General features: G+C 35.4%; 5 protein-coding genes and 1 pseudogene across 12 annotated transcripts; 3 read left to right on the top strand and 3 right to left on the bottom strand.

The window, feature by feature from the left end:
- The first annotated feature begins 12,031 nt into the window (after positions 1-12,031).
- Positions 12,032-21,762, top strand: LOC140768604 (serine/threonine protein phosphatase 2A 57 kDa regulatory subunit B' theta isoform-like). Of its 3 annotated transcripts, none has more exons than XM_073108940.1 (4): positions 12,032-12,199; positions 12,406-12,652; positions 12,762-14,130; positions 20,616-21,762. In XM_073108940.1, the coding sequence occupies exons 3-4, from the start codon at positions 12,928-12,930 to the stop codon at positions 20,973-20,975; spliced, it is 1,563 nt and encodes a 520-aa protein (XP_072965041.1). In that variant the 5' UTR covers positions 12,032-12,199; positions 12,406-12,652; positions 12,762-12,927; the 3' UTR covers positions 20,976-21,762. The 3 variants fall into 3 exon arrangements, with proteins under 3 accessions (XP_072965041.1, XP_072965042.1, XP_072965043.1); XM_073108941.1 differs by having other exon boundaries at positions 12,399-12,652; XM_073108942.1 differs by having other exon boundaries at positions 12,406-14,130.
- A 2,565-nt stretch (positions 21,763-24,327) lies between these two features.
- On the bottom strand, positions 24,328-25,509 carry LOC140768401 (uncharacterized; annotated as a pseudogene).
- Positions 25,510-46,653: 21,144 nt separating this feature from the next.
- On the top strand, positions 46,654-54,143 carry LOC140768826 (probable carboxylesterase 16). Its single transcript, XM_073109254.1, has 2 exons — positions 46,654-47,787; positions 53,293-54,143. The coding sequence occupies exons 1-2, from the start codon at positions 47,078-47,080 to the stop codon at positions 53,828-53,830; spliced, it is 1,248 nt and encodes a 415-aa protein (XP_072965355.1). The 5' UTR covers positions 46,654-47,077; the 3' UTR covers positions 53,831-54,143.
- Positions 54,144-60,866: 6,723 nt separating this feature from the next.
- LOC140769146 (GRAS family protein RAD1-like) lies at positions 60,867-62,472 on the bottom strand. Its single transcript, XM_073109737.1, has one exon. The coding sequence runs from the start codon at positions 62,442-62,444 to the stop codon at positions 61,158-61,160; it is 1,287 nt and encodes a 428-aa protein (XP_072965838.1). The 5' UTR covers positions 62,445-62,472; the 3' UTR covers positions 60,867-61,157.
- A 6,710-nt stretch (positions 62,473-69,182) lies between these two features.
- LOC140767960 (uncharacterized) lies at positions 69,183-73,776 on the top strand. 5 transcript variants are annotated; one of them, XM_073108020.1, is made up of 5 exons: positions 69,183-69,532; positions 69,905-70,055; positions 70,475-70,582; positions 73,009-73,073; positions 73,154-73,296. In XM_073108020.1, the coding sequence occupies exons 1-5, from the start codon at positions 69,522-69,524 to the stop codon at positions 73,158-73,160; spliced, it is 342 nt and encodes a 113-aa protein (XP_072964121.1). In that variant the 5' UTR covers positions 69,183-69,521; the 3' UTR covers positions 73,161-73,296. The 5 variants fall into 5 exon arrangements, with proteins under 5 accessions (XP_072964121.1, XP_072964122.1, XP_072964123.1 ...); XM_073108021.1 differs by having other exon boundaries at positions 69,184-69,532; positions 73,009-73,078; positions 73,149-73,287; XM_073108022.1 differs by having other exon boundaries at positions 69,184-69,532; positions 73,009-73,078; positions 73,154-73,194.
- Positions 73,777-78,733: 4,957 nt separating this feature from the next.
- LOC140768030 (structural maintenance of chromosomes protein 2-1-like) lies at positions 78,734-101,161 on the bottom strand. Of its 2 annotated transcripts, XM_073108107.1 has the most exons (22): positions 100,671-101,161; positions 99,456-100,136; positions 99,132-99,275; positions 98,722-99,012; positions 98,416-98,601; positions 98,147-98,311; positions 98,000-98,059; positions 97,316-97,378; positions 96,495-96,586; positions 96,120-96,216; positions 95,694-95,810; positions 95,305-95,523; positions 92,037-92,077; positions 91,576-91,675; positions 91,288-91,455; positions 91,019-91,203; positions 90,814-90,907; positions 90,632-90,720; positions 90,246-90,471; positions 84,772-84,846; positions 84,294-84,441; positions 78,734-78,926 (listed from the first exon to the last, which is right to left on the bottom strand). In XM_073108107.1, exons 1-21 carry the CDS (start codon positions 100,986-100,988, stop codon positions 84,325-84,327), a joined length of 3,528 nt encoding a protein of 1,175 aa, XP_072964208.1. In that variant the 5' UTR covers positions 100,989-101,161; the 3' UTR covers positions 78,734-78,926; positions 84,294-84,324. The 2 variants fall into 2 exon arrangements, with proteins under 2 accessions (XP_072964208.1, XP_072964210.1); XM_073108109.1 differs by lacking the exon at positions 91,576-91,675 and having other exon boundaries at positions 91,943-92,077.
- Positions 101,162-105,193: the final 4,032 nt, after the last annotated feature.

The raw sequence follows: 105,193 nt of genomic DNA, 5'->3' as shown, positions 1-105,193 counted from the left end.
CTCTCTTTTGGACATATATTTCTTAATTCTCACTACAGTTTCCTGATAAAGCTCTGGGCTATGCCTACTATTTCTCAAAAAAAGGTCTCGTGATAAAGCTAGTGACGTGTTGCTGTCCATTGATCATTGATGTGGTCTGGAAACTATTTCTCTCGACTTATTTCTGTATATAAAATTTATAGAACAGATAGAAATAGTTTCGTCGATAAAATGGAGTATTTGACTATTTTAACTCTACCCTTAATTTAAAAAACCTTTTATATAAATCATTTTTCGGTTTATGACTTGTAAATATAAGTTGTTAAATGGATGAGCGATTTATATATAAATTTTTCCCATATATATTTTATATAAGTCGTTAGTGACTTATATTTGAAAGAACAGTCTTGGACCATACCTAATTTTGTATCAATCTTTTAATTTACATGTTTACATGTCTAATGTTTTAGTTTATTAGACATGTGAAAGTAAATATATTGAGGAGCTAGTTGGGTTAAAATCTCGACAAAATCAACCAAGATCTTTGTAGCCTATGTAGAATTGACAGCCCTATCACATCACCGTGTCTTGGGAGGGAAATAGAGATGTGTGGTATTGGACAAGTTAATTACCAACTCGTAGAGGGCACTATAAAGTTACAAGTGACGAAGGCCCTTATTAGTCACCGATGTCATTTTCATGCCATTATTTTTGCCGACGATCTTTATGGCTGATTAGAACTTCATAACTTCTAATTTTTTTAAAAAAAATCTCTAGTGTATGGATTCCGTTTTCCTAATAAATATGGCCTCTCAATATGGCAAATGCTTGTAAATTACTGAAATACCTTTCTTTGATAAAGTTTAGATAGTAAAATTTTTGTTACTGATTTTGTTTTTTCATAGAAAATATTTTCTTCTCTTGTATTATGATGATGGATAACATCATATTATTATGGATCCGGTCAAGATGAGTTATGTGGGTGGATGGATGGTGGCGGCGATGGGTGGCAAGGGATTGATGGATGGTGGTGACGAGGGTGATAATAGTGGGTTTAAGGAATGAGAGAGGAAAATGAGGGAGAAAAGGCCGGCCGTACGAGATTATAGAGGTGCGGAGGTCGACGGCCTTGGAGAGGACAACGGCCTACATTGAGATATTGAGAGATTGAGAAGAAGATAAAAGAAGAGGCTTTCATAATTTTAGAGGCTAACCAAAAATTTAAATAATTGAAAATAACCCTAATACGAGATGACCTTAGGTGTCACAAAAGCCATTTGAACACCTCCTCTAACTCTTACTTTTTGCACTCTCAAGCTACAATGTTCAAATGCCAAAATTCGAAAGTACTTATTTTTCGATAGGGTTGTGGAGTTCGAATGCCCCTTTCTGGTCATTCGAATGGCAAAATTGGATAGCACTTATTATTTGACGGAGCTGTATGTGGCATTCGAATATTATGATAGTCTTTCAAATACTTAAACCCAAAAGCACTTATTCTTCTAATGGACTTTAGCATTTGAACGTCAAGAAGGGTGTTTGAATACTATAGCTCGAGATTGATACTACAGAAATACAGATCCCGATGATAACCATGTTCAACTCAATGTCCCAATGAGATGACCCAATCATATCGAACTAGATCATAGATAACTTTCAAATCACTTTAAACAATTTATATAAGACCAAGATAATATTTTTCTTAACTTAAGTTTAGTTTAAACTATGATTAATTGGATTTAATTTTGAAAGATTTGGCTGGCAGCAATTGAAAATTGTAGTAGCAATTACAATATTTGAAAATTTCTCGCATTATGTAAAAATATTTTTTTAATTAAAGAGGACCGATTATGTTGCTTATAAATTCATGTGTGGGGCCATATAAAAGGTATTTCCTTACGCTCTTTCCTAATTTATTCCTAAAAATCTTACTAGCATTTTATGTTTATACTCTATACACGTTCACATAAACACACATACACATACACATGGATTAGCTTAAATTTAGCAAAAGAAGATTTAGCTCTCGTTTCACATGTTGAAGATTATGGCCTCTATGGCGAGAGGCGGTGGTGATGGGCGAGGCGGTGTGAGAGTGAGGTGGCTGGGACTGGGTGAGTCAATGTGAGGGTGAGGCAGTGAAAAAATGTGTGAGGGGGTAGGGTTAGGTTTAGAGTTTAGGTTATATAAAAGGGTTGGCAGGTTGACTTGACCCAACTTATATATAAACGAGTCAAAATGGGTCAGCTATATAAACCCGAATACGATCCGATTATTAATTAAGTTAGGCGGGTTGACTCATTTATGATCTGAACCCGATTATACTAAATCCAAACCCGATTAAGAGGCGGGTTATCGTGTTGAGGTCGGATCAAAATTTACCACCCCTAGTTTAAATTATACATCCAATAGGTAAGCATAAACATTTTTTAAGGAAGAACACTTTTGTAGAATATTCTTATGTCTTGATTCCAATCAAGAAAACCTCTAGTTGCAAACTCTTGCTATATAGAAAAGTCATCTTTATTTCTTATCTTCTTTTCTCTTTTATTCACTCTTCCTCTTCTTTTTCTCCAAATGACTTAATCACACTCTTAAGTAGCATGATCAAGCGCGCATGAGAACTAAATTTTAGACCGATTATTTTTTAGCCAAGTATGAGTCACATCTCATGGGGCTAGTCCAAACTAACTTAATTATTGAAACCCAATAATATCACCCTCGAGATCTACGAGGGGATCTTCATTCTCCTAGTGAATTTTATACCAAAATGCTAAAATCAAATATCTACACATATCAAATATCTACAAAGTTTTTGTTTCACTTTGTAAGAACCTAGGTCATCATATTTAATGAATTGTAATTTATAGATAACTTCACAATCATTAATCATTGGTACTTTACAACAACTCAGATTCAATGATAGAGATCATTAATATACATGGTTCTAGCATGATAAGTTGCATTCTTAGTAAAATCTATTGCACTTTGACTATCATAATGAATGACATATCTATCTTACTTTAAATCCAATTCTCGCAAAAAATAATAATAAATAAAATAAAATTCAACCATGACATTTCTTAGTAAGTTTCAGTAACAACTATATATTTTTCTCCAATGCTAGAAAGAGTAACACAACTTTGAAGCCTTAATTGCAAAGATACTGATTCATCTCCAAAAGTGAGTATGTATCTTGAAATAGACCATCTATTATCGACATCACCGGTCATATTGAAATTTGTGTAGCCCACCAAATGAGATTTTTCACCTTTAAAATATAGAAATAAATTGAAAAGTACCCCTTAGATATCTCATTATCCATTTCATGACTATCCAATATTTTATTTTCGAACTTAAAAAAAATCTACTAAGTATGCCGATCGCATATGTTATATTCAGCCTCATGCAAACCATTGCATATAGTAAACTCCCAACAACGAAGTAGTAGAAAAAACTCTTCGTTTTATTTTTCTTCATCTAATTTTATGGACATTGTCTTGAACTCAATTTGAAATGATCTGCAAATAGTATTCTAATCGGCTTAGCATTTTTCATATTGATCATCTCTATAACTTGTTTAATATATTTTTTGGGATAGAGATAACTTCTTTGCTTTCTTGTCATGCTTAATTTGTATACCTAAATAAATAAAAAATTCTAAGATGCCTAAGATTTCATTTTCCGGTCTCTATCCTTTATGTCAAAGAATTTGCTCAATTTTTTTTTCAATTTTTTAATCTTCTCTACATCCTTTCTCATTAGAAGCATATTATCTACATAGAATAAAAGAATGATAAATTCACCATCTATGAACCTCTTGACATAAATATAATAGTCTGCATTTATTTTTTTCGTACTTATGGCTCATCATAAAATTTTAAGTTTTTATACCATTACCAATGTGCTTGCTTTAATCCATACAAAACTTTTTGTTAATTTGCAAATCAAATTATCTTGGCCCTTGTAAACAAAAACTTGAGCTTGCTCTATGTAGATCTCCTCCTTCAAACCACTATAAAGGAACAAGACTTAAAATAATTTGGATAGAAGATATTTTAACAACCGATCAGAAGATTTCATTAAAGTCAATTTCTTTCCATTGGTCAAAGCTTCTAACAACTAGCCAAGCCTCGTACTTGACTTAATTATCACTATCAATTTTCAATCGGAACATCTATTCTTTTTTAAAGTTTTTAGCCCTTTGATAACTTCACCAAATCATGTCTCATTCTCATGCAAAGAATCAATGTCTTCTTGTATAGCCTATTGTCATTTGTCATTTTATTTATACATCTTTGCTTCTTGAAATATTTCCAGCTCTCCAACATCACTAAGCATTACATACTTATTAGAAATGTATTTTTCTTGATGGTTGTGAGATTCGAATAGATCTTCTGACTTGTGGTATCGATAGAGTTTGGTCTTAAGAAGATTGCTCACTTATTGGATGTTCTGTTGGCTAGAATTTTTAGGAAACTTTTACTAAACATTTTATATTCATCTTCTTTATTATCTCTCCCTTCATCATAAATCACTAGAGGAGAACTATACCTTAAATCAACAAGTTCACCTTCACTAGCCTATGACTTCTTAATTTTGTCAACATCTTTAATAGTTTAGTCTTCAAAAAACACAACATCATATCTTCTAATTAATTTTTAAATTATAGATCTCAAAGTTGATAGCTAACTCTTCACCTCCATGACCTAAGAAGATATATGACCTTGAGTTATCATTAACAAAAGCTTTACACCAAAAAGTTTCAAATACTTGAAAGAATTATATTTATTAGTCTACACATTCTTTTAATAATTGCCATTCAAAGACTTTGATACTATAATAATGTTTCTCCTCGAAATATAGCTTGAAAGATTTGATGCGAATATTTTTATCTCTCTTAGAGAAAATTCTCTTAAAATAAAAAAACTTAAGCCCTACATAGTGCCAACACTTGCTTTGCTTATACTCATTCCCATCCTCCTCTTCTCTCATTAGAGCTCCTTTAGCACTCTAGTTCTTGGCAACTATCTCTTCCCTTCCCCTCCTCTAGCTATTTTATCTAGGAGGGGTTAGACATTCATTTTCTACTTAAGAGGTAACTTCAATATTTTTCTCCTCATCTATTTTCTTTCTTCTTGCCCATCTTCAATTCATTTTGCTTACACCTCGTTGTATCAGTCTCACAATGTGAGGCATGTAGCGAGTGGAGCTTTTCTCTTCCATAGGGAGCTCGAGCACTTTCCAACTCCTTGTTCGTTTTAGTCAAGGCAAGACAAGCTGTGTAATGAGTGAGAGACATTAGTAGTTTAAGGGTCTTAGAAGTTTTTGTTGCCTTCCCCACTGCCTATCACTTATCTAGTTTGTTTCTTCTCTAATTTATTGGTGCTACGGTGGCAATAATTATCATTTGAGTTTAAGGGTCTGGATTTGTAGTGGTCTTGACAAAGCTACTAGATGTTGAGCCTTTTATACTTATGCAGTTACTAAGCTATATATTTTTAATATCTTTTTTGTACTCTTTAGGCATGATATAGTGTGTTTTTTGTTATGATGTTAGTGATTATTAGGTTGTGGATCTTGTTCAAAAGGTTGCAACTTATTTTTACCATTTTTTTATATATCATGCCTGTGATCATTTAAATGTATTAACAAAGTTCTTCACTTATAAGCTTTTCCCTACAAAAGAATAGAAGCTTATGATTAATGTTCTTTTTTTAAAAAAAAAAATTGATTTGGTTGTGAATTGAGTTTTGGTTGAAATTGGAAAGGAAAGAGGGAGATTAATATGAGTATGATCTTAGAGTTGAATTAGCTAGAAGATAACGAGTTAAGAGTTAAAAGTGAACTAAATAAAGACATTTTGATTCATTCTTATTGGAGCATGTTAAATTGCCTTCCGAAGGAGGATAATATACACATCTTATTTGAACTCATTTGAATGCCACATTAGTAAAGTTCATCGAAATTGTAACACTATAAAAAAAGTTAAATATATTTTTTCACCATATACATATGCCCAAAATCATTTTATCTATGTACTTCAAAAAGTATCAAATTAGTCTATAACTCCTTGTAATTATGATTAAAGTGAAATCATTATTTTTTCTATCAAACTTAACTAAAAACCACCAAATGATCAAAATACCTCTTCGTGTTTATTAGACAAAAATACACAGGTTTTTAAAATAATGTCATCAAATGGCCGATATAGCTATGACACTTAGTTAAATTTGATAAAAAAAATTAAATCTCATTTTAGTTATAAGTAAAAAGAATGATTTAAAACTTTTTGAAGTATAAAATAGTAAAGTAATTTTGGGCATATGCATAGGGTGGTAAAACATAGTAAACCAAAAATTAAAAAAAAAAGTTGTCTTTCAAAATCTACTTTTATTTGTACATTGTTGTCTAGTCTTTTATTGTTAGATATAAGTATGGAATCTTTTGTACTAATATAGATGTGCATCATGTGCACATCAAATATTGTACCCAAATATATTGTAACTAGATAAGTGAATTACAAACTTATTATTTGAGGAGTTTATGACTAAACTAGGCCTCGTCTAATTTCTTTTTACCCAAATAAACCATCCTCAAACTTAATACTAATATACGTCTATTTCATTATAGCTATCAGTAAAAGACTAAACTTATTAGTGTTTTTATCTAAGATGAGGAAACACTAACAAGTTTATCGTCTTTTTATAAATAAGACGCTAATCTGGTTAATATTTTATGTGTTGCCAAAAGATAGACTTAGCTGATAGCTATAATGAAATATTCTAAGTAAAATGCTGATAGCTATAATGAAATATCAATACCTTTATATCCTCATGCTACAGCCCTTTTTAATATAAAGAGTGCGGATGACTATAAAATATTGATTTATTCTTAAGGTGGAAGTACTTGTCTTTTACACATTAAAAAATAATTTTATCGTGTTAAAAGTGAAGATGAAAGTTTATAAATTAATAAAAGAGCATCTAGATGAATATAATATTGCTATTAACTATCTTTCTATATTGAAGGAAGTTAATTCTTTTATCGATATTATTGAAAATAAATTTCTCTTGTTAATATTTGAAATATGTCTAATGTATCAAAAAACTATATATTTATTTAATAATAAAATGTATAATAATAGAAATGGACTAAGATAATACTTATAAAATATATAGATATAATTATAGATTCTATAAATATTCATCTTTAGATTATGTAAAACTTCATCTTTGAATTCCATAAATATATTTATTTGTGGATTATATAGATATTGTTGTGGATTGCTATACTTATTTTATGAATTCATTGTTAATAATTAGGAATTAGCAATCCTTAGTAAGTAATTGCAAAATTTATAATTAATTTTCAAAAATCTATAATTAGTAAATTGTTAGTTTGTATGGAATCTAAATAGAATTAAATTCAACGAAATAAGCTATTTTATTTATAATAGAGTGTATTTAGAGTTGTTATATCTAAAAATTTATATTAGTATCTAAAAAATCCATAGTTATAATAATGTAATCTAAAGTTTGTAACTATGGAATTTAGAGTTAATATCTACAGAATCTAAAGTTAGTATATATGGAATACGAGAATACTAACCAAAAGAATGAATCCGATATACACTCTCATACTAATTAAAGTAGAAATAAAGAATATCTCATCAAAAGAAACTCTAAGTCTGGAAATATTTTGCAATTTCTTTTAGTATTTTGCCACTCAAGTATGCACCTGACCTACTAATATACAAGTTTGTATGTTATACTCATGTCAGGTTGTGCACCTCATTGTTCTAGTACGAAATTCATAGTTAGTAACTACAAAATCTGGAGTTAGTATTTATAGAATCTAGAATCCAAATATACTAATTATAGAATATATAAATTATATGTCAAAATATTTTATTATTGTGCATAAATATTTTTAAAAAATTAACATCTATGAATTATATAGGTTATATGTCAAAATACACTACTGTTGTATACAAGGAAATATATATTGAACTTTATAATAAAATCTCGTGATTATAAGAATTTTATCTAAGATATGAAAAGAAATAGAGAGTTTGGTGAAGAATACTTTATTATAATTAAAAAAAACAATGAAATACATCTATTCTGTTGTAGGAGAAGAATATATAATATATTTTTTTTTTCTCTTCATCTTTACCCTCGCCTCGTCAAAAGTACACATTCTCATCGAACCCATGCCTCCTTGGCTTCCGAAAGTGATTTTGGGGCAATTTTGGGGCGATCAGTCTTCCTCGGGCCCCTCAATGGCTTTGGGAGAGGTTGCCTCCTCGAGGCCCTCTCCCTTTCCCTCTCTTGCTCTCTTATCCTCCCCTCTTGTTCCTAGTGCCATTCTCTTGTCTCAGGCCCCTCTGGGTAAAATCCCTATTGTCTCTATCGCTGCTTCTGCTGGGACAGTAGAGGCGCCTAGTTCTATTTCTGCCTTTGATGCCGAGTGTTCGAGATCTGTTCCTATTGCTGGGCGACCAAGCCAAGTGTCTCCCGCTCCGATGTCTCCTTCGAAGAGTTTAACTCCTAATCTATCTTGATCCTAGGTCTGGTTGGCTAAGGGCATGCTGGCCAAAGTTGCTAGTGCCAACGTCATATCTGAGGAACATATAGCCAGTTTAAGGCCTCCACTACCGATGTCCTCATCATCGATCTTGAGTTGATTCAGTAATAGGGGTTGGTTGGCCCTGTGACCACTGATAAATCGGCTGGATTCTTTCTGCTCTGATTTAGTAGTGAAGAGGATATAATCACTATCCTTACTAAGAGTCCGTGGGTGGTTAGAGGGTCGGTCCTTAATTTAACCAAATGAAAACCAGATTTTAGACCTCTTGAGGAGAACATCTCCAAAGCCCCTATGTGGGCTAAGTTTATGGACCTTCCAAAGGAGTATTGGAAGCCTCACATCCTTGTGAGTGTGGCAGCCATGGTTGGTACGCCTCTAAGAATTGATGATACTATCATAGTGGTTGGGAGAGGATGCTATACTAGGGTTTGTGTAGAAATAGATTTAACTAAACCTATTAAACATGGGTTTTCATTTAGCCCAAATCAGAAGTATTAGATGGTTGCCTACGAGAATCTGCCCTCTGTGTTTTACTTGTGGTATAGTGGGACATAGGATTGTAGATTGCCTACGGTATCATGATGCTTTGGAACATGACTGAGGTTTTAGTCTCGATTATTCGGGCATCGCCACAAGCAATACACAGTATAGTAACATCTAAACTCTTCAATGCTTCTTGGCTAGCATCAGGTATCTATGCTAGTAATTCCTATTTAATTAGAAGAATGCTCTAGGCTAATTTAAAGTTTTTAAGATGTATTGAGCTGCCATGGATTTGTGCTGATGATTTTAATGTATTGCTTGATGCTAATGATAAAAAAGGTGATAAACCTTTCACCATAGAGACTAGTATTAGGGAGTTCTCAGATACTATTAATGTCGCTAATTTGGTTGACTTAGGGTTCTTTAGTCTCCCGTTTACTTGGTCTAATAACCACCCCAAAGAGGGGAGGATTTGGTGCCGGCTTGATAGAGTTTCTGTCAATAGCCATTGGCTTCAATCTTTCCCTTCTGCATGTGTCTCCCACCTTATTCACTGGCTCTAGTCATACTCCCCTCCATGTCTTCTCTCCCTTTGGAAAACCGTTTGTCAAGAGGCCTTCTAGATTTGAGCATTTTTTGTTGGACTACTCAACTGTTAACCAAATTGTTGAATCTGATTTTGTCTCTACCTCCTCCCCCCAACTCGGGCCTTCTTTATACTCTAAGCTAACCTCTATCAAGCAGAGAGTAGGCCAGTGGAACTGGAATGACCTTAGTCGCATCAAGAACCATATTAAGGCGGTTAACCTATAGATTGCCGCCATTGAGCAATCTGACCTTGTGAGGATTCCTCCTCATCCTTCTCAACCTAACCTTACCTTCCTCTACAAGAAGCATGCTGCTTTGCTTCGCTAGGAGGAGATTAAGTGGCAACCCAAGGCTAGGGATAGTTGGATCCGTTCAGGGGATAAGAACTCTCATTACTTTCATTTGACAACTATGATTAAGCACAAGCGCAATACTATCCACTCTTTGTTACTTGATTCCAGTGAAAATGTTGATGATTTTGAAGCAATTAAGCATGCTTTTATCAATTTTTATGGTAACATTTGGAATAGTTTCGATGATGTTAGAATAATTGACTGGAACTGGGAGGATATTGTGCCAATCCCCAATGATCGCTATGATGATTTGACTGAGCCTTTTTTGGATTCTGAGATTAAAAATGTTATATGGAGCATGCCATTAGACTAGTCTCTTGGCCTTGATGGCTTTCATGTCGAACTTTTTAGAACCTATCAAAGCCACATTAGTAAGGATTTGTGCACGGCCCTGCATTCCTATCAAAGCAGTGGCAAGCTGCCTCCCCTGTGGAACCAAACTTTTATTTGCTTTGATTCCTAAAAAGCAAAATCCTGCTAAGGTGTTTAAATTTCGCCCTATCTCCCTTTGTAATGTGACTTATTGGCTTCTAACCAAGTTGTTAGCCAATCGGCTAAAGCCTCTTTTGGCTTAGCTCATAGCGCCTGAGCAATCCACCTTTGCTGAAGGCGGATTTATTAGGGATAATATTTTACTTGTGTAGGAGATGGCACATTCTTTGGAGTATAGGCTTACCAATGAACCTTACATGATAGTCAAATTTGACATGGAAAAAACTTATGATCGTTTAAATTAGATGGCTATCCTTATTTCTTTGGAAAAAATAAATTTCCCTTCTAAGTGGATTGATTGGATTAGAAGCTGCATATCTACGGTTAATTATGCTTTTCTAGTTAATGGTACTCAGACTATATAGATCCATGACAACTGTGGTATCTACCAAGGTAACCCGCTATCACCTTATTTATTTATTCTAGTTACTCAAATTCTTTCGGTCATGCTTAATAGCAAAATGAATGATGGTAGCTTGTTAGGATTTCCTGTGAGCTCTAATACTAAACTCTGTCATTTGATGTATGCTGATGATCTTATTATTATTACCAAGGCCTTTACTAATAGTTGTAATGTTATTAAGGAGGTTTTGGAGAGCTTTGGAGCTATTTCCTAATCAAAAGGTGAACTTGAGTAAATCTACTTTTTATGTCCCTTTTGGATTTGTCTAACTATTAGTAGAGATATTAGAAATGCTTTAAACATTTCACATGGGAGCTTTCCTTTTACTTATCTGGGAACTAGTATCTCGCCTTCGAGGCTCCGTATTTGAGACTATAATGGCATTATTAATAGGGTTAATGCCAAGCTTGTGAACCTTGTGAACCGGACAATGCCATTTTGCCTAAAGACCCAGGGGGCTTGAATATTAGGAACCTTAGGCTGGCTCAGTTGGCCTTCATGAATCCTAAAATCTCTAGTCTTTTTAGTGACAGGAACTTGCTCTCTCTAGCTAAGCAGGCTAGGTTAACCTCTTCCCCTTTTTTGTTGACCGACTCAGCAATGCCTGAGCTCTCTTCTATCCTTTGCTTTGATGCCGTTGATACCCTCTACAAGAGGGGCAGCATAGTGTAATTATTTGGGGCTGTCTTGTCCATTTTTATTGAAGCTCTTAATTTAAAAAAAAGAAAGTACACATTCTCATTCCTAACGAATAGAAGAGTAGAAAACATAAAAGTTATTTAATATTACATGTGACGATGACTTTCTCCGTTAAATTATGTTCAAGGGTGTTATGTTCATTTTACGAATAATGTGTGAAACTATAAAATAAAACTAGAATGGATAAAAATGCAAAAATATGAATTGTATTAGTTTACTGTACAAATGGCCCAGGTAAAACAAACCATCTTTAAATTTTAGAGTGATCTATTTTGGTTAAAAAATAAAATAAAATTTATGAGACAGGGCTAGTTTGGTCAAAAACCTTTTTTTTAAAAAAAAACTGGAGTAGGTGATTTCTAGTCATATATATTTGCAGAAAAACGAGGACAACATGCGAAGGAAACCCTTTTATTTTTTATTTTTTTTGGTGTATGTAATCTTCGTGTCGCTATTAACTGAGGGGTCTTTCTCTTCGGTTTCGAGCACTGTCTCCGAAGCATCAACAACCACAGCGAGGACTACTTCTTCCCTTCGTCTCTCTCTTCTCATTCCTCCGATCATCGAACGAAAACTCTCAATACAGAGGGAGGAGGAGATTGCTTCGAAGGTATCAAATTCCTAGTTTTTTTTTTTTTTTTTTTACTGTCATTTGTGATGTGGGTTTTCTACCTCGCTGGAGATAAACCTCTTCTTTATGTCAATTTCTTTTTCTTCTTTTTTGGCTTTTGCTCTTCTTTGACTTTATTGCTTTTTGCCCTTTTTCTCAATTTTTTCTCAAAAGACGTGGTTCTAATCGTTCTGAATAGTTTCCAGATTTGTTTGATTGTTGGGTTCGGCTTCAAGGGCTTTGATTTGAGGGGTCAGAGAGGAAAGTCGGGTGCTTCCTCGTAGTTCTCTTCTGAAACTCTGGTTTGGTGTGGATTTTAGCTTCTGGGTTTATCTCTGTGGGTCATCTAGTTGGACAATATTGAAGAGAGAAGAGAATAGAAGGTCGTTGTTTGACCAATTTGTCTGATCTCATCTCCCATGGACGGATAGAAGAACACGCTGCTGAATGAAGGTAATTGTTCTTTTCTGTGATCTGAGCCCTCCATAGTTCTTGAGATTGTCAGAATCCTATCCTTTGATAAGATGGGGTTTCCTTCCTCTAATTTTGAAATTGGCCATAGGATGGTCAGAGAATTTGTTCGCTGCCAGATGGAATAGCAAAGGATATCTTTGGAGCAAGGACACCAATTGCCATACGGATCACTTGATTCTTCAGTAGATGAACGAAGGTTCCTGAAAGGCTTGTCTTGGTGTAAATTTTAAGTGATTAATTACCATCGGGATAGTATGATTAAGCAAATATTTGGACGGCTCCCTCGGAAGCTGTCAAAATCGGCAGATAGGGAATTGATTGATCGACCAAATCCTTTATCAAATCATTCTTCCAGCTCAAGGAGTGGGGATTTCCTGAATAGCAAAGCAATTGGTCATAATGGTCGGGCTTTTCCTGGATCAGATCCTGGCTTAAATAGCCTTATCACATATCCGGCAACTGTTAACTCAAATGTCAATGGCTACTCATTCTCCTCTGCTTATGAAGCATTGCCAAGCTTTAAGGACGTCCCAAACTCCGAAAAGCAAAACCTGTTTATCAAGAAGTTGAATTTGTGTTGCATTGTGTTTGATTTCACTGATGCTACAAAGAATTTAAAAGAAAAGGACATAAAGCGGCAAACATTGCTAGATCTTGTCGACTATGTCACTTCGGCCAGTGGGAAATTTCCTGAAGTCGTTATGCAGGAGACCGCTAAAATGGTATCAATAAATTTGTTCCGGACGCCTACTTCCCCACCTCAAGAGAATAAGGCTTTAGCAACCTTTGATTTGGAAGAGGAGGAGCCTGTAATGGATCCTGCTTGGTCTCACTTGCAGATTGTGTATGAGTTATTTTTAAGGTTTGTTTCATCTCCTGAGATTGATGCCAAATTGGCTAAAAGATACATAGATCACTCGTTTGTTGTTAGGCTACTTGATCTTTTCGACTCTGAAGACCCTAGAGAGAGGGACTACTTGAAGACCATACTTCACCGTATCTATGGAAAATTCATGGTGCATCGACCATTTATCAGGAAAGCCATTAACAATATTTTCTACCAATTTGTCTTTGAAACAGAAAAGCATAATGGGATAGCGGAACTATTGGAGATTTTGGGAAGTATAATCAATGGGTTTGCTTTGCCACTTAAGGAAGAGCACAAGCTGTTTCTTGTTCGGGCCTTGATCCCACTTCACAAGCCTAAGTGTGTATCCCTGTATCATCAGCAGTTGTCGTACTGCATCACTCAGTTTGTTGAGAAAGACTGTAAGCTTGCAGATTCCGTGATAAGAGGTTTGTTGAAATACTGGCCCATCACAAATAGCTCAAAGGAAGTATTATTCTTAGGAGAGTTAGAGGAGATCTTAGAAGCAACTCAACCAGCTGAATTCCAGAAATGTGTGGTTCGACTTTTTCACCGGATTGCACTTTGTTTAACTAGTTCTCACTTTCAGGTAAAGGAATTGCACTATAGGAAGATAAAAATATTTCATTTCTGGTTTTTGCTCTTTTTAAAACTGTTTCTTCTTTTACCATTGTTCTTTTCTCTGCATGATTTGTCTTTGCTTCATGCATCAGTTATAGAAGAAACAATGTGATCTCATTTTTTTGCTTGTTAGTAGTCATATAATGCTATCTGAAATTTTGAATGCGTATATTCTATGTGACCTTTGAGGTATCTGTATTGATAATTAGAAACGATTCCAATTGGTCTTGGTGCACCTTTGTACCTGTATTAACCAGCATATTGGTTTGAGCCTTCTTACTTAATCATAATGCACACAAGGGGTTTTATTTTCTCACACCTGATTTAGGTAACACTTTTGATCATTCAGGTGCTGCCTGGACGTCTAACTTAGTATCTTAACTATTATTTTCCTACATGGAGGTCTTCAAACTTCAAATTAATGTGATACAGTCTGTTGATAGTATCAACTAGACTTCCACATGCATACCTGAAGGTGCTTGCAAGTTGATGGATTTTAATAGCTTGTTATCTTCTTAAGATATATATTTTTATTTTTATTTTTATTTTTATTTCTGTTTTGTGCATTAATTTTAGACTCCATTTCATGAAATGAAGTTACAGAAATTTTAACCTACCTCAACTTCTAGAGCTTGCTGAGCCCAGCTGGATCATGCCTAAGTATTTCTGCCCAATTGTGGGTTCCTTCTTTATTTTAGAATATGATAGGATAGTCGTCAATGATGATGTTTAATTCTCAAAAGACTCTTTAAAGGATATGGGTCCTTTCCTTATTTTTACTCCTATCAAATCATGCCAAAATATTATGCTGATGAAAGGGGGTCAGGTGTGAGGAATGTGAAAAAAGTGGAAATAATGACAGTACCTTATCCAAGAGGAACAAATAAAAGTTTAATCATGGCAAAAATTATCGAGGAACGAATGTATCCACTATCTAAAACTTGCTGTTATTGGCCTTCTAACTTCCCATCCAATAAATCCTGATACTGTGGATGAGCTGGAGTTACCCTATACCAATTAATAAGCCACAAAGTATAATAAAACGAAATGATTCGATTTTCCCTACTGCTGATATTCTCTCTCTTTCCTTTTTCTTGATAGTTTATCCTTTTTCTACCTACACTCATGCACTACACTACCACCCCTAACAACCACTACATCTTTAGTTATATGGATCATTTTCTAAGCATGCAATATACAATCTTATTTATCTCGAACAAAGAATAAGCCCTTTATAAAGGAGCTAGCAGCACAGTAACTCTTTTGTTTTAAAAAATACTAATTATTTATCAAACAAGTGACTTGGAAAGACATGGTTTTTGTCTGACCATTGGCTGATCCATTCCTCAGAGTTGAAGTCAAATCCTGATACCAGAGGTAATGATCTAATAAGTGGCTAGAGTAAACGGAAGTCCTTGGAATGCATAGTGCATTTGGTAGGCCTGAGTATGCAAACATATATGCACATATTTTTTAATACTTTATTTCGAACCTGCATAAAAACAAGTAGCAAATAAATAAAATAAAATGAGAGAGGTATGGATGATAGACATAGTCACATAGATCTAGATGGGAACTTGTTACTTAATTATGATATAAAACCGTTTATGTGACAATATAAGGTGAAATAGGTATGATGTGAATGGATGATAGACATAGATCTATGTATGAGTTAGCCAAGGAACTCTATATGTATATATGGCTGCATGAATGGTCATGTTGATCCAATTTTATAAGTTAGAACAATTTTAAACCCTTAAAGTTTATCCTCTTTCTTCTTGTAGTCTGTTTTCATGTCCATTATATTTCTGCAGTGATCAATTTGATGATTTGGTTGGTAGGCTTGTATCTGAAATTGAGCCACACTCCTTATTGATCTCACACATTTTTGGAGGTCTACCCTTCTATCCTCCCTATCTGATTTTTTGTCTCCATGATATGTTTGTCCTAAATACATACTCAAGGTAAGAATTACACTTGATGGTCCTTCTGTTCATCCCGAAAGAAATGTTAATTTTTTTCTAACAAGGAAGTACATAGGTATTAGAGTCCACAATATCCTGTGAGTGATAATGATATGGATTTTCCACAAGACAGTTAGCTTGGATCTATAATAGCCAAGTTGGCGTGGGGGTATCTTACATTTGCTACATAGAGGCCTTAAATTTTTTCTTTTATTTTGATATTTTTTTTCTTTAATTTTGATAGTGCTAGTTTTCAGCTAATGAAGAGAGATTAGATATATTTGTGTTGTCTTAGAGTCACCTAATAAGTTCCCTTGTATTGGTCAATTTATTGTCTGAAGGAGCATAAAGGCATTAATTTTTTTGTTAGTATCTGAGTTTTGTTTGGAAGAGAAAAGATCAGTTCTGTTTGGAAGAGGAAAGATCAGATAGTGAGATATTAAGGAAGTTGGAAATTATTATGGGGAAGGAAATTTGTGTACAAGTCTTAAGGAGAGTATATTCTTTTATACTGATGGAAATAAAGGTTCTAAGATGATTTCTTAGTTGCCTATGAAATATTGAAACATGCAAGGCATTATTCCAATGTCGGCGATGATCAATGAGTTTCCATGTTAGCTTTCAATAAGTTTTGGCTGGTATTTTTGTCGTCTAACTTAAAAGCCTGGTATGTCTATTAAAGCCTTATTTGAGCTGAGCTAAGAGTGCTGAGCTCGGGCAACTTGATTATTTTGACAGCCCTACATACACTTTTATGATTGCTTAGTACCAGTGGTCAGAATAAGTCCATAGCCCACATATAGGACTCTCGACTGGAAGCAATTGTATGCATCTTCTGTTTTTAGTTCTAGCAGCCTGTCAATTAAGGGTGTAATTGGATATGTTTGTGAGTAGGGAAAGGAGATTTTACAAGGGATTAAGCCTCTGCATTACAGTTGCATTGAGTAATATTTTGCCATTACTAGAACAGCTTTGGGGAACTTTGATCCATTCTATTCTTGATCAGTAGCATATTACATTCAAATTCAGAATGACCTAACTCCAAGTAGTTTATGTCAAGTTGATGCATAGGTGCAGGTTCTCCTAGTCCTACATACTCGTCAGTCTTTATATGTATGATGTTGAATATATAAAAAAAAAGGAGGTTTGAAGACTGTGTCTAAAATATTTTCCTATATAAGGGGATCTGTTGAATATTGCACATATCATTAAAAGCTATACGGCGATCCAGAGTTCAATAACTTTCAACCACCAACTGGCTCTTTGAGCTGAACAGTGTCAGGCTATTCAGGGTATGTTCTCAAAACAAACAGCTCTTGTGACCAAAACTAATACATTGGCTACGAAATCCAGCAGTATCAAGTATGACAATGGAAGTGTGACAAACCAAAACTAATCTATCCTATTCCAACTAAGCTATTCAATTTCTTACCACTCTAAGATTTGTCACTTGACTTAATAAATTAAGTGTATATAGATGACATTTATGTTGCATTTCACATGCACTACATTCATATGATAATTGAACTATAGATATTGAAATTTTGAGGGAGATAGGAATTCTAGGTGTTGAAGATATGACAAATCAAATCAACTCAAACTCGAAAAGTAGAATACTTCTAGGTTTAGAAGACCAATCTAAATCAGATTTAGAAAAATAAAACCATGAATACTATTTAAACTGAACTCAATTTAAAAAGTGAAAACCAAGTAATAATAGGAAACATAAAGTCAAGAATAAATAGGAAAAGTAAAAACATGATAAACACACGACTACCGTCAAAATGGCTTGCTAGCTTGCAAGCCAACTCAGCTTGAGATGCGACTAAAGCTTGGCACGATTTTGGCTCGAGGTTGTAGCTTATATATATATATATATATATATATACACACACATGATTTGAGTTATTAGAACTGTTGGATCTAAGATCCAACAAATAGTAAGAAGTACATATATACTCTCTAAAAAACCATAAACCTCATAGTGTCAAAACCCATTTCGCTCAATTCCTCTCATCTTATTCCTCTCGTCAGCATTTGCAGCAAGGATTTTGCAGAAGGCAAACGTGGCGGTAGTAGTGGCAGTTGTTAGTCCTCCATCGGTTTCCTCTAGTTCCTCTATTACTTAATCTCAAAGCTTCGAACTTTGGGATCCAACAAAGTAATTAATTTGTTTTTCTACCAAGAATTAGTCATGGAGGAGAACCCCTCTTCTTGAACCAAAGCTTGCTTTTGAGTTAATCCCTCCATGCCCTTCTTCCTCCCCTACCCCGATTGGCTTAATCACCTACTCCCTTTGCATATTAGATCCCTTCTTTGCTCTTCCTTCTACTTCAAGGAAGCTTTCTAGGTGTCACCACCCCATGAACCTTATTGAGCTATCTAGCCGAGCTCGAGTCCTCTTGAGTTTGAGATAGGCTGAGGCCAGCCAGCCTTTTCCAGCATGTCTTGAGCTCGAGTCTAGAGAAAAATGCTATCAAGCTGGGCTCATTTACACCCTTACACATGATATGATTTTTTTAACGTGGAAAACCATCACGAGAAAAATTTATGGATCCAATCAATCTCTTAGATCATCAGATCAATCTATTTAATTAACAATCATAGATACATGATTTTGTGGATTGAAGTTCTCTCATTCAAACTCTTTCTTAATGAACTGTTCCATGAACATAGATTGCATATTTGTATCCTCATTGATTGTCCATAACTTGAAGTTGATCACACTCACTCTCACTCCTTGTGGAGATGTAGGTCTCGGTTTAGCTCCTCCAATGTTCAATGATCAATTAATGATGTAGCCCAACACTACAAGATATATAGGTGGCTCTCCTCACTCTAGATGTAAAGTATGCTCTGGGAGAGAATCTCAAACTCATAGATGTTGAACTTGAAGCTCCTTTAGTTCTCTTTGGATGAATTCTCCCTCTAACCTCTAGTTCAACTCCTCTGAAGTGCTACGAAATATAGTCAGTGTTTGACTAACACTTGAACTCAAATATTTTCTCATAGAATGATATAAAGTTGAAGCTCTTTTGGATGAGGGATCCTTATATTGGATTAATGTCTTTGGTCTACCTCTGAATCTCTTTTATAGAAGTGAGGACGTCTGCAATTTGTACTAGGGCAATTTACTAAAAGAAGCACTAAGTCTGATTGTGTTTCTACACTTTATTTTATTGTTTTGTACGATAGGTTTGAACCAATTTGAGTGCAATTTGCATCAAATTTATATTTCTTATATATTCTAGTGTAGAATCAGTGCCACAGCTTAGATTGACTAAGATCGGCTTGCACCATTTTCTCTAGAATCTGAATTTGACTTGTTCTTCATTCCATTTTTCAATTTCCTCATACATAGAAGTCTTCATAAATAGTGAGACTTGATCATACATAAAACTTTAGATTGTATATTATAATTACTAGTGTTTCGTGTTCAGCAATGAAACATGAATACGGACACAAGACACGGATATGACACGAACATGGTGACATGACAAATTTTGAAAAAATAGAACATGGACACGACAAAATAAATAAATAAGTAAATAAAAATTATATAATTGTTGATATATCTAAAGCAAAAGTTTACAATCTAATAGTGTAAAATACACATACATCAAGCTATAAGAACTAAGAAATATTCATGAGAAGGTAAAAAGGAAGGAAAATATGAAATTAAACCCTATAAGAAATGAAATTTGAACTATTGGTTTCAGAAAAAAAGGAAAAGACAAAAACTTTAATTTTAAGCCCCGTCTGGAAAAAGCTAGCCATGCTTAGGTAGGGCTTAAATTCAAGCCCTCAAAGAAATGAAAAAAAGCTGCTTGTGTTGGGAGGGGGAAGAGGAGAGAGTGAGAAAACACCTTGCTGGGCGCAGCAACTTGCCGCCATCGCCGTGCTCAACCGCTCGTCGTTCTCAGCCACTCGTTGTGCTTAGTTGCTCGTCGGGCTTAGTTGCTCGTTCTCAACTGATCGTTGCCCTTGACTTGCTTAACCAATCGTTGTTGCCGTAATCACTTCTTCTGCTCAAGGGTTTTAGGTGAGGTTGGTGTTTGAGGGTTTTCCTTTAGGGCTGAGATGTGTTCTGATCAGGGCTGAGAGGTGAGGGTTTGATATTTAGTTTTGTGTTTACATTCGGGTAAATAAAAAACAATTCAAATCCGATCCATTATGTGCAATAATAGCCTGTAGTGTCCCCTCTCGTGTCTATGCCGTATCCCTTTTTATTTTTCATTTTTTATAAATCCAGATGCTTTTAAACTGTGTCGGACACGTGTCCCACGCATGTCCATGTCCGACACGTGTATGACATGGACACCTCCCCGAGGTTTCCGTGCTTCATAGGCATCCATGAATTTGTCATTACAATATATTGCACTAATAGATATCTCACTTAGTTGAACATAGTGTTGTTGTATTTGTTGATGCATAACAGTGTCGTGGTTTCGAGTAAGATCGTAATGTATAATCTTGCTGCTATTTACAGGTGGCAGAGAGAGCATTATTTTTGTGGAACAATGATCACATTGAGAACTTAATTAAACAACACCATAAGGTCATATTGCCCATCATCTTCCCTGCCTTGGAGAGAAATACAAATGGTCATTGGAATGAAGCTGTTCAAAGCCTCACATTGAATGTTCGGAAGTTGTTCTCTGATCATGATCCTGAGTTATACGAGGAGTGCTTGAGGAAGTTTGAAGAAGATGAAGCTAAAGAAAAGGAGATCAAATCAAAAAGAGAAGCCACATGGAAGCGCCTGGAAGAAATTGCGTCTTCAAACGTTACAAGTAATGAGGCTGTGCTAGTTCCTCGCAACATCATGCGCCAAGTTTCTTCTGTTTAAACGTCCTCGTTTTTGTGATTCCTTATAGTGGTGTTCTATGTTGAGCCTTGACATGGGTAACTTAAAAGTTAGATTGTTTCCTCACCCTCCTGGGATAGATTGTTTGGCTTGTTAGGTCCTTAAGGTGTCATAAACACTGTACAGGATGGAACTGTATATATGAGGTATATGACAGCATGTGAAGCAACAGAGAATCAGAAAGAGCTTGTGAGAGTATTAGTTTCAGCAGGCACCCAAGAATGGAAGTGGACACCCTCAGCTTCAGCTGTTTTACATGCCAAATGTTGATCTAATCCAAATCTGCAGCTAGTTACTTTGCTGAAGTTGGTTATGATTTGCCAGAGCATCATAATGAAGCAGCCTACGCTCACTGATAGTTGTAATTTTACTGAACAGTTGATACTGGAAGAATCAGAACTTCGGTTAGAGTGAAGCAGTGGTTAATTATATTTTCTTTTTTCTTGCTTGGCATGTTCCTCATGGTTTTAGATTGAAGTGAAACCTTATATAGTATAGAATCAGACCAAATAATGTAGAAAGGGTGGAGATCAATCTTTTTTCTTTATAGTTGCTGTATATGATTACTATCAGGAACTTGAAGCTACAATGAGTCGATATTTATCATAGGCGATTTATCATACGCAACTTCATTGTAATTTCTTCTCAGTACAGATATAGATCATCATCAGACATGAACATGTGTGCTGGCAGCTTATTTTCAGGCAACTTCTTTGTTGTAATTCTTCTTCCATCCTTATCATTCTGTTAAGGCTTCTTTTTGAAATTACCAAGGGTGTCTACTTACATGCCAGTAAAGGGGTGAGCAAAGTTTACCTCCATTTTGAGAGCAAAGATATGCACTGTGTTTCTATGCTGATACTTAGAATATTTAATTGCTTTCCTTATTCTATATCATGCTGTGCATTTTGAAGTTTAATTCAAATATGCAGGGAAACTAGTTTCATTATACATTCTGTATTATAGTGATATCATGATTTGTGCCTAACTTCTTTTTTTTATTTTTCTTTTCTTTTAACTATTTACAAATTGTGCCCTATGTTTGAGTTACTATGTAAAAGCACCTATCTGACCGAAAGGCATACATACGTCTTCTATTTGTTTGGAAGTACTTTGACTTTGAATCTCTAAATTACACTTCTAGTAATAGTATACTGCATATTAACCCCCGATCACTTTAAATTTAGGAATAACTTTTTGTCTCATTTTAGAATATAATTCTTTATTTTAAAATAACAGCCGAATATTATGATAACCCTAAAATATAATATAAATACTATTGACTAAAATTACATTTTATATTGCATACTAACTCTATTATTAATTTATATATATATATATATATATATATATATATATGTCCCATCAACTGTGTATTGATAGTAATTTTATAAAAAATAAAATTATCTTTTTTTTTACTTTATATCACATCAGATAATGATTATTTTTTTATTTTAAAATATTAGTGAACATAAGAATAGTTATGAATTCTTTTTTTATGCTCTAGAAACTTGGGGGCTTCAGACTTTGCAATGAATCCTTGTCCATGGGCTTTGGCAAGTAATATAGCGAAAGGTATGAAGAATTACCTTTTCTGAAAAATCCTCTCATTTTTTCCGATCTAAGAAGAGGAAATACTATTAAGTTTAGCAACGAAAATTGTATGTGTGGCAACAAAAAAACAAAAAAAGAAGTTTTACAAATCATATCTTACATTTTACCTATTTTGTGATTCACATCTCACCCCTTCTTTGAGGATTTTATAATCGGACTCCTTTTTCCCTACATTTCTCATTTAACACCATAATATTATTTTGATTAATTAACAACGACCAAGTTACCATCGCCATCGTCGCTGCTGCCACCACCTTTCCCTATCTTCGGATTACAAAATCCTTAAAAGACAAAGTATGAATCACAAAATAGGTAAAATTTAGGGTGAGCTTGTAAAAATCTCCCCAAAAATACTAAAGCAAAGTTAGCTGTGTTTATCAACATTTTATAAATAAATCACTAGTAAATTTTGCGATTTAAATATACAAAGTCCAAACTAAAGATGCCAAAGAAAAATACTTATTTTTGTGATGGTGCTTAGTGTCTTCTTCACTAGATCATTTTCATTTGACACTCATATGATCACAATAATTAATATTCTTGCAATAGTCATCACTCAGTATATATTCATAACAATCATATGCTCATTTTTATTGCCATGGATGATAGAGAAGAAGATGCTAAAATATAAATTACAAGCACGATAGAATAAAATATGTAAGAGCTCTTATGTTGGCTTAGTGTTTATATAAATATAAAGCAATGTCTTTGTAACATCAGCACATACAGCGTTGATACTTTGGATTTATAATAGATGAGCTCATTTTCATATAAAACCTCCTCGTAACTTTGTATTTTTAATTGATTCCTCAGCTTTATACTGTGCACTGATATTTGGTTTGTACATTTAGCAAAGAAATATAATAGTATGGGGCTTCTGTAACGAGTAAAGTGAAATTTTTAGTTTTTCCGTTAAACTTAACTAAATGATATCAAAATAATTAAAATGGTCTTATCGTGTTTGTTAGAGAAGACATGCAGATTTTGGTATAATACAACAAAAATTATCAAAATAACTATGGTACTCGGTTAAATTTAACAAAAAAACTAACAATCTCACTTTAGTCATAAGTACAATGATAGGTTTGAAACTTTTTAAAGCAGAGGGGTAAAATAATTTTGGACATAAGTATAGGTGGGTAAAATGTATTTAACCCTTGAATTAATGATAATTGAAAATTTACCTCTAGGGATGAAAACAGATCGAACTAAATTCGACCCAACTCGTTACTAATCGAATAAGATATGGATAAAAAAAAAATCCTACCCTATTTAGATACGAATACAGATAATCAATGAAGTACGGACATAGACACGGACAACGATACGAGAAACAAATACGACACGATACAGACATGACGACACGACAAATTTTGAAAATATAGGACATGAACACGACAAAATAAATAAATAAATATATATATATATTAATACATCTAAAGTAAAAGTTTGCAATCTAATAATGTTAAATACATATACATCAAGCTATAAGAACTAAGAATTATCATTCAAAAAACTAAGAAGTATACATCATGCTCTAAGAACTAATTTAAAGAAAAGAACAAATTGAAAGATAATCAAAAGTGTACAAAATTTTAAAAATGTAACAGATTATCATTACAAGCCCCAAAAGTGCAAAACATGTCTAACTGTCCAAGTAAATGAGTTCCACAGAAGTTTAAAAATTAACAATCATTACAAAATAGCAACATAAGGTAGATCATTCATCTTCAGCTGCATCATTGCCTTCATCAACAATCATTATAGTCTTCAAATCCGGTTCATCAATTAAGAGATCAGCAAACTCCAACATTCCTACACCATTAAAGGAATCATAAGAATCTCCTCCGACACCCCACATCTTAGTCTCCTCTCTTAAATAATCTAGAGACCTCCTTGATAGAAAGCGAATATTAGTATGCACATATACTAAATCTTCAGCTTTCTGTGGAGTTATCTTGTTCCTTTTCAATGAATAAATTAAAAAATAGGTGCTCTAGTTCCACTCATAATCTGACGAAGAGCAAGGTTGCCCAAGTAACCTAAGTGCTAAATTCTGAAGAATAGGAGCAGAAGCACCATAAGCAACCCACCACATATTTGGATCAAACTCATTTCTTTCTACTATCGAATCATACTCAGCAAAACTTTTGGTTAATGTGGAGAAACTAGTATACTCTTAGGTATGTCATTTTTTTGTTCTTCTGCATTTCGAAATAACCCTTTTAAGCAATTATTTCTTATATTAGAAATTTTCAAATCCTTATGCGGTGGTACACAATTTTGATCCTTTTAAATCCATAATGAGCTAGAATACCTATTAACATAATAATATAATTAGTAAACAATAGCAATGAAAGAACAATAAAATTTTTAATCATAAAAAAGAGAATTAGAGAAATTAAATTAACTTTGGATTCAAAAAATGTGCTAAGCAATGTAATGGTGTATTGCTTTTATCCTATCTATTCACTAGGATCTTGTGCACCACTGAATAAAATATAGATTCCTCGCCTTCTTTCTTCTTTCTATGCATAAATATGACTGTCTTCACCTTTTCAATCATTGTATCCCACATTTCATATTTCAAATGTAAGCATGATTTATCTGTGTCTACAACCCGTAGCATACTGTATATAGGCTCTGTGAAGGCAAATATATATTCAATTTTATCCCACCAAATGTCATCGAGGACTTTTTCTTTGACAAATTATGCTTTGTCAATATCATCTTCCCTATAAGAACTCCATTTATCACTGATTACCACTGATTGAAGACCTTTCTTGATCTTTCTAAATCTTTTCAACATTATAATCACTGAAGCAAGACGAGTCTCTACAATAGCAAGCAATTTTAAATTAACAAATTCATTAAAAATAACCAACCTCATTGAATGTTGCATGATGAAATTTTTTATACACATTACATCTCTTGTAATTACCAAAATCTAGCTATACTCATCAAACACAATCTTATTTGCCTTAGTGTTTTTTGCTGCACATGTTCTTTAAAGTTAGGTTGAGAGTATGAACTACACATGGAGTCCAAAAAATGTGAGAAAACTTTGCTTTAAGAAGTATCCTTGCTGCCTTACAAACGGGTGCATTATTTTTAACCACTAGTACTACATTATGAGGTACAACCTTTTTAATGATTTTAATGATTAAATTAGAGATAAAAAATTTATCTTTATATTCTCCTTCACAATTCACAGCCCTTAAGAACATAGGTGTACTTTCAGTCATCGCTAAAAAATTTATAAGCAATCTCCTCTGTGTATCAATCCAACCATCACATATCATACTCAGCCCTTTCTCCCCCCATGTGCTTCTAATAGGGTTTTGCAACATTACAATATTTGCTCTCTCTTGTTGAAGTAATATGGTTCTCAACATATTGTAGCCATGGGGCACAAATTCAGAAATATTATTATTTGCTGCAAATTGAAAGGCTCTAACATAGTGAGGATTCTTTGCTAGATGAAAAGACAACCTAGCTGAATAAAATATTCTTGCGATCTCACAACATAATTGATTGCGAGCACCAGAATTAAATTACTTCTCAATAAGTGTCATTTTTGTTTCTCTTTTTTTCTAGATGTCTCTCCCATATCAAAACCTATACCTCAAACTGAGCTACTAGAAGATGCCGCTTGTCCAAATTTTGGCAAAGGAATTTGTTTAGACATCGAATTTTTAATTCTCAGCTTGGCCATATCAACAACCCTTTTCATTTCCATAACATGTTCACTACTCATTTTTCAATAACCTCTAATTCCATGCCCACTAATTTTCAGCAAATGAGTCTTTACTCTATAATATGATCCCTTGTAAACTTGTTGACAATAATTGCATCTAAAATTATGATTTCCTTCACCTACTTCCAATTTCTCCATCTTAGTAACATATCTCCACAAATGAGCATTATCATACACAGAAAATGCAGTATTTTGACTAGAATCAGGACTATTTTCAGTATTCATTTTTCTTCAACCGCAATAAAACTATATTAATAAAGAGATATGCATTAGCAGATTAACAATTTAACAAATAGAGAAACTTTAATATAATTTAACAATTTAATAACAGAGATTAAAATAACTAGCATAAATTAAAATACTTTAACAGAGAGAGTGAGACAGCGAGAAAAAATGAGAGAGAGATAGTGAGAGAGAGAGAGAGAGAGAGACAAAGAGAGAATGAGAGAAAGGGAGGGAGGGAGGAAGAGACAGAGATAGAGAGAGATAATGAGAGAAAGGGAGGGAGGGAGGAAAAGACACAAAGAGAGAGAGAGACAGTGATAGAGAGATGGAGAGATGGAGAGAGAGAGAGACAGAGAGAGAATGAGAGAAAGGGAGGGAGGGAGGAAGAGATAGAGAATGAGAGAGAGGGAGGGAGGAAGAAACAAGGAGAGAGAGATGGAGACAGGGAGGGAGGAAGAGAGAGAGAGAGACAGAGACAGAGACAGAGAGAGAAAAAAACCTACGTTCTCATCGTGCTTAGCTCATCACGCTCGCTTAGCAGCCTATCGCGCCTTAGATCGTTGCTCGGCAACTGCTCAAGGGTTTTAGGACTTCGATCGGACGATTTGTCGCTCAATAGTGAAGGTGAGAACGACGATTTGGGTTTTAAATTTTATTATCGGGTTTGGATCCGGGTTAACAACATTTGACCAAACCCGACCCGACCCGTTAAACATTATCTAAAATACCGCACGTGTCCCTGTCCGTGTCCTAACAGTGTTCGATATTTTCTTTTTGAAACTCCAGACACGTGTCCCATGCATGTCCGTGTTCAACACGTGTTTCATTGTAGATAATCTTTTTGAAGATCCACTTAACATCAAATCATCTAACATACCACACTAATAGTATCTACTCCTCAAACTCTGGCAAGATCCTTAGCGGAGCGTCCCGCTCAATCTGCTCACCTAGGTTTTCGAAAATAGAAAACAAAGATGTCATGGGCTAAAAGATTAGTGAATAAATTTTACATCGAATTAGTGATGCCAAATAGAGCATAAATTATCTAATAGATAATATGAATCAAATAAAAACATTATGCCATGAATGTGTGTATAAATTTATCCTGAATAATATGTAAAGATACAATAGATATTATGTCATGATTGATCAAATATATAATTCTTGTTAATGTATATATAAATCTCTAGTCATACCATTATCATAATTCTCTTAAGTATAACATGAATAATGAATATCGATCATAACCTTGCTATTATATCAAATACAACCACATATAATACATGATAACCATTCGATTATCAGGTATATCAAATGATAATAAAATTATATGCACTTTTAATATCTTAGTCATTAATATTATCTCTAAATAATATAATTATACTCGACCACCTCCACCATATCCAGTACCTAGTCTCCCAAACCTTTTAGATGGTGTTAGTCTTCGTCGATCTCTATCCTTAAAAGTTGATGAGGTTGTAATAAGATTTAACCATAAATACACTATTGGTGAGGAAACGCTAATTAATGTGGTCTTTCCGGAGAAAAATTGATATGATCTGAGCCAGACCAAATCACCTTGTGAATATTAGGCGCATGGCTTGAGTCACTTATTTAGTTAGATGGTTAATTCAGTACTTGATTTAAAATATGATTAATGGACATAGAAATTTAAATAAATGGACATAGAAACATAGTGACAACCATGAAAGTTAAATATGATTAATGGACATAGAAATTTAAATAAATGGACATAGAAACATAGTGACAACCATGAAAGTTAAATATGATTAATGGACATAGAAATTTAAATAAATTAAAAAAAGAATAGCACTAAGTGATAAAATTAGTGAAGACAAAATACAATGCAACGATAAAAATTACAAGAGTGAGTGAAAACTAAGAAATCTTACAAGAACGAGAAGAAATTTAATTCAATAATAGAAAAGTGAGAGAAATGATTATGCACACAAACAATATAATTAGATCTAAAAAGAAGGAAATCCGATGAAAAACAAATCAAAACATAACCTTTCTAGTCCTTGTCTCAGTGACATACAATCAATGCTATATGAAACATACCCTATGTTCTTTGGTATTTTTATCATATGATTAGACATTGTTATCAAAATAATAATAACACTACTTCCAAGTTCGTCACCTCCTAGTTGAATAGGTATTTAGAAAAATTCACAACTTTTGACATTAAAGGGTCAGTTGACTAGAGTCCTACTCAAAGTAGTGATCCTCTGAGCCCCAATCCTATCTTATAGTTAACTCAATTATGACACCAAAATAAGAGTTAAAATAGTAAAATAATCTCACATTTGAAGATAAATCCCACTGAATTGCATAGGTGTGAAGACTATGATGTTAGTTATTAATATATTATATGTTATTTTGGGGTAGCTCGATGTAGACGTGATTAAACGGGCCAGCCTGCCCGTGCCCGGCCCGACCCAACCCGGTTTAGGCCCGGCCTAGCCTGAGCCCAAACTACCCATGGGTGGCACGAGCCAACCCTTTCTCAGCCCGACCCGACCCGAAAGCCTGCTTGTTTGGCCCGCAACTAGGTCTACCCGTTCTGCTACAGTATTTACCCCGTTCTGCTACAGTAAAAACCAACTAAAATTTTGGTACCGTACCATTTTACATTTTTTTTAAGCACACATTTAAATTTTTTTAATTTATTATTATTATTTTTAAATAGAGGAACATAAATATTTTTTTTTTAAATAAGCTAATAGTAAAAAAATTCTAAAAATAGCTAAAATGTGGGTTGGGCCGAATAATTGGTGGGTCAGGCTGGCCCCGCCCGCCCGATGATCATGTCTAGCTCGATGAAATCTACGATTCCGCACTAATTCGCAACGAGTTAGACTAATTCAAAATGAATTGGTGTTATCACTTGGTTAAACTTGTTTTGAGGTCATTTAGGTCTTCAAATTGCTTCATCAAATATATATTTACTTGATATAAAAATATATGACCAAACCAATGCTCCTAATTGTAAAATAATTTGATAACATGATAAGAGACAAATTGATATAGGACTCATGTCGTATCTTATTACTTAAATATTATATATATTTTTTCCTTATAAATTCAGGATAGATATAATGAGTTTTCTATTTTAAAAACTTCCCACAAGAAGTTTTCAACAAAATTGCTCATATTAAACTTTCAAATTTAAGATATTGCATTCAACCTAGTTAATAATTGAATCAAATTCAGGTTGACTCTTGCATATATTATTTTCATTTATATATTATCATACTTGACTAGTCTTATCCTGCTTGAATTACACTTTAATCTCACATGTAAGACTAGAGGGAGCATTAATTTTGACTAGTTCAATAAGATATGAAATACACATATATATGACATATTTCAAATATCATAGTATCCTAAAATATACCCGAATAATTATCATATAATTGCTTAAAGGGTATTGGCATTATTTAAATTCCACATTATATTATTTAAATTTGTATTCAAAATAATATATAATATTCATCGTATATCTTTGGGATATTTTCAAAACTTGATTTGATCTATGGTATTTTGGAAATTTGATTTGGTATTTGTAAGAGGTAGAATGGTGTCATATATCATCCTTGGCATGAATTATCTAATTAGATAATTATTGGATCATACCATAATGTTGAGTTGACATAATTATTCATTAAAACACGAGTATCTAACACATGAAATCTAATACACTTAGCTTTATGAGCTAAATAAAATTGAGTCTAATCCATAAAAAGCTCTCTCGATAAATAATTACATCTTTTAGACATATTTTATCATGATATATTTCATGCTACATATGCTATAATCTCGTGTGTGTGTGTGTGTGTGTTAGTTGAACTAACATCTAAATGATTGAACTTATTCTTTCTTTAGCTACATGAAGTATATGATTGAGTCACATATCAAAATAATCTGTATATAAAAATAAATATATTACTAGCTACCAGTGTAACTTCAATTTAATTTATTCCTTTCTATTTCTCACCCCCTTATAACTAAATAATTTTTTTAACTTTCTATTTTTCTCCACTTCTCATTTTTCGATAATTATTTTATAATTACTTCCTTTTAACTTTCTATTTTTCTCTACTTCTCATTCTCATATAACTATTTCATAACTTCCTAACTATAATTAAACCATAAAGACTGAACTTTATGGAGAATGCTAGGAGAGAGAAAAAAAATCCTATTATCCTATACTCTCATACTTTCACAAAGAATACCAAATCTTATATCATACTCATATTCCCAAAAGTCTAGTTTCTCCCTCATCGTTGACAATGCTCTTCTCCACTCAAAGCATATTAAAGAAGAAGAAGAAGAAATAGGTTGAAAAATGATTTCATCAACAACAAGGGTGAATGTTTCTAAGCCCTCCAATGCCTAGAAACCCAAGACCTTTGTCATATATATTCTTTATTCTTTTCTTTTTGAAGATGTAAAGAATTGTAAGCCTCGAATCTTTAATAAGAGGTTTCTCATTCGAAAATAATAATGAATTGTCAATCTCATTATCGGTTTACACACATTTATATAAAAAAAAACTTATGTCTTGTGATGATATTGAGAACTCGAGTGTATACTATTATGTACATTGTATTTTATTTTAATATTAATTGCAATAAAATTTCTTAGAATCCTATCTTTTGTATCATAATTTTGTTGTTGAATATCAACCTAGCCCTAACCCTCCTAGCATTCGACGTCCTTTCTAGCTATCGGCCACTTCCTTCTAGCGGACTAATCTTTATTTCCCTTTCTATCTCTCTCACCTTTCTCTCCTCTTCCACCTTTAGCTAAGATTAGATTTGTCTAGGTCGAGATCCACCGTGAGCTTTCTTTCATTTTGTCGACACCATTCCTCTCATCATCACCCAATCTATCTCTTCATCATAGCCCCACCATCCTCTCCACAACTTTAGCCATTGGCCTAAAACCACCCACAACCTAGCCCCTAACTAGTAGCCACCACTGCTTAGCCGCATGCCACCCAGCTCCACTCGTAGCCCCTACCTACCTTCGACCACCCCTTGCCTCCTTCCATCCTCATCACCATCCTGCGACCTAGTTCTGCCCTAGCCAAAACCCACCAATAGCAACTTACTTACCAAACTACACCACCACCCTAGCTGAGTCCACCAATCAAGTGACCCAACCCTAGCCGAGAGCACTTGCTTTATTCAAGCCTTATTTGCTCTCAACCCTACCTTAACCGTACCTAAGGTCACTACACCTCCTATTGACCATCACTTATCCCTGGACGCACAGTCTCCATAGCTCATGTTCTCCATTGCCCCAGCCAGCTCCTTCCCTAGGTGCACGCGGGACCACCAACCAGCAAGTTCGCCCACTGAGTCCAACCTTGGCACCCCCATCTCATCTAAACCTAGCTCTTGTCAAATCCTTCGCACGGTCACCCCTATTTTAATCAGCCACCCAGTTCCCTTGGAAACGATGCTACAAACCAAAGACTCACTCCTCTAGCCAGCAATCCAATCTATGGACACATAAACCAACCAAGCTATCTTCCGCTCTCAATCTTGGCCTAGCCCAAATTGGATTACTGAATCGCATCGAAATCAATGCATTTTCTATTTTTTTTAAGAATAAGTGATTCCACATTCAAAATGATGAGCTAAATGGGATTATCGAGTCACATGGAAAATCAATGCATTTTCTATTTTTTAAAGAATTAGTGATTCAACGTGCAAAAATGATGAGCCACAAAAATAATTCCTTTAACATTTAAATTTGTTAAGTTCCTTCAAAGGGATGGATTCTCCTTATCTAATAATTGTGTAGTAATATATCTTTTCAAGCAGTAGCAACACTAAGAAGTGTCCACCTTCATTTGTCAATTAATGCATTATTATGACTCAAAACTTAAAGAAGTACCAAGGCTATCGTATTTCTTCGGGTTATTTGCACCAAAAACCTACTTGATTTTTAATTTGGCAGCCAATGGTTTATTTTCAGTTTTCCTTGCACCTAAGGCTTTTTTCTTGCTTTTCTTCCAACTTTGCTCTTTTTATTATTTAGTGTCTCATTAAATATTGACGGGACACCATAAGAGAGAAAGAAATGACCCATACTCATCTTCTTCTTCTTATGCTGTTGGTAATTCTTTTTCTTCTTCTTCTTCTTCTTCTTCTTCTTCTTCTTTTTCTTCTTCTATTACTACTTATTTTGTTATCTCTTAATCCTTTTTTTATACAAGTCTCCAATCGCTCTTAATCTCTGATCTTCTTATACATGTCTCTAATCGCTCTTTCTACTTCATCATTGAAGTTGTTAAAAGACAATGAAATGGATATGGCAAAAAAAAGTTGTTGAAAGACAATGAAATATAAATTATCACCACTATCTCTAATTAATCTCTTATTTTATTAATCAAAGAGCGATTATAGAGACTTTTATGTAAAAAAGAAGATAATGATTAATAGAGACTTGTATAGAAAGCGTATAGAAAAAATAACGAAAGTTATTATTATATTTGCAAAAGTTATTATTATATTTACAAAAATTATTATTATATTTGTGAAAATTGTTAATATTTTTTTTCTTCTTATTAAGGCATAGAAGAAGAAGCAATAGTAGAAAAAATAATAGTAGAAGAAGAAAACTATATATTAACAACTTTCGTAAATATAATAACAACTTTCATTGATTTTTAACAACTTTCGTTATTTTTTCTAAATATTACAGAATTTACATATTTCACCATTATAATTTACATAGAAACAAATAATAATCATACAGAGTCATGCTTTTCGTTATTTAATTAACATAATATACATATTTTATTATTATAATTTACATAGAAATAAATAATAACCAAAAGTATGATTCTGTCTGATTATTATTTATTTATATGTAAATTATAATGGTGAAATATATAAATTCTACAATATATAGAAAAAACAATAAAAATTGTTAAAAATCAAGAAAAGTTGTTATTATATTTACAACTTTTGTAAATATATTAACAACTTTCATAAATATAATAACAACTTTCGCAAATATAATAACAACTTTTGTTATTTTTTTTATACAAGTCCTATAATCACTTTTTAATTAATAAAGTAAGATATTAATTAGATATATTGGTGACAATTTATATTTTATTATCTTTTAACAACTTTCTCTTTTGTTTCTATACACATTTCGTTGTATTTTAACAACTTCAGTGTTGAAGTAGATTAAAAAGAATAAGCAAGAACAGAAAATAAGAACAAGAAGAAACACATTAACAACTTTAGTAAATATAATAATAACTTTCACAAATATAAAAATAACTTTAGTTGTTTTCTCTATACAAGTATCTATTAATTATTCTTTTTTTTTCTATGCAAATCTTTATAATTGCTCTTTAATTAATAAAGTAAGATATTAATTAGAGATAGTAGTGAGAATTTATATTTTATTATCTTTTAATAACTTTCATTTCTTTTTCTATGCACATTTTATTATAATTTAACAACTTTAGTGAAGTAGATTGAGAAGAAGGAGCAACAACAGAAAATAAGAAGAAAAAGAAACATATTAATAACTTTCGTAAATATAATAATAATTTTCATAAATATAATAACAACTTTCATTATTTTTTCTATACAAGCCTTTATTAATTATTATCTTTTCTTTTCTATACAAGTCTCTATAATCACTCTTTAATTAATAAAATAAGTGATTAATTAGAGATAGTAGTGAGAATTTATATTTTGTTATCTTTTAACAACTTTTTTTTTTCTATACGCATTTTATTGTCTTTTAATAACTTCAATGGTGAAGTAGAAAAAACGATTAGAGACTTGTATAAGAAGAAGATTAGAGATTAGAGAGTGATTAAAGACTTGCATAAAAAGAATTAAGAGATAAATAATTGAATAGTATAAGAAGAAGATTAATAATGATAATAATAATAATAATTACGAGCAGCATATGAAGTAGAAGATGAAGAAGATAAGTACGAGTTATTTCTCTCTCTCTCTCTTATAGTGCCCTATCAATATTTAATGAGGCACTAAATGATACAAATGACAAAGTTGGAAGAAAAGTAAAACAAACCTCAAGTGCAAAGAAAATAAAAAATAACGACTGTCAAATCGAGAACCAAGTAAATTTTCGGTACAAATAACCATATTTCTTCTCCTCCATAGGATATCCCTGTCTCGCCGTTGGCTATACAATGAAAATTCGAGAGCTAGTATTTAATTGATATGAAAAGTGGCGATCATGCGCACCCAAGCTGGAAGCCCAGGTTTCATTCTAGATAAAATATGATTTGAAATATTAATCTTTAGGCTGGATATTAGCATAAACAATTAAATAGAGAATATATTTAAGATTATTGGCAAGGAAATCACCAGTTGTCGAGAAGAGGATAGTGCCATCAGCATATCTTAGAGAATGGCAGTAGAGATTGGAGTAGGGACAATATCTTAGTGCAATTATTAGCCTGAGCCAGATAGATCATACTAAAATGGAAATGTTACCAAAATAATAAAATAAGAGTAAATTAGGACTTGATTTTCTACTATAAATTTGAGTAATGTTATGTTGACTGTGGCATCACAAAAATAAACTTGAATATGTCCAACACGATTCATATTCATACTCGTATCCGAGAAAGACAAATGGATATAGATATAGAATGATCATCTTGACCTCAAATTAACGTTTTTTCCCACTCTAAAATAAGGATAAATGGCTTGGTCACCTGATAGTCAATGATATTTTATTTTAATAAAAAAAAAACCTAAATGACTAACTAACGAGATGAACATTTGAGAGATTTTAGATAGTTGATGGGGTCAAACTAAAAGAAATTATAAAAAAAACTGGCAGAGAGGGTATATGTGAAAAACTATTAATAGTTTTGAGGTATTAAATTTGAAAATTGAAAAAAATAATCTGATTCTAAGGCTGGTGACTTTCAGAAGACAATGAAATCTGAAATGGGTTTATGTTCCATAGCTCATATGAAAGAGAAAATTGTATTTTAATTTCACTGGCGGAGAAGGGGATGAGAGAAAACTGTATTTAAATTTAATTTAATTAAAAATTCAAAATAAAATAATTTGATTAAAATATACAATGAAAGCATCTAGATTATTCTGGAAAAAATGGCTGCCAGACTAATCAAAATTTTCTCACGACACACTAATAAAAGAGTTATATTGAAATTTTCTTAAAATTTATGAATACTATAATCTAAAAAAATTTAGAAAGCCTCTCCGAAAATCGAGTATGATACAGTGTATAATGCCACATGCCACATGCCACATGAAAGCGTATGACGAGAACTTACGTGAAGGCTTGCGATGGGCTTTGTACGGTTCAGAGTGACGAGCGGATGATGTCTTGTAAGGGACGTTCTAGGAGAGTGTCTAAGGATTGGGACTTGGGAGTAGTTTGGTTGGATTAGTTGTTCACCGGTCATGTCAGATTCGGCATGATATTTTTTTATAATCAGTTAAAGGGTTGTTGTTCACCAGATTTTCACATAGATCTTAAAATTATTTTTTGTTACAATGTGAAATGACTAATTATTGTGAAGAAAAATACCTAATAACTATTATACCCCTAATAAGTATACCAGTCTCCTCACCGTCCCCATCTCCAACTCTGCCAACACCACCACCGGTGGTATACCCGATGAAGAACCTGAGACCGAAGGAATCGCAGAATCCGGCGATCCCCTTCTTCGCTGAAGGATAATACCGAATAAGTAGTCGATCGCGTCGCCCCGCTAGTAGCCGATGGTGAAACCGGAGGAGCGCCACTCCACCACCTCCTACAGCAGCAACACCATCAGCTGTAGGTGTTCTGGAACTACTATATGGCGGCATGAGATCGAGCACGTCGGCCCGGATCAAGAAGATCACCGCGGAGGCCCCCATCCCCTTTGCCAAGGCCTGCGAGCTCTTCATCCTGGAGCTCACCATCCATCCACTCGTGGCTGCACGCTGAGTGCAGAACAATGACATTACCGCCGCGATCACCAGGGACCGACATCTTCAACTCTCGTCAGCGAATCACAACGTATTTTGACTTCTTCCTTCTTGAACTCCTTGTTCAGCTACAACTCGATTCCGGGAATAAATCCCAAGCTTTATTCCCATTTTTTTGCGTTTAGTTGTAAGCTTACTGACATGTTGGATTCTTACCCGAGTATGATATCGAGATGGGCTCAGAGCGGTGAACTCGAGCCAGAGATCGATGAGCAGCACTGGAAGCTACGACGACCCACGAAAAGGTAGCAATGGAGTTAATTTCAGCTGATCGTGGACTGGCGGATATTGTGGACGATGAAGGTATATCTTCATCTTATTGGCCACCATGGCAGAGTCGCTTGCTTTTCTCGGCGTTCTACAATCTTTACAAGCAAATCAATCTTTTACTATCAACTAAGTGAAATAGAAAGGAGTAGTTATTACAAGAGGCTGTATGCAGATCTTAACTAAGTAAATAATTTAGATCTAATTGTCTTCATTCTCTGACAGCATTTGGTTATATGTAATTTATGTAAATTTCATCTACAGGAATCGCCGAAAAACTTCTGAAGTGGAACCAAATGCTTGCAAAAACATGCTGATAATTCAGGGAGCACTCCTCTCCACTATGTAGTGTCAGCTGAAAATGATAAAATGGTTAAAATTCTATTAGATCACGACAATTCTCTGACATATATCGCAGACTTAGGTGGCTTATTTCGGTGCATGTTCTGCTATCACGGGCAAAGTTAGTATATATAGTTGATGAACTCATCAAACACTGTCCAAGAAAGGAATTTGCTTCATCAAAAACAAGTCGACAGTCCGATATGTCCACAGAAGGTCAGAGCTTGTGAAATTGATGAATGGTAGGGACTATCAAGTGAATACACCTCTACATCTGGCAGTAAGAATCAGAGATCAAGGGATTGTTATTCTATTGATGTGAAACCACTCCATCTTCTCCCTCGACTCCTCTCCCACACACACTGCCTCCCGGTCGCACTACTCCTCCGACCCGGCCTAGCCCGATAGACTTCAAGCTGGTGCATCGTATCGAGAGCGGAGACATCAGGATGGTGTATTTGTGCTAGCTACGCAGCGAGGGCACGTCGCGCCATGCGTATGTGATTATTGTGGAGGACGGAGGTTGCCTACGGTGGAGGAAGAGGTGGTGATGGTGGAGAGCGGACGAGAAAGAGGGTGATGGTGATAGAGATGGAAGGAGGATGAGAGAAAAGAAAAGAATGATTTAGCTGACGGTAAATCAACAGAAGGGTGATAATATAATTATCTAAAGTTTGGAGGGACATCGTAAAAAAAAAAAAAGTTTAGGGGTCTATATGAAAATAGGATATAGTTCAAGGGGTGTAGATTAATACTAAAGTTAAATACTTAATTATAGTATGCTGGTCTAAATTTTTGACTCAGTATTATTTACCTCCTCAATTATAATAACGTACAATTTATCTAATTTATTTATTTAAGATGTTATAATATCCACTCTTATAAAAATGTGTCCAGTGTTACACGTTAGATATATCATAACAAGTAATTTGTGCATTTTTATAAATAAAGTGCTCTTGAGTTAAAGTTTAACAAGACAAATATAATTTAATTAAATGAAATAATAAATTATTAATCTTGTAGAATGTGAAATGATAATAATAATAAATTATAAAGAATTTTGAATAAATTTCCTATAAATTAATTAATTAGATTAAATTTTGCAAATACAATTCAGATACTGCTCGAATACTGTGGTTGCTCCGATGTATTTATGTTGCAAATACTACTATGATCTATAGGCTATAGTTTTATGGGGAGGTTTTCACCAAACTAATCCTATTCTAGATTTTATATGCTGAAATAGACCCACCCAAAAGGTAATTCCAAAAAGGGATCTGGTTTTGTCATATCAGCATTTATGTCAATAAATATTTTACTTAAAAAATAAAAGGAATAATAATTGGTACATTCTTTATAATAATTGGTAGCATGGCTCGGCAGACTTTCATTTTAGTCTTGCGACTACTTACCAAAGAAGAGCCATTGGACCATGGCTTGGAAATGAAGCAATTGATTTGAGAGACCACTCTTTGAAGGTGCTGCTTATCATTCTCAAAGGCTGCTGCGTTTCTTGTCTTCCTAATAAACCACATTGTGCTGAAGGTGTACCCTAAATGCTCTTTCATTAGCTTTGTGCTAAGGTGCATCACCCACTCATCCATGCTAATAACCTCCTATCCTGATGAAGCCCTAAAGTTGTACGCCTTGTGTTTTGAGCAAGGTAGGACCAGTGGGTTTCTCAAATAGATTTTGTGCCCTTCAAAGAGTTTTACCCATAGTGTAGAGATGATCTCGCTTTTTCTACTGGTATCCACTTTGGCACTGAAAAAGACTGCTGGTTTATTATAGTTGATGGCTTGGCCTGAGATTTGACAATAAAGATCGATGATTTCTCTCAAGTTTGTTGCGTCACGGAGAGTAGAGCTGCTAAAGAGAAATAGATCGTCGACAAACATAAGATGAGTGAGCTACAGTTGCCTTAAGATTTGATACTTGTCAACCTCTTCAGCTTAAGCTCTCTGTCAAGAAGGATGGATATTGAGCCAATAATGAGGTACAGGGTCAATGGGCACCCTTGCCTCAGTCCTCTTGAGAGGGTGAAGTAGCCATCGATGCTACCATTGACATCAAGTGTCAGGCTGGTGGTGCAAAGGCAGCTCATTACCAGGCATATGAATTTATTCGGGAAACCGTACAAGGTTAAGCAATCACCAATGAAACACCATTCCATGTGGTCAAAGGCCTTTGGTAGATCCACTTTTAGCATGAACGCTCCTTTTGCACTTCGAGAGATTTTGAGATAGGCGAGCACTTCTTGGGTTATAATTTGGTTGTTCACAATCTACCTACTAGTGGTGAAGGCGCTTTGGTTTGGCGCAATGATTATGTAATGGTTAGATAGGAGTTGATTAGGAAGGAAATAAAGGTTCCAGCAGTCGAAAGAACCCATCTCAGAACTAGGTGTTTGAATGGCTCTTCAAGCATTTGAACATAAATTTTGAGAGCAAAACATTAAATAGGCATTCGGACGGCCCTACAAGTGTTCAAACGCAATTTCCAAAAAGCAGAAAAAATAGGCATTTAAACACCCCCAAGGTCGTTTGAATGCATTTTCCCGAAAGCCAGAAAATAAATTGGTGTTGAGAATGTTCGAACAACAGACAGCAAGGAACTCTAGTTTATGTGTTTAATTAAGTGTTTTTTTGCTTAATAAGATTCAAACCTATTTGATCAAATTGCCAAGTCTAGTCGAGTTAGAGTGCCACCTATAAATTAATGTAGTGTGCACCGAGATAATTATCTTGTATTATTGGCTATTACAATGGTATTAGAGTTGATCGGATCTTAGACCATCTTGAAGCTCCATTAATAGTGAATACAAGGTCTCGAAAGAATTTAGAAGAAACGACAAATATGAAGGATCATTAGACTGTCTTCAACCAAAAAGAGATCGAGGGATACTCCTATCAACCCTAGACAATCGGAACCCACAATTGGCCATGTTAGGTCACAAGGTAGCATGTCTCTATGGACATGATACTCTTTTATATGTTGGACAAAATAAGGCCAGGATGGGAAGTCGCAAGAGCAGCTTAAGAGAAAATGGTGGAACTCTTAGCCGATGCACTTGTTGTTAGGGTGACCACCTCCACATCTCCAGAACAACCTCGGGAACAACCACCACCAAGGAATGAACTATTGTTGCCCATGCCACAAGAGCGAGAAAGAGAAGTAGAAGGGGGGCTACCCTCTCCATCACGTATCGATTTATCCAGAGAACCCAAGAGGCTTTGTAGAAGACGGAGAGTGGCATGAATCTGAAGAGGACGAACCACATCATGAAGACAAGAGAGGCTACCAATGAATAGGCTAGGGGCCCCCTCCTTTAAAACTTGCACTACGGCATCCACCTTTGGAAGATCGAGGTATTTGCACTCGAATGACAAACATCGACTTTTCCAAATTTAAAAGTAGAGACCCTATCGAATGGCTATACCATGTTGAGCAATTTTTTTCTTTCCAACAGATTGAGGAAGATGCTAAGGTCTTGCTAACAAGTTTTCATTTAGAAGGTCTACCCTTCTACTAACGGCAAGTTGGAGCATTGGGAGGAGTTTAGTGCTAGAATTTCTCAACGTTTTAGTGCTGAATGATATGAAGACTTTGATGCCTTACTCACTAAGCTTATGCAGCAAACTATTGTTGGTACTTACCAAAAGGAGTTTGAGAAAAAGAAGTAGAACGTACAACCCGATGTGGTCGGATGCACTACTATGGAGTTCATTTATATTAGGGCTGCGGGGGGAGATCCAGGCGGATGTGAAGGCTCTTCGACCTGCCATCTTAATGGAGAGGAAGCGCCAAGAAATAAAGAGCCAAACCCACATGCTAGTGGCAAGTCAGGACAGCTGCTACTCGGCTCGGCCACTAGTAGTGTTTGGTGGACTAGTTACCAGACAGAGAGCAGCGAGGATTTTTCAAGGCCAAAGGGTTCCACTTCGGCCATTTACTGATGTTAAAGGGAGTACTAGACCTACAGTCCAAACTATCACACATCCACAGGTGGAGCGAACGGCTAAGGATCTTTGCTTTCAATGTGATAAGCGTTTCACACTCGGACACTACTACACACGAGCTACGGGTAGCATAATGCTCATTGATAGTCGAGAACTTCGAAGAGGATGTTGTTGTTGAGGAAGAATGCCTAGAAGTGAACAATTTTGTTACAAAACTATAAATAAAGTATAAATATAGATAAAAACCTAATTATAATTAGGTTGTGGTTCTCACTCTATCTTGATTAATTAGGCACTATGTAGTCTTTACTTTATAAAATAATAAATAAATAAATCAACTTAGTATTTCATTTGTTACAAAATAATAATATGTAATAAATTATTAGAATTACTTAAAATGTATATCATAAGAATATTAGTATATAAATCTAATAATTATAATTTACAAATCTATCTATTAATCTAATAGAAATATAAATAAATAATACCTATATTTATGTGTAATAGTTTATAACCTAATTAATCATTAAACATACTAATTATAATTAATAATAATCATGTTGAAAAATATATATTACTATTAAAATAATTAATATCTAAATAAGTTATTTCCATTAATTAAGAAATAAGTACCTAAATAAATAAATAAACAAAAATAAAATAAAATAAAAAGAGCATTGCCACTAGTGCTGGACTCGGTCCAGCATTGTTTGCTATAATGCTCGGCCGAGCCCAACAATGTTGCAGAAACAGGAGAAGAAGAAGCTAAGAAGAAGAAGAAGAAGAAGAAGAAGAAGAAGAAGAAGAAGAAGAAGAAGAAGAAGAGAAGAGGAGAAGAAAGGAAGGGAAGGAAAGGCTCGGTTTCAGCAAACTCGAGAGTGAAACAGTGTAACAACCCAACCTTAAAAATAAAAAAATAAAAAAAGAAACTAATTCCATTGCATGACACGACGTGGCCGGCCATAGTGTAGCCGACCTCGTGCCATGCAGTGGCAAGAGAGGAGCGCGCCACGTGCCCCAGGCGCCGGCCCGGCCAACCTGGCCGGGCCATTCCTCCCCACTGCCTCTCTCTCAATATATATATTTTTCTTCTCCCCACTCTCTCTCTTTCGATCTCTCTCTCTTCTCCCCTCAAACTCTCTCTCTCTCTCTCTCAAACTTTCTCTCTCTTTTTCCTTGTGCCGTCGCCGGCTTGTCACCACCGGTACCCCGAATCCCCTTATGTGAGATCCCGTGGACCATCACGATGAGTTAATATTTGACTGACGGACGTGAAAGATGCGTGGTTCATGTCTTCTGATCAAACTGTGAGTAGTCTTATCCCCTAGATGCATTTCTCAAATTATGATATATTATATATTATGTATATACATGTTTTGGCCTCCAACATGATTATATGACTTTATCTAGAGATGATTTCAGTCAAGTATATTTTATCATGCGTTTGATTAGGCTGATCTGAGATATGAGTACATTGGTGATATATAGAGATGATTGGAGATGATTCTACTGCTATAATTATATACCGAGATGATCTCTAGCATGAGTGTGCATGTGGTAGACTAGCGGGAGTATGCATGTGTTAGATACATGGTTGGAGACTACATTGCATCATTTTTCTCTTGATTCCTGTTCCACCTAAAATTCCTGGTTTCTATTAGCTAGGCGGGTGCCCGATCTGGATGGATTTTGATATACCTTTAGCTTATGGCAGGGTATGATTTTGACTAAGATACCCTTAGCGTATGGCAGGGTATGCTTTGAGCCTACGGGTAAGATGTTGAGATCGGGTACCGGGTGTTGACTGTGCACAGTGGTCTAGTATGATGATGACATATATAGATGACATTAATGACTAAGATGTTGAAAAATGCATATGATTTCATTATCATCTGATTACCTGATTATTTAGTGGTCAATATACATCAAATATGATTGCATTTGATATCATAGTATGGTCATGGTCGGCATGCATCATATGTCATATTTGAGAGAGAGAGTTATGATGATAGTATGGCATGATGATTTGTTTACTGATTGTCGAGGATTATATACTTTTATCAGTTATGACATGTTATCTACTTTTTATTTATATATTATTGATGATACATTTATATACTCATTCATGGCATGACTTTTTGACTCATATTATTCAGTACATGATTTTCTCTCTATTTGGCATCACTGATTCGAGATAAGATCTATTCACTGAGCTTTTTGCTCATCACTCTCTTTATTTCTTTTCTAACCCCCTCAGATATGTGGTACGTGATAGCGACTTGAGATATCTTGAGAAGATATTTTAGAGCGATAATGAGGTGAGCTATAGATGCGAGATGATATATATGATAGTTTATATAGAAATTGAGTTGTACTAGTATTTGATATTTGTACACTTTTGTATTAGACGATGATTTGTATAATACAGGTCGAATCATAGTGTACTCTTGTATTAATTATATCTTGATGGTTTGTTGTGGCCTTTGTGGGTCCTGCTAGATTATGTAGTGGTCTAGTGTATATTATTATGGACTTGGATATTCATATGTTAATAGGTTTATTTGGTGATGGATTATGTGATCATGGATATGTTAGCTAGTTTTATTTGATAATGTCATGATTATATGTACATAGGAGAGTATCTGTGCGTGAGGGGCCCCGCCCGACTTGTCACGTACGTCGCGCATGCCGTGTGGGCGCGTGGGCGTGTACGTGCCTATGCCGGGCGGGGGCGTTACAAAGAGGCAGTGAGTGAGAAAGGGAGAGAGAGGGGGGGGAAGAGAGAGGCTCACCTTGGTGACGGCAGGCCGATGGCGGCATGAGGGAAAGAGAGATAAAGAGAGTTTGAGAGAGAGAGAGAGAGGCGATGGAGGGGGCTTGGCGACGGTGGGGCCCACTACACTAACTGGCCGGGCCGGTAGCTGGGGGCACGTGGTGCCCACAGCCCGCCCGCCGTTGCATGCCACAAGGCCAACCATGCACTGATTAATTTTTTATAAAATAGGTTGTTACACTAGGGTTGGGCTGGTTACCACCATCTTTTTCGTTCTTATAGATGATGGTTGAAGTCGCCTATGATGCAACATGGGACCTTAACTCTGGATACAAAGACACTTACTTGATCCTATAGAGGGGTAAAAGAGGAGTGGTAAGGGTCTCTATAAACCTCACTAAGATACCAGTTTAGAAGGGTGTACCGACATTCAAACTTTGCTTTGATGAGCTAGATGCGGCTTCCAAGATTTCTTACCTTAGACTATCACCCCAAAGAAGCCACAATCCACTAGAAAAGTGACTGAGGTGATGATGAAGCTATTGCAGGAAGGGAGATCTGCTAGGATAGCTTAGGCCTTATTCTTGCCACACTTCGTTTCCAATAGAAAGGTGAGATTAACACCCATGTTATGGAGGATCTTCTTGAGGTTCCTGATTGTCAAGGTGTCTCCACACCTTCAAAAGTTCTAGGATAGAAGCTTCATGGTTGACCTTGTTGCACCTTGGGCCTTACTGCCTTGGCCATTTTTCTCGAGGGAGGTTCACCATTTTTACTAGACTTGAGAGGAGATTTGGATGGTCTTGGATTAGCCAACTCTAGTCCATTTCTTTTCCCGAAGAGGAGAAGCTTGTTGAAAGGGTGGACAAACTAGCAGCTTAGATCCTAAGCATGATTTGTGCTCATGAGAGGTGGCAAGATGCTGTTGAGAAGCTTGATACCTAAGGGTTTTCTGTAGTGCACTCTAGAGTTTTCCCGATAGGGGTAATTGTTGATTTAGGGGAGCAACTCATGCATGGGCTTTGGGTCCTACTTTTCTCCAAATTGGATGGAAGTGGCTAGCCCGATTTGGCGTACCGAGACGTTTATGAGGGAAGATGTTTCTTGAATACTTGCTGAGGACAAATGTGTCAGACCCTTTCTTATAATTGATTGAGGAGCGAGCTTCGAAAGGTTATAGGGTAATGGAGAATTTAGAGTCCAAGGCCCCTTTGTCCTATGTAGCTAGTAGAGGGATTTTTGAACAACTTGGCTAAGGAGTTGACACCTCATCCCCCTTAGGTCTTGTTAAGTTAGTTTGGGGGTATTCTCTTCTGCATTAGACATAGGCTGGTAGGAGGCAAGCCCTCCACGATAGGCCATTTGGTGCAAAGTGTTGCATTCTCTATTGCCACCTCTAGTCTTCTACTCTTGTGAGGGGGAGCTCATTCCCAGCTAAGAGAAGTAGGGCTTGAGCATGTCTAGTAATTTTTCGTGAAGATTCTGAGGGTAGTCTTACTTTATCAAGTTTTCAAGTTTACCACGGTGAAGACAGGCATGCATCTTGTGGCCTATGTGGCCATAGAAGCTATAATACCACCATAATAGACACTCATACTTCACCTAGACCTCAGTCGATGCACCGTCGAGGAGGGTGACAGATAGAGATCTTGACGCGTACTTGTATGAATAATGGCCATTTGTCTTCCTCAAGTGATAGCGTAAGGATTAGAACACCCACTCTTATTGTCAGTTTTTTTTGTCATGGAGGGGGATAAGTATTCTAGTGGGAGGCCATGGAATTGCACCCAAAATTCTAAGTAGTTGAAAGTCTAGCATTCGACTAACAAGTTGGACTGGAAGGAGTTTAGGACAAATAGGTCCCAAATAAAAGACCAGGGTGAGCTCGTCCAGATGTACCATTTATCCTTTTCGCTTTCAAATGTCATTAAGAAGGTCTTTTTGCCTACCTCAATAAACTCTGTTCCTCTTTCTATGTTCCATGCCTTCATGTGGGTAGCCTTCAGACAACCTGCATTGAATGGCTTGTCGGTCAAAAGTCTTCCGGTCAAACAATGGTTGGGATTGCGGCTTGGAATAGTATTGTTAGCCATCAAGGGAATGGATTCCTCCATGGCATTTCCTTTAAGCATCTCAAAACCACAGGGTGGAGGGAGTAGAGATAGCAGCTTGGAAGCAATAAGGTATTTGAGGGAGAACAAGAGGTTATGATTTGAATGCAGGCAAGTACAGTAGGTATGAGAGCAGCAGGAGGTGAGTTCGGTGGGAGAACGAACTAGGCTTAAGTATCAAATAAACTGTCAGTTATATTTAGTGTATCCTGAAGAGAAAATTACTGAATATCTTAACTTTTTATTTGATAGAAAAGAAAATTGAATTTATTAGCGGTTCATTTCATAGGCAAAACGCTGATTAATTTAAAATTTTACTATTGGGTTGACAATAAAGACCCTGAGCTTATTATAAAGATAAGACTCCTTTAGCATTACTGTGGTCTATTTTAGTAAATAAAGTTGAGGGGAGGGTTAGTTTGGTCACAAACTCCTCGTATCAGTGGCGTATTTGCGAAAGAGCCCAACAAGGGAACGTGACAACCAATTCGCTTCCAGAATTCCTCCACCGACAGCGTCAGATGCATCATATTGCATTCATGTAATTCTTTCCTTTTCTGTTCCAAATTTCTAATTCTTCGTCATATTTTTTTTCCTTCTCTTTTTTATTTTTTATTTTTTATTTTCTTTATCCTCCTCGCCGAAGTAGAATTTCTCCAAGTTCAAACAGCACACCATCACATCTTCCACCACCCTTCTCTCCTCTCTGATCCATTCAACACCCAATTAGTCCATTGAAACTTCCCTCCCATCCATTTCAAGGCTCCCAAATTTTCCACCAACCTTCCTTCTTCAACCCGCAATCCCAAATCAATACTCTTTTGAAAACGTAGACGTAGTAAGAGAGAGGGATTGAGATAAATAGATCCAATTTCTTTTTCTCTTTTTTTTCGTTTTCTTTTTTTCTTGTAGATGGATTGAGAGAGAGAGATTAAAAGATCCGATCTTTGAAAGAGAAAGAGGAGATAGAGGATTCTGAAAACCGAACCGGAGATGCCGAGCGTTGGCGTCAAGCTCTACAGCGTGATTTTCAAGCTTCTTCTCAAGCACCGCCTCCAATCCCTCCTCCAGATCTCGCCGGAGGGGGCCGCCGCCTGCGGCGACCCGTTCGGCGTCACCTCCCGGCCAGAGGAGTCCACGGCGCCGGCGAATCCCTCCTTCTCTGGCGACGGCGTCGCCACCAAGGACATCCACATCGATCCCCTCACCTCCCTCTCCCTCCGCATCTTCCTCCCCGACTCCCCCGTCCTCCACCAAACCCAACGCCGCTACAGCTACAACTCGTCGCCGGCGGATCTGACCACCAACGGTGCCTCGTACGGCGGGTACCTCCCGTCCGCGGGCGGGGGCGACGATCGCCGCCGGTCAAGGAGGCTGCCGGTGATGATTCAGTTCCACGGTGGGGGGTTCATCTCGGGGAGCAACACGTCGACGGCGAACGATCTGTTTTGCAGGAGGATCGCTAAGCTGTGTGATGTGATCGTTATTGCAGTCGGGTACAGGCTGGCGCCGGAGAGCCGGTATCCAGCGGCGTTTGAGGACGGGCTGAAGGTGTTGAATTGGCTCGGGAAGCAGGCAAATCTTGCGGCTATGGGGACTGTGAGAGGGGGAGGGGTAATTGAGGGGCGGAGGTCGAAAATTGTCGATATGTTTGGGGCAGCATCGGTGGAGCCGTGGCTGGCGGCTCATGGGGACTCTTCGAGGTGATCTTCCTTTCCTTTGGTTCCTTTATCATTGCCATGTTAAGATATTTACTTAAAGAGAGTTTCTCTTGATTTGTTTGTAGAATGTCATTAAATATAATGCAAATATAGTAATTAAAAAACAATTAGCTTCTATTTCATGGTCGATATTATATAACTCTGTGTGATAGCAAATGTTAGCTGTAATATTTTTGTTTGCATTGTGCGGAATATGTCTAAGCTGTTGGATCAATTGAGGTTTAGCCTTAAAAACTATTTGGTTATTCAAACTTTTGAGATGTGAGGTCAACAATGCTAGATAAGAGATTAACTTAAATATGCCGATGCTATAATTTTTGTATTGCTCCAGAATCCAGATTATCTAATAAGGCAGCGACCACCTTATAGTCTGTGACATAACCTAAACGATGCAGTAAATCAAATACATATGTATGGTGTGCAATTTGGTTACCTATGGTTCACAATTGTTTTGATCAGCTGTACTCTGAAAGCTATCAAGTCCAATTATAGTTAGAAGAGGGTTGTAAATTTGTTTTGCATGTATTTATGCCACAAAAGGAAGAGCATTTATTCTCTAGTGCTCATTTACAAGCAGTTATTTTAATGTTTGATTTTGTTACTGTTCTCGAAAGCTTTGCCTAGATGAATATGCCTTTCGAGATTATTAGCTTGATTTTTTTATCATCTGAGTATTCTTTTTTGCATTTGAATTTATGTTATCTGTTATTAATAATATCATCTTACTTTTACTTTAATCATCTACTTTGTGAGAACAGGAATTTTTCCTTTTTCACTGTCACAGAAAAAACAAGAAATATAAAATGTTGACTGTAGATGTTACTTGGTGTAGCACGATGTGTGAATTTGTTATCCAAAATCAAAATTATGATGTGCAAATCAAATTTCCCTTCTTTTGATTTTAATGACTATCTGTTGGTGAGTATGCGGAATATATTCATGTATATACTATCACTTGGGAATATGTTTATGTATATGGGGTTCATTAACCTCTGTTACAAATGTTTTTTCATTATCATATATCCGTTCATTTACAAAGTAATTTCTGGACTAGACTTAGCAATGCTGCTCAGTCTTAGACTCTCAGTAGGTTACTGTTTTGAATATCTTAGCATATTTGTAATGTAATTTTTCCCTATTGGCATGTAGTTTGATGTGGTTATCTAATGCACGGTTATAGACTTCTAATAGAAGAGCATACAAGAGGCAGCACTGCCTAGGCACTTAATTGGGAACTAAAGGGAGTGCCTACAGTCAAAATCTGCAAGAGATGAAATTGCAGCAGTTAGATCAAAGTAAATAAATGAAAAAATTATGAAGTGATCTTGTAAATTCATTATAACAATATTTCTGTTCTGAACACAGTAATCAGAATCATCATTAGTCTGCAAGAGAAACATACCACTTTGCTTATTAATGTCAGCCTACATAGGTAGGAGAAAATTGATGCGGATGCCTAGCTTGCTTTTGCTAGACTAACCAATTTTTGGCATCAAGTTTACCGAGGTGTTTCTTCTTTTTTTTTCTTAACAATGATAAAAGAGATAAGATAGAAGCAAGGTTCGAAAAATCAGGATCAGTATTGGGATTGGCATTTCGGAAAAACGATATGTATATTTCTAAAAATTTAGAAAAAAGCTTACCAAAAAATAAGAAAAGAAAAAAGAAAAACTATAGTGCAATAAAAATTAAAAAACAGAAGAGATTAGAAAGAGCGTGAGTGGAAGAAAATCAAACAAAAAAAAAAACATGATGTAGTAAAGAAGAAGAAAAAGAAGAAGAAAAGAGAAGAAAAAGGGAGAGAGTGGAAGAAATGAAAAAAATGAGAGAAATAAAAAAAATTAATTAAAAAATTATATACTCTGAAGTTCATCGGAGTTCGTCGGAGTTTATCGAAGCTAGATCTCTCCGTAAGAGAAATAATGATTATATGTAAGAGAAAAAAAAGAAAGAAAGAGTAAAAGAAAGAAAAAGAGTAAAAAAGAGCGAAAAGAAAGAGTGAAAGAGAGAAAGAGTTCGGATTGGGCTTGGATCAGGATCGGCCGATACGGCGAATCATGAATAGAAATATACATGAGCAACAATGGCCGCGCTGACCGGCACAGGGCGTGCCGACTAACACTTACCATACCAGTAGCATGCTAGCACATACTTCCTAGTAGCTTCTTTGCTCATTATTGACTTCATAGTCGATCTTGTTATCAAGCTTGCCACTGTTGCTCATTATTGTCCTCGTCGCCCCCCAAGCTCGAGGCACTGCTCGCACCTGTTAGGTGCCCTAGCCTGAGGAGGAAGAAAGAGTCGGTGGGTCGGGTCAGGTTGAATAAAAACTAAGTTGCAGATTTATCGTTAGCAGCAAGTGTAGACGACAAGGTCGACGGCGAGCAGCAAAAGGTAAAGGTAAGTAGTCATCGTCTTTTTTTCTCCCTCTCTTGCAGCACGGCTAACAAGTGTTACGACACATGCCATGCCGGCCACTGGTCGGCATGGACCGTGCTGGTGGCACGACCATCCTTGTGCATGAGCTATAAATAGTAATAAATTGTCAAAAAAAAATAGTAATAGTGTTGTGCTCTAGTAATTTATGTCTAATCCTTTTATAGAGAAAAACTTATTCAAAACATAGAAAAGGTGTGAGTTGATTTTAGGATTGTAATTTGTAATTGAAAAAGGAGCAATAAGAAACCCTAGGGCAGCATAGATGGAGGCATATACAGTAGACCACCAGGCTATTTATGATGGTCGAGCGCAAGGAATCAAAGTATTTTATTGTTCTCCTGCTGCTGGAACAAGAAGATTTTCTTTTTTATGAAGAAATCTTCTCCCTTGCTCACTTGCATGACTTTTTATTGATGTTCTACTAAGCAAGGTCTCATTTTCTGTTATATCTGATAAAACTTAATGATACCAGATTCAAATATGATGTGCCCCACCCTGGGAAACAGAGGAACAACAGTAATCTCACAGTTTCAAGTAATATTTCAGCCACAATACCAACAAAAATTTGGAAATAAACTTACAAGGCAACATGTAGCTATTTTATATCCTAGTGACAAATTGTTGACAAATTCTATTTTTTTCATCTTATTGTGCATATTCAGTGCAATATAGAGCTCTATATTTTCTTGTTGCTAAAGCAAATCTGTAGACTATCCTTCAACTTCTAGAATGTATACAAGAGAATGAGGATGATGCCATACTGTCTTCACCTAAGTCCTAGTTTTAGCCATTCAGAATGGTTAGGACTTGTGAATATGTCGAAATCAAAATGAGGCAGGGGTTAGTATATGCTGGTTATGTGGTTATACCCATTTGCATCACTTTGATACCCATTATGTACAAGATATTATTCAGGCAATTCACTGTGGTACAAACTAGTGGAAGTTTTCACCATGCTGGTGAAAGGTGGATATATATATATATATATATAGCATGTATACTTACTTGGTCCTTGAATATGCTTTCGTCTTCCTACAAACTCAGCATCTGGTGACATGTATGACCTCAATCGTGGGCCTCTGCATGTTACTTTCTGTAAAGATGGATTAAAATATTATCAAAGAACTTGAGAGCTTTATGTTTTCTCTAAGAAGGCTAATGCTTTTCTTATAGATTGATCCTTGTTTGCTTTGAGATTAAGAGAAAATTTAGAATAGCTATTTACTCCTAAGTTGTACCTCTAATCTAGAGTAGTATATTATAATAATTATTTTTGATGTGACATAAATAGTGAGGTAAGGTACAAATAAAAATTGAAATTTGACTCATACTCTTGATTTGATGTGTAAATTTACAATAAAGTGTTCTCATTTCTTATAGGTATACTTGCATACTTATAAGTATGAATTGTATACTCGTAAGTATGCAATGAGATAGGTGGGTGATGGAAAGAAGAGTTAGGTAGGAAAATTATGCAGGAACTTTTGATTTGTGTAATGAGATAGATAGTGGTAGAAGAGGAGATTGTGTAATGAGATAGATAGTGGTAGAAGAGGAGAGAGAATTTTAAAACAATTTTAGTCAAGTCAAAGGTAAAATTACAATTGGATTATGTATGGAATAATTTGAATAGTGTTTCTAATCTAGAGTAGGAATAATTTGATATTTACTTTTTAATCTAGAAAGTGTTCCCTAATCTAGAATAAGAAAAAAGATAATCCTAAAGCAAACAGGGGTTTAATGGTATAAATTTCACTGTTAAGTTGCCTATTATGTTGACTCTGGATTATCCAGTCTGGTAGGTAAACGTTATCCTAATGTTGTCACCTTCTTATTTCCAGTTAAACATTCTATGTAGTTTTTCTAATTATTTAAACTTTAATTGTGGCTTTCCAAATGGGAGCATCTAGTCCATCATTCAATGATTTAGTACTAGCTAAAGGTTGTAGACTGGAAAGATAATTGCCTCAAAATTGTTCAGCTAAAATCAATGAGAAAGCATATGAATTCTTCTGTTTAATAACAAATATAACTTAACAGTTGAAGAGTAAATATTCATGTGGCAGACCCTAATAGTTAATAGTAGATACTTATGTTTTAATTTATCAGTGACCACTCAATACTATAGGTAAGATAGTAGGGACTGGCATATTTGAGAATTCTAGATGGTTGTGGAGGCATGATGGTTTCTGGAGGGAGAATAATGGGTACTTGTCACAGGATAGTAGATATTAGCTCAGAAATTCTTAGATACATGCTTGAATTTATAGATGAGCAGTAAAACATACTTTGGGCCTAAATGCATGCCTGTACAGTAGAAAGAACTTAAATTTGCCTCAAGTCAAAAGAAGAACAGACTTATTTTGTGCTGCTGAGTGCAAATGTTGCCATTGAATATCATGTCTTTCTGTAGCAATATATGGAAGGTGAATTAGCTTTTTGCCTGATAGTTGAGATAGAGTCTTGTTTTATTTTAATCTCTTCTCATCATTATTATTTAGAAATGAGATTTGGAGTTTGGTAACGTGCAAGAAGGTATGTGAAATTTTCTTAATGATATAGGGAAGTGGGACCGTGAACCTGGTGGTATCTAGGAAAATACCGGCCTTTTAGTAATTACGTATTGAGATTATTATGTAAAGTTCAGATAGCACCATTGTAAGTAGATTGTAGGAGTGAGGGTAATGTGAATTTTGTTTAGTAAAGAAATTATAGGGGGTTATGTCTTATGTTCGATGTCTGTAAAACTATTTCTGCTCCTATTGTCAGATATACCAGGCTGACTTGACTGCTCATCTCACTAATTACTTTATGTTGCACCTGCTGTACTGTTAATTTCTTTGGGATAACTCGCCTGTCTACTGATTTCACTATTCATCCAAGTTCATGTTTTGCAAATTGATGAGGTTTTGGTCTTTTTATCCTAGTCAGTAGTAAGCATAGAAAAGATATTATGAATTGGTGTGTCATTCTTAGGATTTTCTAGATAGTATTTTGTGGTAAATAGTATGACCTAAGTATCTTTCACTTCCTGATGTGGTAAAACAGGTGTGTTCTCCTTGGTGTGAGCTGTGGTGCCAATATTGCTGAGTTTGTTGCTCGGAAAGCAGTTGAGGCTGGGAGGCTTCTTGAGCCCGTGAATGTTGTTGCGCAGATTCTGATGTATCCCTTCTTTATAGGAAGTGTACCAACACGCTCAGAAATAAAGCTAGCAAACTCTTACTTTTATGACAAGTCCATGTGTATTCTGGCTTGGAGATTATTTTTATCTGATGAAGAGTTCAGCTTAGACCATCCAGCTGCAAATCCCCTCATTCCTGGAAGAGGCCCACCATTGAAATGCATGCCTCCAACCCTGACTGTTGTCGCTGAGCATGACTGGATGAGGGATCGTGCAATTGCATATTCAGAAGAGCTCCGGAAAGTTAATGTTGATGCACCAGTTCTTGAATACAAGGATGCAGTTCACGAGTTTGCAACACTTGACGGGCTCCTCAAGACACCACAAGCACAGGCCTGTGCTGAAGAGATTGCAATATGGGTGAAGAAGTATATCTCTCTCCGAGGGCATGAATTCTCATATTAGATGTACCATCTTTCTTGAAATAGATAGAAGGGAAAAGCATCACCATAATTTTTTTTTCCACACACGAGCTGTTGGTTAGAGTGCAACAACCAGTTAGCAGGTTCAACGACGTGAGTTGAATTTTTTTATTTTCATCATTTACTTTTGTATCATAAACATGTGAACAGTAGGCTCAGTTGATAATGATGCTCTCCCATTCAGTTCACATTCTTTTATTCCTTTTACATTCTTTTTGTAATTTGGAATTACCAGAACAAAAGTTTATCAGTATGAACGTTTATTCTTTACTGCATAATTTATGGCATTATTATTATGAAAGAGATGACATGAAATCCCATAATAAGGGTTTTAGATTGGTAAATACGAAATATTAATATTTTTCTTTCAGTCATGTCAATTTCAATATATACAGCCTTGGTCGAATTCTTTGAAGGTAACATGAAACGTGATATATATATAGATATCCTACTATTTTATGTAACTGTCACTAGTCTGTTTTATCACCTACAGAATAAATTTTCTGGTAAAAGTACCACAGGAGATGGTTTGCTGCTTTCAAATGTTCGTTTACACAAATGTGCAGTTCTTTGCACATTTTCCACTTTGTCTTCTTAAAACTGAGACACCATGTAATGAATCTAGTATGAGATTATCTTTCCAGTATACTGCTTCATGTTTATCTGTGCTGAAGTTACTTAACTGGGTCTCCTGTATATTCTATTTAACTGGTACTTCTAATGTCAATATTTATTTCATGTTAAGCTCCCAGTATCTGATCTTCAGTTTCATATATATATATATATGCTTATATTTTTTTTTCAGATATTGATTTGTACCCTCATTGTAGTACAAAAATACTCTCTGTGTGTGCCTCAGTAGCTTCGTACTGCTTCTCTTTTATTTTATTAGATGCTTCAATTCTGGTGGTTTGTTTTACCCTCCTTTACCTCCCTTTTGTGATCTTTCCTTGTAGTTCCTGGTAATAATATAACCTCATAAATGATTATCAGCTGACAAGCAAAGTTAGTATTGTTCTGTTTGCTTGTGAGGATCAAGTGATTTGCATACTTAAGGTTTCAAACATAAAATGGAGATAGTATGTACGGCTTTTTCTTCTTCTTTTCTTGAAGAGAACTATAGTATGTAGAATTTTGTATCTTTTAGATGCAAACTGCGTGGAGAAAAGTTAATTATAATTGAACTTGCTTTGGTTAAATTAGCTGCCGCACTGAAATTTATAACCATTAGAAAGGTAATATATGCTTTGCAATGGACTGATCTTAAGAGGATATATATTAATTCTACTAACTATTTCTTTGGTTTCAACTCCTCTACTACTCATTTATGGTGGAGCAGTTGAAAGGCGAAATACTGGAAGAAACCGAACCAATTTCTAATAATTAATTAGCAACATATTTGGTTACCTTCAATCCTCGCTTTTGAAGCTCGACGTTCTTCTTGACCTATTTCTTGCCAGAATTAGGAGAGGATGGATTGAAGAGCCAATGCTGAGATACTGAATATGAGGCGTAGCATGACTCGGATCTCTTATAGCTCAGTGTGAAAGAGCTCAGACTCCTGCAACCCCTCAATTTCAAAGCCGAACATTTTGTTCTTAGAAGTGCACAAAAGGGAGAGAAATGCAGCAGCTATTTACAGAATCCTTAATAAATTAGTAAGGACTGGGTTATCGGTGAGTCTGGTGTGACGTCCTTGCATTGCCATGAAAAATGCATGGTCTTCAAATCCAGCATTTCAAGAATGCAATATTGGTTCTAATATCTACCTGACAGTGTGACAGGACTAAAGAGGTACCAACTTAATCTTGATGTCCGGGAAAATTGGATGAAATGAAAATAATAGGACGGAAAAAAGAGTAAGATTAGAAAAATAGGTTGAACAGACGAGGTGCTTCAAGCTTCATTTAATGACAATTTTTATTTTCCATATTGATGCCCTAAACCCTGAAACACTATTTTTGAGTATTTTGCAGAAAAAAAATTTAAGTTAAGTTTTCACCCGAGGTTTGAAAAGTCGATATCGTATCGGTCGCCTGGATCGAATCCGACTTTTAATTACGTAAAACTCTAAATATTATTTTAAAAATTTAGAAAAAAGTTTACTAAAAATAAAAAGTAAAAGAAAGAAAAACTATGTTACAATAAAAATTAAAAAGAAGAAGAGATTAGAAAGAGCATGAGTGGAAGAAAATTAAACAAAGGAGAGAGCTAAAGAAATAAAAAAATAAGAGAAAAATAAAAAAATATATTAAAAAATTATATACTGGAGTTCGTCGAAGCTAGATCTAGAAAGAGAGTAAGAGAGAGAGTGAGAAGAGAGAATGAAAGAGAAAGAAACAGAGGGTAAGAAAAAAGAGCGAAAGAGAAAGAGAAAGTTCAGATCGAGCCTGGATCATATCTAGCTCGCCTGATTTAGCGAACCATAGTTTCACCTCGCAATTTCTATAACTAATTTATTATTTGGTTTTATTCTGATGGCCGAAGATGTGAGAGAATGAAATAATTAGCACATCCCTATTCACTAGGTATTTTTCTATAAACTATATATAGAATTGAAGAAGAAATATCTGTCTTAAATAACATGTCTTTTTAGTTTTATTTTATGTTGAAAATTAAATATTTTGCGTGAATCCTCACATACGAGAGATATGTGATAGATCACATTTACTTTTCTAAACTTTTACTAGCATTTCAACTGAAACACCTAAACCTCCAAATACATGTGTATACTGCGTAGGCTGCAGTCCAACTACAGCTCACAAGGTTAGCTATGGGCTACGGTCTGACTTGTGGGCCCCCTTCCACCATCTCCCTTCAAGCATGGGAGGAGACAGAGAAAGGAGACGTAGCCACCACGAGGCCGACGATGCCGATAGCATAGCCATGAGGCCGAGTAAGGGTACAGCGGCCGGGAGGTGGTAAGAAAAGGGAAAGGAAAATAGAGGAGGAGGGTTTGACTGTGGCAGGGCGTAGCTTGAGCCCGCACGGAGCTGCTGTCCGTCCTCCCCGCCGACGGGGGAGCGGGAGCAGCTCGCCCCCCGGCCGGCGGCTATGGAGGTTCCCCTCCCTCCTTCACTAAGGACCCGAACTAGCTAAGGGTGTTTCTCCCGCCCGATCGGAGCTCTCAGATCGGCGACTAGATGCTAAGTCGTCGGCCACCGAGGACTTCAATGATGGTGAGGAAGGAGGGGTCAGTTTGCTAGAATTTAATGAAAAGTAGGGACTTACCGAGAGGGTCCACAGCTGGCTTCATCGGCTCCAGGTCCGGGGCTTCGTCGGCTCCAACGTCGGCAACACAAGAGAAGGAGAAGGAGAGAGAGATGGTGGGGTGGAGGGAAATAGATGAGGGTGGCATGCATGCAAAGAGAAGGAGGAGAAGAAAGACGAGTGTGGCATGCTAGGTCGACGCATGCGTCGGGAATTTTTTTTTTTTTGGGGGGTATTATCGCAACCCTCAATCTCCTCCTCAAATAAATAGGTTAAAGGTTTAGCTGTAACTATTATTTGAAACACAAGGGCAAGACTAGGAATTCTCATGCTACTGCCTTCCCCACTGAACGCTAATCTTCATACATATGTCCATGTAAGTATTCTGATAGTATTTTTAATACTAGTGTTCATTTCTTTTATCACCTTCTTCGTTCATTTCATTTGTTAGTAAATTCTAAACCCTAAATTTTATACAATCCATTATACAATAACTTGTAAGTAGGGTGTTATCTATATGGTAGGGTGCTATTTTTGTGTTTAAATAAGTATTTTGAGAGTATTTTCAATATTAATTTTCATTTATCTCCATTCAGTTGTAGTCATTTACTATGTCTGTCGTCAAAGAATATGTTCCAAGAAGAGGATACGCAGTTATTTTCAAGTATTTTGAATATTATGAGTAAGAGCTAAACGCACAACCTATTAGTTTGCTAGATTGAGTCAATCCATAGGAATGTATAGTTAATCTATCCATATCACACTTTACAATCTGTAGATAATATAACATAATCCGTTAATAACCTATGTAATCTAGTAGTCCTATATCGATTAAGCCATTGTTACTAGCTATTAGTTAATCCATTCGTGCTCTATAGATAATTCAAAGAAGAGATGGACCCTTTTCAAAGAAACACAAGGTTGTTTCTTGTTGCTATGCCTTCAAGATTTTTGTTAGATATCAGTGTGTGGGGAAGGGTCGCAAACACCACCACACCATTCTAGTTTGTCTTTGACTTCCCTAGTGTTTCCAGGACTAATTGTTATTAATATACATTATTAATGCCTCGAAAGCAGGAACCACAATTCTTCTTAGAGGAAACTATCTAGTTTGTCTTTGACTTTCTTAGTATCGGAGCAATAATATAGCGAGAGGAGGAGGAAGAAAAGGAAAAGAAGAGCATCAGGAGGGGGAGGATGATGTCTAGAGGGGAGAGAGGAAAATAGAAGGAAAAAAAAAAGAGAGGAGAGGAGTAAGAATTGCCGATGGCAGTGTAATGCTCCTCAATAGGAGGGGGGGAAACATCTTACGTCAAACACAGGAGAGAAGAGGTTTCTAAGTAACATGAGTGTGTACATTACTAAGAATCTTGGATTACATGATAGACAATGATATATCCATCTTTAAATAAATACTGGCATTTACAATGGAAAGCTTTGGTGATCATCAAACCGAAGCTCAATGTCACATCTTGGAGTACTCCTAGGCGACATAATTAAAATTAACCTCTTAGTGCACCACTTTAGAATATTACTTAATTCCATCAAGGGTGGCAGATACTCCTTAGAAACATCTCGATTTCTCTTGGTTGTTCAACCTGGGAATCTTCTCGTGCACAAGAACAAGTAACCATACGAATAATATATACGACGACTTATTGAGAACTATAACGAGATATAATAACATAGCAGCACTCAACTTATTTCTCTTTATATATTTAAGAGTGATTAACACATCATCTTGAACGACTAATTCAGCATCATCTGAGCACTTTATTTTCTCTTGCTGCTTGCTACTTACTGCTTAGTGCTTATATGATAGGATGAGACTTCCTTCAGAGCACCATGCACAGTACCTCTTCTCCAGACAAATAAGTACAACACTTAATCCAACATTTAAAAACGCATTGTTGGTTCTCAATCAATGTCGTAGATCTTATTGTTTTTAGCATAAATCTTATAACCTCCTTGTGCAGCAAGGTCCAGGATACCCTACAAATCTTGTTCATTTGGCTGCTTCTTTTGTTTCTCTAAAATTAATTAACATTAGGCTGTGTTTCATTAAAATATATTGGAATGTGAGAAGTAGTATTTAATTTTCAAAGCAGTTTGTCGTACCAGCCACGATACATAGTAGCTTCATTAATTTTACGTGAAGCTACCAACTAAGCTTTTAAAGCATTATCTAAAATGTGTAGATTAATAAGATAATTGTGCATTATTCAAAAGAGAGTGATAGGTAGTCCATCTTTTAATAGGATGAATGCAGTATAACCTAACATCAAACAGCATAAGCTTCCGCAAATATATAATGTATGCAGTAGCTTGCAGTACTGCTTTTCATAAAATATTTAGGGTTAAATTTCATTTAGACCTCCTAAATTGTCATCTTCTTTTACATACTTCCTGAATTTCCTTTTTAATCCACATAAATCTCTTGAACTACGAAAAAAATGCAACATGGGTCTAGTGGTTGATTCCATTTTTCTTTTATCCACCAAGAATTTTCTTAATTCAATAGGTTTATTTGGATAAAGAAAAAGTCTCAGAAGGTATGCAAAGAACTCTAATAATTTAGAGGATCTGAAGTAAAATTATCTCTAAATACTTTGAAATTGCAAAAGCAAAGTTTAATGGCACATCCGATGTTCCTAGACTAACTACATATTCTTGCTCATTCTTACTACCATCATTCCTTATCAAAATGAGTGCAATTTTCTTGTTTGAGCCTGTCATTGTTCCATTTCAACTTGGGAATCCTATCCTCCATTTCCTTCTTGTTGTTCTTATGATTAATTTCATAGTTTCAGCTCGTCTAGGTCTCTCATTTTCCAAGCTTAAGATGGTGGAGCAATTGAATTGGAGACATTGGAAAGAAAAAAAAAACAATTTCTATTGACAACAGGAATTTGGTTATCTCCAATCAGTGACCAAACTAATAATTCCTGATATGAGAAATAATGAAAAAGTTAAAATCTAGAAAATCAAAGAATTAAAATCTATAAAATAATGCTTATATAAATGACCGGATAAATTATTTGTAGTATGATGTTGTTGATAGTTGCTTTTTGTTTACCCATTCTCTATCTTTAAGAAATTCTATTCGATTAATGGGATTATATGTAGAATTCAGTGCAGTGCGTGACTTAAGGATTGAGTGAGACAAATTAGAATAAGAATAACGCAGATCTCACAACAGATAAGAAAAGATAGTAGATAGAATATATTATTTCAGATTTTGTTCAGATTAAGGAAAGTTTCTTAATATCTCGAATGAAGAAAAGAATATTTCATATTTGATCATATTTGCTACAGATAGATAAAGAAAGATTCTTAACATCTCATTATGGATAAACTTTCTTCTTCTTCTTTTTAACTAATGGTCCATAGTTCTATTTCATTAATTCAAAAGATTCATTACACCCCACTCCGGAGGAATTCCAGACCAAACTTTACTTACATCTCGTTGTGGATAAACTGAGAAAGATATTATTTTCTCTAAACTTTATCCGGCTAATAATCTTAAAAGCTTTCGGAATTTTACAAAGATCATTTTTTTTTCTTATATTTGTGATGGTCAACGAAAACACTATTATATGCTCTTAGATATTAGCTGAGAGTGGACATTAGTTACGAAGAATCTTAGATTACATGATAGAGAATGATATGTAGATCCATATATATTTAATCAAACACAACCATTTAAACTCAGAATTGAAGTTTTAATTTAGAATTCACATAGTACAAGAAAGCTTCAGTAATCATCAAACCAAAGTGACATAATTAACCGGCCTCTTAGTGCACAGCAGTCTAGCTAGATTCTTGTTAGCTTCCATCAAGGATGGCAGGTACTCCTTAAGAACAAGGGTTGTTGGTTGTTCAACTTGGGTATCTTCTCTTGTACTTAAAAATACGACAACAAAATTGAAAACTGAACAAAACTATAATAAGACAGCAGCACTTTTAATTTATTTCAACTGTCCAAGAGTTAACAACCCACATCATCTTGAACGACAAGCTCAACATCATCTGAGCTCTTTATTCTCTCTTGCTGCTTAGATGCGTTATATATACTCATCTCCGTCCCTAAGCACATCCTTTTAGCATTTCCAGCAAGACGCAGCTATGATTGGCTGCGACTTCCATCCAAGCACTATGCACCCCTTCTCCTCCGCCACGGTGTACCCTTCGCACTCCTCGTTCTTCGCCAGCCACTCCCTCGCCTGCGCTCCCATCTTGGCCGGCGCAGCCTGAAACCCGGCGCGGCTCATCCTGCGCCGCCACTGGTCCACCTTCTCGTGTCGCTCCACCCGCGCCGGCCCCTCGCAGCTCACGATGTTCTTGATCTCCTCCGCGAAGTAGTGCTGCTCCACCTTCGCCCTCTTGGTGTCGTACTTGGGCCGCGCCGCGTCGAGGGCGTCGAACACCGCCGAGTAGTAATGCAGCGCCTCCATGAACCTCCCGAGGAAGAAAGGCCCATTGTGGCTCGAGTCCTGCTCCACCAGCACGAGCACTTTGGGAGATAGCTCGTGGATCATCTGCAGAACGGAGTTTAAAGCGCCCCTGCTCTCCTTCACCACGCAATGCAGCTGGAGCATGCTGTTCACGGCGATAGCCTCGCCTTCCTCGACCGCGAGATCTCCCGAGTCTAGGCTCTCCAGCGCGGCCTCGACGGCGAAGAACTCGAGGTTTACTCCGAGCTCCCGGGCGTAGTGCTCGAGCGCGTCGCCGATGTCACGGAGTTTCTTGCCGTTTGCGCCCACGCCGGTGATGCGCACGCGCTTCAGCGGCGCAGCGGAGAACGCGAAATGGTCGATAAGTTGCACCCATTGCTGGCCGCCGGCCAGGCTAAGGGTCATCCCGAGATCGACCACGTGGACAAATCTCTCTCCCTCAAAGGCTTCCAAGAAGGCGGCGTTGGCCACGAAGTGGCCAAACCGGAGGTACGGGCACAGCTCGTAGGCCAACCCTAACGCCGCCTCCTTCTTCTCATCAGACGCCATCGTCGCGGCTGCCGGAATCTTAAATCCGACGGCGCCGAGCGGCTGGACGAGCGCGAGACGGTCCGAGAGGCCTCGGACGAAGCACGACGCGACGCGCTGGAAGGCGGTGCCGTGGACCGGCGTGCTAGCCTTCAGCTCGCGGATGAGCAGGCCGGCCTGCGCCCGGTCGCGGCAAGCGACCGCCTCCGCGCACGAGATCAGCAGCCGCAACAGCCGCATACCGTCGCCAGAATTATCCTCGATAATTCCGACGCCTTGTTCTAAATCTCGGAGCTCCTCTTGGGGCAAGAATTTTTGCCGATACCTTTCGACGTAATCGCGGATGCCTAGCTTGCGAAGGCGGCCCTGGTCGGCAGCGGCGGCGGTTAGTATTCTACATTGCATAAGAGGAGGGCGGCATGCAAAGAGCGAGTGGACGGACGCCGGGAAGAGGTTGCAAGAGTAGGAACCGGTGTCAAATTTAGCCATCTTTGGTGGACTAAGGATGAGGTCGTCATTATCCTCCGGTGCTTGCTCTTCCTTGTAGACTAGTTGGTGTTGGTGTTGGTGTTCGAACGCTTGGTAGAGGAGATTTACGTACTGGATGTCCGGAGGAGACATTAATTAGCTTGTGTACGTAACGAACAAAGTTGGGCAAAAATTTCTCATAAGCCGACTCACCGAATCTCTTTATAGAAATTAAGTACCCAATAATTTATTTATTATTTGGCTTAATTAATTAATTAATTAATTAATTAATTAGCAGGATTTAACATTAGAAGGGACAAAATAGATAAACCTATTTTTTATTTTTTATTTTGCATGTCCCATGGTATATGTCAGGTTAAGAAGATCTAATTATCTAAAAGGAATAATATATAATTGGGGAGAAAAAAATATATAATTTAATGATTTTCGTCATCTTCTAGGTCTAAGGTGTCTGCCGATTGAATATTAATTGAAGAAACCATACCCTATGCATGAAGAAATGAAGAATATATATAGACTAATTATGGAGGTTAGCTATTAGGTTTTCCAACACTGTTTTATTATATTGGAGGAATAGCCGGCCTCTCTTTAATTATTGAAACTAATCGTAATTCCTGTACTATGTTTCTATAAACACCACAAATCATATATTAATTAGATCACAGCTACTGAGCTACTGAGCTATCTCTCTCTCACGGTGATCAACACCTATATTTGTTTCCGATCGTGCACACGTCACCATGAAGATCGGTCCGGCAGATCGCTGTTTAAAATGATTCTCTTCCGAATACTTTGGAGCCTGCCTAATAAATTTGGGAAATTTGCACTAAATTTAAATTAAATTTTAAATTTTATCACTTGATCTCGTTTTAGTTTTTCCTTTCCTTTTTTCCTTCCAATTTGCTCTTCTACTATTTTGTTCCTTATTAAATATTAATGGGACACCTCATTTTCTTATATTTTTTTATCTTTTTCTTCTTATACTATTTTTTTTATTTCTCAATTCTTCTTATTCTTTATTTTATATATAGGTCTCTCTAATTATTTTTTAATAAATAAAGTGGGAGACTATGGGAGATAGCGGTGAAATAGTTATGTAGCTATTTATTTGACTTGAGAAGGATTATAATTGCAGCATTGTTAGCAAAGCATTGTTAGCAAAGGATAATATTAATCTCTATAAATAATATATAATGTATTATTAGTAATAATATTAATATTTACTATTTAAATAAGCAAACTAAAAATTGTAAATCATTTAAAAAAATATACGGGTAAACGGATATCTGATATCCGTATCTGAATCCGAAAAATTTATCCGACCCGTATCCGAATCCGTATCCGAATCCGAATCCGAGTCGGATAGAAATTTTTACGAATCCGATCCTAGTCGGGTCGGAGTTAATCCGACCCGTTTTCACCCCTATATATCAATCCTTCAAACAAAGAGAAAATTGCCACTAAAGTAGCTAAAAGAAAGGGACTTGTATTTCTGTTACTATATAATTTTTCATTAGGAACCGTAGTTATATTTATGAATTTCATAGTTAATTTATATATTTCACAGTTATATTTATGAATTTCTCAGTTAAACATTAGCAATAAAAGAAGAAAAAAAAGGAAAAGAATTGAGTAAAAATAAATATGAATTATATAAAATAATGAATTATGTATACCAACTGTGAATTATAGTCAGAAAAAGGAGGGATGAGGAGGAGCAAGAGAGATACTACCATATTCAAACTTTTGAATACTAATGCCTAAATCCATAAAAAGCTTCATTACTTATACCTAATACAAATTTGCTTCAAAGGATTGGAATTTAAAGTCTAATCTATTTACAAAGGTAGGACGGCAGGAATGAATTAAAGAATAAAAAAAAAGTAGGAGAATGGATTATAGATTTATATCAAATGTCTTAAATGGATAGTTTTAGAAAAAGATGTATTGAACACAATGTATACGGTAACATTTTTTTTATACGAAAAGGCTTGTATATAATTATTTTGAGTGAAAGAAAATAAAAAAAGAAGAAGATGGTAGAGTGAGATAGGAGAAGTAAAAGAATAGTATTTAAATTATTAGTAATTATGAAATGTGTCTCCAAAAATTTGAATAGGGTAGTATTTTTCTCACTCCTCATTCTTTTTTTTTTCAAACTATAGTTCACAATTATTTACACAATTTGCAGTTAATATTATGTAATTCACTGTTATTTTTACACAATTCATTTTCTTTTATGGTTCTTATTTTTGCTGCTAATGTTTCACTCTGAAATTTTTAAATATAGCTGTGAATTATTTGTAAATTAACTGCAAATTTTGGTAAATATAACTATGATACCCAATATTTGTTATAGCTTTTAGTTCATTCGGCTCTTTCAATTAGGAAAAAAATCTCATGTACAATTAGGATTTAAAGTCTTATCGATTTACAAATATAGAATGAAAGCAATAAAATAGAAAAATAAAATAAAAAGTAGGCTAGTGGATTATAGAGTTATATAATATATCAAATGGATAATTTTACGAAGAAAAGAGAGATTTGTATAGAATTATTTCATATGTAAAAAGAAGAATTTAAAGAATATGGAGAGAGATTAAAAAAAACAAAAGAAGAATATGTTAGCAATGTATTAGTGATTATGAAATGTGTCTCCAAGACTTTAAATAGTTAGTATCTTTCTCATTTCTCATCCTCTTTTTTCTGACTATAATATATAGTTATTTTATATAATTCATAGTTATTTGTACGTAATTTGCAATTATTTTTTAAAAAAATTTATTTTTAGGGTTCTTCCTTTTATTGCTATTGTTTAACTATGAAATTTGTAATATAACGACGGTACCTAATGCAAAACTATACAGTAAAAGAAATATTTGTCCATTTTCTTTAGCTACTCATACTCATAGTATGAATGTTCTCCCTTTTTAAAAGATTAATTGTAACTTTTAATTCGTTTAGCTCTTTCACTTGAGGAAAAATCTCATGTACAAAATACTTTATAATTAAAAACGTACTATGGTAGCAAATGAGGATATGGTAGAATGGTACAATATCTCTTGAAATGAAGAATAAAAGAAAGTAGAACAGTGGATTATAGAATTATATAAAATGTCTTAGATGGATAATATTAGAAAGAGATGTAGTGAACATCACACATTTAGTAACATTTTCTTTGTATGAGGTATTTGTATATAATTATTTTGAGTGGAAGAAGAAGACAAAAAAAGCAGTGGAAGAGTTAGAGATATAAAAAGAAGTAGAAGAATATTAGAATAATATTCTTTAAGCATATGAGAGACTTGAATAGAAGAAAAGAAAAAGGAGTGAGAGATGAAAGAAGAAAACCATGAAAACACACAATATATAAATATATATATATATATATATATTCTTACATTGTTGCATCTGTTATTTAATAAGATATTAAATAGTGAAAGGGCAAAATTGAAAGTAAAAACGGAGAAATACCTCGTTAGCAAAGAAAACTGAAAATGAGTCTGGATGACAAAATAAAATTTTTATTAGGTTGTTTTGTCCAAATTTCCTAATAAATTTCAAAATGGAGTTCTACCAAAAAAAATTCAAAATTGGGCCGAGTATTTCATATAGAGTTAGTTTTTTTAGGGATAATTACATGTAAACATTCTTGACTGTTATTTATTTCTACATAAAGTTTCTATTATTTATTATGATGCATTGACCTCGTATCGATATTGTTGGAGAGATTAATGTATACGATAAAAGAAGGGTGCTCATTGAAATGGGCAAAATATGTTAGTATAATTATCTCAATCTTTTATTTGTGTGCATATGTCCCTATCAAAAATTGATATTTACATTTATATCTTTTGAATTACTTGAATTTTATATGGATACATGATATGTTTTAAAAACTCTTATAATCCATTTACTTATAAATAAATATTTGATATTAGTATAGTAAAAAATTAACTATTTATCTCGATTCTAGTTTACTAATACCTATTTCTCTCTCCTCTTATTTTATATGATCAAAATAAGAAAAATAATTACATACTGAAAACAACCGTTAATTTACTAGTGTACTCCTCTCTCTCTCTCTCAAAATAATGGTATTGTATTCTTCTCTCAAAAGTCGTAATACATGTATACATATAATATACATCTTTCTCTCTCTTAATTTTTTATCTACATTGCAACCTAAAGTATGTTTGCACTGTATAGTAAAAGTTTGTATTATCTATATAAATATGTATTATATTTAAATATGTAGAAAAATATATCCACACACATATGCCCACAATTATGTCCACACAAATATGAAGTGAAATTTTTGTCTGCGAGACAAACAAATATGTCTACACTATATGGTAAAATTACTATCAAATTACTTGTGTTGTTTACAATCAATTCCTTTTCCAACCTAATAGTCCTATCAATATTTTCTTGCAATGGGAATGTAGAAAAAGTTTTTTTTAAGTCACATAAAAAAAGAATTTGCTTTTAATAAAGGCCTTAAAGGCGGTGGTCGACGATGAAGAGGGTGTGGAGCCGAGCTGGATTGATGGTGTTGATGCAGAGAAGTAGGGCGAAGGTGGGTGCGGATGAGGATGGAGTGATCGGATGAGGATCTAGAGGGAAATGGAGGCTGGGGTGATGGAGTTTGATAGTGCGGTGGCATCGAGGTTGGGGGGGGGGGGGAAATGGCTGGGCTACGGTGTGGGTGAAGTGAGAAAGAAGTTGCGATTGCATGAGTTGAGGAAAGGAGTAGTGGGAAGTCGGTGAGGTGGATGTGCGAACTCAGCTGGTGGCCTCGATGGGGGTGCAACTAACTAAGGATAGGGTTTGGAGTGAGAGCGAGAGAGTAAGAGAAAATTACAAAAATTCTTCTTGGTTCTTAGGGTGCTCACCACACTTCATTTATAGTGGCTACTCCAATATTATGTTACTTGCTTTCCAAGCAACCCTAGACTAGGCTCAACTTAACTAGACTAACACTGACTCGACTTGTCTTGACTAAACTAACCTGACCAACCAGCTCTAAGCTGGTTCACAATAATCCACCATACTTCCGTCACCTTGTCCTCAAGGTGTGAAGTCAGGGAAGCGCTCAACTCTCTTAGACTTAAGCTCCCATGTAGCATCATCTAAGTGTCGGCCCAACCACTCCACCATAATCTCTATTTGCAGCCTCCCATCTTTACATCGTTGCCTCCTAGCCAAAACCCTCACCGACCCTACTAGGTGTGTCTCCTCTATTAGGTCAGGTATGTCCACATCCACGATCTGGTCTACCTCCACTCAAGCTTTCAGGATTGAAACATGGAACACTAGATAGACACAAATCCTTCGGGCAATGCCAATCTGTATGCTATCGGGCCAAGTTGCTCGAGCACTCAAAACATCCTAAAGTTTTGTTGCACAATAGACATTTTGTAATTTACTTATAATATTAGATTGAGTTATATTTTTGAGACACTGATTAAGGAGCTTTTATTTATTTAAACTATTTCTAATTTGTTTATATATAAATTATAATGATAAAATATGTAAATTTTGCAATGTAAAAAAAAAACGAAAGTTATTAGATTTCAATAAAAATTGTTATTATATTTATGAAAGTGACTAATTAGAGATATGTTTTCTATACAAGTCTCTCTAATTGCTGTTTAATTAATATAGTAAAGGACTAATTATAGATAGTTTAAATAAATAAAAACTCTTTAATTAATATTTCAAAGAGAGAACTTAATCTATAATGCAAATAAATTATAATATCTACTTAAAAACTATGAATTACTATCAGAATTTTATACTTAAACTATAAATTATTCATTCAGCTGCAAATAGATTTCGAATATGAAAAACTTCGAATACAAAAGTTCTAGATTACGATGTTATGATTTCCGATTGATTTCATACTTTTTAGACATCACATGATTATCTTTTAAATTTTTTTTCGAAACTTTATACTATGAATTTCATATTTGAACTACGAAATTCTAATTCTACGTAGTTTTAAAAAAATAATCTCTTATATATTTAACCGTTGGAATTGACATAGAAATAAATAATAATCATGCCGAGATATATTTTTAGTTATTTAACTAATTATAATTATATCACAATTATCTCTTATTAATATCTTATTTTATTAATTAAAGAGTGATTAAAGACTTATATAAAAAAAATAAAGGATTAAAAGATAGAGAAAAGAAGAAGAAGAAGATGAATACGGATTATTTTTCTTTCTTATAGTGTCCCGTTAATATTTAATGAGATATTAAATAACATAAAAGATAAAGTTAGAAGAAAATATAAATAGAAAATGTCTCAACTATAAGAGAAATTGAAAATGACCCTGCCCGTCAAATTGTTCGATGCAATAACCCAAAAATATAACAAGAATCTGCAATCATCGGTGAGAAGAAGCAACGAGTCAATCTCTAATCGTGGGAGATACCCCCGTCGGAGATGTACATGAATGTCTCTCTAAGACTAGTTGCTTTTCCCCAAGCATATAAAGTTATAGAGACCGATAGCTATTATCGGAGCCAGGATGTAGGGTTATTTTTTTTTAAAAAAAAAATTCTAAATAAAATGATGGAAAAGTCCGATCAGCCCCAAGCCCGGTATAAGACCGTCAGAGTAGAAATGGGTTAACCCAGCCTGAGCCTGACTTTGACCCCCACAAACCAGAAAGGGCCCACTCTGTCCACTGGCAGCTTGACATCATTTTTTTCTTATTTTTTCCTCTTTTCTTCTACCCTATTCATCTTCCGATCCAACTCCGATCACCGCCGCCGCTCGGAGCCGAGACTCTTCGGTAACGTCTCTCCCTTCTTTTCGGTCAATTTGACTTGCGTTGCTTGTAGATCCTTTCGGCAATGAACCTCTCGTTAAACTTTCTCGGCCAAATTCTCGGGCGGGAAACCCCATCCGGCTTCCCTTTCTCCCCACACCATCCTCTCGGCCTGGGCTACTAGTTGGTGCCCTTGGTACCCCTCCATGCGACCCCGGTGAGTTTCGCGTAAGAGCCTGCCTTCTTTTTTACCCCGTGGCGCAGATCACCCCGTTCCTCAGGCCTTCCCGAACCTTGCCGCCATCGGGATTGGCCCTGTTGCAATTCCTAGCCCCCCTCCCCCCTTCTTCCTGTCTTTACTGTTTAAGTTTATCCTAAGTAGTTATAGATGTACTAGAAATTAATACTTCTGTGACGAAAAGTTGATGGTAATAAAGCTGAATTTGTAACGGTCATATTAGATGCCAACTCATCCGTGATAGTCGACAGTAATGAGAATGTGAAGTACTTCCATTTAAGTATATCTTAAAATTGGATCACTGCAGGCTGAGTATTTAGTTATTTACATAAGGTCTTTTTGTTTATAAAGACTTTTTCTTATACACCGCTGTGGAGCACACTATGTGAAACCGAAGCTCATTCCTCCAATGTCGGTTCTGCGCTCAACACTTAGAGGCCTGCACCATTCCACTGCAAAAGCTCCCCGCCTCACCAAATTTGCTCTCCAACCTCCTAAATGTGTAAGAAGCATATCTTCTGCAGCTTCTTCCATAAATGTTGACATCCAAGATAATTTTTTGTTTTGACATTTTTCTTTTCTAAGTAACTGAGCATTACTGAAAATCTAATTAAATGCTGAATCGGAGAAGAATAGGAGTTGCATCTAGCTAAAGTTTGTTACATTTTAAGTTCTTTTAACATTTTCATATCTATGACTGTTTAATTCTTGAGGTGAATCACCCAAAATGGTAGTGGAATTTTTTGGTTTTATTTGATAAAGTTATATACTATACAACTGATAGTTATCTCCTATGAGAGATAATTTATAATGGTTTCCGCAGATGATTTGCATTAAATTTTTTTTTCTCGTGTGGTATTGTTATAGCCTTACATTCTAACTTGTCAGATTAAGTTGGTGAATTTATTTACGTTTTCTCAGGTGGAGGTTGAATTTTCTGATGGCAGCCTGTTCAATCTCTCAGCTGAATTTCTTAGAGTCTATAGCCCTTCTGCTGATAGCAAAATTAGATCAATTGGTGGTGAGAAGGTAGTCCTCTCATCCAGTTCCCAGATAATCTTATTATGTGCTATGGAATTTCTTGATCAAATATTTCTAGATGTACAAGAGGATAATGCTAATTTCTTAGCCTGCTAAGTTGAATGATTCATGAATTAAAACAAGCATGACATTACATGTACACAAGGTTACCAGCAGGGCATAATCTGGAGGAAAGATATATTTGGTCTTATCCTCACTATTGAAGATGTTGCTTCCATGCCATGAATATTATGACTGCATGGATGTTACAGTCAAACTTATCATCACACCAAGTGATGTCTCTCGTATTTTTCGCCACATACTAATTTCTACTATGTACATTTGCCTATTGATTTAATAAACTGAGCTATATCCGTTGAGTGCAGAACATATCCATTAAGTCCTGTCTACTCAGGAAACTAATCTTTAGACCCAGTTTCCTTAATCCTTGATGCAAGATGGTTCCTATTAGCCAGTGTTCATCCACATTTACTACCACTTGCCACCATACAATCAAGAAAATACTGTCGAAATTCTAGCCTGCGTTGTTGATCTAGAAATTTCTTTTGTTCTTGCTGGCTATTTCATTCGCATGGATCCTCTGTAATTTAGTAGAAAAAAACTTGTGCAACATGTCTTATTGATAGATTTGTACCCACATTATTCAGTTTGATATGGAATTCTCGATTTTTGAAGAAGATGACAATAGATCTTTTGTCTCCTTATTGTGATGTATATATCTTAGTAGCTTTAAACAGCTAGTACTCATGGTATGAGAGATGTGCTACATACATCTTGCCATCTCTAGACATTAAATAGCTGGGAGCATGGGTCAATTACACCACATGAAGTTCTTAATGTAAAAGAGCAAATATACATGAGGTAAGAAGTTACCTCAAGAATTAAGCAGACTATCTGAATTTATGAAGGCAAAACATGAGTGTTTGATGACTCAGGTTTCTTGAATTTAGTAAGCATGAGGTTGTCTGAAATTCTTCAGGAGATAGGAATTGTAGTCCAACTAATAGATAGATATGAAAAGAAAAGAAAGCAAAACCAGGTAGGAAAAGGAAAATCGAGAGTAGGAAAAGGAAAACTGAGAACAAGTAGGAATATGCAAACATGGCAAATAACATGATAATTTTTTTTAACATGGAAAACCTTTCAGTCACTCAAGAGTAAAAAAAATCATGGATCCGCCCCTAAATCAGATCAATATTTTCATATCAATCATATACACAAATACTGCCAACTTCGTCGATAGTATGTCATCCAAGTGTTTAAGCTTGTCTCTTACCCGTAGTCCGTTGTAGTTAACTACTCCATGAATAGATTGCCTTCGTGTTTGATGCTTGTACATCACTTTGGATCGCTCCTCAAGTCTCTTGGTGTTGGTTGGTATCAATGTTGATGATGTCAATTCAGCTCCTTTGATGCTATTGGATCAATCTCTGATGTAGAACAAGCACTCGAACATATGAAGTAGCTCTCCTCACAATCTATTTTTAAATATTCTCTGCGAGGGAATCTAGAACTCTCTAGGTGTGATCCTTTGCTCTCCCATAAGTTTCTTCAAGTTGGATGACTTCCTCTAGCATCTGATCCTCTTTTATAGGCATTAAGATAGTCCTTGTTTCGGACTAGGTGATCTAGAATAGGAAAATCGGAGTCCAAAATTGTTTCTGAATTTTTTAAAGTTAGCTCTGTGCAATCGGTCCACACCCAACTAACCCAGTCCGCACTGACTCTAGTTACCATAAGAGAATACATGTGATTGTTGTGCTGTGGTGGCACTGCACTATGCGAGATGTGCACTGAGCCTACGTCTGCTCAATTTGAACTTTTTAACTTGGTTGGCATTCGTTGTTCGATTTTCTTCGCATGTACACTCCTCCACAAGTCATGTGTCTTAATCGTTACATTGATCCTAGATTGTAGAAATGTTTTGTATCCATGAACTTGCCATTAAATAAAATTGTATAAATATAGTCTTGTGATCTTGTCCATATGTTCTTGGTTATGTTAGCTAGAAATTATTTTTCTTTATATATTGAAAATATTGGCTTTAATTACACTGTTAGTTACCTCAATAAAGTTTCATCTTTTCGGAAAGAAAAATGTATTGTAATAGTTGGATCAAATTTTCTACAGTTCATTCTGAGTAATTGCTAGTGAATATGTTGTTCTCTGATTTGATCAAATATTTTCCTATACTTTGCGTTGCTGAAAGAATTTGTTTTCTACAAGTCATATCTACTCTTTAACTTGTTCCCTCGCTCTTGAGGTTACATCTTTTGCTGACCAGTGCTGCTATTGCAGTTATGTGGTAGCTCGACTATTTCTGTTGTTGCCTGAGCAGATCAATCTCAAATATGGTTTTTATTCTCCTAAAAGATTATATAGTTTATGATTATTCTCAACTATTCTTGAAACAGGTAATCTATGGACGGCGACATGTTGGTATAATGTCAGCAGAACCAGTAGGAAATTATGGAGTCAAGTAAGGTTTATATATCTTGTCATAACCTCTGTATTCCTCCTATGATTCTTCCTTGTGACAGGTGGTTCTTGCCAGGATAGTTTTTGATGACTTGCATAAGACTGGAATCTTCACCTGGGATTATTTTTACCATTTGGGTGCCAACAAGTTCAGTCTCATGCGTGACTATATCAAGATCTTGAGAAAACACAATCTTAGCCGAGAACCACAGAGAAGGAAATGATTTGGCCACAAATAATAGCTGATTTTCCATTACAACAAAACAAGAGGGCATAAATAAAGTCAGTCATGTTGGACGAGCTACAAAGTCACATCTTTATTGGTATTTTATGACAACGATTTGGATTCAGCATAGGTGACTGGCAAGAGGTGGGACATACAGACGCAAAGACAAACAGCCAGAGTTAGAATTGGAGATAAATCGACCTGTAAGGCTTTCAGATGATAGTATGCTTGCTATAGAGTTTCATGGTAGTTGTAATTTAATTTTTGGTCCCAGATATTTGAATCCACCAGTGGTAGGAAAATGTTAACCTGCTGTTTTGATAGCAAGAAACTATAATATTCTCAACAGGGCAGCTGTAACTTGGTTGGCAGTGGTTGGGAGTTCCAGAAGGCCATGAATGTAAAGGACAGGTAATTTGGAAGATTAGATTCATAGCAAGCAATGGTTTTAAATTACAAATGGCATCACGTCTTTGTTCTGAAGTTGCATTTTGATATCAAGATTTCTCGATTTATTAGTGTACTTAAAAATAGTTCAAAAAGCATAAATGGTCTCTTGAGTTCAATTTAGGCGACAAAGTATCTCAGCAACCTCGACTAGTCCAACGATGAGTATGTAAACTGGAGTAAATAGTACAGATCTAGAATTGAGAAGTGTCATGATATAGTAGCCGTCCATTTTCATGCAAGTAATAACCATCTGGTTTTAGGTACGCACATCTTTTGAAGGATGAATAGCTGATGAGTGCTTTGATTCTACTTTATTTGCCAAGCAAGACACTAACTATGGCAGCTCTAAGAAGAGTTGGATTAAAACAGATAGCTTCACGCCCCTTTTAGTGAAACATAGCGGCGGGGAGTAATTTTTTATTGGAATATAATCTGTAGTAATAGCAATACTAACGTAATGAGAATTAAATGTGAAATGTAAATCATTACTTAATAAAAGTAAAGAGAATAATTAGAAACCTAATAAAATATCAAATTTTTATATAAATTGGCTCTAGTTAGATAAAGGGGCGGATTGCAGCAAAAGATCTCCTTAATTTTTTTACTTTGCAAAAATAAACCTCTCTATTATCGAATTATAAATTCAGGCAATTTTAACTAATTTACCATTTTTCTAACTTAAACTAACTATTTAATCTCATAAATGATACGTATAAATTACATAGATAATGCGTAACATTTTCTTTTAAAAGCTCGATATGTATATCGTTAAAAATTACAACATATTTTTACATAAACAATATTATATATATAATATAAATAATACGTGATATTTTTCTAAAATCTCAATGCACATATTATTAAAAATCAGAACGTACATTTTATATAAATAATATCTATAAATTACATAAATACGTGGTACTTTTTTTAAATTTTGATGTGCATATTATTAAAAATTAGAGCATATATTTTACATAGATTATACATAATATTTGCTTTTTAAAATTAGAGTTTATCTTTTTACATAAACGACACATATTATTAATAATACATGACCTTTTTTTTATATCTCAATATGCATATTATTGAAAATTAAAATAAATATTTTACATAAGCAATACGTATAAATTATATAAATAATATGTGATTTCTTTTATGAGATTTGTGAAGACTAAATTAATTAAAAAAAAGTCTAAAATTGTAATTTGATAATAGGAAGGCATAAAACTAAGATTTTGTTGCAAATCACCCGTTAGATAAAAGACTAACTTTATACTACCCAAATCAGAAAGCCAAGATGTAACAATCCAATCCCAAAAAAAAAAAAAAAAAAATTATGGGCACGATGCGACCGGCCACACTGTGGCCGGCCTCGTGCCCATGCCAGCTGCTCATGCAGCTTGGTGGGGCGCCACGCGCCTGCGGCCAGCTGGCCGCGGTGGGCCCCGGCGCCGCCACTACTCCTCCACCGCCTTCTCTCTCTCTTTAAATCTCTCTCTCTCTCTCTCTCTCTCTCTTGCCGGCCGGTGCCCTCCCCGCCGGCCCGAGTCCGCAACCTCCTCCCTCACCTCCCCTCTTTCTTCTCTTCTTCTTCTTCTTCTTCTTCTTCTTCTTCTTCTTCTTCTTCTTTCTTTCTTTCTTTCTTTCTTTCTTTCTTTCTTTTTCTCCTTCTTCCTCAACTCCTCCTCTTTCTTTCTGCACAGTGTTGGGCTCGGCCCAGCACTAATGGCAGATTTAATTAATTTATTAATTAATTAGTTTATTTATGTTATTTATTTAGGTATTTTTCTTCTTAATTAATGCAAGTAGATTATTTAGACATTAACTATTTTAATAATATTATATATCCTTCAATATAATTTTATTAATGATAATTTTTATAATTAATGATTAATTAGGTATAAATATAGGTAATACTTATATTTATTTATTTATTTACATATCTATTAGATTAATAGATAGATTTGTAAATTATAATTTTTAGATTTATATTCTAATACCCTCATCATATATATTTTAAGTATTTCTATTAATTTTATGATTATTCTACAACAAATAAAATACTAAGTTTATTTAGTTATTTATTTATTATTTTATCGAGTAAAGATTGCGTTGTCCCTAATTAATCAAGATAGTGTATGAATTATAAAATTAATTAAAATTAGACCTTCTCTATACTTATTTAGCCTTTTATTTTATAATTATATATTTAGAAATACTCTCATATAAAAAGAAACAGGTCTCTTCTCCTTATGTTATAACTAACATTTTATAATAATAAAGAATTATAATATTTGAATCGTATCTATATTATAGACCTAGTTATGTAATCAAAAATAAAGAAAAGTGATTCTAACCCTAATAAACCTTTATATTTTAACTGAATTAATTTTAATTAGATAAACGGCTAACATCATACTACTTAAATATTTCAGATCCCGAACCCCCTTATTTGAGACCCCGTGGACCTTGCTAGCGATGAATGTCACTCGGTTACCTGACGGACGTGAGAGATGCGTGGTTTGTATCTTCTGATCAGACGGTGAGTAGTCTTATCCTCTAGATCCCTTTCTCAAATTAAGTTATATTATATATTATGTACATGCATGTTTTGACCTCCAGCATGATTATATGACTTTATTTAAAGATGATTTCAATCGAGCATATTTTATCATGCATTTGATTAGGCTAATCTGGGATATGAATACATTAGTGATATATAGAGATGATTAGAGATGATTATATTGTTCTGATTTTATATAGAGATGATCTCTAGCATGAGTGTGCATGTGATAGACTAGCAGGAGTATGCATGTGTTGACTATATAGTTGGAGACTACATTGCATTATTTTTCTCTTGATTCCTATTCCACCTAAATTCCTGTTATGCATTGACTTATTATCGTACTGGATATATACATGTGATCTGGCATTTAGAAGGAAAGCATGAAATGTGATTGATAGGATAGTTGATAGAAAGCGTGGGGATACCCGAGTAGGCGCTACGCTTAGGGGTGCTTGGAGTGATGATTATGGTCGTTGATATGCGATATCTCGTGGCCCATGTCCGAGGTCAATTGAGTCTGTACGCACAGACAATCGGACACATGCCGTTCGCCAGGGCATATGTGGCGAGTTATCCTCACGAGGTTTCTATCAACTATGTGGGGTGCTCGGTCTGGATGGATGTTGATACCCTTAGCGGATAGCAGGATATGGTTATATTTGAGATACTCCTTGCGGATGGCAGAGTATGCTCAGAGCCTTCGGGCATGATGTTGAGACCGGGTACCGGGTGTTGACTGTGCACAATGGTCTAGTATGATAATATTATACCGAGATGTCGGTGATGATCGTGATGTTGAGAAATGTATATGATTTCATTATTATCTGACATTCCTGATTATTGAGTGGTCAATATACATCATATATGATTGTATCTGATGTCATAGCATTGTCATGGTCGGCATGCATCATGTGTCATATTTGAGAGAGAGTTATGATGATCATATGACGTGGTGATCTGTTTATTCATTGTCGAGGATTATGTATTCTTATCAGTTATGACATGTTATCTATATTTCATTTATGTAGTATTGAGGACACATTCATTTACTCATTCATGACATAATACTCTTTCTGATTCATATTATCCAATACTTGATTTACTCTCTATTTGGCATCACTGATTCGGGGTAAGGTCTATTCACTGAGCCTTTAGCGCATGACTCTCTTTATTTCTTTTCTAACCCCTCAAATATATGGTACGGTGATAGCGACTTGTGATATCTTGAAAAGATATTTTAGAGCGATGATGAGGTGAGCTATAGATGTGAGACGGTACAGATGATAGTTTATATAAAAATTGAGTTATATCAGTATTTGATATTTGTACTCTTTTATATTAGACGATGATTTATATAATACAGGTCGAATCATAATGTACTCATATAACAGTTGTTTAATTATATCTTGATGGTTTGTTGTGGCCTATGTGGATCCTACCAAAGTAGATAGTGGTATAATGTGTATCATTGTGGACTTAGATATTCATATTTTAGCAAATTTGTTTGGTTGAATGTATGATATATTTGATATTGGATTATGTGAGTATGAATGTGATAACAGGTGTTATTTGATGATGTCATGATTGTATGTGCACATGAGTGTATCTGTGCGTGACAGGTCCCGCCCGTCCTATCGCATGCGCCGCACGTGCCATGTGGGCGAGTGGACGAGTGGGCGTGTTCGTTCCGGGCGGGGACGTTACACAAGAGAACAAGCAATTGGTAACTAGTAACCATAGGATAAGCACACCATTTTTGACAGTTTTCTTATGGTAGTTTGTATAAAACATAAGAGCATTACTTGGCTACAGGCAATCAGTCTTCACCAAGGAATAGTCTTCCATTTCAATGAAGCAAATAGTGATCCAAAGGAAGGAAACTAAAATAACATGATATCAAACCAGCATATACAATCAAGACCTTTCTAAGGCTCATTGTAATTCCCCTCTGTAGTAACACTAGAGAATCAGTTGCAAAAAGCCGTATCATCATATATCCCATTGATAGAGGATCAATCATTTCGAAGATAAACCAAAAGTGCAAGACTCTTGCAATAACTAGCCATGGTCAAAGCATGATAGACTAGTTTAACCATGTCTACCATATATAATTCTATCTGGACTCCCATTAAGTGTAGTAGAAAAATAGCAACTTGTGGCAAAAATAGGTCATGTAAAAAGAGAATCATATAAAGTCTTTAATGCTACATCTCTAAATTCCTAACTAGGCCATCTCCTTTTTAGACTAACCTGTCCACCTGATTCCATGAGGTGTTTGAGCATTAATTGATTCTTTTTTTTTTCCAGAATTTATAGATTCTTATTCTTATATAACACTAATCCAAAACATCTAAGGAAACCTAATAGTCTAACAAAATTTCAAATTTATACTATACAAAAATTCAAAACATCCGTGGAACTAAAATGTTGCTTCATAAAGACAAATTTATATTATACAACCATCAAACAAGAAGTTTGTACACATGATACAACATCTATATATACATATATCTCAAAAATACATATGTATCGCCAGATACAACGTACCAAGCTGACAGTAAACCATACTGGTGAAAGTAACTATGCGCAATAAGATGTCTGGCAGGGAAATGCTGCAAAGCCACAAACACAAGTTTAATTATTCAAAGTGCCAAGAAAGCTGAAGTACACAAGGCCATTGCACGAAAGTATCAACAAATAAAGCACAACCTGGACATTTCCATCCTAAAAGACATTTCACTTTATAATGATTTCAACAAAGATTCTGATAATATGATCTTTAATCAAATTAAATAACTTTTAAAAATTTCAGAACTATGCTAGAGAGCACAAAGTAATATTTGATTGGTTGGTCTCTCCAAAAGTCCAGCTTTAATAATGACAACATATATAGTATAACACATAAAAAGAAAAGAAATGTAACAGCACATAAAAACGAAAAAAGAAGATTCATTCTTTTCTCTTGAACTTCCTTTTCTTACAAAAGAATTCTCTGAAAAACAACAGGCTAATTATTGTTTGGTTTCATTTTTAGCCGAATCTTTGAGCGTGGTGGCCAACGGTAAGTTTAAGCAGTTGATATGGTATTAATAATGACTCTGAATGTAGTGGATAATGGTGAGGTTGGGCCAGCAGTAGCGTGCTAGTAATATGGTCAGACAATCTCAACCCTCCCAAATCCCCGTCCAAATATCTAAATAGTCAAATAGTTTCCAAACACTCCATTCAAGTGATTTACTCTAGAAATCCTAATTAAGGTAATCACTTAAATAATCATCCAAACTTTCTAGAATTTGAGTACTCTAGATTTTTAATAGAGAATTGCCAAACATGCCCTTGGTATTCAACACACTATTCTTTTAGGAGGGCATATAAAAGGGATATTACATTTGTATTTTAATAGAATGGATGTTGGTGTTCAATCATAGAAACAATCTTTAATTTTACTAAAAGTAGAGAAGGTTAAATATTAATATGTTAAACTATTTTTTCGCAACTTGGTTCTTGTTTACTTTTCTATGAAATTTAAGTTCTTAATAGCTATTATCTTATAATACTAACATTACTAAAGTTGGGAATTACCTTTCTTGTTCCATCAATACTCATGCACTTTGAAAAGCTTGTGCATTTATCTAATTAGAAATTTCTATCGATCATTTCTTTCAAATGAAGAAAGACTATTTTTAGACATAAGTTGGTCTCAATTCAAACTTGATCCACCACTACCAAAATCCTAGGAAGTACTAAAACTCAGGATGTTTGGTATCTTGCTCATTTCATACATGGACTGCAAATCCACAAAGGTAACATAGCAATTTTTATTAATCCAATACGCAATATAAACAAATAGTACAAATAAAAATATTGAATGATAACATGATGGGTTCTTGTACCAAAAGATCGGCTACGGAACAATTCCTTAAGATCTGAATTTATTACAGGAAGCAATTCGCGCAACCATGAAAAAATATTCATTAAATATTCTCCTGTAGTCAGAAAATTACGAAACCAATTAGATTTGATTCGTAACTCCCTAATCTACAACTTTCGTATTTATGCCCTTCACATATTCGAACTGCAACGAGAACGAAAACACGAAATAACGTGGGTGATAGTGGTGGTGACGGGTGGAGTGGATGTTAGGGTTATGGATGGATATGGAGATAAAGGTGGATGGTGGATGTGATTAAGGGATATAGACGAAGGGAACGAAATAGTCGAGATCCCAAAGAAGAGGGGTGGCTCGATAGTTGAAGGAGATTAAAAGTTAGAAGAAACCTTACCAACAGTAGAGATAAAAGGATGATGAAGGAGGAGGGAGAGAGTCTAGAGAAAAGATAAAAAGCAAGAAATCAATAATCAAATAGCATTATCATCATCATCGTACTCCAATTAGAATTTCCTCCACATATATATAGAGGCTCACCCTAGGGACTTATCAACTAAATTAAACAACTCTAACAAATCCTAACAAATCAACAACTAAGTTAAAACCCTAACAAACTTACTAAACCAGTCTTCCTTATCTTCTCGGATTAAGCTTTCGTTTTATTGCAGATAGATTCTAAATCTGGAGAAGTCATGAATATCAAAGTTGTAGATCTAGAGATTGGCGACCTTATCCAACTGATTTGATATTATTTGGATATGCGTAGAATATTCTACGAATATTTTTTCAAAACTGCACAGAGTTAGATTTAGCTAATTAAATAAAATCCTAACCTAATAAGACTCTAACTAAACCAAATAACCAAATAAAATAATTAGACTCAATCCATTGAACCTAATCTCCCTTTGATGTGATCCGATCTGATCCGATTCGTATCATAGCATAAGATGAAAAATATATGATGTGAAACAATAGAATCATTAGGATTCTAGGAACGATAATAGTTTGAAAGAGAAGAGGAATAGGATTTCATATCTTCATTTTCAACTAGGGCTTCACACCCAAAACTCATACTAGAAATAAATCTAAAAGAAAAATTATTTTTTTCATTAACTATGATTGAGTAAAAAGTTGGCCAATAAGTAAATAACAATAAATAAATAACACCTTAAACAATTGTAGAAATACAAATATAACCCTAAAACACCATAGCAAATGTATAATAAAAATAATTAACTTAAGACTAATTTTCTAAAAAGGAACTACACTAATATATGTGCATGTGTAATGTCATTGATGTCCATATCATTCTCTCCAAGTGGAAGAAAACTCAACTATGTCAAGTATATCCACTATAACATTAATATTGCTTCAATCTTATAGATTCTTAACACTCCAAGTCATTTTGATTAAGCCAAATATCATCAAATTCAAAGATAGGTTTCACACCTCCACCCACAAGTAAGGACTTCACACCCAAGTTTTTCTAATGATAAGACTTGTCCTTAATGACTTTGAGCAATGGACTGAGACTTTCCTCATACTGCTTTAGTCTATCGAGCTCTTACTGATCCAAACCACTTCAATCAAGCCAAGTATCATCATACTTGAGAATAGGTTTCACACCTTCACTCTCAAGCTAAAATTTCACACCCAAATCTTCCTGATTTCAAGACTTGTTCTCAATTTCAGAAAGAGCACCGATTATGGGGATGAGAGATGAAGTCGATAGAGGTGCAACAGTGGTGGATGGGAATTGACAACCACAAGCAAGCGATGGTAGGTGGTGGACTTTAGAGAAAATGTTGTTTGGCAATAGTAGAGTGACACTAGCGGTATCGACGTCGATGGAGGGCAACAATGGTGGCTACGACATCAATGGAGAGCACTGCTAGTGGCAATGTTGGTAGAGAAGTTGCTGGCTATGGAGAGTCTAGTAAAGGAAGAGATTGGGTTAAAAGTTAGGGTAGGTTTAAATATATCGAGGTTGAAGATAACTTAAGACTAACAGATTGGAATAGGATTGGGGTTAAGGCAATGGGTCGGATTAGGTTGGGTGCTAATAGATTTGGATAGGATTGAGTTTGTGAGCTGAATTGGTTTGGATTCAAGTGAATTTGAGACTGAGTTTAATAGGTTGAAAAATGTGAAAGAATTTTGGTATTTTGGAGAGAAGTCAAAATTAGAAATTTTGGTAGATATGGTAAGAAAGAAAAGTAAGAGAATTTTAATATTTGGGCGGAAATTTAAAATTCAAACTTTGGGATAGACTTGGATAGTTTTTGGATAACTAGGATTTGTTGCGAGGGTTCGGAAAAAAAAATTCATTGAAATATCAAGGAAAATATAAGCCACTAGAATTTGAAATTTCGAAATTCACAAAATTCAAAAGTTTTAAATTCAAAATACATGCAATTTGATATTTTGAAATTTTAGAATTCTCAAATTTTGAAAATTTGATATTTCAAAATTCTTTGAATTTCATTTTTTCACTCACCTATGAAAGAGGAAAAAGTTGATTTAGGTAATAATAGACTATTAGATGATGCATGACACTCCACGTCTAGTCAAGTCTTGCTTTGCGATTTCATAATAATGGCCGGTTCTTCTCATTTCTCCACAACATTGATCTTCTCATGCGAGTCAAAACTTATCGTACTTGACATGCGATAGAGTTCATGATGATCTAGCATTTATGATACAAGTGTCGAATGAAAGACAAGTGTAGAGCGGTATAGAACCTAGAAGGCGGCCCATCAATGCCCGATGGAAATGGTGATAAAAGTTGGGAAAGATGGGTAGCATAAGTAAATTAATGGATGACAAAGATAGAAAAGGTGGTTTTGAAAATATTTGAATCTTAAAAAATCATTGCTCTAATACTAAAATGATGTGAAACAACGAAATTGTATTCTAGGAACAATGACAGTTAGAAAGAGAAAAATAATGGGATTTTAGACATCCATTTCAACTAAGGTTTCACACTCAAAACTCACATTGGAGATAAATCTCATAAAAATTTTATTTTTTTTCATTAAATCCAATCAAGTAAAAAGCTGACCTATATATTGACCATATAAATAACGATAAGCAAATAACACCCTAAACAATTACAAAAAAGCAAATATAACCCAAACACTATAGCAAATGTACAATAAAAATAACTTAAGACTAATTTTCTAAAGAAAGAATTGCACTAACATATGTGCCTGTATAATATGTCACTAATGTCCACATCAATATCCTAATTATAGATAAATCAGCATGAAATCAAAGATGTCACTCCCCAAATCACAACTATAGATAAATCAGTATAAGAACCTCTTTCCAAGTTCAGAGTATATCTTGGATCAAATTTGAAAAGTACAAGCACCTCTAGGTTTCCCATAGAGTTTTTGAAATAACAGCATAGAAGTTCTGTTAAGTTATCTAAATAACAAGAAAATCCAAGAATAATAAGAATAGAACAGAAAAAAGAGATAATTGTAGAAATGAGAAGGAAAAGAAATTTAAAAAAAAAAGAATTAAGAAGCCCCCAAAATATCTAATAAGTCTCTCAAGTTTGAATTATGGCAACAACAAGCAAAATATATGGATTAGGACCTCCTAAACAACAAAAAGTCATAAAATGTGAAGTAAAATAGATTCTTTAAAGAACCAATTAGTTGTCTTCTCAATGATGCTACTCAAATAGAAAACTCAAAACAAGATTTATTAGCGTATTAAGACTTAAGTATTCTCATATGTCATAATAATCTTTTGCTTAAGAGAAGAAATATAAACAAAATCAGCCAACTAAAAGTATAAGTTGAGAATAAATTGCAACAGCATTAAGGCAAAGTGCCAAGATGATTATTTATTGGTTCACACAATACATTTCACAACACTACCTAGTAATTCTGTAACCTTATCTGTCCCAGTTAAAACATTCAAACTCCAAAAATGTGCAATTTCTGCATGTCTCCAGTATAAAAATTACACAACTACTATGTTCTTCCAAGACATAAAAATTGTTAACAAAGGAAAACCCTCAACCTTGTTGGACTAACTAATTGAAATAATACAAAACAGATAAGAGTGAGCACTATACCTTGAGAAAAATATGAAGAAACATCAGAAAGTTACTTCTGTTTTGAAGCCACAGTTCTCGTAACAGTAGAAACTCCATCGACAAACTTAGTCCGGAATAGTACATTAGCATTGTTGAACATTCCCTCTTTAAGAGAAACAACAATAAACTGCACAATAGAGCAGCTAATATTTCATTAGCATATCCTTATGTGAAAAATGTCATCAATGCCAATATTGAAATAAAGAAGGGAAAAATGGTACAAAGAAGTCAAGAAGTAATCAAATGTAAACAGAATTAAAAAGAATAATGGTATAGGGATTAATCAAACAAACAAGAGAAGAATATCATGTAATTTTCCATAAAATTAAAGTGGACATTATAGTAAATTACAAATATTTTCATCATTTTGAATTGAAAAAAAATCAAAGGTAGTACAGGATAAAATGTGTTAAAATAAGCTTGTCAAGAAAAGGAACATCCTGCGGAAGAACCAAACCTGCGAATGTGGAAAATGTTGCTTGATCATTCTTCCAATGTTTTGCGTGTGGCTCAGGTCAAGAGCGGCATCAACCTGTGGAACACAAAAGCATGAGATCATGGATATTATTATCTCAGTTTCTACCATCATGGGCGGCCCTTGGAAATGATAATGCAGGAAAGAACTATAAAATTAGATTTATGCCAATCTAAGGATCAAAACGTTATAATTTCTTGCCTCAAGCAAGCCTGGAAAACTGCAGCAAATCATGCTATAAAAGAAAGAAACATTCTGCTGGAACTTACAGGAAATTTGACTTGATTAACCTGAGAGACTTCACTAAGATTTTCTTGAAATCTGTTCAGCCAAATTTTGTAAAGACTGGAAAGTATATTGGTACAATTTGAGTTTTCGCAGGGTTTGTTTTAGGACTCAACTCCACTCCATATATCACAAAATCATATCAACTATCAAGTAGTAATGCCCATTCTAGTCATATGTGCACCGCAATAGTCATAGACTCATAATATTACTATGGTTTAAAAAATGTTACTGGAGAACACCATGCGTGAAGACATTCAGAAGTTCTGCACTATAGATGCACCAGAAAGCCATATCTAATCATGTAGTCAAATTTAGTATGATGGAGTGCTAATCAATCCTTTGAAAATCCTCCAATTGATGCCACGTAAGAAGAGCACAGCAAAGACACTTCTGTTGATTAATTCAAGGACTATGAATATGAAAGTTAGTTAGTTAATATTTAGATTCATTTATTGATGTTGTCAAGTAGGTCATCCAATATTATATTAATTGATCAAGGAATAACACACCAAACCATCAAATCAATGAATCATAAGAAGAATCCAAGTGAGTTTACACCACTAAATGATGAAGATCCAATGTGTAAGATTTGACAAAAATTGGAACGACCTTGAGGACGACCATTTATCAACGGAAAATATATCACGCAGTAATGATTTTCTGCATGCTAGGGAATTAGTGAGGGTACCAGTATTTTTAGAATATAAAAGATAAGAATCACTAACCTCTAACAACTTAAGCGTTTATAGTAGTTGTGTAATATTCAAAAACAAAAAACAAAAAAACATGTATGCCAGTATTCCTTTTCCTTCTCTATCTTGGAGACGAAACAAGCACAATTTCCATATCCCCAGGGATTTCATTAGGGAGAAATTGTGCTAATCTAGTTAATCCTCCCCTATAAAACCCTCCACTCTCCTCTTCTCCAAGATGAATCTCTCTCTCCTTCTACACCGAGGTTGTCGTCATCAGATCCGATCGCTGGAGCATTGTTGGAGCAAGCAAATAACATCAATCAAACAGTCTTTGAGTCCTCTTCCTCTCCCTATGATTAATTTCAATTTGATTGAGTATTTAGTAGTATAGCCTCGTATCGCTTCATCGGAGTGATTCACCAGCCGACGACTTTGTGTCGACACCATACCGCCTAGACAAGCTTCAATTGGTGGCCTAGTGCTATTGGTGCCCCTTGTCAGTTCTAGAAGCCTGATGGGCTCCTGTCGAGTGCTTCTGATCACACGGATGACTTCTGACATCATCCTCGACTACTTTCAACCCCTCGAAAGTCTTATCTTCATTTTGAGTCTAGTGAGTCTTATTTTTGGTGTGCTTGTGGTTTTGTTGGAGAATTCAACCACTGCCCTAGCCACCGGCTATAGGCCATGTGCCTCCCACCGTCGACTGCCTTGGCTGACTTCCCTCCACCTTGTGTGGCTCGCCAAAGTCGTAGGTTTGGTGCTGGCATCATTGATTTTGGGTGTTGACAATAGAATCATCTACTAGTGTATCTTTCCCATCTCTTTCCTCTCCATTGAGAGGTAAGAAGAGCTACGAGTTGGGTCCAAAAGTCCTAACCCGTAAGTGGTCTCACCCAAACCCTAATTGGGTCATAGGAGGGCCCAATCAATGATTATGTAGGTAGGCTATGTATAGAGCTCAACGTAACATGGTTTCAGTTTGGACCTTGGGCCTAACTAATGGCTAGTGTATGGGATGAAAGCCTGCAGCCCACCCCAACTGCTTGGGCTTCATTTTCGCCCGATAAAATTAGTTTCAATTACATAAATTCTATTTATTATTAAATTAAGTATATTTATTTGTGACTAAAGGTGTCAATTTTTCCTTATATCTAGATTAGTGACTTGAGCTCTCACTAGGACCTTAGGTGAGTGGATTCACTTATGTATTTATCATTTTTGTACTTCGTAATATGATTTTATTATATTATCTCCAAGTAATATTATAATTCGTGTATAATAATTATCCTTATGCTATGTTATACTTCATGTCATATAGAACTTCATGCAATGTTATAATTCATCAATTGTTAATCTTCATGCATTCATTTTTTTGTGCAAGTGGCAAATATATTGATCATGAGTAATTAGCAAAACATTAGTTATGAATAGGTAGGATTTTGAAAACAGCCCAAGGCTTAATGTTCTTCATGCATCTCCCTGTGGTGACTCGAGTCTACCTTAAAGTCTAACGGATAGACATATTCCTAATCAGCCTAACATCTATTAAGTGACTAGCGAGATTAGGAAATAATCCTAATCTAGACCATAAATCTCCTTGAAGTGACCATAATCTCTCAATGGTTAATAAAAATACACATAAGGACACCTCTTGATGACTCTAACCAAATCAACTAGGAAAAAGATTTGAGCATCATCTCGATGCAACTTTTAGTTAATATGGATCCATAGGCACAATCCCAAAATGAGAAATTTGGCATTATTGAGATTGAGAAGTTTCACATAATAAATTTGAACATGTTATTAGCTTCTTAATTGTATTATTATTATTGTGCTTTACTATTCACATCAAGAGCATGTTGTTATTGTGATAATTGTTGAGCTTTAACTTTTTTAACATATCTTATGAATTTTGGTTTACTAGCTTTTGGATAAATTCATTCACTGAGCTAAAATTGTTAGCACATTAATCTCCTTTAATATTTCAAATGTTGACCAACGTAACAAATAAGCGTAGTGCACTGAGCCTCTTTCTCCACTCAGGATTTTGGTTTTTCTACCATCAGTTATGGTAGTGGTTTTAGTTTCAATTTGAAATACTATATGTTGTCTTTGGAAGACATTGGTTGTATAACTTGGGTATATTTATTACTTTAGGAGATTATGAATTAGAGTTATCAAATAATTTCGAGTTTCTTTATATTGAGTCTGAATGGTTATTGTTAAGGCTTCGTGTATCTCAAATATATTGGGATCATGATTCTAAAATCAAATCATAACAAGTTGGATAATTAACATAGTATCAAAGTTTGGTTTTCTGGAGGTCTGAATTTCAAACCTCATATGGTCCTATCTGCAATGTACAGGGGTAACAAATGAGAGAGTGTCTAAAGTATGATATGTATTGTTAGTTTGTTACCTAATAACTTAAAATTTTCAATCAATTAATTATCAAATAGAGTATCAGAGATAAGGTCTTAAGTTCTAATCCCCCAATGCCTATCTATTATTTAAAATATAAAACCTCTACCAATTTAATTCAAGTTCACTATTTCGGCTTATCAAAATATCTCAAGCCCAAAAGTGAGGGAGAGTGTTAAAATATAATAAATAAAAGCCACCAATATCTAGTAGTTTAAGCTTTTAAAGCAGTTAGTGAGTCAACAATACTAAAAAAATAGATTGCAAATTCATTAGCCTAGGTGTGGGAGTCATCCACAACAAGGATTTTCGCATCAAGTGTATCGCTCGATAAATAACATGACAGTAGACAATCAACACAATACAAGGTAGTGTCTCAATTCTAAAATTCCCAATGCTGCCTCGTGTTAATACATGCCAATCAATGCTACCTACATCGATTGTATGTTCTTCTCTTGCTACATTATGTCAAATCGACACAAAATATTTGGCACAAGGTTTTGCCACTCCAAGCCAACCATAAAGATCGGTTTAAACCATGTTGATGCTTATCCACTATCCCGCGAGCTCTATGCCACCCACACAGCAATACATGCTCCACATCATTTAATCCTAGTTTGATCAATCATTAGGTTAGAAGCATATGCCATGTCACTTTGAAAAGGAATAAGGTATTCTACCCCTAATTTGTCTCCAACTAGGGAATCGGCTATACAAAGAGAGTATAAATGGTACAGATAACGATTCAAATTTATTCCCAATTCCTTCTAAAATTGATTTTCTGACTATTTTACTAACAAAGACTATCTGTTTCAATTGAACCTACTATTCTTTTCTTAGCCTTCTATGTCTTTCTAATTAAGACTTATAAGTCGGCCTTTGTAGCATCTATAAAAGAGGAAGTCAGGTCTTAAACAAGTTGTACAACAAAATTTCTCATCTTTCCCCCTGCCACATAGGACTCCCTTCCCCCTTTTTCCCCTCCTTGATTGTGCATCTTCCTCCTTTTCTTCTTCACTCCTCTTCAACCATTTTACTCCCCTCCACTCCCTTTCCTAATAGCCCACTACTTCCCACTACCTCCCCCTTTTCTCCCTCTTTAATCCATCCTTACCACAAAAATATTCGTGCTGTTTAGATCTGAGAGTGACGAACTCACATTGCATTTCAAAGTGTTGGTGCTCTTCAAGGACTGATGCTTATCATACACTAATCGAACAACAGGCAAAACAGATATAAGCCTAACTCCTACAAATTTGATCCACTTTCCTCAATGTTTCGATCCCACAATCTGATTAATAAAAAGATGTTTGCTGCCTTTGTGGTGGATTCCTAGCTTTTCCCTTCAGAAGTCTTGTTTCACCTATATATTGGCTGGCTTTCTAGTCCATCTTCTTTAAGTTTAGATTCACATTTCAACCTTCCTCTTTTGTATTAGACATGAGATGTTCTCTCTTCCTAGAAAATCCAATGCTCCAATGAGTGTATGAGGATTAATTAGCTTCCTTAATCTTGTCTAGTGATCCTAATTTAGTTTTCTTGCTAGTCATGTTCTCCAAATAAAGCCCTATCATCTTGTAGCATTAAGTGTTTCAATTCCTCATATAGAAGTATATTTGTTTATTGGTTGGAAATGCAAGTTCTCCCACGCAAGTAATGAATAGGAAACACGTAGTCATGTACATTTTGTTACACCTACTACAAGGGGTGAAAACATGATTCACTGCTTAAAAGAACAAACTGTCTTATTTGTTTCTCAGTTCCTTGTTGAAATTATTCAAGTCAGTTATTTTAAAACCCTAGAGTCAATGTACTGCAGAAGTCCTGAGTAACCAGATTAACCAGTTTTCCAGGACGGCACCAATGTTAGTTTATTACAGAACAAAACTCCTATTTTGTAAGCTTTGGCTTTAAATAGCTGTAAAAAGGTTAGAGCATTGTAAAGAAGCTGCAGCTAGTTGCATGCACTTATCAATTGATAGTCTTGTTAACTCATTCAGTATATAAAGGGGTGCAGGTTTAAAGAGTAGTAATTGATAGTTTTGTTACCTCATCTAGTATATAAAGAGGTGCAGGTTTAAAGAGTAGTAATGCCAGAATGAGAGAAAGAGCAAGAAGAGATCGTTGCCCTCCACTTAGCTCAGATAGAGACTGCTTCCAAACACTACCAAATGCCACACGAACCTCAAGACCATCCAAAAAACTGCATCCCTCAGGAGGTTCAAGCTTAGCCATTGTGCCAGGTAAAAGAGTACTAAAGATTGATCCAAAATCCCTGCAAAGAATGCTAATTTTTTAACAAGCCGACAAGAATGTAATTATGAACCAGAAAAAACAGAAAACAGATATAAAACAGATAAATGTAGAAAAACAATAGCATGACAAATCCATCTTACAGAAACTATAAGCTTATAAGATACATATTTTGCACGTACTTGTTCACTTTGACCCATGTTACTTTTAAAGTTTCCTTTTTCTTTTCATCTAGCTCTTCAATCACCTTCTTAATTTTTGACTTATCATTCTGCAAAAAGGTTATTCTCTGTAAAGGATGCTGACTGCTTCTCTCCAGTAATACATGAACAGATCTTTAACAGGTTCAGAGAGAATGGCTCACCTCAATGATGTTTTTCCTGGATATTAGATCATTGTATTCATCTTCTGCTTTTTCAAACATTGTCATTACTTTTTTGTTCACTCTCTTCTCAAGGCTACAATCAAAGCCAATAAATAAGTGTGCTTGAGTAAAATCGATGCAGGAGAAAGATTCAAACTAATCTTACAGTTTCTCATAATGCACAAGTCAAATAAAAGTAAATCACCTTGACTGTTCAGACTGCAGCTTTTCAAGCTCCTGCCTTGCTTTATAAGGTTCACGAGATGTAAAATCATAATCAGTTCCACTTCTCCCAAAGAATTGTTTTTCTGCTGCAATCCAACTATATTTCTCAAGTAGTTTATCAACCTTCGATGCACAATCTTTTTGCTCAATCTCCATCCTTTTTACCTAAGTGTTAATGGAGCATCAACATTGCATGACCACGCATTAGCAAAGGGAATAACGATACAGCATATGGCAAAGAAGATTCACCTCATTTTCCATTTTCTTCTTCTCAACATTTGCATCACTGAGTTTATGCTGAAGACTTTGCTGCTCTTTTGCCATGCTACTTAATTGTGAATCACATTCTTTCAATTGTGAACGACTTAAGTTTAGCTCAGATTCAGCTTGATCATATTCTTGCTTTATGAAACTAACCTGCAGTGGATAGCAGAATTACAGGGCATTTAACCTAGAGAATGTAAGCACAAGAAGAAAAAAAAAAGAACAAAATTCTGCACAAATAATGGTACCATCCATATTAGTTCCCTGAACTACCTTGCTCGTTTGCTTATCCAGTACTTCAGAAAGAGCAATAATTTGAGCTTCTGAAGCAGCTAATTGCTCCTTCAGCATAGCAAGTTCATTAACAACTGCACTTTCATGACCCTACCACCACATAAATACCAATCTTCTAAATATTAATCAATAAATTACATTAAGACAAAACTAAGGGACATCAAATTCTAGACATAAGTAATAGATGTCCTGCACAATAACAAGCCAGATAAATTTCTGCATCATATTGTAAAGTATAGCAGAATTACAGGGCATTTAACCTAGAGAATGTAAGCACAAGAAGAAAAAAAAAAGAACAAAATTCTGCACAAATAATGGTACCATCCATATTAGTTCCCTGAACTACCTTGCTCGTTTGCTTATCCAGTACTTCAGAAAGAGCAATAATTTGAGCTTCTGATAATTGCTCCTTCAGCATAGCAAGTTCATTAACAACTGCATCTTTCTCCATAATTAGCTTCTCCCTTTCACTTTCATGACCCTACCACCACATAAATACCAATCTTCTAAATATTAATCAATAAATTACATTAAGACAAAACTAAGGGACATCAAATTCTAGACATAAGTAATAGATGTCCTGCACAATAACAAGCCAGATAAATTTCTGCATCATATTGTAAAGTATAGCACCAAGATTCTAAACGGCATCCATCATATTCCAAAAAGACTATCTATCAAATAGCATGTACTTGGTATGCAGCTGCATACAAGGGGGCGTACATGATTTTGCATTTAATTAGTCTACCAAAAATTTAAATGGCTGGACCTCCATAAAGCTACCTGGACACATATTTTCGGTTGGACTGGCTAACTACATAGGCGACATTTGCGGTTGTCCGGACCGCATAAATGCCCGCACATGTTTACTATCTGCACAACAGGAAATGCATATGTGGTAATTCGACAGTGTGTGATGACCATCTGCATATCTGTAGACCATCTTTAGAACCCTCATAAGTCACAACTTGTATAGGCTAGTTTACAAGGTATATTGACTGGTTAATTAATAATTCTGCTAACTTGATTAATAATGGAGGTCCATCATAATCTCCACTTGAGAGAAAGTATATTCCAGGCTTCTAGAACACTAGATTTCATTACACTATCCATTTTTCACTCGATGGACCGATTAGTTGAATAACATCAGAACAAACAATTTCAGAAGTTGGCAAACCATATGTTAATATCAGATCATATATCAATGTAAGTGTGAATGCATAATGTATATGTAGTCACATCTATATGTATAATATGTGCGTTTTACACCAGCAATGAGATGAGATATAGCCTATATAATCAACTTATGAATTAAGATGCTAGTACTAAATCCCTAGTCTCCACCATCTCTATTTGTTCAAACATGGTTTGAAGTATCACCTAATACAGAAAGATATCAGTGTCAATCCAAAACAGGGGATAAAACCAGCTTTTTCCCTTAATTTTGGCCCAATATTGACTGTATTGGCCAATATGGCTGGAGTCAATATAGCAAACACAAAATTCTGCTTTTTTCTCTAATGCAAGTCAAAGTGAATCAGATTTTAAGTTGCATCAGAACTTTGGTCCAACTCAGCCAATTGGGAAATCAACTTTCAACCACCTCTATGGGAGAGGTGACAATGAGAAAGGGCTTTTAATGGATCAACTCGAGCTCGATGTCATTCTAAGTATTTCACTCTCCATATTATGTTGTTATTATCTTAAGTGACTAATCTAAATGTTCTTATTTTTTTCTACCATCCTTTTTTGAACTTTTTAGATTTTCCTGCATTTTATATCTTTTTAGAATTAAATAATTAGAAATTTAGTCTGAAATAGCTGATTCAGTAGCAGAAATGGCTAATATGTATCACCAACAGCCGATACCAATACTGATCCTAATACTTAGAACCTTAGGTTATAAAAGTCCATTATTAACTAACATAGCCCCTATTTAACTGCCTTCAATGCTTCCTTCATCACAAATAACAATGGCTATACCATAGATCTCAATTTCAGCCGATCCCAATTCGGGCCGAAACCAGCCAATTGGCTAATTTCTATAGTAGGCCTGGGCAGCTGCAACAGGAGGAAAATAAATTTTTAGGCTTTATATATGAGTAATTATTATTTTCTTATTTTTTTGTAATTTTTTTCTAAATTTTTAGAAATTTTTCAATATTTTTAAATAATATTTAGAGTTTTATTTAATTAAAATAGTTCAATCTAATACAAATGGCTAATACGACCGATATGCATCGTTTTTCCAAACGGCCGATCCTGATCCCGATACCTATTTTTGAAACCTTAGGCTATACTCAACATGATTCAATAATATATGAGGTTCAGCATTCATATGTATTCCGATCATCTATACAATTAGGTGATAAAAAAATAGAAAAACCAAATATACGATTCAAAATGTTAGGACAAAAAGTGTCAGTAGCTTGTATCTGTTGCAACATCAATATTTAAATGATTTCCGGGGTAGCCATTAGAGGCCCCTCCAGTCGGGGCTGAATTAACTTTGATTCTTCATATTCCTGCTTCTAGAATTATTTGTTACCAAAAATAGAAACCCTATTAAAAAGAAGCGCAAAAGTGTATATGCATGAGCTCAATTTTCAAGTCACTTCTGAAAGTGTAAGAAGAAACTATCTAGCATGTGATGCCAGATATAAATAATAAATGTAGTTAAAGTATCACTTCACCATACTAGTTGAAAGCATAGCTATAGATATGCAAAGAGGAGAAGAGCAATGGAAGAAACATTTGCGTGTAAAGAATATAAGAGCTTCATCAGAGATAAACAAGGTTGTCAAGACAGCCAGGCAGTCGTCAGGCAGAGTGGCCCCCTAACTGAAAAGTTCAAAACTAGTTAAAGAAAAGCTCAAAAAGTTAACAAGATAGTAGTGCTGCCTCATTTCTATTCAAATAAGTATCCAAGTGATAAGTACCTAAGTTATAAAGTTATAATACAATAGAACTATAGTAGCAATCAGTCCAACAGAAAAAAAAACTGGTACAACAATGTAATAATTTATCATCAAACATGAACACTTCATTTTGTAAAATTAACCACTCTTTCACCTTTCCATCCATGTATGTTGTCCTATCTTCATTAATTCATTCTTTAATTTCTTCATCTGCCTCATCCCTAATACTAAGCCTTTCTTATTACAGTCTTAATGATTAAGAAAATGGGTGTGAACGAGCAAACTCTAAAATTTCAAAATTCAAACAGAAAGCAGTCAATCACCAGGCCTTAGTCCAGTAACCCAATCTTCTAGAAGATAGGTCTGCTAGAGCTCCAAGCACCAATGCACCTCCTTCTGACAACCTTGAATTAAAATTAATGAATGGTTCAGTTAATTTTTCCATGCCTATGTGCCTAGGGACACAATCAAAATGGACATAACAACTCTCAGGAAATGCTTCAGTTACTGAACTCAAGTATGTTTACATAGAGAAATCACCACAAAATTGAAACAAAGGTAGTGGTAAAAATACCTAACCTAAATTTTGTATCAAATCATAAATCAACTGAAGAAAGATTAGAAACGAAGCATCCAGAATAGCAACAGGTAACATATTCTACCTCAACACATTATTATTTAGGAAAAACTCACTTGAAAAAGTAAGATGCATAACATATTTATGCAACAAATGCAGCAAACTATAAGCATGGAATGTTCAGCCTTCAAGAATTCAAAACAAAAGAACTACCTTCAGTAGCTTTGATGCTGACTGCATCTCAGATTTTAACGACTTAATCCTTCTATCTAAATCTTTGAGCCTATTTTCACGTTGATTGCCATTATCCTTGATAGATTTTTCCAAGACTGAAACAGTGGAAATACACTTCTCATAATGAACTTGCTTTTCTTTTGTTCCTCGTTTTGTTTCTTCAAGCTCTTGTTCTAGCTTCCTCACTAGCTCACCTAGCTACATGGGATAAAAGTCAGAGAATAAAATATCTATTCTGCATAAGATGAAATATCACCAAACCATCATCTTTCAGATCGTTAGTTTAGACTTTTGGTAAGAAAGAAAAAGCACTTATAGTTGACAGTTGACAACACTAAGTAAAGCATCAACAAGACGAAGCATAATACCTTGTGGTGTTCATTTTGTTCAGCTCTGCTCTGGAACAACGAAAGATCATATGATTTGATCTCAAACTGAGATTTCAGATCCCTGTACTTCTTCTGAAGAGGTAAAAGCACTGCAATCTGGAAAGTGAAAGGCAAAACATGACCAAGTAGCCTGTATAATAATTCCTAATTAAAAAATCTTAGCAAGCAAATAACGAATAATAAGACTAATTTGAGATGCATTATGAAGGTATAAGTCCGGATATCTAAATAAAGAAAAAAAAAATTTAGATCTATACTTACTGATGCAAAGGAAACATGTTAGGAAAAGTTATATCTATTTCACATCAGAACAAGCTTGTCCTTTTGGGGAAAAAAAAAGGAAACCTAATTATCCAAGCAGTGAAAGGATTAGCAACCAAACATTCAATTGAGGCAAAAGGGAACCTTTTCTTCAATTTCAGATAACCTCTTCTCGTGAATCGAGAGTTCTGATTCAGCTGCAGCAAGAGCATGAAGTTGCTTTAATAATTCGCCACCACCTCTGCAATATAAAGTGATATAAACAGTCAATGAAAAGAATGACGTGAACAAATTTTGTATAAGGCTACAAAATTCTTCCACACCGTACAAATAATAAAACCTAGCCCAACTAAAACATGAAAATGTGAGACAAAAGAAGTAAATTGGAGATACACAATGTCACCTAAGGTATAAATTGTGATTCAGGAAGAAAACCACATCCTATTTGGCAAATGATAAGTATTCAAAAAATGCCATAGTATAACCAATATTAAAAGGAGAGCATGTGCACAGCCTTACTTGCGACTGCCACCAGTCAAAAGACCACTAGGCTGAAAAATGTCACCTTCAAGAGTCACACTTGGGGTGCTGATTTGTCTATTAAATGCGACCTGCATAGACAGGTGGACAAGAGGGCATTTTATATGGAGTGAATTATATTTCCCAAGACATCTTTCTCTAGAAAAATATATTGACCAAGTAATGAAGCTTGTGTAAGCAAAAACTTATCAAGATCAGAATAATTAAGAGTGAACAATTTAATTCTGCTAATATTTGAAATACTCAGCCTCACAAAAACCTAGAAGTCAAAAGCTCACCATTGATTCTAGATAATCAAGATAGTTACCATAGAAGAAGGATAACATTTCTAAAAGTCTTAGCAGATGAAGGAAAAGGTCATGATAGACAGCTACTTCTTATTGTATCAACCAGTATTTACTGAACAAAATTGATTTGGAAAGAGTACTCGATAGAAAGCTACTTCTACCAACCAATAAAATGTAATATTCATGAATGTTGCAGCCGAAATGATTTGTTGGCTTTAAATCAAAGGCTATTACTAAAAGAAAAGTATTTATTTACCTGCAAATGAAGTAATTTTAGTAACTTATACTACTATTTCACAAATGAAAATCTGGAATATATGAGATAAGCTAGCATATTAAGTATTAACACAAACACAACATTCACAGTAGATATTTCAGACACTAAATATTACAAGGAAGTTGTTCATTATTCATTTAACAAGAGAACAGTGAGAAAGTCAAATGCTATGCCACATAGCAGCAATGATTTACCACCTTATGAAAAAGAACCAAAAAAAAAAAAAATAGATATACCTCCTTTGCTGCATCAATATTTCGGCAAACAAATGTTGAACCAAAAACATAAGCCATCGCGTTCTGCAATTAACAGATTTTTCAGATGATAATTACATGAAGCAGACATATTCACATGCCATCCTATATTTCTTCTAGTACATATTGATTCAATTAACACCTCCATTGGAATGTGATAGTAACCTATATTTTATATCTTAACTTTATATGATAAGTGATGAACAGGAAACTAAATAAAAGCTAAGGTATGAATTATAGCATCACCAGAAAGGGAAGACATAGTTGTCGAAGGGTGGGTTCTGCATGGCCTTATTCTTGTTTGTGACAAGCATGACAAGACACATTTTTGACAAAAGAATCAATAGTGCAAATAAACTTAGAAAACAATATCTCAGGGACGAGCCCATGAGTTCTAGTAATGTCGGAAATATATATCTGGCAAAGTAAGGCAAGAGGGACAGAATGAGTTTTATAGATATCAAGGTTAGAAGACATGGTAATATTTGTAATAGACTTTCTGGTGATTTCTACAAAGAGGATATCTGTTTTTGAGACAATTTTTCCATCCTGATAGGATGAAATTCTGCATAACATAATGAAATTTTCTAGCAAGTTTCTGATGAATGAGTTTGCTAAGCCCCAGATTTATCTTAAGTAAAAAGTATTACAGCAAGGATGGCCAACCTTTACTTCATCATCATACCCAACCAACAGTAGCGCCAATTGTGCATTACCTTCACCAACCTATGCAAGAAGTACAGAGAGTAGATAGAGTTGGAGATATCCAACAAAGAGACTGCATACAAATGAATATATATTAAAAAAGTCAACCAGTCGAGCAGCTGATTGCTGAACCCTTGCAGGTACTGTGGACGTTTGGATCTTATTCAGTGGAATAATTGTTACTCTTCTGCGGAGATCCCCATTTTGTAGTAGCTGCTTTCCTGTACTTTCTGTGTCAACAACAACATTAAATAACTTCCCTCCAGCTGCAACCTGCAGAACAGATTATGATATCTGGAGTTACATTCTTGAGGTGCAACAGTAAAAAATAACAAATAGAACTCAAATACCGATAGATGAAATTGCTGAAACTAAACCTCTAAGGCTGTCGCCGTGGAATTATCCTTTACTTTAACAAGACGTGCAATGACCCCTTTGACCTTTGATCTGTCAAAATTCTTAACAGGATCACGATAGGTAAAATGGACATTTGCCAGTTGTCCCGAAAGAATGCGGACTTCATCCTTCAGTTTCTGAACCAACTCTAATTCAACTGACCGATCCTGAAAAGCAAACAACCAATCAAGTGGAGAACTCAAATCCAGTTTCATATTTAAGCTAGTCAGATGAATGTGAAATGAACTTTTTATATGGCTGAACACAGAGCACATATGTCGTCAGACCTTCTGTAAAGCTTCCATCCGGCCCTCTTCATAATTACTTGATTCCATGGAAGCTTTAATTGCTTCCAACTCATTCTTCCTTACATTCAGCTCATTCTCCACAGCAGTAGCTTCATCACGCTTCGACATCAGCTGTGCCTTCTTCTCTTTCAGCTCATTCTCAGAATGGTTTATTTTTGTCTTCAAATGCTTCAGTTCTGATTCAGCATCACCTACTGCAGCTTTGGCATCCCTCAGTTGATCTTCAAGGCATTTATCTTCATTCCCGCTGCTTTTACCAGCTAAAACACCCTAGATAGTAAAGCTTTATTTGATTAACCTAAATAGTAAAGTATATACTTACATAAAATGGATTCACAATTATTTCTATAAACCCTTATCTGTAGAACACATTTATATATAACCTTTACCTCGTATTCTCTCTCACATTCATCCAAATTCTTAGATAGATCGTCCACTCTCTTTTTCAGATCAGCTGCACCATCCTCAGCTTTTTTGACAGCCGAATCCCTCTCGGCTATCGATCTTTTGATGTCCTCAATACTTTTGACAATCTACCAAAGCATAAAACTGTTGTTAAGGGTGTGATACTTATCCATTATGGTAAATTCAATCAGAAATAACAAGAGAACTGCAGCACAAAAGAACATTGAAATACCACCACCCATAATGATATCCTGACAGCTAAACCAAGCAATCTTCAGGACATTTTAACCAAGAAGAAAAGTAATCACCTTCTGTACTGCCTTTTCCTCTGTCCTCAGAGATTCCTCCTGATTTTTCATCACCGAAGATTCCTTGACAAGAGAATGAGAAAGACCATCAACTTTCTCCGATAAAGCCTTCATCTCACCACCTAATTTTGCTTCTTTCTCAGCTGTCAAGGTGGAAATATTTGTCTCCATTTCCTGTATGACTTTTCTGAGCTTTTCAGTACCATCATCCAGCTCAGCAATTTTAGCCCTGATTTGCCCCACTTCATTGAGCGCACTATCACGTACCTTCTCGGCCTGAACAAACTCAAAAGCCACACAGAATCTTTTGATCCGATCTAATTCTGCATTGCCATTTGCCCATTGCATGTACTGCATCCTCTCCTTCCTGAGCTTCTCTAGAGCAGGAAGGATTTCTTGGTCAAGGAGCTTGTCGATCTCATCCACTTTGCTCTGCTTCTTCTCAAGGGTCTTTAGAGCAGATTCCTTTTTCATTTCATACATTCTTGTGCCAGCAGCCTCTTCTAGCATAGACAAAATCTCTGGGGGTTTCATGTTCAAGACTTTTGTTATGCGTCCTTGCATTATGAGAAAATGTGGGTTATTGACATTAAGCTGTATGGAATGGAAGAGGGTCTGCACACGAGAAGGCTGGGCAAGGTGCCCATTGATGAGGTACTTGTTCCTCCCACCAACAACAATCTACAAACAGAAGAAAGACAATTACTCAGTGGCCATTAATTCGGAAAACACCAAATCGTGCCTGAACAAAGAAGATGCATTTCTACAAGAAAAAGATGTAGAACTTGATTGCTACTTAAAAGATTATTTTAATGACACTCTTATCAGTTTCATCTGTCTTTCACTAGTGTGATGAATGTAAAAGCTCAAATCTGGACCATCAAACACTCAATCTATGGCATCAAACTTTGGTTTCTAGCATATAGATATTTCCTCACTGCACAGGAAAATTTTAAACAAGAATCATCCAGTTCCACAGTTTGCGAACATTACAAAACAATCAATCTCACAAAGATCGTTTTTCTTTTCCATCGCAAAGCGAATAAAATTTAAAAATGAAAGGAACAGGTTCAGTAAATTTAAAAATCGATATCAACCTCAATCAATTCAACAGGAATTTGGCGTATTAAAAAAACGTCACTCTCTAGTAGCCAAATCAGCATCAAACTATCAAAAATCACTCAAAACTTCCCAAATTTTAGTTTTAAGACGGACCTGCCTAGTGACAGTGATCTCCGGACATTCCTCGTAACCGAGGGGGCTACGGCTGCGGTCGGAGTTGTCGAACACGATTGAAACAGTAGCCTTGGTGATCCCGGCCTGGCCCTGCTTGTACACGAGCTCCTGGAGATTCGTGGCGCGGACCTGCTGCAGGTTTGTGATCCCTAGGACGAAGCATATGGAGTCGAGGATGTTGGACTTCCCGGAGCCGTTGAGGCCGGTGATGGCGTTGAAGAAGGGGTCGAATCCAGCGACCACCGTGCGGGTCGCGTAGGATTTGAAACCCTCGAGGCAGATCTCCTTGATGTACATTTCTGCTACTTCGCCGGAACCCTAGGTTGAAGGCAGGAGAAGGTGAGGGGTTTTCCGGAGATCGAAAAGCCTAGTCGTAGTGGAAGGCGGGAAAATAGTCTACATTGGGGTATTTAGAATTTGGTTTCCCTCTATTTCGGTTTTTTGTGGATGGGTCCAGACTCCAGAGGCAAAAATGAACGGACCAGACAGGGACGGGAGAGCTTTCGCAATAATTTTTTTTAGAACCCGCGATGCAGGAAATTGGCGAGTTTCATCGTTCAAACACGTGTTATATTATCCGAATTAATTCATATTTAATGTTCAGAATTCTATGTCAGATTTATTAATTTTTAAGAAGTCCTACTTGTGAAATTATGTTTACAGTTTTATCTTTTTAGAGTTGTTTTAGAATATAAGTTTTATCTTTTAGAATTGTCTTAGAATATTACTTTCATCTTTTAAAGTTGTTTTAAATTCAAATTAAAAATTTAGTCCCCGTTCACTTGTGAAATAAGACTTATTCTAGAATAAGCCTTCTTATTCTAGTGTAGTAACTAAATAATATCTTACCTTATTCTAGTATACTATTTCAACATTCTCTCTTATCTTATTACAAACAACTTTCATAAAAATATTTATTAATACCCTAAAATTATTATTTTACCCTTGTGAGTTGACAGTACTAATTACCGGTCATTCATTTATAGTAAATATTCCCTCTCTCTCTCCTCTTTCTCTTCTCTTGAAAGGCAGCCATGGCTTCCTTCACCGAGCCCAGCGCCAAGCTCTCTCTTCTGACAAGGCAGTGTGAGCACACTATGCGCTCATTCTCCTTACAAGAGCACACCTCTCCCATCTCTCCGATCAACCAACAAGAGGCAACTAAGGTGATTATTTCTAATCAACGAGCAAGCACCGAGGAGCGAAGCACTGGAGGTCAACAGTCCTGCCTTTTGCACTATCCACCAATATCCATTTGTTCTAGCAGTAGATCTGCTACCACGACTTCCCACCAGCACAATTTAATTTCCTTTTGCAATCGCTGCTTCCATTATTTTCTGATTTTTTTAGTATAGTTCTATTTTTCATGTATGAGAGTAACTTTTTTTTTCTTAGATTTATTTCTATTCTTTTAAGATATGCCTTGCTGCGAATTTTTTTCTATCAATGCGGATTTATAATATGCTGTGCGGATTTATAATTATGCTCGCATTTCCTTCTTCGGTAGTTAGTGCAAGCTCACTATATGCAATGCAAACTTATTTTATGCAGTGCAGATTTATACAATATAGTGTGGATTTATTAAGTATGCAGACATGAGTCCACACCAGTAGTTAGTGCAAGCTTATACTATGCATTGCAGACTTTTATTATTACAAAAACTTATGTAAACAATTTCATTTCGTTACACAGTTTATATTCTTAATTATATTGAAAATAGGAAGAATATGTCGAGGAAACACAAGTCAGGCTCCTCTGGCAAAAGGATTGATTATTGGACTATGATAGGCTCTTATACTAATTGATAGGCTCTCATACCAATGATATGCTCTGATACCAAATTGATATGTTCTGGAACCAAAGTATTCATTCAAGATCTGAATTTATTACAAGGATCAGTCTGTACAACTATAGGAAAATATTCATCAGATATTCTCCGATAGTCATAAAATTATGAAACTAATTGGGTTGAATCCATAACTTTCTAATCTACAACTTTCGTATTTACGCCCTTCACAGATTCGAACCGTAGCAAGGACGAAAACACGGAATAACGTGGGTAATGGTGGTGATGACGGGTGAAGTGGATGTTAAGGTTATGGATGGGTATGGAGATGAGGGTAGATCGTGGAAGCGATTAAGGGAAGTAGACGAAGGGAACAAAATGGTCGAGATCCCAAAGAAGAGGAGTGACTCGATAGACGAGGGAGATTAGAAGCGAGGAGAAATATTGCCAACAGAGGTGGAAGGATGGTGAAGAGGAGGGAGGGAGGAGTCTAGAGAGAAGATAGGAGGCAAGAAATCAAGAATCCAATAGCATAATAAAGTTGGCTGCCATCCACGTATTTATAGAGGTTAACCAACAAGTCCTAAAATAATATGAAACCCTAATTCTAGAGGATTTTCGTCGATCGCGTTCGAACGCACTCAAAAAAGCCCCTTCTTTGTATTTGTGAACGCGACACAAGCATTCAAACTCGCCCAACCGTGTTCGAACACACTATATGCATTCTCTGTATTTACGAATCTGATGCAGGCATTCACAAGAGCGTTCGAACGCGACCTACAAGAATTTTTTTTTAATAAAAATAAATACCTAACTGAGTATATCAAACTACTAACCAAGATTCAATTTTATTGGACCTACTTCATCAACAACATGATGCAAGGAGAAGGTCTAGTAAGAGTTATACCAAAGATGGTTGGAAGAAAATAACAAATAGGTATGTCCAAAGGACTGGCAGGGAATTAAATGTCGAGCATTTAAAAAGTAGATGAAAAACCCTCTGTGAAACCTACCGAAATTACAAGGCCCTTTTGGAGAGAAGTAGATGGGGTTGGGATTAGGGCTATAAAAATAAACGAGTGGCTCAAGCTTGGCTCGTGCTTGACTCAGCTAAAGCTTGAGTTCAGCTTGGCTCGATAAAAGATGAGCCAAGCCCGAGCTGCTGAAACCAGCTCAAAATTAATATCGAGCCTAGCCTGAGCTGGGCTTAGTATATATGATGACAAACCCTAATTCCCAAATTCTCAAATCCCAATCCCTTTCACTTACTCAATCTCTCCACCTCCTCCTCCTCGTTAAGCCGTCTGCCTGTCGCTTTTGACTGCACCTCCTCGTCCTCGTCCTCCTTGTCAAGACTCAAGCCGTCGGCCCGCCGCCTTCGAGTCCTCCTCATTGTCAAGTCGTCGACCCACCACCTTCGAGTCCTTAGTAAGCCTCCTCCTTCTCCTTTGGGGAGCCACCTCGTCCATGATGAGGTGCGCTGCATCGACGTCCTCATATGCAGCCTTGAGAAAAACGAGGTTGGGGATGGTCGGGGAGTGACAACATGATGGTGACCTCGCGGCGAACATCATCGACATCAACGACTATTCAGAGCTTTCGCTTGGGATGGATTGGCATGCTAGGGTTTTCGGAGGTCAGCTTGTCAGTGTAGAGGCAGGTAACACCGAACTCGCTGTGGTCGAGCTCAGAGCTGAGGAGGTACTTGTCGAAGAGGCGGACGTAGTGGTGGACAACGTCCTTGAGAACAATGAGAGGAGACAGACACGACGTTTGGGCTTATTCTCTTTAATGTTCTAGGTTTAAATTTTTAAAATTTAAAGTTCAATAAAGTTTTATAAAATTTAACTACTTAAGTTTAATTCAGGTTAAATAATTTTTGGCTCGGCTCAGGCTCAATCCAACTCGATCTGGCTCGATTTGAATAAGGCTTGATAATAGGCTCAATCCAAGCTCGAGCTCGGGTTCGATCTGGCTCGGCTCGGATTGAGCTAAGCCTAAATTAAGGCTCAAAATTAATTTTGAGCTGAGCGTGAGCTAGAGTCGGCTCGCTCAGGCTCGGCTCATTTACCCCCCTAGTTGGAATCACATCAACGATGTCCCCGTTTCATCATTGATGATAGAGGTATAGAATGTACCATATATTTCATCTTATTATTGACCTTATATATTTGTGTGTGTGTGTGTGTGTGTGATTACAATATAAGCTTGTACCTTATTACATTTTTTTCTCCCAATAATTACATAAAATCCAAATATGTCAAATGTTGAGAGAAGGGCTTTATACACTTTGAAGAAATTGATTTCCTTGTGGGCAATTATACTGCCACAGGTCGTTATGCTTTTGCATCTAATAAACTTATTGCATTGAATAAAAGCATAAGGTCTTCAGATACACATTCATTAAAAGTTGTAAATTTGGAGGGTAATAATAGTCTCCATATTTCCTCTAGTATTAAGAGAAGAAGCACCGGATCAAATAAGGATAATAAGAGGAAAAAAATTATCTCATCCTCTTCTTGGGGACATGGCCTTCCAAGTACACCTAAACTAATAGGTGAGCTATTCATATATAAATTGGAGAAGATCCAGCATGAACGTGAGGTAAGTAAACAAGGGCAACTGAAAAAGTGCTTTCGACTAGTTTATGAACTCTCAGACTTGGATGACAACAAACTTTGCTTTCCTGCCGATGCTTTTAATGATGTGGGCTATA

Source organism: Typha angustifolia, chromosome 10, assembly GCF_048772165.1.
Source record: "Typha angustifolia cultivar Huaian chromosome 10, ASM4877216v1, whole genome shotgun sequence".
In the NCBI taxonomy this organism is placed as follows: Eukaryota; Viridiplantae; Streptophyta; class Magnoliopsida; order Poales; family Typhaceae; genus Typha; species Typha angustifolia.
Note: the sequence above shows the minus strand (reverse complement) of the source record. Positions and strands in the feature narration are given on the sequence as shown.

Coding starts and splice junctions, on each gene's coding strand:
- LOC140768604 (XM_073108940.1), top strand. CDS start 12,928: ATGATTAAGCAAATATTTGGACGGCTCCCTCGGAAGCTGTCAAAATCG. Junction 14,131..20,615: donor TAACTAGTTCTCACTTTCAG/GTAAAGGAATTG, acceptor TGCTATTTACAG/GTGGCAGAGAGAGCATTATT.
- LOC140768826 (XM_073109254.1), top strand. CDS start 47,078: ATGCCGAGCGTTGGCGTCAAGCTCTACAGCGTGATTTTCAAGCTTCTT. Junction 47,788..53,292: donor GCTCATGGGGACTCTTCGAG/GTGATCTTCCTT, acceptor GTGGTAAAACAG/GTGTGTTCTCCTTGGTGTGA.
- LOC140769146 (XM_073109737.1), bottom strand. CDS start 62,444: ATGCAATGTAGAATACTAACCGCCGCCGCTGCCGACCAGGGCCGCCTT.
- LOC140767960 (XM_073108018.1), top strand. Junction 70,056..70,474: donor CTCTCCAACCTCCTAAATGT/GTAAGAAGCATA, acceptor ACGTTTTCTCAG/GTGGAGGTTGAATTTTCTGA. Junction 73,074..73,148: donor GTAGGAAATTATGGAGTCAA/GTAAGGTTTATA, acceptor GGTTCTTGCCAG/GATAGTTTTTGATGACTTGC.
- LOC140768030 (XM_073108107.1), bottom strand. CDS start 100,988: ATGTACATCAAGGAGATCTGCCTCGAGGGTTTCAAATCCTACGCGACC. Junction 91,676..92,036: donor AAGCTAATTATGGAGAAAGA/TGCAGTTGTTAA, acceptor GGGTCATGAAAG/TGCAGTTGTTAATGAACTTG. Junction 90,721..90,813: donor CCAGGAAAAACATCATTGAG/GTGAGCCATTCT, acceptor ACCTTTTTGCAG/AATGATAAGTCAAAAATTAA.